The sequence below is a fragment of the Vigna unguiculata genome, chromosome 2, assembly GCF_037176805.1.
Source record: "Vigna unguiculata cultivar grain cowpea cultivar isolate G323 ecotype 2 chromosome 2, ASM3717680v1, whole genome shotgun sequence".
Taxonomy (NCBI): Eukaryota; Viridiplantae; Streptophyta; class Magnoliopsida; order Fabales; family Fabaceae; genus Vigna; species Vigna unguiculata.
The window spans coordinates 32,031,020-32,175,198 of record NC_140793.1 but is presented as its reverse complement, the minus strand read 5'-3'; the positions used below and the strand labels follow the sequence as shown (position 1 = coordinate 32,175,198).

The 144,179-nt window shown below is 30.6% G+C and overlaps 14 protein-coding genes, 1 long non-coding RNA gene and 3 pseudogenes across 19 annotated transcripts; 10 read left to right on the top strand and 8 right to left on the bottom strand.

Annotated features, from left to right (window-relative positions):
• Positions 1-314: 314 nt before the first annotated feature.
• On the top strand, positions 315-6,753 carry LOC114174260 (protein DA1-related 1-like). Its single transcript, XM_028059069.2, has 12 exons — positions 315-928; positions 1,962-2,088; positions 2,270-2,363; positions 2,962-3,352; positions 3,899-4,019; positions 4,201-4,284; positions 5,097-5,216; positions 5,339-5,551; positions 5,639-5,701; positions 5,814-5,932; positions 6,021-6,079; positions 6,166-6,753. The coding sequence occupies exons 2-12, from the start codon at positions 1,981-1,983 to the stop codon at positions 6,498-6,500; spliced, it is 1,707 nt and encodes a 568-aa protein (XP_027914870.1). The 5' UTR covers positions 315-928; positions 1,962-1,980; the 3' UTR covers positions 6,501-6,753.
• A 1,122-nt stretch (positions 6,754-7,875) lies between these two features.
• LOC114174679 (uncharacterized) lies at positions 7,876-10,220 on the top strand. Its single transcript, XR_003602697.2, has 3 exons — positions 7,876-8,431; positions 8,537-8,606; positions 9,990-10,220. It is a non-coding gene; the product is annotated as an uncharacterized LOC114174679 (long non-coding RNA).
• A 12,107-nt stretch (positions 10,221-22,327) lies between these two features.
• On the top strand, positions 22,328-24,890 carry LOC114172982 (cytochrome P450 71D8-like). The gene is made up of 2 exons (XM_028057160.2): positions 22,328-23,282; positions 24,100-24,890. Exons 1-2 carry the CDS (start codon positions 22,374-22,376, stop codon positions 24,709-24,711), a joined length of 1,521 nt encoding a protein of 506 aa, XP_027912961.1. The 5' UTR covers positions 22,328-22,373; the 3' UTR covers positions 24,712-24,890.
• A 7,137-nt stretch (positions 24,891-32,027) lies between these two features.
• Positions 32,028-33,826, top strand: LOC114174085 (cytochrome P450 71D8-like). Its single transcript, XM_028058834.2, has 2 exons — positions 32,028-32,936; positions 33,052-33,826. The coding sequence occupies exons 1-2, from the start codon at positions 32,031-32,033 to the stop codon at positions 33,661-33,663; spliced, it is 1,518 nt and encodes a 505-aa protein (XP_027914635.1). The 5' UTR covers positions 32,028-32,030; the 3' UTR covers positions 33,664-33,826.
• Positions 33,827-45,121: 11,295 nt separating this feature from the next.
• Positions 45,122-46,966, top strand: LOC114174063 (cytochrome P450 71D8-like). Its single transcript, XM_028058805.2, has 2 exons — positions 45,122-46,067; positions 46,183-46,966. The coding sequence occupies exons 1-2, from the start codon at positions 45,147-45,149 to the stop codon at positions 46,792-46,794; spliced, it is 1,533 nt and encodes a 510-aa protein (XP_027914606.1). The 5' UTR covers positions 45,122-45,146; the 3' UTR covers positions 46,795-46,966.
• A 1,223-nt stretch (positions 46,967-48,189) lies between these two features.
• On the bottom strand, positions 48,190-51,700 carry LOC114172996 (cytochrome P450 71D8-like). The gene is made up of 2 exons (XM_028057177.2): positions 50,674-51,700; positions 48,190-48,997 (listed from the first exon to the last, which is right to left on the bottom strand). Exons 1-2 carry the CDS (start codon positions 51,574-51,576, stop codon positions 48,386-48,388), a joined length of 1,515 nt encoding a protein of 504 aa, XP_027912978.1. The 5' UTR covers positions 51,577-51,700; the 3' UTR covers positions 48,190-48,385.
• A 4,684-nt stretch (positions 51,701-56,384) lies between these two features.
• Positions 56,385-59,224, top strand: LOC114166762 (Tetratricopeptide repeat (TPR)-like superfamily protein). 3 transcript variants are annotated; one of them, XR_014993091.1, is made up of 2 exons: positions 56,385-58,611; positions 59,085-59,219. XR_014993091.1 is itself a non-coding variant. In XM_028051573.2 (2 exons), the coding sequence occupies exon 1, from the start codon at positions 56,547-56,549 to the stop codon at positions 58,527-58,529; it is 1,983 nt and encodes a 660-aa protein (XP_027907374.1). In that variant the 5' UTR covers positions 56,385-56,546; the 3' UTR covers positions 58,530-58,566; positions 59,085-59,224. The 3 variants fall into 3 exon arrangements, 2 of the variants coding, with proteins under 2 accessions (XP_027907374.1, XP_085526311.1); XM_028051573.2 differs by having other exon boundaries at positions 56,385-58,566; positions 59,085-59,224; XM_085670185.1 differs by lacking the exon at positions 59,085-59,219 and adding an exon at positions 58,845-59,015 and having other exon boundaries at positions 56,385-58,566.
• Positions 59,225-59,254: 30 nt separating this feature from the next.
• LOC114166773 (serine/threonine receptor-like kinase NFP) lies at positions 59,255-62,647 on the top strand. The gene has a single exon (XM_028051594.2). The coding sequence runs from the start codon at positions 60,576-60,578 to the stop codon at positions 62,367-62,369; it is 1,794 nt and encodes a 597-aa protein (XP_027907395.1). The 5' UTR covers positions 59,255-60,575; the 3' UTR covers positions 62,370-62,647.
• A 2,671-nt stretch (positions 62,648-65,318) lies between these two features.
• Positions 65,319-67,527, bottom strand: LOC114167257 (lysM domain receptor-like kinase 4). Its single transcript, XM_028052286.2, has one exon. The coding sequence runs from the start codon at positions 67,441-67,443 to the stop codon at positions 65,551-65,553; it is 1,893 nt and encodes a 630-aa protein (XP_027908087.2). The 5' UTR covers positions 67,444-67,527; the 3' UTR covers positions 65,319-65,550.
• Positions 67,528-79,555: 12,028 nt separating this feature from the next.
• LOC114169197 (putative pectate lyase 16) lies at positions 79,556-80,956 on the bottom strand (annotated as a pseudogene).
• A 6,558-nt stretch (positions 80,957-87,514) lies between these two features.
• On the top strand, positions 87,515-91,087 carry LOC114172427 (vacuolar lysine transporter YPQ1-like). 2 transcript variants are annotated; one of them, XM_028056911.2, is made up of 12 exons: positions 87,515-87,814; positions 87,899-87,941; positions 88,126-88,152; positions 89,051-89,149; positions 89,235-89,344; positions 89,463-89,637; positions 89,814-89,918; positions 90,017-90,121; positions 90,240-90,260; positions 90,357-90,415; positions 90,522-90,612; positions 90,716-91,087. In XM_028056911.2, the coding sequence occupies exons 1-12, from the start codon at positions 87,591-87,593 to the stop codon at positions 90,821-90,823; spliced, it is 1,167 nt and encodes a 388-aa protein (XP_027912712.1). In that variant the 5' UTR covers positions 87,515-87,590; the 3' UTR covers positions 90,824-91,087. The 2 variants fall into 2 exon arrangements, with proteins under 2 accessions (XP_027912712.1, XP_027912716.1); XM_028056915.2 differs by having other exon boundaries at positions 87,518-87,814; positions 90,029-90,121.
• A 6,411-nt stretch (positions 91,088-97,498) lies between these two features.
• On the bottom strand, positions 97,499-98,931 carry LOC114173881 (putative galacturonosyltransferase-like 1 pseudogene; annotated as a pseudogene).
• An 8,220-nt stretch (positions 98,932-107,151) lies between these two features.
• LOC114173883 (uncharacterized) lies at positions 107,152-108,539 on the bottom strand. The gene is made up of 2 exons (XM_028058542.2): positions 108,400-108,539; positions 107,152-108,097 (listed from the first exon to the last, which is right to left on the bottom strand). The coding sequence occupies exon 2, from the start codon at positions 108,036-108,038 to the stop codon at positions 107,343-107,345; it is 696 nt and encodes a 231-aa protein (XP_027914343.1). The 5' UTR covers positions 108,039-108,097; positions 108,400-108,539; the 3' UTR covers positions 107,152-107,342.
• A 3,140-nt stretch (positions 108,540-111,679) lies between these two features.
• LOC114173882 (fatty acid elongase 3-like pseudogene) lies at positions 111,680-112,977 on the top strand (annotated as a pseudogene).
• A 1,024-nt stretch (positions 112,978-114,001) lies between these two features.
• LOC114173879 (UPF0496 protein At2g18630-like) lies at positions 114,002-115,963 on the bottom strand. The gene is made up of 2 exons (XM_028058538.2): positions 115,679-115,963; positions 114,002-115,566 (listed from the first exon to the last, which is right to left on the bottom strand). Exon 2 carries the CDS (start codon positions 115,317-115,319, stop codon positions 114,180-114,182), a length of 1,140 nt encoding a protein of 379 aa, XP_027914339.1. The 5' UTR covers positions 115,320-115,566; positions 115,679-115,963; the 3' UTR covers positions 114,002-114,179.
• Positions 115,964-123,264: 7,301 nt separating this feature from the next.
• On the bottom strand, positions 123,265-124,456 carry LOC114173016 (geranylgeranyl pyrophosphate synthase 7, chloroplastic-like). The gene has a single exon (XM_028057206.2). It carries the CDS (start codon positions 124,385-124,387, stop codon positions 123,290-123,292), a length of 1,098 nt encoding a protein of 365 aa, XP_027913007.1. The 5' UTR covers positions 124,388-124,456; the 3' UTR covers positions 123,265-123,289.
• Positions 124,457-129,817: 5,361 nt separating this feature from the next.
• LOC114173017 (NEDD8-conjugating enzyme Ubc12-like) lies at positions 129,818-133,686 on the top strand. Its single transcript, XM_028057207.2, has 6 exons — positions 129,818-129,975; positions 130,679-130,791; positions 132,513-132,621; positions 132,838-132,916; positions 133,102-133,218; positions 133,299-133,686. Exons 2-6 carry the CDS (start codon positions 130,683-130,685, stop codon positions 133,434-133,436), a joined length of 552 nt encoding a protein of 183 aa, XP_027913008.1. The 5' UTR covers positions 129,818-129,975; positions 130,679-130,682; the 3' UTR covers positions 133,437-133,686.
• Positions 133,687-134,016: 330 nt separating this feature from the next.
• On the bottom strand, positions 134,017-138,412 carry LOC114173015 (Major facilitator superfamily protein). 2 transcript variants are annotated; one of them, XM_028057204.2, is made up of 4 exons: positions 137,988-138,412; positions 135,592-136,215; positions 135,233-135,411; positions 134,017-135,012 (listed from the first exon to the last, which is right to left on the bottom strand). In XM_028057204.2, exons 1-4 carry the CDS (start codon positions 137,990-137,992, stop codon positions 134,414-134,416), a joined length of 1,407 nt encoding a protein of 468 aa, XP_027913005.1. In that variant the 5' UTR covers positions 137,993-138,412; the 3' UTR covers positions 134,017-134,413. The 2 variants fall into 2 exon arrangements, with proteins under 2 accessions (XP_027913005.1, XP_027913006.1); XM_028057205.2 differs by having other exon boundaries at positions 135,233-135,408.
• Between the last annotated feature and the right edge of the window lie 5,767 nt (positions 138,413-144,179).

The window sequence follows — 144,179 nt, the reverse complement described above, 5'->3', positions numbered from 1 at the left end:
CAGGAAATTGATAATTGTATCATTGTTGATATGAATCACAGCAAATTAAGTTTTTTTTTTTTTAATTCCTCATACATTATTAATGAGTAAGAAACAAGACAAATAAAAAGTAAAAAAGCATGAAATTAAAAAAAAATAAAGTATAACGTAAATTGATACGAGGAAACAGGAAATCGATAATTGTATCATTATTGTTGATATGAATCACAACAAATTAAGTTTTTTTTTTTAATTCCTCATACATTATTAATGAGTAAGGAACAAGAAAAAAAAAAGTTGATCACACGGTTCTATTTTCCTACCCATTTTCAGTTACGATATTCTACTTCATTCTTCTCCTTCTTCTTCTTTCCCTGAACAAGAAAAGGTGCAACTTTACTTACTGGGTTATTGACAGAGGAAGAGGACCCACATGCTTTATTAGACATTGAAATTCAGCTGCCTCTCTTCTCTCTTCGATTCTCTCCGTCTTCAACCCCAACTCGTCTTTTAAGAAACGTTATTAATTATAATATTACCTTAAAAAGATTCCACTGTTCCTATTTACCTTTTTTCTTATCCTTTTTTGCGTAGAATCTAAGTACCCCTCCTTTTTTTTCTTTGTTTTCTTTTGGTTCCAACAGTCACTGGGTTCCAGGGTATATACACTACTTTACTCTAGTCCCTTTGTGATTGTTTTTCCATTACTAATTAAATTCTGATTCATCAGAATCCGTTGTTCCACAGATTCTTAATCTCTTCCCGTTCAGTTCACTTCTCACTTCATTCTGCTAACTCACTATTTTTCCTTTTTATTTCTTGATTTCGCTATCTTTAATCGTGGGTGTGGTGCAGTATTTTATTTTTCTGAAGTAATTTGACTTGGGTTTGAATTATTCATCAAACGTTATATTGGGTATTGCGGAAGTGAAGAGATTTCGGCAAACAGGTACGTGTAACCGGAAATTCGAAGATGTTCATGTTTGCTTAGTTTGAGATTTGACGATGCTGGTGTGCGTGAATGAGGCTGTATTTATATCTTATCGTTGGGATTTTACACGAAAGATTAGATGTTGAAATTTGCTTTTCATCTTTTTTGCAGTTATATTTTCTTCATTAAGAGTTTTTCCTTTTGAACTTACACATATTGCAAGTTTTTCTGATAAACCATATATATCGGTCGTGTGATAGTCTCTCTGTCATTCTCGTTAACTTTTACTTTCCCTGCAACACACACAATATTGGCATATCTAACGGGAGTGAGAGGTGCTAAGGGACGAATAAATTGTCGTACAATCGCATATAGGTGATGGCGATTGTTTTAATTTTAATTTGAAGGTTTAATTATTCATTGTCCCCATATTTACGTAAACTTTTCCTTTCAGTTTTTATACATAAAAGCCTCTTCTTTAGTCTCTGCTCTTAACATTTTTAATCCCTTTTAGTCTCAATCTGTATCATTTTAATCTATTTTAGTCCCTATAAGACCACCACGAATTAAAAAGGGTATATGTATGGATTACAAGAGATGCTTACAGGAACTAGAAAGGAAATTTTTATAGAAACCAGACGAGTAATCAAAACTAAATTTTATTCATCCATTTCAGTTATATGGCCAAGATTCACTCCTGCAGCCACACACACAAAAAAAATCAACGTTGTTTCGGTTATTTCTAATCTTAACTATCCAAGATTGAGATTTTCTCTTCGCAAACTCTGGTCTCGAACTTGATACATTTCCTACATATGTATGTCTTCCCAATCTCTAGTTGTCTGACTGTTTCTGTCATTACTATTTACCTTAGTGTCATAACATACTTTTTTCGTCTGAATTTTGAAGTTTGGAATCAAGGCATAACATTTACTTTTTTCAAAAGGAGCTTATTAGTCGGTAGAGCTTCCTTCTATATATAAATCGTGGAATATATTTTTGTGCCTACTCGATGGACATATTTTCTGACAAAAAGTTTGCCAACCTGAAGGTGAATAATTTTGCATGAAATGGGTTGGTTTAGAAAGTTGCTTAAAGGTTCTGATCATATTTCACGTGGACAATACCAAGGCAAATATGGAGAGGACAGAATTTGGGATAACCATCGTAATTCAATGGTAATCAAAGTTTTCCTTATTTGAGAATTAAAATCGTTGTCATAAGTTACAACTTATCATGTCATTGAGGTAGCCTTTTTTTTTTTTTTTTTTTTTTACTTTAGCAAGAGCTAACAAGGTACTAGTTCCTCTGAGCTGTAAGCTGATAATTTTAATTTGTAATAATTGCAAACGAATGCAGGATGACTTAACGGATATAGAGAAAGAAGACATTGACCGTGCGATTGCACTCTCTCTGTCAGAGGAGGATCATCTTAAAGGGAAAAAAGTTGTTGGTAAGATTTATGCTCTTGCATATCGGTAGTTTTAGTTAATTTTCTGGTTAGTTTGGCTACTTGGGCTCAAATTTAATACCATGATGATTCTGCACACTGCATGAGGTACCCAAACTTATCTGAACCCAACCAAAATGCTCATTGGTTTATTACAAGTTCTTAAATACCGGTATTATTTCCTGCATGTTTATGCCTATTTCAGAGTCTTCATTATTGTTTAAGTAAATTATACTCTGTTGATCAAAGGCTATGATGCTATCTGTTGATTCTTTCATTTACATCCGAATCAAAGTAGATTATTAGAATCAGGTTCTTGATTTTTTTAAAAATATAAATATAATATGTATACAATAATTGTGATGATATTCTGATTCTGGTGTTTCACTTAAGTTGCTACTCAAAAGTTTTCAAATTATATTTCTTATAGTTAAGAGTCCATTCAATAGCTTATACAAAAAAGTACAAAAAAATGTCAACTGAAGAAATTCTGTTGTTCCGTATGGTTTATGTGTTCAGATAATAATGCATTAATCAATTATTATTTCCACACCAAAGCATAACCAAAATGTCTAATGGTTTTTGTCTCATAATATCCTAGAGGATGATTCTCAGTCTGAAGATGATAAACTCTGTAAAATTGATGATGAGGAAGATGAATATCTTGCTAAAATTGAGCAAGAAGATGAATATCTTGCTAAAATTCAACAAGAAGAGGATGAACGTCTTGCTAAAGTTCAGCAAGAAGAAGATGAACGCCTTGCTAAAATTCAACGAGAAGATGAGCGTCTTGCTAAACTTCAACAAGATGAAGATGAACGTCTGGCTAAAATTCAACAAGATGAAGTTGAACGTCTGGCTAAAGCTCAACTTGAGGAAGACGAGCAACTTGCTCGGGCAATTCAAGAAAGTTTGACCATTGGTTCTCCTCCTCGATCTGACAATGATTCTTCATTTCTATCTTATCCTCACCTCTTTCCCCCTGGATATAGGTAACTGTGTGTATAATTACATCTTTTGTCTATATAACAAATCCTTCCTTGTACGTTTATGCTGAATTTTCTGACATTTCAAGCAGAATATGTTTTGAAACTTCAGTTTTAAGTTTTGCTGGTTTGAGTGTTTGGTAATACAATTAACTGATCTGGACTTCATTCTAGGTATTATTTTAAAAGATTCTCATCTGGATCGTTGAACTGGGCTAAGCACTGGATTGGAATTTTATGAATGATACCTTGGTGTCTGTTAGTTTTCCTGAGTATTATTAAGTACCTTTAACTTAGATGAAAATTTTAGAAAATGGTAGTGATTAAAATGAACATATTCTGTAATGTTTTAGCTAGTTTTGTTTATGGTGATTCGTTGGCACTTCCTGAGGAATATCTTGGAGTTTACTCGTCACCTACTAAAATTGAAGTTCTCTCCTCTATCTCAATATTATGGATCTATATAGTAAAGATTATTTTTTCAAGGTTTCATGAAACTTTCTTAATGGTTAAAAATATAGATTTAATAGGTTTTGGTAAACCTGCTTTCAGAATCTGTGCTGGGTGCAAGGCTGAGATTGGCCATGGAAGATTTTTAAGTTGCATGGGAGGTGTCTGGCACCCAGAATGCTTCTGCTGCAACGCATGTCGTCGGCCAATCACTGATTATGAGGTTAGAGGCTAAGAGTGTCCTTTTGCTTTTGCTGCTTGCTTAGAAAAACAATTAGTTGAAACCTCATTTTTCTTTTTCAAGAAAAAAAGGTGAAAATTAATCTTAGCTTCATAAATGAAGGTCTTCAAATATCATTTTTGGTCAATCTTCATTTGATTATGCTGAATTTGTTCCTTTACAGTTTTCCATGTCTAGCAATCGCCCTTACCACAAATCATGCTATAGGGAGAAGCATCACCCCAGATGTGATGTTTGCAAGAACTTTGTAAGTATCTTGACAGTTGTTTTGCACTAACAGTTGTCTATTTGTCAACTCTGTGCTTGTTCTCTTTCAAGTTTAGAAATTTAGAAATTTCTATCCAATGTTTCAAATGTTATTTTACTTTATTATTTTCTTCACTCATGATTTAAGTGGAAAAGTTAATCTAACGGGAGCTTTAAACTTTACAGGAATTCTTGGATCAGCTACTTAAGCTAACAAATGTTAACTGATAATCATAGTAATTTACTGTCATACTTGAGCTACAAGATCGATCTCATCATCCTGCATAGTTAACTGAGATCTTCAAGGAAATTTAAAACCAAACCTTAATTTTCTAATCTACATCAAACATTTTTCCTTGTGTGATGATAGAAAAGGTGTAAGTTAAAGTCTGCAATCCCCAGGGGTAAATTTTTTGTGCTATTTTTCCTCTTAAAAGAAAAGAGCGAAGTCTTTGTTTTGTTTACTACTTTTTTAAAACAGTTTTCTGTTTTCTAAAATTTGTTTGCCCCCTTAGCGCATTTCTGTTTTCTGAAGTCTGTCTCTTGAGCAGATGAAGAAAACAGAAGAGGATGAAGAACATCTCCCTTTCTTTTTCTTAAAAAACTTGTTTTGGAATCAATGTTAGGAATTCCATAGATTTTGGATGAGCAATTTGATTGTTGGGTAGTATAGAATTGTTTAGAGACCAGTTTTTAAAACAGTAAGAGTGAGAAGAGAATCAAACAGACCCTAAGTCTTGGCTTTTAAGTTATTTTTTATAAGTGTTATATATATTGCTGAGTGAACTAAAATGATTGGTTCTTTCTTTGCAGATCCCAACTAATTCATCTGGCCTCATTGAATATAGAGCTCATCCTTTCTGGCTACAAAAATACTGTCCATCTCATGAGCTTGATGGCACTCCTCGTTGCTGTAGCTGTGAAAGAATGGAGGTCAGTAATATTAGCTCCGAAAACATTTCATCCTACTATTAACAATTAGGAGATAACTGATGGATCCGTTCCTTTCCTCTCTCCCCACCTTTCTGCCTTTTTTGTCTTTTCAATCAGTGCAGCCAAGGGATGCTAAATATCTTTTGCTTGATGATGGTCGAAAGCTATGTTTAGAGTGTCTAGACTCATCAATTATGGATACTCATGAATGCCAACCTCTCTACCTTGAAATACAAGAATTTTATGAAGGTTTAAATATGAAATTGGAGCAGCAAATTCCTATGCTCTTAGTTGAGAGACAAGCTCTGAATGAGGCCATGGAGGGAGAAAAGAATGCAAGTCTTCACGTGTTCAACTTTCAATTTCATTCATGGAATGTTATTACTATCCATTCTTCACGTGTTTCTCTCTATTGAATGTAGGGTCATCACCACTTACCTGAAACCAGAGGACTCTGCTTGTCAGAAGAGCAAACTGTCACTACTGTAGGATTTCTCCCTTGCAAACTGAATCTTCACACATCTAATTCTGCTATTGAAGAAGATCTGTTTATCAAATACTGATTTTATTACTTTAATATACTTCATATAATACTAGATTTCAAGGAGGCCGAGGATTGGAGCCGGCTACCGAGTCACCGACATGATAACTGAACCTTTTAAGCTGATCCGTCGCTGTGAAGTGACAGCCATTCTAGTTTTGTATGGTCTTCCTAGGTATCCTTCGTATGCAATCTACTTTCGCACTCTACAGCACTTGTGTATGACATTCCCCATATATAATTCAAGAATTTTATATTTATAGGTTGTTAACAGGATCAATCCTAGCTCACGAGATGATGCATGCATGGCTTAGGCTTAAAGGTATTGAGCCTTTAACATGGAGCAGAAAGTTTATATTTTCTTTTCTCATGATGCCAAGTTGGACAAAGTTTCTGGTTTTTTGACAGGCTACCCTAACCTCAGCCCAGAAGTTGAAGAAGGAATCTGCCAAGTTTTGGCTCATATGTGGTTAGATTCAGAGCTGTATTCAGGATCTGGGAATAGCGGTGCATCATCATCTTCATCTTCGTCTTCATCATCACCTTCCTCTTCTGCATCATCAAAGAAGGGTAAACGTTCCGAATTTGAGAAGAAACTTGGTGAGTTTTTTAAACACCAGATTGAGTCAGATACCTCCTCAGCTTATGGAGATGGATTCAGATCGGGTAACCAAGCAATGCTCAAGTATGGGCTCAAAAGCACCCTTGATCATATCCATATGACAGGTAGTTTTCCATATTGAAAATTTTAAAGAAGGTATAATTTTCTCACCTATATATTCATCATTACTGCGGCTTCGTCATATAAACCATATAGCTCAAAGATTTCAAACATCATATAGTTTAACAACACTAAGGAATAAAATTGCTCCTCTTACGTTGCAGTTCCTTAATTGTGTCAAATGTGGCACCTCATGTTCTATATGTAAAACTAAATACTACTGAGGAATTTAGAGTAGCTGAAGCTATATAGAATCTTATTATTCCAGTGTTGCATGCGAATTTGTCAAATATATCTTTTTTCAGAAATAATTTTTGTAACTTTATTGTGGATATTAACACGAATTTTAAAATCTTTGTTTCGAAATATAATTTTACATTTTAAAAAGTTAAACTCTGAAAATATTTTTGGGTTGCAAGAAAAGTTTAGAACATTACTATAATTACATTTCAGAAACTAAAATTTCGGAATGTGTCTTGTTGATGTATTTCGTAATGAATAAACATATGAAAAATACACAAAATCATAATGGTATTATATGAATAATAATACTGAAAGAACGAAATAGAACTCTGGTGTGAATACTAAATAAAAGTAGACAGCATAACATTGTTGAAAAAGGTAATCTACAAAACTAAATAATTGAAGAGTGATTGAAATTGTAGGTTAAGAATAGATAAAAAAAAACAAGAGTTAAAATATTATTATTCATGTTCTTATTCTTATCCTTTGTTTAATAAGCAGAAAGAAAGCGAGTAGACATTTTTTCTTTTATGACATCTTGCCTTTCTATAAAAAAAAGTGTATGAAATAGCTTGTTACTTTATTTTATATATATATATATATATATATATATATATATAAAATAAAACATTAAATACTTATAATTTATTAATCGTGATATTTAAAATTTAAATAATAATTAAATATATTTTGTCTTTATATAAAAATTAATTTTAAAAAATAATTTAAATAAAAATATTACCTAAATATTCTTAACAACTTTATAGTGTCATTCCAAAAGAATGACAATCAAAACAAGATCTAGGATGAATTCAAACTAAACTTAGACGCTACTTTTCTTACATTATTTTTTTAAATAAGTGCTAAGAATTAATTATTTGTTAGAATCGTTATATTGTAAATATACTGAAAATTGCCACGTTAATCATATTACAAGCGAAATTTGTTATTCCTTTGGTGTAGATTGATTTCACATTTTTTATCAGCTGGTTTCACATTCTGTTTATTTAGTCTCTGTTTATTTAGTCTCGCCATATACCGTCCAAATTAATGTATTGATTCCAATAATAAGCTAGTTTCTTCCTCCACTTCTATTAGTTTTTTTTCTTTTCTTTGTACTTTCTTATAAAATATTTTTCACATTGTCTTTTTTAGATTATATAATTCAAGAGATAAAAAATGATTTTAATATTATACAATAGTAAATTATGAATTATGAATTATAAATTATAAAAATAAAAAATAATTATCTTTTAAATTGCACGATCCAAAAATTATGTAGTTTCTGAATTATATAATTTAAAAATTATTTGACTTGCATAATCCATAAATTATTTTTCACTTCTAAATTATGTAATCTATAAATACATTTTTAGAAAAAAATGAATTTCCTAATTATATATTCCACAATCTAGCAAAAGAAAAATTGTATTTTTTCTTAGATGGAGTGAAGAAAAAATATATAGAGGTGCAGAAAGTGTAAGGCCCCATTTCTTTTCTGCCCTAGAGTTGGTGGGCTGCCTTTGTAAGTGGGTCTAAGGGTTGGCCCAATGTATATAAGCCCTGCTATGTTGCCCTAATCCCATCTCACACTCACTCTTTCAGAAACCAGCCGCCATCTCTTACTACCTCTCACGAAAAGCTCTGTTAGGGTTTACCCTAAGGTCCCCCCTCCTTCAAGCTCAAACTCAGTCCTACTTCCTGCACGACGTAAGTGACCCTAAAACCTATTGTCTCCACTTTCCTTCTTCATATTCCACCGTTTAATGTTGGTTGATGACTCTGTTCTTCCTTTTTGTGCCGCTGTTACACCAGTTCTTGACCCATCTCCCGAACTGCTATGCTCCGAAGTCCAGTGCCGAGGTCTGTACGAACCCATTTCCAGGTACGAAAAGTTAGGGTTCTATTTTCGAGTCTTTTTGGAACTGTTTATGCGCTGATAGTTGATTGCATGGTTGGATCTGTCGTTTTGATGTGTGAAGGTACTTTGCATGTGTTGTTTGGTCGGAAAACATGGCTGTTGCAGTGAAGAACAGTGGCGAGACCTGTTAATCTCGCCCAATCGAGTCAGTCTCGCCTAAGCGAGATGAAACAGGGAGCTCGCCTAGGGCTTCTGCGCGAAAGGTCGCCCAGGCGACCAGCTCAACGTTTGAGCGAGCGAGCATCTCGCCCAGGCGAGAGGGGTCTCGCCTAAGCGAGATCCCGCATGTGCCCCTGCTCCCCTTTTTAGCCCTCGCCTAGGCGAGGGGGAGGCTCGCCTGAGCGAGACCCCTCAGCCTGAGCGAGGGGCTGGGCGAGACAGAGTATGGTTCGCTTGTTATGTTACCTTGGATTGAGTGGTAATTACTTGGGTTTGCTTGTACGTTGAGATGTATGTATGTATGTATATATATATATATATATATATATATATATATATATATATATATATATATATATATATGAGGGACCGCCATGTGTGTGTGAAATGATTCTTGAATGGAATGATGGGTATTATGGAAGTTCGGCATGTGAAATTTATGAGTGAGTTGGAACTTATGGGGCACGTTATCGATATGAGGTGAGGCCCTATACTCATGGGGAAGTGGTGATAAATGGTACAGATTCAACATGCAATACGGAAGAGGTGCTATTTTGTTGAGATTGACGTGGGATTGTGAGCATGATTGCTATTCTCTTATTTGTGGATTTTATGCTTGTTGGGTCTGTGTCAGTGCATAAGTCCTTGGGGATCTCTAGGTGAGATTCCCAGGGCTGCGCTTCAGTGGTCGGGACGTAATTCCATGGTCCCTGTTAGTGGGTGTCCATGGTGGTGCCCCATCTGTATAACTAGGTAAGGATTCAAGGTAAGGCCTGCATCCTGACACTCTAAGGAGCCAGTTAGTCTCACTTAGAGCGGACTGACTCTTGTGGTGAGAGTAGCAGGAGGCCTGTAATTCATTAAGGGCTAACCTTGTGGTGAGGGAGATTTGATTCACTGAAACACTTGTAACACATAGCTTGGGGGTGAGCAGAGGTATCCACCACAAGTGCAAGCATCCGCTGAATTCGACTAAGTTATACGTATCCGGATGAGTCGAGTCGAGTCGTAGTGTATTGAATGAAGAGTCATAACATGTTTGGTTGCTGTGTGGATATGAGATGATGAAAATATAGTTGACTGCATGATGAATATGTTGTTGGCTCTAGCTTACCCGTTATGTTGCATGGTTGTGATGTATGTGGTTGATCTTCTTGCAATGATCATCAACTTGGTTGATGGGAGCAGATGGGCGAGATTCTCGTGGTCAACAAGGGAATGACGACTCCGCTACTTAGCCATCAGGACTGAATCTCACACTTCTTTCTTTCGTGTTTTCTTTAGGGCTATGGCCCCTGTATTCGTGGTTATTAGATTGTAAACTTTTAGTTAAACAGCTATCCTACTTTTGTTGGCATCGTGGTGTGCCTAGTTTTGTAGAGATGATGTTGAGAATCCCAGGACTGCGTTGTTGTGCTATCTTATGTGTGGCGTTTCCTTTAATTGCGTTTATAAATTAAATGGGACGTTACAGAAAGAAACTAGCTAATAATACCGAAAAATTTATCTAACACATACACCTCCTCTCTATACACACTATATTTTAGAGAATGAACCAATTATTTAAAATAAACTTTAATATTTTTTTAATTTAATGATTAAAGTGAAGTTTAACTTAATTTGGTTGAATGAAAATGAAGAATTTTGGGAATAATATCCAATAACAGAGGGATGCACTTAAGGGTCACAAACATCTTATTATTCTCCAATTCACATAATTATCTTCAATGCATTCACAAAATTAACGTAATATTCAACTACAAAAGTTAATGCAATATCCAGCTTACCAATGATGCATTTAATACGTAATCAATTTGATTTGGATTCCAGCATTTACGTAATCAAAATGTTGGGTAACATAAAGTCTTCTCTATTCATGGTATGAAAAATTCTAACTGTCTCTAAATAAATAAATCAATTTAATAATTTTACGAACTTGACAAACATCACAAGATAGTGGAAAATCAACATTAAATGTTATCACAAAATAACTAACTTTTTAATATGCAGTCAAAATTTGGTTCTAGAATGTGTAAGAAGAAGACTTTATTTTTTAGACAACATAACAATTTTGACGATTTTTACGTTTTGAAAGAAGCTAGTTTTCAATTTTGACTTTGAAAGGTCCTTCAAATTTGAAAAAAGAAAACTTTTTTAGTTTCTTAAAACTGAAAAAATAAAATATTATTTTAAAAATTTTGAAAGACGATTTTAAAAGATCAAATATTTTTTTTTTACATATTCAATTTAATATTGGTCATCTTTTTTTAGGGTTTAGACTATAAACCCTAACCCTCAGTTCCCCTCAATTTAAATTGGCCACCATTATTAACTTGTAGAAATGGTCTTTTTTTCGATAAAGTCGAAGAAATTGTCTTATGACTATGGATTGAAAATTAATCCTGGAAGAAAGAAAAAGAAAAATGGGTGAATAGTGGAGCGTGACAGATAGTTGAACATCTACTATACATTATTAATTTATATTGGTACAGTTAGTCAAGGATTCTCATAAAACGATTACAATGAACATTTTCAGTTGAGATATCGATTGAAAATTAAATTCATGTCATCTTCATTGAATTTCAAAGCAATTCAAACTGACTTAGTGATAATATATATTTATTATGAGGATGATTGAATTAGTGTTATAAATGGTACATGTCTATGATTTTAGAATTTCGAATTGTGAAGATGATTTATCGGTAAAGAGGAATCTCGATTCTTTTATAAGGTATAATTTTAATTATAATTATAGGATTAAGTATATTTGTAGTCCTTGAACTTTGATTTAAGATATCAACGCATCTTTCAACAGAAATTGAACCGAGATATGTCAAATTGTGTAAACAACTTCAATACTAATATGAAACACGTTCGACACGTAAAAAAAATAACATAATTATATAAAAAGAACTATATTCATCCATTTTCAAAATATATGGACCAAAATATATCAAAATTATAGACATAAACGAATTCTAATTTTGAATTAAGATTTAAGGAGTAAAAACATACTTAATCTATAATTTTATTTCATAAAAAAATTATTATTATTATTGAGATTGACCGTCAGATGTAAAAGCAAAAAGAAGCTGAATTGCAAACCTGCCCATTGAACATGTTCTACCATCCAACCCAAAATAATTTTGACAATTACATTTAAAAAATATGAGTTAACTATTTACGATAATTTTTAACTATTTATATTCAGTAAATTTGAAAACGTGAAACTATTAAAGTTATTTTAGTAATATATATTATTTATGATTTTTAATTATTATATGCATTATACAACATTTCAACTTTTCTTGATTAAAAATATATAAATACAGAAATATAATCTAATTCAAAAGACGATTGCATATACTTTAAAGAGTATGCTTTACAAAACCTCTTGCTTTACTAAATATTCTATTTTTTAGAATATTTTTGGATGTTTGTAATTTTCGTAATTTAATGTTATAGAAGTATATTATAACGTTTCCTAATTAATAAACAATCTTAATCAAACCAATAAAAAAAAATAACATTAATGGCGATGAAACCTAATGAATTTGTAATTATCACACGTGACGACTTTAACGGCTGCATAATTTGGTAGGTGAAAAATTGATTTTTGTTTTTGTTTTTTTACTTTTTTTTTAACTACAGATAAGCAAGTGAGAAATTTATTTATTGACTTTCAAAAAAAAAATTCTCTAATTATATTGTTTATTTAAATTTACCGTAAGATTGTGAATTTCGTTTTGAAATTTAATAATATATAATCTTTGTTTTATAATCATCAGTGTTTACATCATCACAAATGACAACATGGTTCCACACAAAATATAACGTGATTAAATAACATAAAACGAATTTAGTTATAAATAATTATCAGCATATGTAGAACGACGCCTATAAAATTTTTAACTTACTAGGAAAATGTTTTAATTCAAAATACTATAAAATTTGCGATTAGATTTCCTTGTGTCGTGGTGCTACCATATTATTCAAACTTCACTAGTTTTTTTATAAACCATGTTATAATTGCCTTTTTATGATATTAGATTCTTAACAATATTTTATATACAACTTAATTAACAGTATTTTTTTATTATATATATCAATTCAATTAATTAATTTTAAACCTAATGCACATATGATTTGATTACTCATAGAGTACAATTAGGTAGTGTTTGTGTTAATAGTTTTAAGTGAACTGACATTATATAATTGTGTCAAAGTTTTGGATTGAAAGGGATATCATAGTTTCTTATATAGGTTTTGTTTACGACTTATTGACGTTAAATCTCCCAATATTTTTTCTCATAAGAAAATCTAACAATGATATTAAAATTGATGGTTATCTTAAAAATTCAGACGAGTACAATATAAAATAGGTGAAAGATTCTAAAGTTTAAGGATTTCTTATATTAAAAGTTTCCATTTCAAGAAAGTATGTTTTGTTATAGAACAGTAGTACAAAAGAATAATCACCACTGAATACTCACTTGAGAGGGAGGTGTCCCAGAGAGATTTATGCTTGAAGGAGAAATTGTTAAAAGTTTAAAAAGAGTTAAACTTTTATAATGATTAAAAATAAACAACATGACTAATATATAAATAAAAATACCATAAATTTATTGTCTTAAGACTTTAAATTAAAAGTGGTATTTTAATCTTTTATAGAGGTTTCATGGTAAATCTTTGATATTACTATTTTATTGTATATTTGTTATATACAATATGCATTTATAGTTGACTAGAGCTCATCGATTATGTGGCACAAAATTCAACATGTTTTAACGCACAGGGTGTGTATATAATGTATCTAATTACTAAAAATTTAAGAAAAGACACTGGTATTTGATAAAGAAAGAATACATATCGAACCTACATTCAAAATCTGCCCCACTTCTATACATTCAAACCCTACTATTTTGACTTATATAACACTGGAATACCAAGACTCGTTCAAATCATTGCATCGGATATAGATTTTTTTGACTTAATATTTATTTAGTCCCTAAAATTATATTAGTCTACCATTTAGTTTATATAATTAATACAATAGCAACTTACTTTATAGACGTCTCGATATGTCAATTATTTTAACCACTAAATTATAATCCTTAGTTAAATTAATATGTGAAATTGACAAATAATAAAATAATTCCTAAGATTACAAATCATAAATCAATTTAGTTTTACAGATTCAATCTAACGTAAAGGTATAAGACAATAGTACTATTAATAACTTGAATATGTAAATTAATCAGTGTGTTACGTTTAAAAATAGTGAGTCATCGTTAAAATAATAATAAATTGTTTTCAAGATCAATGTATGTACACTGACCATTTTCCTAGTAGATTTAAAATTCCATCAGAACCGGTATATCAGGATTCGCAGCCAGCAGTGAACTCCTGAGACACTTCACATCAACCAGCATTAGTTGATTCACTTTCACGTCATGAATTTATTGAATACTCAACAAATATAATACTAATAAAATACTAATCAATTCATATATAAAAAATTAATATAATTTTTAATCCAAAATCTTAAAATAATAAATTTATAAATTTTTATAATATTTAACTTTTTTTACTTTTATTTAATATAAAATTTAAATTCACACTTAAATTTTAACAAAATCAAAATCAGTGATTTTGTGTAGAGGTCCCAACTTCATGAATGCTTACTGGGTGAAAGCTAAATTGGACAAAATTCAAAAGTATGCAGACAAAAACATTGGAAAAGATTAACGAACGAACAAGAGCAAAAGAAGGTGACAGTGAAGTAGAGCAAGAACATCTCTTTGAGAATCCAAGAAAGTGGCAGCAACGAGATCCAAATAACTACAAAAATTAAACATGAAAGTCGTGATATGAATCGCTTGGTACATTTGCCGCAAAATTCATTTTTTTAGTCCCTACCACAATGAAGGGTAGAACTGTTTGCAATATATTTCTTAAAAATTAATATGTATGTTCACAGCACAAAGCAAAACAGATGTTAATAAACGTTGACACGAAAACATTAATTTTAAATGCCTGGATAATATGCAATCATATCTGTTGCATTTTAAAATTTGTTAAAGATGAAGTCATTTCCTTCAAAAAGAAGTCATTAATATATAACACATCATGCGTGTGTGATGTTTGCATAATTTAAGTGCCACAAAATTAATTCCATTCTGACCCAATTAATGGATAACACTAAAAAAAATAAAATAAAATAATACTGTACGAAATTGAATTAAGAGTTAAAATATATATATATATATATATATATATATATATATATATATAAATATGAAAGATATACTATATAGAGAAAAATATAACAGAATATTAAGTATAAAATATTCAGAATATTGCATTCTTAACCTAAAATAATAACTAATTTCTAAAACTAAAATATTATATAAAAGTTAATTAAAAAAGACTTAAATACTTTTTTTCGTCCTCATTTTCGTAGTGTTTGTTGCGGATGGTCCTCATTTTGACAGAATGTTTAAAATGATCCTTATTTTTACCCTATGATTAAAATGGTCATCATTTTCGCAATTCGTATTTTATTTAGTCTTTTCTGTGATGTCGTTTAAATCAGTAATGGAACTATATGTATAGTACACGTAACACACCCTAATGCAACGTAATACAAACAGTGTCACCTATACAGTGCTCCGTTATTGACTTAAACGACGTCACAAAAAATGACCAAATAAAATACGAATTGCGAAAATGATAACCATTTTAAACATTCGATAAAAATGAGGACCATTTCAAACATTCTGTCAAAATGAGAACCATCCACAACAAATACTATAAAAATGAGGACGAAAAAGATATTTAAACTTTAAAAAATATTAAATAATATTTTCAACAGAATATAATGCACCACATAACAGGCTCCATAGTCCAAAATTTTTCAGTTAATTATGAAGTACCGATACAGTGTGAGTGGCAGAGTGAAGATGAATTCATCAGCATAAAATCGTTATGTTGGGGTATAACAACACAAAATGATCTACTGGCTATTATAACTGCAGCTTGATGTGGATAAAGTAGAAATAACAGCAGCTTATTACAGTCAATGTAACATCGCATGTTCTAAGTTACATGTGATATTTATTACATTAAAATCTCATTACAACAAAAATTGCTTCAACAACAAAAAATTATGATTCACATCATAAAAATTTGGACTAAAGTGTAGATAATAATTCTTTTAAGTGTGATATATGTGGACGTAGTCATAAATAACGATTTTCAATACAATAATAATTTTAATATTATTGTTTAAAATTCTCATAACAAACAATAATTTTGATTTTGATATACGTGTTTTTTAAAATTTTACATTTTTACATGTATGAGCTTTTAGCATTTTTAATCTAAAAATAAAAAAAAGAAAATTCAAACTTTCACATTTTTAGAATTGAATTTTGCATTTTTAATAAAAAAGAAAAAGAAATATTTCTAATTTAAAAACTTTAATTTTTAATATATTTTAGATCATATTTTTGTGAATTAGTTATATTTTTTATAAACAATATTTATATTAATATTACTTATGATAATTTTTAAATCATGTTTGAAAAAATGTTCTCTTTATGTTTAAATCATATTTTTATATTCATTATTTTTTTTTATTGTCTAAATTTATTTTCGTTGTAAAGTCTAGTTATTTTTTCGAATGAAGAAAAAAGTGGCTTTTCTGCTTCAAGAAAAGTGGCTGTAACTTTAATTTTGATATTTTCTGGTTAAATATATTATCTTCTCTTTAGTTTGGATTAGTGAGTGAATAAAGAAAGATAGTGCATTATGAGATCAACAATAATTGACTGGACTTGGTAAATAGCACCATTCACACAATGGAATAAAAACTCCATGACGTGATTGTTTTTTTTTTTTTATGACGTGGTCGTAACGTTAGGTGACGTTTTGACACCTGACTTTTTAGTATACAGTATAAATGGTTTATTTACATTAGATGGGTAATATTTATGGTAGAATAACCTCGTTTCCAGAATCCAACTCCTTTTGAAGAATCAACCGGGCTTAAAGTCATCTTGGATTAATAAATAAATAAATGTATCAGCTTTTTAATATCCAAATTCTATTCATGTTAAATCTATGAGATCATTTGTATATTTATATATTGGAGTATGTTTAGAGTAAAGATTTTCAAAAACTTTTATTAGAGTACTTATTTTTAATGTTATGATTTTTTTGGGTTTCTTTAGAATTTTAGAGGATAATGACATTAGTATTTGTATTTTTATAAGTATATATAGTTTATAGTTTTTCATTTTATTTTGAAGAAAATTATCGTGTGGATAAATTAGTTAATTTAATCCTTGTTCATAAATAACAATATAAAATATAAGTGTTTTAATATTTTATCTTAATGTATTTATTTATATATTTTTTATAATAGGTATAATTTGTTTATATTTGTAATTTTTATCTTGAGTATGACGTGGTTTCTCGTCCGTTATATTTGTTTATTTTATTTTAGTTTTTTAATAAATTTTTATGTGATAATATTAATAAATGATTAATGAGTTTTGAAATCCGTGAGATGATAAAGTTCATTGTAATACCTAATTTGACATTATTTAAAAGTTTTATTTTTTAATAAATTAATTAAAAACTTTTATGAAAATTTCAAAAACTGTTTATGATAAATTTAAAAAATGAAAAATCAAAAGTTAATTTCGTAGACCCACGTTCTGTATAGATTTGAATAGCATCGTTCACCTTACCAAGTAACAATAGCTTCAAACAAAATAACATTCTAATTCTAGCCAATTCCTTCCAAAATGTGGTTATTTTTTATTTTATTAAAAAATTAATTTTTTTATGAAAATTTTCATTTTCATTTAATAAATAATTATAAAAATATATTCATAAATATTACTTAGAAAAGTCTTAATTACAAAAATAATTAATATTAGTTTATTGAAATATATGAACAAAACTGAGAGTAAAGAGAATAGAAAATGAAAAACTATGGTCATACAGAGAGAGGATTAGAACTATACATGAATAGAAACAAAGGCAAGAAAGGGAGTTTTAATAACTTTTTATATAAAAACAAAATAGTTGTTGGTTACAACTAATTCGAACTTATATTTAATATACAACTAATTAACTTTATTTCTTTAAGGTAACTAGCTCTATTTTTAACATATATAATTCTACAAAAAATTTAACAGATAAAAACGGTATCGAACAAGTAAAGTTTACGTTGAATTCAATGATCTATAAAAATAACTTATACTATTTTGATAGACAAATTAGAAAATATATCCTTATAACAAAATAAAAGAAAATGAAGCTAGTTAGTTCAAAAATTTTAATTCATATACATGTAGATAATTTTTTCTAATGTAATTTTAGGAGAGAAAAATACAAATATTTTTATATATTAAAATTAGTTTACAAATAAGCTAATATGTTCCTTTGTATAGTTTTTAATTTTTAATTTTTAATTTCTGTATAAATCAATTTTATTTCATAAATTATTTTATTATCCTTTCCTCTTGACGTATTTCTTAAAAAATTCATCCAAAAGCATTTCAATTAGAATTTGAATAAGAAGTCCTTTTCTAAAATCTTAATATGCAATATATTTGATGTTATAGTCCACAACGAAAGCTACGGGCTCATTTGGAATGTCAAAAAAGAATAAAAATAAAAGCAGAATCGTTTGGACATATTCGAGTTTGGTCCAGAAAGAACAACCAAACATAATAAGTGGACTTCATCAGTACTTACTATGATTCTTAACAACCAATGGAGCTGTGAAAAGAATAATAATAAAAACAAATTAAAATATATAGATTAATTATATTATGGAACCTTAAAAATTTGAGTAAGAAGTTGGACCGAGGAGTCTCGTGTTTAACATGGCTTAGATAAATGAGATGAGAAAATACATTTTATTCGACTTACAGACTTTTATCGATGAATTTATAGAATAATAGTCAATACACTTACTCTAAAGTTGGGTTTACATATAAGAATAAAAAAAAAAACATTACATTCCAATATTTCTTCACAAATTGAAGCACATAGATCATATGTACCAAATTTACAACATATAAAAAGAATTTAAGTACTGTTAAAAATTCAGTTAGAATGTTTGAGAGTCGGTAATTAGAGCTAGCAAATCCATTAATAAGATATTTGAACAATAATTTCTTTCTTACATATCTATATGTTTTGTTTTTTTATAAAATACCGAATTGAAGGTAGTATAAAGAGTTGTTTGATTGCCAAAACAATTTGGTATATTTATTTTTACAAAATTTTAACTTTTAAAGAGTTATTTAATCCGCACAAGTTCACATATAATTAGAGTCATTGATCATGTTTAAATTTTTGCATTAGGTCAAACATGAATACTTTATCTTTTACTTTTCTAAAATACAAGGTTATCTCCAAGGTTCCACAATATTTCAATTTGTAATAACAATACCTTTAACATAAACCATAAAATAAACATACTTGTCAAGATAATTAGAATAATAAAAAATTGAAATATCTATTTCACTTTGTTTCAATATAAAAATCTACACTATATGACTTAAACTATGTTTGAAAAATCATAGATATAACGATATGATTTACAAACCAACCAGACTCCTCCAAACAACAAATCTAGTAGGTTGCTCCAGGTAAATCTCTTTCTGTAGATCGGCAAAAAAAAAAGGCATTTTTAATGTTCAGATGATAAAGAGACCATTGTCGAATGACAATCGTAGCAAGAAAAAAATAAACAATATTGATCTTAGCTACAAGAGGAAAAATATCACAGAAGTTGAAATCATAAACTTGAGTGTATCACTTATCTTCTAAATGAACTTTAAGAATCTACTTCATCAATAAGACCACGGAAGAGAAGAGGAAAAAAAAACTAGCCTTGAAGGAATAACCCTACATGAGAGCTATTACCACTGAGGACAAGGACAAAAACAAGTCCAGGAGCTGCCAACAAAACGAACAATCGTGGTCTGGTGTAATTTTGACATCGAGAAAGTGACACATGGAAGACACACGCCTAATGTGAGAGCCAACAATAGACGATGAGTGACAACATTTTAAATATATTTATGAGTCAACGACTACTAGAGATAGATTAAACTCCTTGAGACGCACCTAATCCTAACTAGGCGAAAAGATATATGATGACAACGATAAAAATGACATATAAAAATCATGGATAGAGATGACTAGAACTCTTCGTCCCAACTTAGATAAATGAGATGGAAAAAATATAATATTTTAAACTTATACCGTTAATATTTTATTGATTTATTTATAACAGACAAGATACATGTCTAAAATCCTAAAGTTGAATTTATATAAAAATAAATAAATAAAAACATCATATTTCAACGATATGAATCTATGGAAAATATTACAATTAATTAAAAATATCAATATTTTTGAACAAATAAATTTAAATTAATTAAAATATAATTTAAATATCATGATATTAGAAAGTTCTTGTTTTCCAAAAATATGCTAGTGTTTACTCGGTCTGAAATCAACATAAACTTTTTTTGATAGAAAGAAGCAACATACTTTGCAAATTACATTATGCTTCTAGAATGGTATTGTCATAGCCGACATTGATGATTTGATAGAACAATAAAGTAAGAAACTCGTTCGTGATTAATATAGACTCTAAAAACGACATGCAAAGTATGCTGATTTTTATTATACAACAAAAGCCGTATTGCATACATCTGGGAAAATAAGAACTTTCATGTAGAAACGCCTACACATTATCGTAGTAGTAGACATAATCATTTAAAATAATTTAGTAATGATAAAATTTTATGACACTAATATTCTATTAAAATAAAAAAATTTAATTTTAACTCAATTTTATAAAATTAGAATAAAATAACGTTTGCTTCTATTTATACATTATAAGATAATTTTATTCCTTATATGAATTTTCAAACATGAAAGCGAAAATAATAAAGTATGAACTCAATTGGCCTAAGAACTGCATCCTCTCTTTATGGTGTGAAAATTATCAATTTGAAGAGATTCAAACCTTATCCTTTTACGACATCGTATTAGTGTAAGGTAGGATTTCGTACAATCTAATAAATGAAAAGAAGAAAAAAAACTTAGAATAATCAATGTTTCTAGTCGCATATTTCTTTAGAAAAGACAAATATAAATTTAAATTTGAAATGTACCACATGCTTGATATTTATTAAAAATCATACACTCGAAATTTATAAAATATACTTTTTTAGTGAATGAACTTCTTTTCTTTTTCGTCGTATTTATTGTTTTTTAAATCAACGTACTTGTTTACTTTCAACGTTATGAGAATGACATCGTCATAACCTATATTAACGGAACGACAAAATACGAAACACGTTTTCTAATTTCGTAAATATTGTATAGGTTATTTTTTAACTTCATGTCTTCCATTTCTGACAAATACTAAATATGAAGTACACTTCTTTTTTTTACTTTAAGAACATGATAATATATGTTTACTTATATGTTTGACAATTTTTAGTAAATATAAATTATGAAATACATTTTTTAATTTATATGACGAGTTAAGTTTTAAACTTATTATTAAATTCCTTTTGTGAATGTTAGACATGAGAAACACTAAAATAACTTATAAACTATAATAGTGAATCCTTAAGTTAATTCTCTTCATTTAGTATTGATTTATTTTATATTTTCTTGTTCAAGAAAGATTTAATTTTGATATATTCATTTGATGTGTATGCTTACTTGGTTTTTTGTTGTGAGGTAGACTACTACAATACAATAAAGATAGGAACATCAAAACAAGATTATTATTATTATTATCACAACACTATATAAAATTTCTTTTAAAATTTTGTTTATGCGAGAGTTAGCATACCTCATAGCTAATCGTTATGTAGGACAAGAAAAAAAAACAGTAATTCGCAATTCTATTGCAGGAAAGGCAACCTGACCCAATTTTTACAAATCAATCGTCAAATTGATCAAAGTGAAACCAATTAACCCGCATTGCCATCTTTTAATACTTATAATAAAAAAGAAATAATTTTGCATATAATGTGTAACGAACTTAATCAAGACATATTATACTATACTACTTTAATTATCTCATAATTAATAATAGACAAGATCAAAAACACACACACACACAAACATATATATATATATATATATATATATATATATATATATATATATATATATATGTATATGAGTATATCAAACATGAATAGTTAAATATTAAATAAGTTATATTAAATTTAAACCAAATTGTCATTAAAAAAAATATAGTCTATACTAAAAATATAAATATGTAGAAGAATATTAAAAGTAAACATTCAACACATTTTATATTTTGAATGCATTAAATAGAAAAAACATGTAGAATAAAAGGATCCATTCAAAAAAGGATAAGTCATAAGAGTTATGGATTTGAGATTAAATAAAAGGATCCATTGTTGTCCTTGAGGATTGAAGATTCTATAAATAGGAGCAGGTAGCGCTAGGGAAACAATATAAACACTTGAGAGCTGACTGTACAAAACCATGGAAGCTCAAACCTGCATCTTGGTTATTGCCTTCTCCCTATTCTTTCTATTGCATTGGCTTGCAAAACATTACAAGCATAAATCTCATATCTCTCTCAAGCTTCCCCCAGGCCCAAAGAGGTTACCCATCATAGGGAACCTCCATCAACTAGCAGTAGCAGGTTCACTTCCACACCATGCTCTCCAAAAACTTTCTCATAAATATGGACCTCTCATGCACCTCCAACTTGGTGAGATTTCTGCAGTTGTTGCATCATCCCCGGAGATGGCCAAGGAAATAACCAAAACACATGATGTCGCTTTTGTGCAGAGGCCTCAGTTTATTTCCGGACAAATTTTGTCGTACGGGGGAATAGATGTTGTTTTTGCTCCATACGGTGATTACTGGAGACAAATGAGGAAAATATTTGTCTCTGAACTTCTAAGTACCAAGAGAGTTCAGTCTTTCTCTTTTATTAGAGAAGACGAGACGGCAAAGTTTATAGACTCGATTCGAACATCAGCAGGTTCACCGGTGAATGTTACTGGCAGAATTTTCTCGTTGGTAAGCACGACTGTTTCCAGGGCAGCATTTGGTAACAAATCAAAGGACCAGGATGAATTTATGTTTTTGATTAAGAAAGTAATAGGATCGGTCGGAGGATTTGACCTTGCTGATTTGTTCCCTTCGATGAAATCCATACATTTCATAACTGGGAAGAAGGCCAAACTAGAGAAGCTGCTGAATCAGGTTGACAGGGTCTTGGAAAATATTGTCAAAGAGCATCAAGAAAAGCAAAGAATAGCGAAAGAAGGGAGAACTCAAATAAAGGACGAAGATCTTGTTGATGTTCTTCTCGGATTCCAAGAAGCCGACGCTGCTCTCGACATCAAAATCACCACTAGGAACGTCAAAGCTTTGATATTGGTTAGTAAATCCCGACAAATACTTGTCTTTTAAATCTCCTTTGCATATATGCATATGCATGTGCTTTCTTTGTTTTTTCTTGGCTTCCAACGTTACAAAATTACGCACAAAACTACTTGCGTAACAAAAAAGATTTAACACCTTTTTCTAACATGTTGAAATATATATATATAACTGCCTTCAATGGCTTTTTTTTCTTACCAAGTTACGTACGAACATGAACCGGTTAAGTAATTGAAAAAAAAAATGCATAAGAGTATACTAGTACGAAAGTAATTGAAGATATGTATGCGTTTCTTCTTCGCCAATTCAATATTCAATTACAGAAAAAAAAGAAATTATTGTCTGCAGTAAACAAAGTTTGAACCTAGTCGATCAGGTGGGGTTTGTTTTACAAAGAGCATATATGTCTGATCATTGAAAAAAGAGTGGGAAATTAAATGTTCATATATTAAATTTTGATTATATTGAAGAATTGAATTGATTCCTTTTGGTCAACTCATTTAACCAACTAAAATGTTGAGGTGAGTCAGCTATAAATATATATAATATTCAAAAGGAAAAGACACAGCAAATGATTAATGTAACAAGTAAAACAAACGTAATGGAGAAAGAAGAGAAGGATACAATAAAATCTCAGCACTAAAAAGTTGACGGGTATATATAAAACAGTCAAAACTTCTCAAAATTACGTTGTCTCAGTCTTTTATAACATCATTTTTAAAGACTCCATCTTAGTCTTTGTTTCTTCTCCCGAAAGTAATACAATTTTATTACCAAAATTATATATATGTAAATGTTTATATTGTTTGACTAGGACGTATTTGCTGGCGGCGTTGATACTTCGGCATCAACAATAGAGTGGGCAATGACAGAAATGATGCGAAGCCCAAGAGTGATGAAGAAAGCACAAGCTGAGTTAAGAGAAGCCTTAAGAGGGAAGAAAATAATCCATGAAAGGGATCTAGAGCAACTTACTTATTTGAAGTTGGTGGTGAAAGAGACATTGAGGCTACACCCACCTACTCCATTGTTGATCCCCAGAGAATGCTCTGAACGAACCATCATCGATGGATATGAAATACCTGTGAAAACTAAGGTCATGATAAACGTATGGGCAATTTGCAGGGATCCCAAATACTGGAGTGATGCAGAGATGTTTGTGCCAGAAAGGTTTGAGGGAAGTTCTATCGATTTCAAAGGGAATAACTTTGAGTATCTGCCATTTGGAGCAGGAAGAAGAATATGCCCTGGAATCTCGTTTGGTTTAGCAGGTATCATGCTTCCACTGGCTCGATTACTTTATCATTTCAACTGGGAACTTCCAAATGGCATAACACCTGAGACTGTAGACACGGTTGAACGCTTTGGAATGGCCATTGGGAGGAAAAACGAATTGTGTTTGATCCCCATTGTTTATGATCCTTGAGTTCGTCCATGTTTACCAAAAGTGTCATATATGTTTTATGCTTTGGAAAAATAGACTATTTAACACCTATAGAGGTAAAGAGGGAAATATAACAATGATAGGTGATATAGTATAGAAAAATTATGATAAATGTTGATGTATGAAGTTGTTTATACATAATCACTCTTTTACTTTCTGAACATTAATTGTGAGATTATGAAATAATATCAACAAGTCTCTATACCGTGAGGAAAGAAACATGAAAAAAAAAACCTAATTCATATACAGTGATGTATAGAATTGTAATAATGAGTCAAAATATATTGATGACTTCTCCAAATATTATTATATATTTAATAAATCATACACATGAATTATTTGAAGCAGGTAGAAAATCAATTAGAAAAAAAAATATGACCCTAAATTATGATGGATGTAGAATATATATATATATATATATATATATATATATATATATATATATATATATATATATATATATATATAAACTTAAAAATTATTATTTTTGTGAAACTTTAAAAAAATATAGCCTTATTTTATATGATGAATGTTATGTTTATAAGTTTTGATGGTAGAAAGATGTGCGGTAAAACTTTATATTTTTCTTGTTATATTAATCTTCTTTATAAATATTACGATAGAATTCTTATTGAGTATAGAGGAAAGAGAACCGTAAAGTATAGGAGTGTGGGAGTATCTTGCAACCTATTAATAAGAAAAATAAAATAGAAAACAATTTTGTTTTCAATGGTTATTTATAAAATACTACTTACATATTATTGGTTATTAATTTTGAAGGGATTAGAAAAAGTCTGATTGAAATTTACACAATGTTGTCTTTAGATAAACGTCTTCATCACATACGACAAAAATAAAATAATATGCATTCTTTTTCAAGATACAACAATCAATTAAATTGGTCGGTTGAAATGAAAGGTCTTCAAATCTTATAAACAAAATGACAACTTTTAAAAAAAGTAAATAAAAGACGAAAACTTTTGTAGGAGTTGTTTATTTTACATGTTAAAACAAAGAATTGGAGCTAGGTTTTCACTCATTTACTTGTAAAGGTAACTTTAAAAAGCATTGACATGTAGAAGTAGGGTGAGAATACGATAAAAACTTGTTATTTTTAATTTTATACTAATATTTCCAAAAGATTAAATATAGGAATATTTGAGATGTGGCCCTAAGTTTTCAAGTTTGTTGCTTAATTAATTGTAATTTATAAAGAAAAATATGTTATGTCTGATTTATTTCAGGTCTTCTCAAAATATGTGATGTGCATAATTTCATCATTGTTGTTTGGCCATCCCTGGTTTTCAAACCAAGGAAGTCATCAATCTGAATGCGTGAAACACAGGAAAACGAAGCCATTTTATATTGAGACTACGACAGTTTAAGAAAATTTTCTGAATTTCTGTAAGCAATTTCTCTTTAGTGATTTCCAATGTGAATAGAGTTCTTGTTTTTGCTACCTATACAAGTTTAGCCTTTTCATCCCCTTCGGAACTTCACGAAACCACTTTAAAGTTATCTATCACTTTCTTTAATTGTACCAATCTTTGAAATTTGCATTAAAAATAGTCAGTGATAAACTTGGAATTAGATTGATTGCGATTTTGAAACAAATAAATGCATTCGTATTTGACTTTTATATATTATTATATCAATTAAGATGAAGGAGGATGAGATGATTTGTTTTGCTTGAAGAGTTAGAGAAAAGGGAAAAGCCAGTGGTAAAAAGGGAATATGTTCAAGATAGGAATTGTAAAAGAATTATTCTTCCTTTATTTTGTACGAATAATCTTTGGAGATATTATCTACAAACTTTTATAATTTTTTTTAGCATAGATTATGTACAGGCATTTTATGGATAGTACCAATTATTTGAAATTAGATATGAATCACTGTATTCATATCTCCGTTTTCATACTCCGTCTTGAAAAATTCTAAATTAGATATGAATTACTATGTTGATACTCATTTCAAATTAAAATAATTATATTAAATTTTTTTTATCATAACTTATTTCCAAGGCACAAATTTCATTATTTTATACTTTTATACAATAATTTGGTATATTTAATGTTTTTATTTAATATATGTTTTTCACATTGAATATTTAATAAATAGTATCATATTTTATTGGTTGTAGTTTTTTATTTTTTGAAAGATTCTTTTTATTAATATTTAAATATCAAAGAGACATGCGGGTAGAGTGTCTAAGAACGAGACAAAATTTTTATACTTATTAAATACGAAAATGAGAATAATGATAAATTTTTATTTAAAAAAAAAGAAGAAAATTACTAATGCAACAAAATTTTTTGACACCGATTATTTTAGATTGTATTTTAATTCGACAACAAAAATATATTCAAACAAGATAAAAAAAGACGACTTTTTAACTTTGATTATGAACTGAAAAATAAACTTTAATATTAAGTTTCGGTATGAAAACCAAAAATAAATAATGTAAAATAGAAAAAAAATATTAGACTTCAGTTTTATTGATAACGAAAGTTTAATCCATTTCTAATTTAAAAAAATATTTAATTTTTAAAGATATTAAGTTTCGATTCTCCACTAAATAAAATGATATGATCAAAATTGTTAGAGTATATTTTTGTAATTATTACAGTCACGTATTTTGTTTAACTACTCTATTACGTTTATAGTCTGAATATTTTTAATTTTATCAAAATAAAATATTTCAATATAATTATATTTACATCAAACATGTGTACATATGTTATGTACTGAGAATGAAGTATAAAAGTATATTTTCAAATATGTGTTATTGTTGAACGATACATAGATATTCTTATTGGGCTGAATTTTTTTTTGATCAGCCACCTGATTGGGCTGATGATCCAAAATTAAAAGAATCTACCAATATTTCACTTTCATAGAAGGAAGCTGAGTTAGGTTTCATGAATGTCAACAGCACATGTTTTGAAAAGTTTGTAAGGGAGCTATGGATTTGAAGTCATGTGCCTCTGTTTAGAAAATGGTTCATCTATCATTTCACGTTTTCTACATTGCTGATATCACCATGCCAAACACTCCTTTAGCTCTATTATGTCTATTTATTATGTCTATTTACTAATAACACCAATCTCTTTCTTAGTAACTGCACTATTTTCGTGTTAATAAATATATTTTGACTTCTTAAAAAAAATGTCTATTGCTATGTTTTCATGCTACAATTAGAAAGTATTCAAAATTTAAAACTATCAAATATTACATATAAGCTAAAAACTGTAAATTTCGTAATAAACTCATAATAAAAATTATTAAAAATTACGTATAAGCTCAAATAGTTTTGTAAAAATTTTCATCAAACACCCTTCCAAAATCAACATATGCGTTCAAACAAAATAAAACTAAAAATTTAGTCGATTCATCCTGATATATATCTTGTGTACATATAAACAAACACGCATATATATATATATATATATATATATATATATATATATATATATATATCATGATAGACTAAAAAAAAAATTATGTTTCAACTAAAGTTTCTGAAAGTATTTTTCAAAACATATATGATCTCTATAAACTTATAATAGAAGTTTGTACCTCTTAAAAAGTTGAAAAAATTATCGACATATTTATCTTGATTATCTCTAAAAAAATATTAGCATATGAAGTTAAATTACGACAACCTCTAATTACACCATCAATATATGACTTAAGTCAATTAGCAAATGGAATTTCTCATATTATGTCCATAAATGAAACCACCGTAACCTTCCTAGTTTGAATATAGAAAATTGACAATAACAAAGAATCAAATTCAATACTACTCATATATTTCTTACATTTATTCCCAATCATATACACGAACTCCTTAATTTAAAGAATAGCATAACAAAAAACAATTAAATTCTAAAATCTACTATATTTTCTCAACCTTGAATCATCCAAATAAATACATTAATGATGGTCACTTTAATTACTTTAAACAAAAGACTAAAAAAACACTTCATAAACTAAATAATCAAATCTAAAAAAAAAAACTACAAATCTTCAAAAACTATTTCAACCATTCTTATCACAAGTGTATAATAATAGAACAGTAGAAAAAATGAAAAAAATATTCAACATTATTAGGAAGATAAACAACACTTTACAAAATAATTATTTTTTTCTTGAGTAAACATTGGCTAAAGATTTTTCTTTTTCTATTCAACATAGTTTTTCCATGTCCACTCTAGTCGATAAGATGACTTTTCGAACCAGACGAGAATTCAACCCAAATTTCTCATTATAACATTGATTTAGCATTTAACCCGTGTATAAATAATTTGTTTATTTCTATTGAAAATTTAATCGATGTAAAATAACAATCTTACATAGATTTACGTAGATTAGGTGTAATAAATATGAAAATATTTACTAAATAATTATAAAAATGTCAGTTATTGTTTTCAATATCAGATACTTGAATTCATGTAAATAGAAATATATAAAATATTACTTTTGTAATAATGTGTCTATCTAAGTAATACATGAAGGCCTTTATTAATTTTTTTAAGTCAAATGAACTACGTGGTCACAAGCGTGCTCATTTACATGGACGAGCCAGAAACAAATATATGAGATCAATTTTATAAAATAATATTATATATATATATATATATATATATATATATATATATATATATATATATATATATCAAATGTTATAAAATTGATTTATTTTAATAAATCATTGTCAGTGTCATCAATTACTAAAATGGTATTTAAGATATTAAATTTCAGAGAAATTAAGATTTAGAAATCCGCTTGATGAGATATATAAGAATGAGTTGACATTTTGGGTGAAATGTACTAGATTTCTTTTGGGAATTGATGTATTTATCCGATTGTGAAATCCGGTTCGTTTGGAGTATTTACTGGATTTCAAATTTGGATGAGTGCATCAAATATGAAATTGGATTAAGGATAATCTTGTGCATGATACTAAATTTTAAAATTTGGTGTCATGATTTTATGCACTAGGTTTTAGAATCTGGTTAAATATATCTATAAATCGGATTTCAAAATCCAATTTTGTTTGATTTGTTCTGGTCACATGATTTTGTTTGATTTGTTTTGGTTACCGAATTTCAAAATTCAATTAAAGCATTACACGAGATTTCAAAATTCTGTTTTATTATTATTTTTTAGTTTAATTCTTTGCCATGTTAGTGGGGAAAGAAGGGGAATAAGTTACTTGGTATAGATATTGGGGAATAAATGATGTTAGAGTGAAAATGGTGATACTAAAAAATTAATGATATTTTAATTTATTCTTTTTTATTAATTTTTAATTTATTATTTTAATTATTTTATAGTGATGTGATGTAAGAATTGAAATAATAAATTAAAAATAAATAAAAGTATTGATCAAAATATCATTATTTCGATAAATAATGTTCAAGGAACTAGGTAGAGATAGTATATAATCTTTTATTTAATATATAATATATAATGTGTAGGGTTAAAAGGGATAACCGTAAAATTTGGGAGTCCAGGAAGAAAACTGTGGGATAGATGAAGAATGTCTCTAAATTATTAATTTCACGACACATACTTTTAAACTGAACTAGAACAATAAGTTGTGACTAAGGGTGCGTTTTTGTGGGAGTGATAAATTGAGAGAGAGGGAGAAAATTGATTTGGGTTGATTAGAAAGTGATATTTATGTTGTTTTTTTCTTTGTATGGATTTGGGAGTGATAGTAGAGGGGATTTAAGAATAATTTTTGTGAACGGTTGTGAAAGATTTGACTGATGTGAGTAAAAGATATTTAATTTAATAGATGAAAATATATAATGACCTATTTGTCCTTAGTGTTAAAAAAATATAATTAAATGATATTTAGATAAATTGTAATTAATTTTTCATATATTATATAATAAATAAAAATATTATAAATGTGGTGTGTAATTGGATACAAGTAACATGTATCCAGATATTGAACCAGTTGTAACTGGATACAAAATAACATGTATCTAGATACTCAACCATGTAACCGGATATAAAATGATAAATGCAAAAATGAAATTGGATGCAACCATTTTTTTTTTATTGAAAAATGATTTTTTTTCATAAAGACATTGTGGTAATTTGTCACATTTATCCTTCAAATCTCTTCAAAAAAGAGAGATTTATTTATCTACTAATCCCATTAACATCTTTTCTATGGTTGTCTTTCCATAAAAAGAACATCTCTTTTTTTCTTATTCATCACTTTTCATTCTGCTTCTATATTGCATTTGAACAGAGCCTAAGTAACAAGTGACACAATAAGAGACTTAACCACGTTGTAGTGGCTACTGGATCACAAACATGAAAAACTATAAAACAAAATAGTGCACTTGTACAAACAATATATATTATTATATTCACAACAATAATAATATTAATAGTAACAATGAAATAAATATTTTATAAAAAAAATTATATTTAATTTCAAAGCATAAATTATTTTCTATTATATATAATTAAATTGCAAAAATTAATGGGGCTAAAGCCCCTCGACCTATGTAGAAAATCAAACCCTTTTCTACTAGCGTAAAAGGGAGGATGTTGTACGTAAGTAATGTTTGAAAATAAGAAATAAAAGACTTTATAATGGTCTGACGTTATTTCACGAGATTAGAAAATGGTAACAACTTGTTTTTCTTTTTTCTTTTACTTTTTTTTTATTTCTTAAATTATATCATTTCGTTTCATTCGCTTATAAAACAAAAATTAAGACAAAATATTATTTAATAAAATTGTGACATTAACAGTATAATAATAATATAATCAGTATATATTTTAATGTAATTTTAGGATAAACTTTTGAATTATTTGTATAAACTAACAGTGATACTTCCGATCAATATATATATATATATATATATATATATATATATATATATATATATATATTATGTAATAGTGCTAATGAAAAATTTCATATGTATGCAATGCACATAAGGCACCTATAATAGCGATCGAAAGAAAATGTGAAAATATCGAACTTAAAATATAAATTGATTATTGAGTTTTCTATTTTTCTTTTCGTAGTAAGTATTTAATGTATTTTATATATTGTGTAGATATTATGTAAAGTGTAGAAATGAAAGGGTTTGCTTTGACTTTCAAGAGGAAGAGCAGAAAATTGATTTCCTTGTTGTTTTTCTTCAACGCCCAAACCGTTGTTCTTCGATTAAAAAAATAGAAAAGAAAATTGTTGTCGAAGCGGAGCGGATCGAAAATTCTATAAATATGAAGCAGCCATGGCAAAGAATACAAACACGTATAAAGCCATGGAAGCTGAAACCTACTTCTTGGTTATCATCATCTCCCTCTTTTTTCTGTGGCATTGGCTTGCAAAATATCAGAAGCTAAAACCTAACCAGTCTCACAAACTCCCCCCTGGTCCAAAGAAGCTACCTTTCATAGGGAACCTGCATCAACTATCAGGAGCAGGTTCACTTCCACATCGTGCTTTCTACAACCTTGCTCACAAATATGGACCTCTCATGCATCTCCAACTTGGTGAGATTTCTGCAGTGGTTGCATCCTCCCCCGACTTGGCGAAGGAAATATTGAAAACCAATGATACTGCTTTTGTGCAGAGGCCTCAATTTGTTTTCGGTGACATTTTGTCCTATGGAGGAATGAATATTGTTTTTGCTCCGTACGGTGATTACTGGAGACAAATAAAAAAAATATCTGTGTTGGAGCTTCTGAGCGCCAAAAGGGTCAAGTCTTTCTCTTTCATTAGAGAAGAGGAGACAGCAAAGTTCATAGATTCAATTCGAAAATCAGCAGGTTCACCCATCAATCTTACTGCTAAAATTTACTCCTTGATAAGTGATTTTGTTTTCAGGGCAGCTTTTGGTAGAAAACATAAAGACCAAGAATTTGTTGTGCCTTTGATGCGAAGAGTGATAGAAGAAGCAGCAGGATTTGGTTTAGTAGATTTTTTTCCTTCGTTGAAATTCATCCATTTCATAACTGGGAAGAGGGCGAAATTGGAGAAGCTGCAGAAGCAGGTTGACGAGGTATTGGATAACATTGTCAAAGAACATGAAGAAAAACGAAGAGAGGCAAAAGAAGACGGCGTTGAAGTGGAGGATGAGGATATTGTCGACGTTCTCCTCACAATTCAACAAAATGACAATCCCAACCTCAAAATGACGACGACACAAATCAAAGCTTTGATATTGGTTAGTAAATAAATACCGAAAAACGCTTGTCTCCTAAATCTACCTTAATATATGTCACACGTGTTCATCTCCTTACCAAAATGTTTCTGAGAAGATTTGAATATTTTCACTGTAGGATATATTTGTGGCCGGAACTGATACTTCAGCGTCTGTTTTAGAGTGGATCATGGCAGAAATTGTGAAGAACCCAAGGGTGATGGAGAAAGCACAGAGTGAGATAAGAGAAGCATTTAGAGAAAAGGAAAGAATTGATGAAAGTGATGTAGAGGAGCTTAATTATTTGAAGTTGGTGATGAAAGAAACGTTGAGGTTACACCCACCAGTTCCTTTGTTGCTCCCGAGAGAATGCAGTGAATTAAGCGAGGTTGGTGGATACGAAATACCAGAAAAGACGAGAGTTATGATAAACGCATGGAGTCTTGGAAGAGATCCTGAATATTGGAGTGATGGTGAAAAGTTTGTACCAGAGAGGTTCGAAGGTAATGGTGTGGATTTCAAAGGGAATAACTTTGAGTATGTGCCATTTGGGGCTGGAAGGAGAATGTGCCCAGGCATGACATTTGGTGTAGCCAGCATTATGCTTCCGCTGGCTTTATTACTCTTTCACTTCAACTGGGAACTACCAAATCAGATGAAAGCTGAGGATATGGATATGTCTGAACACTTCGGAGTGGTTATTAGCAGGGAAAACCAATTGCGTCTAATTCCCTCTCTTTATCATCCCTGACTTGATCTTTATCAAGCTCACTTTTTAGCTTTCAATTATTAGCTGCTAAGAAAATAAAACCTCCTGCTTTATACCGTATTGTACCCTGTATATGTATTCCTCGAGTCTTTTAATACTTAACATGTATTACCATGTATGTTTGGGTGTATTAGTATACTTTTGCATATACAGGAATAAAACCTATTTATTTTTAATTTTTCTTTTTATATAATTTTGTTTGTCTCTCCTTTTTTATATTCCGCTGATATATCAACTTAATACTGGGTTGAGATAATATATGTATGAGATTAAGTTTCACATTAAAAAAGTAAAAAAAGTTAGGATATCTTATAAAGATAAAAATTTATGAATTATTTTAAGATTTTGAGTTAAAAATGGTGTTAAAATTTTATTAATGGTCTGAACTCATTTCGTTGGTGTTATATTTTTTTCTTATCCTTTCTCAAAACATTAATCACAGTGTCTCCAAAATATATTTAATTTTTGGTTGTATTGTTAATTAATATGACATCGTGGATATATTGTTGTTGTACATTTAAACATCTTAAACATAAAGTTTTTTAAAAGATAATATTAATATATTCAATTTGCTCTCGTTAAAAGAAGGATTTTGAATTGATTTTTAGTTTTTTCCTCGGTATACTCCCTCACTTTTGCATATAGGTTTAAGTGGGAAAATGAAAAATCTATCAAGAGTGTGATCCTTCAGTTTATTTTCAATTATATTTACAGTGAAATATTAATTAATTTAAAATTATTTCTTTTAGAATATTCAAAAAAATACGCGTGTTAGGTTAGATTAGTATAGTTAATAGAATTCAATTAATGTTAGAAACTAATAGAGTTAGACTTTACTTTAAGTTGATATTAACTATTTTTAATGAGTAAAATATCAAATTAGTATCAAAATTAGTCAAATTTAACTAAAACTAATTATAAATAAATAAAATTAATATTAATATAATTGACGTTAAAGGTATTCATGAATTGTTGTGCTTTAAGTTTTATGAGATACTGCCCATAATTTTTTATATGTTTTTTTGTTTATAAACAAGACAATTTCGATATTAAATATACCGTTTTCCCTTATGTTTGACTTTTTAGATAAAAGTATGTTGGCTTTATCCCCCTTAAAGTACAATTTTATGTATATCATTAATTTTTTTTATTGATTTAAACCATCTATGATTGAGTTCAAGTTTGGATCGAGTAAAAAAATGAAAAAAATTTTATTTATTCAAATTAGTTTGTTTAAATTTTATTTTCTCTTAAAATTGCTTTCGCGACTTTTCTTATTGAAGTATTTATGTTGATATTTTTAAGTTTACTAACTAAAAGTTATATCAGTAAAAGTTGTTCCAACATTTTGGTTAAATATATTATCTTGTATGGAGCAAGATATTGCATTTTTTTCTTTAATCAGTAAAAAAAAAAAATTAAATAAAGACAATTAGGTTGTTTCAATTCATACATAAAGTAATATATACAAAAATGGAGACAAATGACAACAATATACCATTTTGTTTTAAATATGATGTTGCAAAAAACATTATCATGACAATAATCTCACTAAAAAATAATTTTATATTATAATTCGTTTTCTATAACAATATCAAAAACATTTATTCAAAGAGTCATCCAGACATATATATATATATATATATATATATATATATATATATATATATATATATATATATATATATATATTTTAATCAAACATAGTCTCAGTTTCTTTCATTTTGGTTAAATATATTATCTTGTATGGATAAGATATTGCATTATCAACATTAATTTTTACAAAATCGAATTCAAGATGGTGGAAATTAGGCTATTATTTTGAATAGTCACCGGAGAAGAGGTGTAAGCAAAAACAAAGTTTCTCCAGTGAAATTATAAAATATGTATTTAAATTATGTAGTTGAATAATAATCTCGTTTCCAGTACCTCCTCTTGCGAATAATCTTCTGAAAGTTAAATGAATAATAAGTAAAAGTGAACTGAGCATTAAGGCGTGTAAAATCAATTAATACATAAACCCTAAGTTCTTTTATATATGTTAAATTTGAACATTATAAGGTATGAAAACTATGGATTCCATCGTTTGAATCGATTCAAGTCATAGATTCTTTAAAGAAATAAGAAAAATGTAGAGATTCTATCGTGGAATAAAATGCTCCTGTCAATTAACAGTTAATAGATGACTTTTCCATGACAATACCCAATACGTTTTCCAATTTCATGGATTAGGTAATGTTTACGTTTCCTTTATATATATATATATTTTAATAAATATTGAATAAGAAGTACATCTTCCAAGTTCATGAATACGACAGGGTAAATTTAAATTCTCTGTTTATTACTTTTATTAAATATTAAATATGAAACAAATTTCAGTTTCACGAATAAAATACGTTAAGATTAAATTTCATGTTTCTTATTTAAAAAATAATACTATATATGAAACATATTTAATAATTGTATTATTATTATTATGATTATTATTATTATTATTAGCATACAGTGTCTGTGTGTACGTATTTTTTTAAATATACATGATATAGTAGGTGATGATAATGTAATGTTGTTAAGTTAATATATAAAATAAAATTATATTTATTAATAATAAAGTAAAATATATCATAAAAGATGAGAGAATAACTGTTGATAAATAAAGAAAAAGAGAATAGCAGAAATAGACGATTTTATAAAAAAATTATAAAAGTAACGGTCAAATTTCACAAATTTCACAAATTTAATAAATAATTATATTTTAAAGGATAAAATTAATATTTTGAAATGTAAACACAAAAGAGAGAATTTTTTTATATATTGTCATAAATATATGGGTGAATATAAGAATTTAAGTCACTGGAAACAATAAAAAATTATTTGAATTTTAATATACCATTTTATTAAAGTAAAACTATAAAAAGATAGAAAAGAAAATTCCGGGAATAAATATATAAGATGAGGAGAGGGTAACATGATTTTTTTTTCAAATATTTAATAATTATTTGAATTAAATATGTTTGTATTTCTTAACTTTTACTATAAATTAGAATTAGTCATTTTTCAAAATATAGAAATTTTTGTTAACTTTATTTAATGTTTCAAACACGTTTTTAAATTAACATTCAAACAAAAAGATATCAAACATTATAAACAATTTAAATGTTATTATGAAATAGGTTAAAAAGATAACAAAATTTGGTCAAAAATAATGAATCCACATTTTTTAAAGAGAATAAATTGAACAAAATTTTAAAAGAAAAATTAATTCTAATTTTTATCGACAAAGAAGGACAAAATCCTACTACTAATATTGATCGCTGAACCTTCCCATGTTCAGCATCTTATTAATAATAATTTATCTTCTAAGCATCTGTGTTACACTCTTTCTATTCGAAGCTGCTCTTTCTCTTGAATGGAATGGAATGCGACCATGGAAACTGAAATCTGAAATGGAAATATGTCGTTTATATAATGAACCGTTAATGATGGGAATGTGAATAAAATTTTACTTCAGAAATAAATAGGAAACAGTTAAATCAGCGTTCTTCTCACTTATTGTCATCTCTGTACATATGTACCTTAAACTGTTTGCTGATAAAATATACACCAGGTGTAAGAAAAAAAAAACAATAAAAAAGTAATATGTTTTGAAACATTTAAATAAATATTCTTTCTCTTGCAATAAAAATATGACTTAAATATAAAAATTTAATTTAAGTATTTTTAAACTTATATTTATTCGTAAAAATTTGCAAATATCTCATTATATTTAATATTGTTTTAAGAAATACGAGTTTTAAATGAAATATTTGAGAAAATTGGAAATATGTTTGGATTAAAAAAAATGATTAAATAAAGAATTCAGTGAATATTTTGAACAACATATTTGCAATATTTAAATCCTTAAATGTGTAAGGTCCTCTTATTTCAGCTTCAATATTCAAAGACTGCCTCAAAATTTGGTGGGTCTAAAGCTGACCCATAGAGATGGCAAATAAACTCGTCTTCATGGGTATTGTCCGAACCCGTTCCCGTTTTGACGGAGAATCTCCGCATTGACTGGGTATGGGTATGGGTATAGGGAATCCCCGACTTTTTCAATTGGGTATGGGGATGTACATATTCCCGCCATAATACCTGTGTCCGCCGTATCTCCATCTCCATTTAAATTATTAAAATATTCATAATTAATTAATTAACTATATATATATATATATATATATACTTTCTATTTTTTATTTCTTTTAATTATTTGGTTTGTCATGAAACTCATTCGCATCTTCAATATATTTTTTATCTTATCATAACTTTTATGTAATTATGTTAAAATGATTTATGTTAATTAAAATTTTTTTATGCCTCACATTTGAATATTTCTATTATTTTTTAATATTTTTATTTATTATATATTTTCCTTTCACATGAGAATGTTTATACTCTCAATTTAAGATAATATAAAAAAAATTATTTACTTATTATTATTAATTTTTGTTTAATTTGAAGAACTCTTTTGTTTCATTAAAATAATTTTTGTTATTTTTCAACTATTGAGTATATATGTTGATATTTGAAAAGTTTTCTTAGTTCTCTAAGGTATTCTTCATCTTATCATACCTTAATTATACATTTGATTTTCTTTGTGCGATTTCTTTCGATAGTCTCTCAAATTATTTCTAAAACACACATTTGTTAGTTTTTTAATATTTTTATTTATTGTTTATTTTCATCATGTAGAATAATATTTCAATATATTCTATCTAATTATTTTTTATTTTATAACTCATTATTAATGATACTATAATTTTTTCACTTTAAATTATGTTTGAAGTGGTTAAAATTATATATATATATATATATATATATATATATATATATATATATATATATATATATAATGATATTTGGAAATAATATATGATAATTCACTACAAGAAAAACATGAAATAGTGATCGATTTAGTCAATAACCCATATGAATCAATATTTTCCGTCATTGGTGGTAGTAGTTGATTTATTGACTGAATAAGTGATTAAATTAGTTATTGAATCGGTACTTGATTTAGTGACCAATTTAATTACTAATTTATTTGTAATTTAGTGACAAATTTTTTGGGCACTAATGATATTTCTATTTAATTTTAACCACTTCAAACATAATTTAATAATTTGTTCTCTAAGGTATTTTTCATCTTATCATACCTTAATTATACGTTTAATTTCCTTTGTGTGATTTCTTTCGATAGTCTCTCAAATTATTTCTAAAACACACATTTGTTAGTTTTTTTAATATTTTTATTTATTGTTTATTTTCATCATGTAGAATAATATTTCGATATATTCTATCTAATTATTTTTTATTTTATAACTCATTATTAATCATACTGTAATTTTTTTACTTTAAATTATGTTTGAAGTGGTTAAAATTATATATATATATATATATATATATATATATATATATATATATATATATAATGATATTTAGGAATAATATATGATAATTCACTACAAGAAAAACATGAAATATTGACTGATTTAGTCATTAACCCATATCAATCACTATTTTTCGTCATTGGTGGTAGTAGTTGATTTATTGTCTAAATCAGTGATTAAATTAGTGACCGATTCAATGATTAAATCGGTACTTGATTTAGTGACCAATTTAATTACTAATTTATTTGTAATTTAGTGACAAATTTTTTGGGCACTAATGATATTTCTATTTAATTTTAACCACTTCAAACATAATTTAATAATTTGTTCTCTAAGATATTTTTCATCTTATCATACCTTAATTATACATTTGATTTCCTTTGTGCGATTTCTTTCGATAGTCTCTCAAATTATTTCTAAAACACACATTTGTTAGTTTTTTAATATTTTTATTTATTGTTTATTTTCATCATATAGAATAATATTTTGATATATTCTATCTAATTTTTATTTATTTTATAACTCATTATTAATCATATTGTAATTTTTTCACTTTAATTGTATAAACAACTTTTATTTACTACGATATAAAAATTTAATGTAATTGCTATGAATATTTTTTTGTCACTATCCAACATATATTGAAGTTTAAAAGATACAAAATCTATGTCAAAATTTTATTATTGTGTTTATTATTTGTTCTTTGTGTCATTTTGATTAAATGATGTATTATAACTTTTATTAGTGTATAAAAAAGAGATTCATTAGAATTTAAAAAATTGAACTAAACAAACATTTAAAATATATTTTAATTTGAATATTTGTTTTCCTTTTATATTTTTTTGAAATATTTTTTAATTTTATAAACTAAGTTTCATTAATGTTGTAGTTTGCAAATTTAATAAATGTTTTGGTTCTCATGAAATTTTATTTGGTATTCAAGTATAACATGTAGACAATTATAATTTATTTCAAAGTATTTGATATGGAAAAAACAATCATCCTCCTAATATTGAATATTTGATAATATTATGTTTTCTTTACCGTAATTTTTTTCTCTTATAAAAATTAATATTGAAGTTGTTAGAACACGGGTACGGGTATGGGTACGAGATTATACCCGTTACCCGGTGGGGATGGGGATGAGACAAAAGTTTGATACCCGTTGAGTTTGGGTATGGGGATGAGGATGAATTTTTTTGTGGGGATGGGTATGGGATAGCGAAACCCGTCCCTGCCCCGCCCCGTTGTCATCCCTACATAGAGTGTCCTGATCCCTAAAGCAACCAAACCCTCTCATTCCTGTTCACTTTGCAAAAAGAATGCTTTACTTCTCTTCCCTTTTCCCCTCAACAGAAACTCTGTTAGGGTTTGGTCCTCTCTTGGTCGCGCCAACTCAAAACTCATCTCCTACTCACGTAAGTTGATTATCTAATCGTACCTTTTTTGTTTCTGGCTCTATTGTCATGATTCTAGCTAGGGTTCACCTTAGTAACCCGTTTTGAACCGTTCTGCCATTTTTTTAGTTCGTGAATCTGCTCTGAGGTCTGTCGTACTTACTAGCTTGGGTAGCATTTTCCAGGTAAGGGAAACTATGGTTTTCTATTTCTTGCGATTTTTTGCTCGCTTTACTTTTGTTTCGTGTTTGTATGTATTGGTTATCGTTGTGTTTGATTTGGAATATGTTAAAGCATGATTTGATTCGAATATTTGGCTGTTGCACGAGAGAATAATGGTGAGCACTAGTTTTCTCACCCAAGCGAGCACGTCTTGCCTAGGCGAGACTAACAGAAGCTCGCCCAGGCTTCCTACTCGAGCTGTCGCTTAAGCGACGAATCTCTGTTTTGAGCGAGGTGCAGTCTCGCTCAGGCGAGGAGGACTCGTCTAAGCGAGAAATCACAAGAAGCAATTGTTCCCACTCCTCGAGCTTTCGCCTAGGTGAAGGGAGCTCGCCTGAACGAGGGAAACCTCTCGCGAGACCTGTCAGCCTAAGCGAGAAGTTGGGCGAGAATGTGTTTAGTTCTGTTTTCCTCTATACTTGGATGTTTGCCATATGTTTGGATTGAGTAATCTTGTAAAGCATGAATTAGGTGAATATGTATGAGTAAAATGATGCTTGGTCTGTGATGGATAAATTTAACATGATCTTGGCATGTGACATGTATGGAATGGTTGGTTATGAAAGTGGCATGGAATTGGCATGAAAAATGATTCTATATTGATTGATGGAACATGATGTTAGTATGGTTAGGACGTAATTCCACGATAGTTTCGTGGTGGTGCCTCATTGGTCAGGGCGTAATTCTGTGAATCTCTAAGTGAGATCTCATGGTGGTGCCTCATTTGACTAGGACATAATTCCATGAGCCTTGTTAGTGGGAGTTTGTGCCTCATTTATATAATTTAGTAAGGATTGCATCCTGACACTCTAAAGAGTCAGTTAGTCTCACGTAGAGCGTACTGACTCAAGTGGTGAGAGTAGTAGGAGGCCTGGAACACTTTAAGGCTAACCTTTTGTGTGGGGGATGAAACACGATAACTATTAGCTCATTAGAGCAGTAAAGGCCACCACAAGTGCAAACATCTGCTGAATCCAACTAATTTTATATGTATCCGGATAAATCGTGTCTTGAGTCTTAGTGTATTGGTTGCGAGTCATCACATGTTTGGTTGAGGTATGAATCCTTGGATATCAAATTGCATGTAATGGTATGATAAATCATTTTCTACTCTAGCTTACCCATTTTGCATGTTGTATGATCTCTGTGTGTGGTTTTCTCTTTTTGCGATGATCATCAATTTATTGACGTGAGCAGATGCGAGAACTCCTTATGGTCAACAGGATAATGGAGATTCCACTGCCTAGTTGATATTGGATCAAATCTTGCTTGTCTGAGTTTCTTTAGAGTTGTAGCCCATGTACTGCCATGTTCTTTGGTCATTTATTTTAAGTACTGTTCAACTTCTATCTGATTTGGTCTATGACATCATAGTGTGTCTCAGTATTTTATTTTAGTACCTCAAATATTATAAAGAGTAGTGTCTATACTCCACAACTTTGCTCCTTATATAAATCTGTATGATATTTCATTTAATTAAGGTTATTATTTAAATGGGGTGCTACAAAATGCATAAGTTGAATAACAAAATAACTCACGTTACACACCTTACACAAATATAGTATAGTTTGATGCGTCATTCTTACCATTAACATTAACCCACTGGAAAACCTGTGCATCGGGAAATTTTTCCTAGATTACTGTCTTGGACAACTTGCTAAACATCCTGGGCAAGTTATTATAAAATTTCTCCCAGTCCCCAAATTTCATTGCAATTATTTTTTATTTTGCTAACCATGTTCTTCGGCACGTGGCCAAATAGCCGAAATAATTTTTTATGTCTGCAATCAAATTTTTAATGACAATATTGGAGCTAGTCCTTACTGAAACATGATAGAGTCTATTTGCGTTGAATCAAGATTGGAATGATCTTGGAAAAATCCTGAGATGAGAAATATACTTCTTCCAAAATTCAAAATTAATGAAGTTTTGTAGAAGGTGACAATTCTAGCGTAATTTTTATTATCTTTGACAAATAATTCATCTTCTCAAGCTGATTTTTTTTTTTTTTTACAAATAAATTAGGAAAATGACGGTTTTAACTTGTTTATATACCATCCTGCACAATTATTTTATAATAATATAATAATAACAACAATGTAAGTAATATTTTAATAAGACATGTGATTATTAAGTGATCATATAAACAATATTAGTTTCCACTGTATCACTATTTAATAAATTATGCATGTTGTTTAATATTTAGCAAACTTGTTCACAATTTTACGCAAACATAATTTATGGCTTTTTAAATGTGGAAAGACTAAAAACATTTACAAAAAATTAGACTCATTCCTTTTATCTCAAGTAAAAAGGTGACTTTGGAAATGTTTGACTTTTTAATAAGATTAGAATTTTTTTTTTAATCACCATTGTATTAAGTATGCTTTCATCTAAATACGTGGTTGGGTCTGGATACTGAATTTTAACATTTGAAATGAGTATTTTGAATTGCTTTTATTAAAAATTATTCATTTTTTAACTTGTTTTATAAATCATTTCAATTTTTCGTTTTTAAATGAAGTAACAGAGAAAGAGGAAAGAAGACAGAGATGAGAGAGAACATAAATAATAGACCGTGAATACAAAACAGATTCTTGCCGTGGTTCTCGCCGTAAGTTAGTGGTTACTTAGACGTTTGACTTTGCTATTTTGATTATTAAATATAGTTTGAACTTCCGAATATATTATAATGTTTGATTTCTGATTAAATCTATTTCGATTGGTTATGTTTTCAAAATTTAGGTTTAAAAATTTTAATGGACAAGTACAATGTAATCGTAAACAACTTTGGCCTTAGGTCATTCTTCACACAAATATAAAAAAAGTGCCTGGTACTTTCCAAAAATCACTTTACCCTTTTATTTAAATAAGCATTTTTTTATATAAAAAAACTGTATAAATTTAAAAATTTAATTACTCTTTTGATTTTTCTTGTTAAAAAAATTAAGTTGGTCCTCTCATCATTCAATTTGGCTTCGATTTTCAAAAAACATATGTAATTTTTGTCTTTTTCATTAAATTTTTTAAAATGGATCAATAATCCTTAATTAAGATTGAACTTGTTAATGAAGAATGATTTACTTTATTGGTGTATTAACATAATCCTATATTAGTGTATTAACATAATCTTAATGTTAATTTTAATGAAAATTCATTAATATGTTTTAATAAATTTATTGAAAATGACCAAATTTCATCAATTTTTCAAAAGTCAAAAACAAATTTAGACTAAAAAAAAACTGGAGGATGAATTTGACATTTTTTAACAAAAACAAACACAAAAAAGTAATTAAACCAAATTTAAAGAAATAGCAATTGGAATATGCACCCAAATAAAAAGAATTATACAAAAGATAATTATTTAACATTTATATACAAAACGGTATAAATATAAATAAACAATTAATTTAAAGGTATTTAGCAATGCTATTCATCAATAAAAAAAAATAGATTTAACGACAAACAAATTATACCAGTTTTCATTAAAATCCTTGATAAATTAAATTTTTTTACGATACAAAATCAACCAATAATATACCTGTTGATAAATTTAATTAATCAATACAAAAATTTGACAGTAATCATTTACGGGTAAATATTATGATTTGAATTTCTTGTTTTTTTCTCTTCATCTCATCCTCTCCTTCGTGTTGCGACGATCCCTTCTTCCACCTCTTACTCTTACTCTTTCTCCTCCTTGTCATTGTCGTTGTCACATTTGCCTCTGTCATTACCTCTATGACAGTAGTCACTTCATCTTCCTCCTATTTCTTCTTCTCTTATTCTTCTCTTCTTCTATTTTTTTTCTCAGATATTTCCAATTAACTTATAACAAACATTTCTCTAAGTTTGGCGGAAAAATTAGTATAAATTTACTGACAAAATTATTGAGAGATTTAAAATAAAATACAGTTATCAACGATTTAAAAAAAACAAAAAGGAACCACCAAATTTTGCAAAACCCAAAACATAAACTTTAGCATTCATTTTATTAACGAAATTTATTGGTAATAAACATTATAAGTTAGTAGGGGATTTCACAACAAAAATATTTGTTAGTATTAAATATGATAAATTTCTCATAAATGTTGTTGGTCGATTTTAAAAATATTGAGTTACTCATAAATTTTACTACCACAAGGTCAAATGTCAAAACAAAAACTTTAGTGTATATTTTATTGATAAAATTTACTTACGTAAATATTCGTTGAAAATAAACACTATAAACTACCGCTAGATTTTACTCTTGAAAATATTTGTCCAATAAAACACTATATGTTATCGATAGATGTTATGGATCCATTATGTCAAATATTTTCAGCTATAATAAGAAAATTGTTGTCGAAGCGGAGCGGATCGAAAATTCTATAAATAGAAAGCAGTCATGGCAAACAATAGAAACACGTAACAGACAATGAACTATAAAGCCATGGAAGCTGAAACCTACTTCTTGGTTATCATCATCTCCCTCTTTTTTCTGTGGCATTGGCTTGCAAAATATCAGAAGCTAAAACCTAACCAGTCTCACAAACTCCCCCCTGGTCCAAAGAAGCTACCTTTCATAGGGAACCTGCATCAACTATCAGGAGCAGGTTCACTTCCACATCGTGCTTTCTACAACCTTGCTCACAAATATGGACCTCTCATGCATCTCCAACTTGGTGAGATTTCTGCAGTGGTTGCATCCTCCCCCGACTTGGCGAAGGAAATATTGAAAACCAATGATACTGCTTTTGTGCAGAGGCCTCAATTTGTTTTCGGTGACATTTTGTCCTATGGAGGAATGAATATTGTTTTTGCTCCGTACGGTGATTACTGGAGACAAATAAAAAAAATATCTGTGTTGGAGCTTCTGAGCGCCAAAAGGGTCAAGTCTTTCTCTTTCATTAGAGAAGAGGAGACAGCAAAGTTCATAGATTCAATTCGAAAATCAGCAGGTTCACCCATCAATCTTACTGCTAAAATTTACTCCTTGATAAGTGATTTTGTTTTCAGGGCAGCTTTTGGTAGAAAATACAAGGACCAAGAATATGTTGTGCCTTTGATGCGAAGAGTGATAGAAGAAGCAACAGGATTTGGTTTAGTAGATTTTTTTCCTTCGTTGAAATTCATACATTTCATAACTGGGAAGAGGGCGAAATTGGAGAAGCTGCAGAAGCAGGTTGACGAGGTATTGGATAACATTGTCAAAGAACATGAAGAAAAACGAAGAGAGGCAAAAGAAGACGGCGTTGAAGTGGAGGATGAGGATATCGTCGACGTTCTCCTCACAATTCAACAAAATGACAATCCCAACCTCAAAATGACGACGACACAAATCAAAGCTTTGATATTGGTTAGTAAATAAATACCGAAAAACGCTTGTCTCCTAAATCTACCTTAATATATGTCACACGTGTTCATCTCCTTACCAAAATGTTTGTGAAAAGATTTGAATATTTTGACTGTAGGATATATTTGTGGCGGGAACTGATACTTCAGCGTCAGTTTTAGAGTGGATCATGGCAGAAATTGTGAAGAACCCAAGAGTGATGGAGAAAGCACAGAGTGAGATAAGAGAAGCATTTAGAGAAAAGGAAAGAATTGATGAAAGTGATGTAGAGGAGCTTAATTATTTGAAGTTGGTGATGAAAGAAACGTTGAGGTTACACCCACCAGTTCCTTTGTTGCTCCCGAGAGAATGCAGTGAATTAAGCGAGGTTGGTGGATACGAAATACCAGAAAAGACGAGAGTTATGATAAACGCATGGAGTCTTGGAAGAGATCCTGAATATTGGAGTGATGGTGAAAAGTTTGTACCAGAGAGGTTCGAAGGTAATGGTGTGGATTTCAAAGGGAATAACTTTGAGTATGTGCCATTTGGGGCTGGAAGGAGAATGTGCCCAGGCATGACATTTGGTGTAGCCAGCATTATGCTTCCGCTGGCTTTATTACTCTTTCACTTCAACTGGGAACTACCAAATCAGATGAAAGCTGAGGATATGGATATGTCTGAACACTTCGGAGTGGTCATTAGCAGGGAAAACGAGTTGCGTTTAATTCCCTCTCTTTATCATCCCTGACTTCATCTTTATCAACTTCACTTTTTAGCTTTAAATCATTAGGTGCTAGGAAAATAAAACCTACTGCTTTATACCGTATTCTACCATGTATAAGTAACGTTGGGTTGAAAACGTATGAATGAGTTTAAGTTTATAAATTTATTATTTTAAAATTTTGAGTCAAAAGTGGTGTTAGTTTTTTTATGTATGGTCTGAACTCATTTCATTGCTGTTATATATTTAATTAATCACAGTATCCCAAAAATATATTTAATTTGTGGTTGTATTATTAAATATGTATTTAAATTATGTAGTTGAATAATAATCTCGTTTCTGAAAGCAAAAACAAACTTTCTCCGGTGAAATTATAAAATATGTATTTAAATTATGTAGTTGAATAATAATCTCGTTTCTGAAAGTTAAATGAATAATAAGTAAAAGTGAACTGAGCATTAAGGCGTGTAAAATCAATTAATACATAAACCCTAAGTTCTTTTATATATGTTAAATTTGAACATTATATAAGGTATTAAAACTATGGAGTCCATCGTTTGAATCAATTCAAGTCATAGATTCTTTAAAGAAAATAAGAAAAATGTAGAGATTCTATTGTGGAATAAAATGCTCCTGTCAATTAACAGTTAATAGATGACTTTTCCATGACAATTCCCAACACGTTTTCCAATTTCATGGATTAGGTAATGTTTACGTTTCCTTTACATATATTTTTTAATAAATATTGAATAAGAACTACATCTTCCAAGTTCATGAATACGACAGGGTAAATTTAAATTCTCTGTTTATTACTTTTATCAAATATTAAATATGGAAAAAATTTCAGTTTCACGAATACAATACGTTAAGTTTAAATTTCATGTTTTTTATTTTATAAAAATACTATATATGAACCATATTTAATAATTGCATATATATATATATATATATATATATATATATATATATATATATATATTGGTGAATATAAAAATTTAAGTCATGAGACAATTAAAAATTATTTGAATTTTAATATACCTTTTCATTAAAGTAAAAGTATAAAAAATAGGAAACAAAAATACTGGAGATAAAGATATAAAATGAGGGGAGGACAAAATGATTTTTTTATCAAATATTTAATAATTATTTGGGTTAAATATGTTTTTAATTTTTTAATTTTTATTATAAATTAAAATTAGTATTTTTTCGATTGAAACTTTTTGTTAAATTTATTTAATATTTCAAACATGTTTTAAAATTAATATAAAAGTAAAAAAATGTGTCAAATAATATAAATAATTTAAACGTAATTTTAAATTAAATTTGAATCGTAACAAAATCTAATAAAATAATTCAATCCACACTTTTTTTTTAAACTAAAGTACACAAAAATTAAAAAAAAAATTCAACTTTTACCGAAAATTAAAAACAAAAATATATTTAACTCAAATTATGTAAATATTTGTTTGTACAATAACTGCAGTAGCTATTATACCATTGTATATATACCCGTTCGCTGAAAGAAAAAAGAAAGACGATACACACTTACCAGTTCACAAAACACCTAAAATTTGATCTTAAAATATGACTCATGAAAGTGAGTTTGATAAAGACGCACTCAAAGATCATAAACAGAGGGAATCAAATACAATTCCTTTTTCTTCCCAATAGCCAATCCAAAGCGTTCAGCCATATCCATATCCTCAGGTTTCATCTGATTTGGTAGTTCCCAGTTGAAGTGAAAGAGTAACAGAGCCAGTGGAAGCATAATGCTGGCCAAACCAAATGTTATGCCTGGGCACATTCTCCTTCCTGCCCCAAATGGGAGATACTCAAAGTTATTCCCTTTGTAATCCACACAACTACCTTCGAACCTCTCAGGAACAAACCTCTCAGCATCCATCCAATGTTCCGGGTCTCTACAGATTGCCCACACATTTACCATGATTTTTGTTTTCACAGGTATTTCATACCCATCAATGACTGTTAGTTCAGAACATTCTCTAGGGAGCAACAATGGAGTAGGTGGGTGTAACCTCAATGTCTCTTTCATCACCAGCTTCAAATAAGTTAGTTGCTCAACATCACTTTCATGAATTACTTTCCTTTCTCTAAATGCTTCTCTCAACTCAGTTTGTGCTTTTTTCCTCACTCTTGGATTTCTCATCATTTCTGTCATAGCCCACTCCAGTGTTGATGCTGAAGTATCAGTTCCGGCACTAAATACATCCTAATCAAAAAATAGTTTTCGTATAATTTTTGGTAATAAGATGAATAATTTGTATTAAATTAGACAGTGTTATTTACTTTTTAGGTTTAATTAGTCAGATGATACTCACTTTCATTTGAATGTGTCGGTTTGATACCCGTTTTAAAAAATGTGTGAATTGAGTCCCAACTTTTAAAAAGATGTCTCAATCACGTTTCTTTCTCAAAAAAAATTATTAACGACAGTAACAATATTGATATTTAAAATAACTTAAATGACTTGCAAAATTAAGTATTGATATTTATATCAAAATTCAGTGGTAAAAGTCATGAATAAAGTTAACGGCGTTAACAATTTTTATCTGCAGAGGACCTAATTGAGATACTTTTTCAAAAATTAAGACTCGATTGACACTTTTTTTAAAGCGAGTACTAAACTAACATATATGAACACAAGTGGGTAACATCCGACTAATTAAACCTATTTTTTATATAAAAAGTAAACATAAACAAAAAAAAAAAAGAGTCAAGTATATATTTAGGATTAGTGCTCTCACTTGTTGTCTTCCTATATGAAAATTGTAGGACAAGTTTATCTTCGGTCAATAAAATTCTCAATGGAATTTAACGTGTATAATTTACGCTATTCGATTAATGATAAATTATATAAGGGAGTTTAAATTTAAATTGTAAGCTTTTTTTTTTTTTGGTAATGATTTATTTACAATCTTGTCAGAGGATTAATACACTTGTAAAAGCTGTAAGTTCATATTAGGAAATGAGACCAACTACACAAACTTTGTATAAGGATTAGGGAATTTTAGTGTCTCTTGTAAGTAAATACACATATTTTATCTATGTCTATATAAAGGGAATATTCTCCATCCACTTTTTTTCTCCATTTTTAATCTTTAAGTTACAGATTTATTTAAATTTAACTGTTTTTTCAAATTTGACCCTTTTTTAAAAATTTAATTAATTTTGTAAATTAAATAAATAAAAATCATCTACAAAATAAATAAAAACTACCTAATTGTAAAACTTATTTATATTTATTTTTGTAATTATAATTTTATTATTTTTTGTTATGAAAGAAAAGTAAACACACGTACACTTGGGGCACGAGATTATTATTATTTTTTACTTTAAAATAATTCGTACAGCAATAGAGAGTAAGAAAAAATAGAATAAATGAAGAGTGAAAATAATAAATGATAACAAGTAATATATATGAAAAAGAAAAAGAAAGGGAAATTAGATATAAATAAAATTAGAAGAAATTGAACGTATATTTTTTTCTGAAGAACATATGAAGTGACAATGAAATTATGATAACACGCGTGATCATTAAAACTTAGGATTTGAACTCGTCAAATTTATTTTATTCTTAAACATTAAAATATTACTAAATTTTTATGATTAAATATGAAGTAGTCAAAGACAAAAACGTAATTAAAAAAAAGTAAAAATCGCAATCGTACGTAACTCATGCATGCTACTTGATGAGATAACTGAGAAAACAGCGTGTGAATAGTTTAAATTTTGTTATACAAAAAAGGTTTTATTTTTCGAACAGACAAATAATAGAAGGTGCAAAGTTTTCATGAAAACATAGTTATCCATCTTCATAAAAATAAAAAAATTCATGTGGTGTATAGATTTAATTAAAAAGTAGGAAGTTTTGCAGATTTTACTAACCAATATCAAAGCTTTGATGCTTATCATTGTGATTTTGACGTCGAGACTGTGACTTTGTTGAATTCTGAGAAGAACATCAACAAGATCTTCGTGTTCTACTTGAGCCCCACTTTCTTTTGCTCTTCTGTGCTTTTCTTGATGCTCTTTGATAATGTTCTCCAATCCCATGTCAACCTGCTTCTGCAACTTCTCCAATTTGGCCCTCTTCCCAGTTATGAAATGCGTGAATGTTATTGAAGGAAACAAATCAACAAGGTCAAATCCTCCCGAAGCTGCTATTAGTTTTCGCATCAACGCAACAAATTCATCTCGCTCCTCGTATTCCCCGAACGCTGCCCTGGAAACAGAACCACTTATCAACGACAAAATCCTACTACTAATATTGATTGCTGAACCTTCCCATGTTCGAATTGAGTCTATAAACTTTGCTGCCTCGTCTTCTCTAACGTGAGACAGAGACTGAACTCTTTTAGCGCTTAAAAGCTCTGACGCACATATTTTTCTCATTTGTCTCCAGTAATCACCATAGGGAGCAAAAGCGATATCCATTCCCCCATAGGTAAAAATGTCTGTAGCAATAGATTGTGGCCTGTGCAGAAAAGCAGCATCATGATTTTTCATTATTTCCTTGGCCATTTCGGGGGAGGATGCTACCACTGCAGAAATTTCACCAAGTTGAAGGTGCATGAGAGGTCCATGTTTGTGAGCGAGTTTTCTAAGAGCACGGTGTGGAAATGAATCTTCCATTGCTAGTTGATGGAGATTTCCTATGAGAGGTAGCTTCTTTGGGCCAGGGGGAAGTTTGTGAGCGAAATTAGGTTTAATTAGCTTGTAATATCTTTTAAGCCAACTCAGTAGCAAGAAGAAGAAGGCAATAACCAAGAAGCAGAACTGAACCTCCATGTCTTTGTAGAGTGTGACCTCTTCAGTGTTTATATCTTTTGCCCAGAGCTCCTCCTATTTATACAATCTTTCTCTAATTTTTTCTTCTTCTCTCTGTCTCAAGAGTGAAAATTCACGGTTACTGTTTTTGTGTAAGGTCGCAGAAATTAATGCCACCAGCAATAGTTTATGTAAATCATGATGCATTTTGGGATAAAAAAATCACAACTTGCAGTCCAAGGTCTGCTTGAAGACCAAGTAAAAGTAGAAACTGTCATTAGAGTATTCTTCTCTTTTGAACAAAATGAAATAGAATAATAGTATGACTTATATTTTTTAATTTTTATCATTTATTTCTTTACGTATGTCAAGAAATAAAGGATGAAAGGAAATAAATGAAAATAATGCATTATTTTTCCGATGAAATATCCAGTGGCAGTATGTAATTAATTTTCTTCTAACGATTCTATAACAAAATACATTTTTTCATATATTCATCTTATTAATAATAATTTGTCGTCTAAGCATCTGTGTTACACTCTTTCTATTCGAAGCTACTCTTTCTCTTGAATGGAATGGAAACTGAAATGGAAATATGTCGTTTATACAATGAACCGTTAATGATGCAGATAAGGGATGTGAATAAAATTTTACTTCAGAAATAATTAGGAAACAGTCAAATCAGCGTTCATCTCACTTATTGTCATCCTTGTACATATGTACCTTAAACTGTTTGCTGAAAAAATATAAACCAACGTAAGAAAAAAAAAACAAAAAACAAAATAAAAAAGTAATATGTTTTGCAACATGTAAATAAATATGAAATGATTTTTGGCGTCTCCAATTAAGGAGAATGTTAGGATTGGTCCTTACTGAATGGAACATGATAGAGTCTATTTGTGTTGAATAAGATATCAATGATCTTGGAAAGAAAGTACTATCGAGAAACATATCTCTTCCAAAATTCAAAATTCAAAAATCGGGAAGATATCAACCAAATTCTTCCAAAATTCAAAATTACTGTAGTTGTGTAGAGGTGACAACTCTAGTATAACTTTTATTATCTTTGATAAATAATTCATCTTCTCATGCTGATTTTTTTTTCTTACAAATAAATTACGAAAATGACGGTTTTAACTTCTTTATATACCACCCTGCACAATTATTTTATAATAATATAATAATAACAATATAAGTAATATTTTAATAAGATATGTGATTATTAAGTGATCATATAAACAATATTAGTTTCTACTGTATCACTATTTAATAAATTATGCATATTGTTTAATATTTAGCAAACTTGTTTACAATTTTACGCAAACATAATTTATGGCTTTTTAAATGTGGAAAGACTAACAACATTAAAAATAAAATAAAATTAGACTCATCATTTCTTTTATCTCAAGTAAAAGTGACTTTGGAAATGTTTGCCTTTTTAATAAGATTATAATTTTTTTTAATCATCCATTTTATTAAGTATGCTTTCGTCTAAATACGTGGTTGGGTCTGGATAGGTCTGGATACTGAATTTAACATTTGAAATGCGTATTTTGAATTGCTTTTATTTAAAATTTATTAACTTTTTAACTTGTTTTATAAATCATTTTAATTTTTCGTGTTTAAATGAAGTAACAGAGAAGGAGGAAAGAAGACAGAGAAGCGAGAGAATAAAGAATAAAAAGAGATGAGAGAGAAGATATAGAATAAAAAACATATTCTTGCCGTGGTTTTGGCCGTAAGTTAGTGGTTACTTGACGTTTGACTTTCCTATTTTGATTATTAAATATAGTTTGAACTTCCGAATATATTATAGTGTTTGATTTCTGATTAAATTTATTTCGATTGGTTATGTTTCCAAAATTTAGGTTTAAAAATTTGAATGGATAAGTACAATGTAATGGTAAACAACTTTGGCCTTAGGTCATTCTTCGTACAAATATAAAAAAAAAGTGTCTAGTACTTTTCAAAAATTACTTTACTCTTTTATTTAAATAAGCTTTTTTTTATAAAAAAACTGTATAAATTTAAAAATTTAATTACTTTTTTTATTTCTCGTCGAAGTTATTAATAAAAATATTTGCTTTATTAATATATTAACATGATCCTATATTACTATATTAGAATAATTTTAATGCCAATTTTAATAAAAAAATCATTATAAAAAAATAGCATATGGAATATGCAGTCAAATAAAAACAAAAGATAATTATTTTTAACATTTATATACAAAACGATATAAATATAAATAAACAATTAATTTAAAGGTATTTAACAATGTCATTCATCAATTAAAAAAATTAGATTTAACAACAAACAAAATATATGGGTTATCATTAAAATCCTTGATAAATTAAAATTTGGGTTAAGTATGTTTTTAGTCCCTGAACTTTGATCCGAAATTGAAATTCGTTCTTGTCCGAAACTTCAATATATTTGGGTCCCTAAACTTTAAAAATGAATGAATATAGTTCTTTTAACTCAATTACGTTAATTTTTTTTTAAGGGTCGAACATATTCCTCAGTCGATATTGAACCAAGAATGTGTCAAACAGTGTAAAAAAACTCCAATACTAATATGAAAAGCATTCGACACGTCAAAAAAAGTTAACATAATTGGGTTAAAATGATTATATTCATTTATTTCTAAAGTTTAGGGACCAATATGTATCAAAGTTTCAGATAGGGACAAATCTCAATTTTGAGTCAAAGTTTGGGAACTAAAAACATACTTAATCCTTAAAATTTTGTACGATAAAAAATCAATCAACCAGTAATATACTTTTTGATAAATTTAATTAATCAATATAAAAATTTGACAATAATCATTTATGAGTAAATATTGTGATTTGGTATTTTTCTTTTTTTCTCTTCTTCTCATCCTCCTCCTTCATCGTTGCAACCATCTCTTCTTCCACCTCCTCTTACTCTTACTCTTTCTCCTCCTCGTTATTATCATTGTCACATCTACCTATGTCATTACCTCTGTGACAATAGTCACTTCATCTTCCTCCAATTTTTTCTTCTCTTATTCTTTTTTTTTTCCTTCTCGGACATCTCCAATTAACTTATAACAAATATTTGTCTAAGTTTGACGAAAAAAATTAGTGTAAATTTATTGACAAAATTACTTAGAGATTTAAAAAAAAACAACAAATTTTGCAAAGCCCAAAGCAGAAACTTTAGCATCCATTTTACTAGCAAAATTTATTGACAAAAATATTTATCGGTAATAAACATTATAAGTTAGTAAGGGGTTTCACAACAAAAATATTCGTTAGTGTTAAATATGATAAATTTCTTATGAATATTGTTGGTCGATTTTAAAAACATTAAGTTACTGATGAATTTTACTACAACAAAGTCAAAGCTCAAAGCAAAAATTTTGGTGCCTATTTTACTAACAAAATTTACTGACGTAAATATTCATTGGAAATAAACATTATAAGTTATCGATAGATGTTATGGAACCATTACTGTCGAATATTTTCAACTATAATAAAAAAATATTTACTAACGAATATTACCAATGAATTTATTTTCAACAAATATTTTCATCGATAATTAAAATTTTAAAATTCTAAAATTCATTAGTAAATTTTGTTTGATCAATGATTTTTTTCCTGTTGATAACTTTTATCCATAATTTAATATTTTCTTTGTAATGACACATTATGGTAAAAAAACTTTTTTTAAAGCTACATAATACAATTTTGTTTGTTAAAACACGATGCAAGAGAAATTGTCTAGTTAAATATAGGAAAATTGTATTTCTAGAAATGTTACTCATCATTAACATAATGTCTCCTTATATGATTTCCTAAAACATCTTCATATACTTTTGAAAAACACACAATTTTACAAGAAATTTGATAAGAAGTTGATGAATAAAGATTTGTAGATATACATATATTTGGTATACATGTAAAGTAAAAGAATATTTATTAATATCATCAACCAAAAGGCTTCGTTGTCTACAATTTTTACCAACAACTAGCATCTACACCAACTCCGCATAAACTACGTTTTTCATGAGGATTTACAAATATATCTCTACATGGTTGTTTCAAAAAGGTGTTAGTTGTTCAAAACTCAATCAAGTTTGCAAATTATTCTAGTGCTTATATGATTTCAAAAAAGCAGACACTTAAGTTTCGATAAGACCAATGTTATCAACAATCCAATGTTTATCATTCTTTGTTCACATCCCATTCTACAAACTTTATAACTCTACTCATTTGTTGAAGCAGCACATTGCAAGTTATACGAATTTAAATACAGTAGCCTCAATAATTGTTTGGATTTGTTGAATGAATCTGGTTTACCCAGATCATAGACCAATCCTAACCCACCCTTTAAATTAAAATAATATAAACGTATTAAAAACAACAAAAAAGAATACTTAAAATAAACTACCCTTATTCTCATACTCAAAACCAATGTTTACGGAAATTTTCTTTCTATATCCCATCAAATTTCTCCCTGCACTCTATCATTCCAAATTTTATTATCTAAATAAACTAAATTAGTTCTGAAAATATTTTTTCAGAAGAAACTCACTCACTTTTTCGTCCAATTTCGGAAAAAATAATTTCGAAAAATATGATGGAACGTTGGAAGAAAATTGATAAGGTAAGTAACAGCCATGCTTTCTAATGCATTCAGCCTTTGTTCATTAATCATCCTACGGCCTACTCTACATATTTTTTAGCCCAATGGGCTATCAAGGATTTACAAGCCCAAAACAGAATGCACGTAATGTCCCACTATCGTTGGGCCTGGTAAAAGAGGTTTTGATTTTTCAAGCACACCAATTGAGAAAGAAAGATTTGAGCCCGCTGAACCTGGCTTGTGTAATTCGTTTGTCCGTGTATCATCAGCTCATCCACGGCTTCGCACACCAAGTGTTTGATTATTTGCGTCACCGAACGAAGAATCTTAACGGTTCCTGGATTATGAATGGTAAGCATAAACAACCTTGGCAGTGGTGAATGCGGATGCACTTGAGGCCGTTCTTTTGCGAGGTTAACCTGTTGAACAGGTTAAGCTCGCAAGTGCAAGCTCGTTCATATATCCGTCGTCGTGAACCGTTTCTCACCAAAGTTTCTCACTACCTCAACCGTGCCAAACTCATTGACTCCATTAGACTCACTCTACGCTCTAAACACCCCGACGCCTCTCTTCCCTCTCTCATAAACCACCGTCTTTTTGACTCTTTCGTGCTCACTCATGCCCTTCGTTCTTCCCCTTCTGCAGATTCCGCTCTTTCCATTGTCCATGCCCTTGAAAAGAATTCCAATTTTTCCCACACCGACCACACACTCCATGCACTTGCAACTGTTCTTGCCAAGGCTGGTAGATGCTCCGAGCTCAAATCTCTCATTGATGCTATCCGAGCCAACCGATTCGGCACTTTTCGGATCAGCTCCATGAATCTCATGCAGTGGCATGCTGCAGCTGGGGACCTCGACACTGTCCTTCAAGTGTGGGAACAGTATACACTCGAGAGCAACCATCTCTGCACTGAATCATATAACATTGTTATGGCTCTTTATGCTCAAATGGGAAAGGACTCGGAGGCTGTACAAGTTTTTCAGAGGATGATTGATGAAGGGTCTCTGCCGAATTGCAGGAGCTGCACTATAATAATCGAGCACCTTGTGAAGGCCCGGATGTTATCAGAAGCATTGGAGGTTTTTAACCTGTTGCCTTTGATGAGGATCAAACGCACTTTGAAGCAGTATTCCGTACTGCTAGAGGGTTTTGTAGGTAGCAAACGGTTTGATGAAGTGAAAATTTTAGTTGATGAAATGCAGGTTGATGGAATACTTCCTAGTAGACGCGTGAGTTTGTTGCTGCAGCAGATGAAGGAGGAGGGAATTCTTGAAGATAAGGAGCAATTACTGCGAGGAATTTTGCCAGATGAGAGAATCAGAAGCGTAAGTTATTCTGTTGATGGTGGTGACGGGGAGGATGATGAGAATGAGATTGAGGTTGAAGACGAGAATATAAATGATGCTAGTCAATGTGATCTTGTTGATGGAGTTCATTTAAAACCGTGGCTGGACCCACGGGCTTTGGCCAGTGCCTTGCGGAATTGGAGTCCTGATGAGGTAGCAGCACTAGAGGGTGCAAACTTTGTGTGGACAACAAGGTTGGTTTGCAAGATGCTTAGAAGTTTCAAAACACCAGAAGCTGCATGGAGTTTTTTCTGCTGGGTTGCTAATCAAAGTGGATTTACTCATGACATATACACTGTACAAAGAATCATGACCCTACTAGCACGCCATGGACGTACTGACTTGGTTAATACACTCATCTCCAAGATCAGAATGGAGGGAATGAGACTACCATTCAGCACCATCAGGCTGATCATTGACTTTTATGGGATTTCAAAAAATGCTGATGCTGCTATGAAGGTTTTCAATGACGATCGAATACTTTGCGGTCCCATATCAAATGTAAACCTGATGCTTCTGTATTCGTCTCTTCTAAGAACATTGACTAAGTGTGGAAGAAACTCCGATGCCTTGGATATGCTTGATGACATGATTTTAAATGGTATTTGCCCAGACATCCAGACATTTTCAGGCCTAATGCTGTACTTTTCACAGCTTGGGGACATAAAAACAGTGCAAAAGCTCTTTGCAATGGTTAGGCAGAGCGGTCTAGAGCCAGATGCTTATTTGTTTAAGGTATTAATCCAAGGTTATTGCACGTCAAATAGAGCTGCACTAGCATGGAGGCTCTTTGAAGACATGAAGAATTCTGGTTTAGTGCCTGACTCTGCCACCAAAGAGTTGTTAGTTAAGAGTCTCTGGAAAGAGGGGAGACGAAGAGAGGCTGCAGCAGTAGAAGAGAGTTTTGAGGAAATAAATACGGTTCTTCCACTTACATTGCAGGGTCATGAATGGACTGTCAGCTCTGCAGATCTCACAAGACTTTATAATATTTATTCTAATTCTTTTGCTTAAAATGGGGGCCAGAGTTGTCCATCGGCCTATACGATAGGTGTGAATTCCTTCGTACATGAAATCTCTGCACACATTCTTACAGGTTACAAACAATTTTTAAAAAAAGTTCGCAATTGTTTTATTGCCATGACAACAACTCCTGTCACGCATTAGTATGTGTTTTTCTGCAATGTGAAGGATTGTGGTGACAGCAATCGGAATTGGACCATAATTTAAAATCATGAAAACAATAGTAGTGGAGATTGTTTAGACGGTGAGGTTGACTACAAAAGTTTAGGTTGCTGTATTTATTAGATTTATAAATATTTGTTGTAGGCTAGGACGTGGGTTGATACTCAGAAGTGAGCCTTTATTCTTATGGCTACGAAATGCTTCGTTGTATCCACTCAATCGAGCTCTTGTTTAACGTGTGGAAAGCTGCATTGAGTCGCCTGCTGACTTATACAATTTGCAGGGCATCTAATAATTATCATTTTTTAATTGTTATTGGTTTTCTTGTGGCAATTTTCAATTCCATTTATTTTTCTTACGAAACTATTTGGTTACAAATTTCAGTTATGAATAAACAAGGGATGCACTAAGGTAGTGAAAGAAACGGTCGCGGAACAACGTTAAGAGAAACAGATACGGACGGTATATGGGTGAATCATCAATTTGATCCCTGAAATATTGTTCTCTCGTCAATGGTTCTTAGAGTAAGGAAAATTACTTAAAAAGCATTTGAAACTATGTAAGTAATGCCTTAGATGTTGAAAAAATAACATTCAAATGGGTTATTGGACTTTACTCTAATACATCAATTTAAAGAGTGAACTAAGTATTCAAAATTAGTTAAACTATTTGTTACTTTAAAGACTGTTTAGAAGGGAAGGTAACAATTTGAGGACGAAATGGGTGATTTATTTTCAAGAGTAAATGGATGATTTTTTTGATGAGCTTGTGTTGCCAAGATAAACTATATTACATCAGACTTGGCTATGCTCCATTGTGGAGAACATATAAAATGATATACAGGTTCATTACTGCAACTATAATCCCATTATTTTATATTGTTTATCTCCGATTTTATCTCTAGAATTAAATGTGTGATATGATTTTGAATCAGTGTTCGGTTAGAGGATGCTTACTCCAAAACAAAGAGTGTAAACTGCAGCTAATGACATTTTTTCCTTTTGTTTAGTCATGATTATATATTTTTTTTTATTTCATATGAATAAAAAGTGGTATTTCATTATAATAATGAAATTATTTTTTAAATTTTAAAAAGATGAAACATAAATAAAAATTATAAAAATATAGATCTTATAAGAGATTATTATTTGAGCAAAATTTGGTAGGTAGTAATGTGGTAAAATATTATAAAATGGTCTCCATTGGAGATCCTTTGAGCTCTTTTGGAGTCATCTTAAATTTTGCATTATTACACTACCCAAAATCAGTTTTGTTCCTTTGGTGTGAAATTGTTGCTTTCTATCCTTTTACCTTAAACGATAACATAATTTGATAAGCATTTTAGTTAGTCCAAAGTCTATTTTCAGTTAAGTTTTACAATGTCAAGACAATGAATTTATGGATTTTCGTATGGTGTTTAACTTTCTCATTTTTACTCAATATAAAATTTATATTTATATTTGGATTCTCTAATGGTCTTGTAAGTCAAAGTAAACCTATCCCCATCCCAAGATATCAGCAAGTTTAGTTGGTATATTGGTGTCGGGTTGCTGGCTAACATCGTGCATAGATAGAACTGGTAGGAACATTAACTGGCCGTCCAAAGCTTTGATTTGACATTACAGTACCCTATTGCCAATTTTTTATATATCATGCGCATGAACTGCATACAATTTGTCTAATTTAAATATTGACGTGTCCACTGTGTCTGGGATTCGGAGAGCCAAAAGGAAATATAGTTAAAGCTAATGAAACAAACAGGACCATATTTTTATATTAAGCCAAAGGAAATTTTATTGACAAAGAACTCTACATATCAATAACCACTGATAGTAGACTGCCTCATAACTTGCATTTGATCACAATTTCACATCAATGGCTGCCTCGTTTGTTTCTCTTTCTCTCCGTGCTCAGATTCTTTATGTTGTACTCATGTTTTTCAGTTTTATTGCAGCTCAATCACAACAAACCAATGGAACAAACTTTTCATGCCCTTCCGATTCACCTCCTTCTTGTGAAACCTATGTGACATACATAGCCCAGTCTCCAAATTTTTTGAGTGTGACAAGCGTATCTAATATATTTGACACGAGTCCTTTGTCAATTGCAAGAGCCAGCAACTTAAAGAATGAGGAAGACAAGTTGATTCCAGGCCAAGCCTTACTGGTACCAGTAACCTGTGGTTGCACGAGAAACCGCTCTTTCGCCAATATCTCCTATGAGATCAACCCAGGTGATAGCTTCTACTTTGTTTCAACCACTTCATACCAGAATCTCACAAATTGGCATGTAGTGATGGATTTAAACCCCGGTCTAAGTCCATTTACTTTGCCAATAGGCATTAAAGTTGTAATGCCTTTATTCTGCAAGTGTCCTTCAAAGAACCAGCTTGACAGAGGGATAAAGTACCTGATCACTCACGTGTGGCAGCCCAGTGACAATGTTTCCCTTGTAAGCAACAAGTTTGGTGCATCACCAGAGGACATATTAAGTGAAAACAACTATGGCCAAAACTTCACTGCCGCAAACAACCTTCCAGTTTTGATCCCAGTTACACGCTTGCCAGATCTTATTCAATCTCCTTCAGATGGAAGAAAACACAGAATTGGTCTTCCAGTTATAATTGGTATCAGCCTGGGATGCACACTACTGGTTGTGGTTTCAGCAATATTACTGGTGTATGTATGTTCTCTGAAAATGAAGAGTTTGAATAGGAGTGCCTCATCAGCTGAAACTGCAGATAAACTACTTTCTGGAGTTTCAGGCTACGTAAGTAAGCCTACCATGTATGAAACTGGTGCAATCTTGGAGGCTACCATGAACCTCAGTGAGCAGTGCAAGATTGGGGAATCAGTGTACAAGGCTAACATAGAGGGTAAGGTTTTAGCAATAAAAAGATTCAAGGAAGATGTCACGGAGGAGCTGAAAATTCTGCAGAAGGTGAATCATGGAAATCTGGTGAAACTAATGGGTGTCTCATCAGACAATGAGGGAAATTGTTTTGTGGTTTATGAATATGAAGAAAATGGATCTCTTGATGACTGGCTTTTCGCCAAGTCTTGTTCAGAGACTTCAAACTCAAGGACCTCGCTTACATGGTGCCAGAGGATAAGCATAGCAGTGGATGTTGCAATGGGTCTGCAGTACATGCATGAACATGCTTATCCAAGAATAGTCCACAGGGACATCACAAGCAGTAATATCCTTCTTGACTCTAACTTCAAGGCCAAGATAGCAAATTTTTCCATGGCCAGAACTTTTACCAACCCCATGATTTCAAAAATAGATGTATTTGCTTTTGGGGTGGTTCTGATAGAATTGCTTACTGGCAAGAAAGCCATGACAACCAAAGAAAATGGTGAGGTGATTATGCTGTGGAAGGACATTTGGAAGATCTTTGATGAAGAAGAGAATAAAGAGGAAAGGCTCAGAAAATGGATGGATCCTAAGTTAGATAATTATTATCCTATTGATTATGCTCTCAGCTTGGCCTCCTTGGCAGTGAATTGTACTGCAGACAAGTCTTTGTCCAGACCAACCATAGCAGAAATTGTACTCAGTCTCTCCCTTCTAACTCAACCATCTCCCTCGACACTGGAGAGATCCTTGACTTCTTCTGGATTAGATGTAGAAGCTACTCAAATTGTCACTTCCATCGCAGCTCGTTGATTGAGTAAAGCCAATCCAGTTTCTCAAATCCAAGATGGTATTTTTTTTACATAATGATTTCACCTTAGTCAATACTGATGAACTTGGTTTACGGGGAGTGTTCAACATTTAGTTTTTCCGTCCCTATTCTTCTTTAAAGTTTGAGGTAGAGTTGGCAAAACGAATAGCAAGTGCGGCTCACCTCAGACTAAATTTGCTAATTTCTCTGTACTTTGTACTTTTTATGACAATTGAAATTGAATCAAACAATGGAGTTGTTTATTGCATGTACAAACAAATTCAAGAGAGAAAGACAATTAAGTTTAAAGTATATGTTTCTGTCATTTCACTAAGCTCATATTTCATACCTCAATCACAATATTGCAGAGACAGAATTCAGGATTTTATTCATCCATTCTTTTTGTTGTTTGGTCACGAGGTTGGACACAAGACCCAACTGTGAATGTTGAAACTTGGGGAGGATTAGCATTAGCAAGAAGACCTTAAAAGGCTTTTACATGCAATAAAGTTACCGATAAATTAAAATGGTAGTTGCCTTTTTGGCCAATCTTAAAACAGTTAGCTAGACAATTGAGAATCTTTAGAAAGACTGTATTTATCTTAAGCATGTCATAGTTGATTTGTGTAGTGAAAATGTACTTCTTAGGGACAGATGCATTTTTAACTTAAGATGATGCATGAAGTGACTAAGCAAATTTGTGCAATACAATAATATGGCCCTAGGTTTACAATATTTTATAAAACAGCGCCAAAGAAAGCAGACTAGCTCTACCCTTAGAAGATGCTGCTGCAAGTCAACCAGTTATTCATGTAACAGGAAGGCCATATTAAATAAATAAATAAATATTTTTTATAAAATAAAAAATAAAAGTTTTCTTGTTGCTCCAATAATAGACGGAGCTACCAAACTCTAGTTGAAAAAAAAAAAAAAAGTACCAACGATAGGAATCAGTGAGAGTTGTGGGTCATGTCTCTATGGAGAATCTTGGGTAGACATTACTGCTCATACTTACTTGGCTGTGACAATATTTTATATAAACAAAGATAGATTGGGAGACTTAATTTGTAATGTACTCTCTATATTTAGATTTTTAATTCATTTTGGTTTGTATAATTGTTTTTAATTCAATTGAGTTCTAATATTTATTAAATAGAGTTGATATGATCTCTTCTATTAAATTGACATTAATATCATTTGAAAAATTATTATATGTGGATCTAATAAAAGTCTTAATTAATAATTTGATTATATATTTAAGTCTATGATTCATTTTTGTTCGGATTTTTTTTTTTTAGTGAACTAAGTTTCTATATTATTCACATAGAAACAACGTGGTTCCTTATGTAAAATAAGCATTAACATTATTAGGAGGTGACACATGTTAATCAAAATTTCTCCTTCTCCAACCCCTTCTTTTCCGACCACACAATCCCACCGATATCATCTCATTTAGATATAAGATTGCATCCTTCAAATCCAAGATAACATATTCAAGATCTTTATTGTTGTCTACTGCATCGTCTGAGATGGACATCCAATTATGACTTTTGAGTTCATTCCCAACATCCGTGGAAGACAAAACTACATGAATCCAGTTGTGACTTTTGAGTTCAACGTCTGTGGAAGACAACACCAACAAAAAATAACCAAATTGTTTAAAAAATATAAGAACTTGAGTAAAAAAAAAAAAATATAAAAACCAAATTACTAATTAAATATTTTATTGGACTAATACATAGTCACTCACCAAGTAACATGAATATTAATTTAACAGAAATGAACACATTAACCTTATTTAATAAATATTATGACTTAATTTTATCAAAAGTATAGAAACCAAAATGAATCAAAAATTTAAATATAAAAATTAAATTAATATATATATATATATATATATATATATATATATATATATATATATATATATATATATATATATGAGAAATCATGAATCTGGTGAAACCCATCCATAGACGACGAACCCTCCATGGTATGATGTTCATTTTTGTAGTCATTTCTGAATTGGAAATAGAGTTTTTCTATTTCATAATTTTGGGGAAATTCAAATTAACCAATCTAAGATGAGTCTTGACTTTTTTGTATTCAACATCTAAAAAGTCGACTTCAATGTTGTCTCTATCACATATCTTATACCACAAGAGTTGTTCTGGTGGACTTCACTTGCACAGGACTCTTGCTGTCTGGTTGATAGCACCACCACTTAAAATATTTGTGGTCTAATATTAATAAATATAAGTAAATAAGATTTTTTTTAATGTTTAATTTATTTTAAAATTAAATATATATTTATTTCATTTTTATGTTTTATGAAAGTTATATAAATTATTCTTCCAAACAAACTTTACATAAAATTTATATTATAGTCTACGATGAAATTTCGTTTGTGACATTATATATTCCGTACGATAAAATATTTATTTCACCTGCTTCAATCACCATCTCCAATATGATCCTTTCTCATTAGAGATAGAATTATTATTTAAAAATTTAATCATGTTTAAAATCATACTCCATTCATCATTTGTCAAATTAAAATCCATAGCACTTCTATCTTGAGATTGTAAAAAATGGTGAACGAGAAGAGAAAGACACTTTAAGTAAACAACCTTAATAACAAGTTTTGCCACTATAGCGCCGTATGATAGAACCATTGCCTTTTCCGGCTTTTTCCACTCCCATATATATAGTATTCCACTATTTAAGATAGCTAATAATTTTGAAGCAAAAAGGCATCTCAAATCATTCTCTACCACAGTTTGTGTGGACCACTTCCCTGGTTTTAGTTTCACTCGTGTCCATGGAAGCAATTCCATGCTATGATGAGGGAGAAGGTTGTTTCTTTAATTTTTTGGTTGTTTTCGACCATGACAAAAACCAAAATATCAGAGAATTTATTGTCTTGTTATGATATCATAAAAGAATAAGTATGCACCACACTGTCATTCACGTTCATATTTCAAAAATTACTGAAACTAGTCCAAATTATACAACTGAGTTATTGAAGATAAAACTAGAGTTCCAAACACACGAAGACTACTATTCTCCAGCATAGTTGACGAAGAAAACAACAGAAGTAAACGGAAATACAGAAAATCGTTGACTGATAGAAGCATCTTGTTTCAACTGCTGTAACATCAAGAGGCGGCTGCCACCGAAACTTTAGCTTCGTGGGACATTCATTGACCTTTCCCAACTCAGTGAAGAATTCAGGGTTCTTGACAGAGATTGCACAATTTCATGCACACTAGGACGACTTGCTGGATCATTCGATATGCAATTATCAATCATCTCAACCACAAACATACCAAGTTCAAACGGAAAATTTTCTCCCAAAGAAGGATCCACAAACTCCTTCAACCTCTCCTGGCCACTTTCCTCACCAAGCATGACGCGCAAAACATTTGACAAGTTTGTCTCGTCTTCTGTTACAATAGCAGCAACCTCTTTTCCTGTCATCATTTCCAGCATCACTACCCCAAAAGCATACACATCAAGCTTTGTAGACACAAGACCATGTTCCAAATACTCGGGAGCCATGTAGCCTCTTGTCCCAACAATGTGCCTAGTGGCAGGAAACTGGTCATCCCCTCCTTCCACACGCCTCACAAGGCTTAAATTTGCGATCTTTCCCCTGAAGTCAGCACCCAGAAGAATGTTACTACTCTTAATATCCTTGTGGATATAAGGAGAACTGAAACTGTGAAGATAATCGAGTCCTGTGGCCACATCCAATGCAATCTGTATTCTCTGCGTCCAACTCAGAAACTTCCCATCCACGTTGTTGAAGTAGATCCATTCACTCAAAGCCCCATTAGCAGCATACTCATAAACAAAGTACCAACGCCCCTCGTGGAAGCTAACCCCGGAAAGGCGTATAACATTCGAATGGTTGATTCTGCTCAGTATCTCCATCTCCTTTGTCACATCACCTTCTATCTTTTTAATTGCAGCCAAATCACCGTTAATCACACCGCGATAAACAGACCCTTTGATCCAGTAGCTAGGACTGAAGTTATCTGTTGCTCGCTTTAGTTCCTCAAAATCATACACCTTGAACGACTGAGCTATGCCAGACATGACCTCTGACAATTTTTCATTTACACTCCTTGGTGCTTTTTCCTTACCTTCCTCAAAACTCTTGGACACTACCATCGACCCATCTTCGTTTCTATTTTTCCGACAGCGTGTGAAGAAAACGACAGCACAGAGAGCTGATGTTAAGGCAAGAGCTCCTACAACAACTCCAACAACAACAAACACCCATTTTTTCTTATGATGAGAAGAGGGGGGTGATGAGGGTGATGGCGTAAGTTGAGTTGGAGAAACGGTTTGAGAACTTGAGGGCTTATCGTGAAGGGGAATTAGAAGTGTAGTAAAGGGATAGATCGTGGATTGTGTCAAAGTGAGGTTATTAGCTTCAAGAGTGGTCGAAGAGCGAACACCAAATTTGTCAGCGATGAGTGAAACAGAATCACCCCAATTCACCAAGTAGCTTAAGAGGTACCTGATGCCTTTCTCGGTTTGGTTTTTTGTGGGACAAGCACATCTGAGAGGCACTAGAAGTTTTCTACCTGGGTATATGTTTGCTGGGTTGTGGTTTTGATTCTGCAAAGCTTGACATGTTGTGAGGCCCTCGAAAGTGTTGTTAGCAATCAAGAAGTAAGTTTCTGAATTCTGGAACACATAGGATGTGTTTGTTTGATAATACTCACCTCCTGCACAGGAACAGTTGACAGGAACAAGCACCAATTTGTTTGTTTGGAAGGTGTCATTGAGGGAAACGGAATTTATTTTGGCAAGTTGGGAGGGGTCAGAACCCAATAAAGTTGATATTGTGGAGACAGAGTTGTAAATGGGTTGAGATCTGAAAGTAAGGAATGCTTCGCAGCTGTTTGCACCATTACAAGTGTAACCACGAATAGAGTTTTTGTTACCACTTCGAGGGCATGCTACTGTGCCTAAACCAATGTAAGGTTGCTGCCCCAGAATCAGAGAGAAATTGTGAATCAAAAGGGTGAAAAGGATTATGGGAGTGAAGGGAAAGAGATGCATTTTTGTTGCAGACGGATTTCTCGGTGAATGCAATAATGAACAGCTTATTTTCCTTTTGTACACACGCAGGCCTAATAATCCTAGAAATTATGTAGGACTTTTATTAAATGGTTTTGGGAGTGCATTTTCAATTTTGTTTTTTGGAATTATTTGATTGATTGATGATGATTTCTGAGAGAAGCTAAATTCTGAGAAATTACCAGTATATTGTTTTTTCTTGTTGAAGTTGACTAGGAAGTTAAAATATTTTCTGACATTGGATTGTTGTTGACTACACAGTGGATAACAGTATTAACAAAACTTGGATTGGATGATACGATTACCTTATTGCCTGTCTTATCACTTCACGGGAATAAAACTAAAAAATCAATTAAAAAGGGAAGAAAAAAGACAACTTCAATTGACTGAGATGCTGAATCAGTTGTCTGAGTTTTTCTTATGTATTCTCTTTGCGACATTGTTGGTTAACCTCTCACTGATAATATTTTATCTTATAATAACATCTTAAGCAATCCATTTTTGTGTACACTACCGCAATTTCCACCGGCTAACGCGGATATGAGCTTTGATTACTCTAAATTAAGTTTTGGAACAATTTAACTAATTATAAATTGTGTTCAAGCAACAATTACGAAGTTCAAACTGAAAAATTGAAGAACGCGTGCGTCGTTCCAAACCTCAAAACTTGGAAGCTGCTTTTATTTGATAGTATGAATATGAATGAGGCAATGGTACATAAGTTTAGTTCAGACTTCAAATCGAATATAGATTGAAAGTTGGTATGAAACTGGTTTGCGTATGTGAAATCTAATTTAAAGTTAAGTCCCAGCAAAATAATTACTCCCACCCTACCATACATCGGAAACAAAGAAACAAAGACAACGTGACCAAGATCATCATTCCTCAGACTCATAATTAAATTAAATAAGATAAATTTCTCTATAATTAAAAAAACGGTAAAATATGTTGAATTTTTCTTAACAAAAATCAACATTTTTTTTAAAAAAAACTACATAATTTATATCTATACTAAATATAAAGAGATTCTTCATTTTTTATACACAATTCTTTTTCAATTTTACTTTTAAATATTTTTTTTTAAATCTAACTGTTTTTTCTGATTTGATTTTTTTTTAAATTTAACCATTTCTGAAATTAAAATAAATTTTTATGATTAAAAACTTACCTACGAAATAAATAAAAATTATTTACAATAAAATCATAAAAATTATTTATACTTGTTATTATTATTATAATAATAATAATTTTAGTATCTTGTTATCATAATAAAAAAATATATAGACACAATGTGTGTGGTGCATGTGTTTTCATTAATTATAAATAATAAATATGTAAATATATTTTAGTTAATAAAATACATCACTATTTTCCAAAAATTATGTCACTATAGTATTGAATTATCTCAAAAGTAGGTCGCTTAATTACTTAAAATTGTAATGTATTAACTCGAATAATTTTTAATCAGGCTTATAATCTGTTGGAGAACAAGCTATTGGAATTAGAATTTTGTTATAAAATAAAGGTAATAAGAGAGACAAAGGAGAGGAAGAATAGAGAATGAGAGAGTAGGGAGCAACTTCTGGTTTTATGTGTGTCTAATTACTGATAGGACGAGTCCTATTTATAGGTACAATATGGTAACCCAGAAAGGATATAAAATCAAATAGTAAATACAAAATATTACATCATAAAGAGTAATGAATAATATGATTATCAATCATATGAGTAATTGTATAAATCAATGGACGACCATTAATTCATAACACTCCCCCTTGGGTGTCCATTGATAAAAGAATGTGCCTCGTTAAAACCTTACTAGGAAAAACCCTTTGGGATAAAAACCTAGTGAAGGAAAAAGAGTACATCATTCTATATAATATTGTTCTTTGCATCTTCTAATTTCTCCCCCTCATGTAAACTTACATCATTAAGATGGCGGAGTCCAATCCTATGAACCAATTGCTCAAAAGTTCTCCTTGGCAAAGACTTTGTAAATAAATCTGCTAGATTTTCACATGAGCGAATCTTTTGGATCTCTACATCACCATTTCTTTGAAGATCATGAGTGAAAAAGAATTTTGGAAGAATATGTTTTGTTCTGTCTCCTTTAATATATCCTTCTTTCAATTGAGCAATGCATGCACTATTGTCTTCATATATCGTTGTTGGTTTCATTTTTCCCAAGGATAAACCACAAGTTTGTCGCACATGTTGAATTATAGACCTTAACCAAACGCATTCACGACTTGCCTCATGTAATGCTAAAATTTCTGCATGATTTGACGATGTTGCTGTTATTGTTTGTTTCACAGATCGCCATGAAATCGCTGTGCCACCACATGTGAACAAATATCCTGTTTGTGATCGACCATTATGAGGATCTGATAAATAACCTGCATCTGCATAACCCATTAGATCTAATTTTGAATCATTTGGGTAAAACAAGCCCATATTCATAGTGCCTTTAAGGTAACGGAGTATTTGTTTTACTCCATTCCAATGTCTTCTTGTAGGTGAAGAACTATATCTTGCTAACAAATTTACAGCAAATGCTATATCGGGTCGAGTATAATTAGCAAGATACATTAGTGCTCCTATAGCACTAAGATATGGTACTTCAGGACCAAGTAGTTCTTCATCTTTTTCTTGAGGTCTAAAAGGGTCTTTATCAACATCTAATGACCTCACCACCATTGGAGTGCATAGTGAATGTGATTTGTCCATATAGAACTTTTTAAGCACTTTCGTTATATAAGCTTCTTGATGTACAAGAACACCTTTGTTTAAATACTCAATTTGTAATCCCAAACAAAACTTTGTCCTTCCAAGATCCTTCATCTCAAATTCTTTCTTTAAACAATCAATTGCCTTTGTGAGCTCATTAGGAGTTCCAACTATGTTTATGTCATCTACATAAACAGCAATTATGGCAAATTCATTCTCGGATCTTTTCATATAAATACAAGGACAAATAGGGTCATTTTTATACCCTTCCTTTAATAAGTACTCACTTAGACGGTTATACCACATACGTCCTGATTGTTTCAATCCATAAAGGGACTTATTCAATTTTATTGAATAATCCTTTTTAGAATTTGCTTTGTTGGGCACATTAAATCCTTCAGGGAGTTTCATATAAATATCATTTTCCAAAGAGCCATACAAATAGGCTGTAACAACATCCATGAGGTGCAGATTCAAACCTTCTTGTGCAACAAGGCTAATTAAATATCTAAATGTTGTTGCATCCAATACTGGAGAATATGTCTCCTCAAAATCAATACCAGGTCTTTGTGAAAAACCTTGAGCAACTAACCGTGCTTTGTATCTAACAATTTCACCATTCTCATTTCGTTTTTGTACAAAAACCCATCTGTACCCAATAGGTTTTACACCCTCAGGTGTGCGAACTACAGGTCCAAAAACCTTTCGTTTAGCAAGCGAATCTAATTCTGCTTGGATTGCATCTTTCCATTTTGGCCAATCATTTCTTTGCCGACAATCTTCAATTGTCATTGGTTCTTGATCATCATTGTCACTTATGACATCCTTTGCTACATTATATGCAAAAACCTCGTCAATATTGACTTTATTTCGATTCCATATTTTATGATTCATGACATAATTTATTGAGATCTCATCATTTTCAACAATTTCAGGTACCTGAGGTTCTTCTGGAACCGAATCATTGATTATGTCAAAAGAATCTTTTGGGACTTTTACCCCCTCGATTAGGCCATCTTGCCTTTTTTCCCTTTTTCTCACACGAGGATTTTTATCTTTGGAACCCAAAGGCCTACCACGCTTTAGGCGTGTTTGAGATTCATTTGCTATATTAGATTGTCCAACAGGAATATCAATTCTGATTGGAGTATTAGCAGCGGGTATATGCGACTTAGTTACCCTTTTTGTGTCAGTAAAAGCATCTGGTAATTGGTTGGCCAATTTTTGTAAATGAATTATCCGTTGAACTTCTAGTTCACACTCTTTTGTACGAGGATCAAGATGAGATAATGATAATTCATTCCAACCAATATCTTTTTCCAGTTTCTTTCTTTCTCCCCCTAACGTTGGAAAAATTGATTCATCAAAATGACTATCAGCAAATCGAGCTGTAAATAAGTCACCTGTTGATGGTTCAAGATATTTTATTATCGATGGAGAATCATATCCAACATATATTCCCAAACGTCTTTGAGGACCCATCATAGTCCTTTTTGGTGGGGAAATTGGGACATATACAGCACACCCAAAAATTCTTAAATGAGAAATATTTGGTTGTTGACCAAAAACCAACTGTAAAGGAGAGTATTTGTGATAACTTGTTGGTCTGATGCGAATCAATACTGCAGCATGCAGAATTGCATATCCCCAAGTAGTCATTGGAAGATTAGCTTTCATAAGTAAAGGTCGTGCAATCAATTTTAGACGTTTTATCAATGATTCTGCAAGTCCATTTTGAGTATGAACATGTGCTACTGGATGTTCAACTTCAATTCCAATTGACATACAATACTCATTAAAAGCATGAGATGTAAATTCACCAGCATTATCAAGACGAATTTTCTTAATTGGATAATCTGGGAAGTGGGCTCTTAACTTGATCAATTGTGCTAATAACTTAGCAAATGCTTGATTTCGAGTTGATAGTAAACAAATATGTGACCATCTAGTGGACGCATCAATTAATACCATGAAATATCTAAATGATCCACATGGTGGGTGTATTGGACCACAAATATCACCTTGTATTCGTTCTAAAAATGAGATTGACTCATTTCTAATTTTTTCTGGTGATGGTCTTATTATCAATTTTCCCTGCGAACATGCAGTACATGAGAAATCATTGGACTGAAGAAGCTTTTGACTTTTAAGTGGATGTCCACATGAGTTTTCAGCTATTTTTCGCATCATGATATATCCAGGATGACCCAACCGATCATGCCAAACAAGAAATTCATTCTTATTTGTAAGCTTCTGGCTTACAATAACATGCGTCTCAATCGCATTAATATATGTGTAGTACAAGCCATAAGAGAAGGCTGATAATTTCTCCAATACACATTTTTTATTTGACTCAATTTGAGTGATATAAAGATATTCAACATCTCCTTCATTATTTGTCTCAATATGATATCCATTTAGACGAATATCCTTGAAACTTAATAAGTTTCTATTGGACTTAGGAGAATAAAATGCATTTTTAATATGCAATCTTGTACCTCTTGGCAGAAGTACTGTAGCTCTTCCAGAGCCTTCAATTATATTTGTAGTACCAGAAATAGTACTAACATTGACTTCTCGCATTACCAAAGTAGAGAAAAATTTATTACTCTTGAGAATTGTATGAGTTGTTGCACTATCAGCAAGGCACAGATCCTCATCATTGGTGTTAATGCCAATATTCATTCTTCATATAAACATAAATATCAATATTAGAGATTACTTTGTAAGAGGAGAGAAAGAAAAAAAAAATAAAATAAAATAGAGGATTTTATTCATAAAAACATAAAAACTTGTACATATAAAAGCAACATGAATTAAATATAAAACATTGTCTTAAAAATTAATCATAAAATAAAATTATTTTCTAACACTCCCATCACCAATAAGGTGATCAATGCTTCCATCGGGTTTAGAAAAGAAATCACCAATATCAAGATGAGTAGTATCCATATGATCATAATCAGAATCACCATCTTCATAAGCAAAGTGTGTTTCTACATTCTTCTTTTTAAGTGATTCTTGGTAGAGTTCAACAAGATGCTTTGGTGTATAACAGGCACGGGTCCAATGACCTTTACTACCACAACGGTAACATATATTTTCAGCCTTTTTGCCATTATTTTCACCCCTTTCTTTTTCCTTTTTCGCATTCTTGTTCCACTTCTGTTGATGAAGTTTCTCTTTGAAATTTCCTTTATAACCATGTCCACGACCATGATTAATAGCACGACCACGACCACGACCATGGCTACGACCACGGCCAAAATTACGACCACGATTATTATTATGGTCTTGACCTCGTCCATGATTATATGGATCAGATGTTGCTGCATTCACTTCTGGGAATGGAGCAGAACCAGTTGGTCGGGCCTCATGATTTTTCATCAAGAGCTCATTATTTTGTTCAGCCACAAGAAGGCATGAAATCAATTCAGAATATTTGTGAAAACCTTTTTCACGATACTGTTGTTGCAAAAGCAAATTAGTTGCATGAAAAGTTGAGAATGTTTTTTCCAACATATCTTCATCAGTAATTCTTTCTCCACATAGAGTCAATTGAGAAGTAATTCTAAACATTGCAGAATTATATTCACTTACAGTTTTAAAATCTTGCAACCGTAAATGCATCCAATCATAACGAGCTTTTGGCAAAATCACGGTCTTTTGATGGTCATATCTTTCTTTTAAATTTTTCCATAGTACAGAAGGGTCTTTTATAGTAAGGTATTCAATTTTCAACCCTTCATGAAGATGGCGACGAAGGAAAATCATAGCTTTAGCTTTATCTTGTTCAGATGCTTTATTTCCTTCTTTAATAGCATCACCCAGACCCATTGCATCTAGATGAATCTCAGCATCTAAAATCCATGATAAATAATTGTCCCCCGAAATATCAAGGGCCGCAAATTCAAGCTTTGCAAGATTTGACATGTTTTAGAACTAGCACATAAAATATTAATATAATCAAATTTCATGTATGAAATTATTAAAATCAAATAATAATAATAATAATAATAATATGACAGAGAAAAATAAATCAAACAATTATCATTACACAACAAAAAAAATGAGATAAAGTTTGTGAATGAGAAAAAGATTAGAAAGAACCTCGATTAAGGAATATAGAGCGTTGTTCTTAGGGAGAAAGAAGAAAAAAAAATATGCCTTCACGCTCAGTTGGATAACCCTCGTGCTGATAACGTGTTATAAAATAAAGGTAATAAGAGAGACAAAGGAGAGGAAGAATAGAGAATGAGAGAGTAGGGAGCAACTTCTGGTTTTATGTGTGTCTAATTACTGATAGGACGAGTCCTATTTATAGGTACAATATGGTAACCCAGAAAGGATATAAAATCAAATAGTAAATACAAAATATTACATCATAAAGAGTAATGAATAATATGATTATCAATCATATGAGTAATTGTATAAATCAATGGACGACCATTAATTCATAACAAATTTATAATTCTTTTACATTTTAATATATTTTGATCTTTAAATTTTAAAATAATAAACATAATTATTTTAATTTAATAACGTTAATTTCTTTTACTTGTTAAATCAGATTTCAGAGTAATATCAATCAGAAACATATTAAATATCACGTAACTTAACCTTATCGTGATAAAATGAGATAACTTTTTATTAATTTAAGAATAATAAAAGTAATTCTAAACTTAAATGAGATATAAAATTAAGTCAATATATAATGTTTTTATATATAAATTTTAATAAAACAATATATTTTTTACTTTTTAATCATTATTAAAACCAAAAAATGCAAGTTTATCAGTTTCATCATGTTACGGATCTACGTGTATCCAAAGATAAATAAACACACTCCTAATTTGTTAAAATTATTATTAAATATTTTAAAAAGTTTATTTTGTCTCCTAAATTCGCCAATGGCTCTGTGAAGCTCCACCTAAACTTATTTGGAGTATAATAAATTATACTCCACAATATAAAAAATATATCTTCAATTTGAATTATTCTTTCAATTTTGATATCGTTCGTTCGTTTTACCAGACCAATCTATGACGTTAGAACTATTTTCTCAGCTATATCAATATATTCATAAGATCAGAAATTATAGTCATGTGTAGCTTTTAGGTTTCTTCCAGGTCTTCTTTTATCGTATAGTTTAGTTTTTCTATATTTTTATCATTTTAAAATTAAGGTTAGGAGGAATGACTGATTCAAAATTCAAAAGTTTATTTTTCTTTTGCAACTTCCTCGTAACGAAAACTATGACTGAACTGAATTAAATAATTGAGTAGATTATAACATCATTTTCAGTCTATTAATTTTAATTAGAGTGGTGGCACTACTAATTTTGATTACTATAGTTCCAGTATTACATTAATTTATCAAAGCTCAAAATATAAGGAATTCATTCATATAAACAAATTTTATTTATTGATTTTACTTAATTCGAAAGTTTGTTACCTGTCCCTTTAAATTTATGAGAATGCATTACAAAATTGACCTCCTATTTACGTGTAGAAAGACTTAAGTAAAAAGCTCATGCACGTATATTTGATGAGTTGAAGGAATTGTTTCCTTCAGAAATTAACGATGAAAAGTATGTTGAAAAGTTAGCAGATTAAGTCAGTACTTGTAGTCATAATTTTCTATTAAAAATTGCTATCACTGTAGGTATTGGCTTGCACCAATCTAAACAAACAGCGTATATTAAAAGTTTAGCAAATTGTAAATCAATGTTATTAGAGTTTGGTTTAAATCAATAGTTATTATATATATATATATATATATATATATATATATATATATATATATAAAGGCATTATGTAAAAGGGACGTATTAGGTTAAAAATTTTAATTTGTCAATCCGTTCTGATCTATTTCATTCAGTCCGTCAACTTGATGGGCCAAAGTACAGGCCAGCCGGTTATGACCCGTTGACCCGTTTTAAAAAAATAAAATAAAATAAAAATAATTAAAAAATATTATTATTTTTATATTATATTTTTAAATATGTAAATATATAATAGTATTGTAATTTAAATCATTAACACATAAAATTTAAGTTTTAATTATTAATTATAATTGAATAATTTAATATATAAATTTAATAATTATTTTAATTTATCTAATTAAAAACATTAACTAATCAATTAAAAGTTTAAAAAATATTTTATTTGATTAAACAAATTTATATGTATATATAAACAAATTTTAAAAATAAAAAACTTTAAAAATTTAAAAAGAAATTAAAAAAGTAAAAGAAAATAGGTGAACCGACCAACCCGACCCGACCTGTTATCCCGTCTTATACGGAACAGGTTGTGATTATTGACCCGTTTTTGTTTGACAGGTCAACTTGATCCGACCCGTTTTTGACGTACCATAAACAGATCGACCTATTTTGTCATCTCTATTTTATATATGTTCACTTAATAAACTCAATTTTATTAAATAATTTAGTTCTAATGACGATAATTATTAATATATTTTATATATATATATATATATATATATATAATAAATTTAATTATTGTTTGGCATGAACTTTATAATAAATTTTTTTGCTTTCAACTTAAATTTATTTTTTATTATTATGATATAAAAGTATTTGCATTAGTCTCCTACTTAAAAGAATCTCGTTAATCAGAAACTTCATTTTGGGTCTGATTTCTGACTTTTGAATAGTTAGTAAAATAAAAATTAAAGCCTTATTTTAGTACTCTTCAATAAGACATTATTCTAAATTTCTTCCGTAGGATGTTCGTGCTCCTCACGAAATATCTTTAGAATTGGAGACATTATTTGTGGATGTTCATGGTCAACTTAATAGCAATATTATAATGGTGAACTAAATGAGAAAGTAATTATTATGGTTTTATTCAAACACAGAAAATGAGTGCAGGAATTGCACAACTTAAGGAGATATTCAAAATCAACCAATCCAGTGGTTGACTATACAGACAAATGAACATAAAAAAGCTGAGAATAGACACAGCAGCAATATTTGACTACAATCAATATCCTCAAGAAATTAGAAAGTTGTTTCCGCGTTTTCTCAGTTTTAGTCGCAACCGTAATTCATCGTGTTCGTAGAGCATTGTGTTAAGAGCTTCTTTTTGTAGTATTTTTACCGAATATGTTTTTTTCAAATTACTAAAATGAATAAAGTTTATAAAATTATAAAAAAATAATTAATTGTGCATAAAAAGCGATTTCATTTTCAGTTCTATAAAGGCCGTTATATTTTTTCAAAACAATAATAAATTAAAGCTTTCAATAAAAACAGTTTTAATTTACTATCATCATTATAATAAAACCAAATCATATGAAAAATTAATATTTTTTAATAAATATAAATTTATTTTACATATTAATTTAATAATATTATAATATCATTATTACCTCCTGATATAATATTATGGGTATGTAAAAAATTGGTTCACACATTTATTATAATTACCATAAAATAATAAAATCATCAACTATTTGTTATTATTATTATAATTATAATTATTTTAGTTATCATAATAAAACTAAAATATTTTGAAGAAGAACGAGTTGAGGTAGTATTTCTTCAATAATTTTTTTTTCTTAAATAGAAATTATGTTTTCAAAAATGATCTAAGTCGTTTTTCAAGGATAATTTATTTTATTCCATAAGTTTCTTAACTTTTACTCGTTTTAGAATATAGAAAGGTACACTAATTTGGTTAAAACACCATTTTTTTTATTTTGTGATGGAATTTCTGTGTGTGGCTTTCAAAAATATTTCATATATAAATAAAAACATTTGTTAATTTTAATGTATTTTATATATTTAACATTCTCAATTTTTTATATACACATTATTTTGACACTTTCAAAATATTTCTTCGAAAATGACCACTAATCATATGTCAAAATTTTAGTACAGTTTACATTTTAATTTTATTATATAAGAAGAAAAGGAGGGATAATAATTGGCTCTAACACCTCATTGAAGCTTAAGGAGATTTACCTTCCCATCCTCATATTTTTTATGTATCTCCATAAATATGAACATTTTTCACTTTGTCCTTAAAAAATAGTTTTAAAATTGCAAGTCATTTTTTTTTTACTTTAGGATTTCATAATATACATGAAAGTTATTTTGATTTCTAAAGTGTACAATGTCTAATTTTTTTTTTTACTTTCAAAATATGTAATTTAATTTTTCTTATTTCTAAAATTTATAATTTGGAAGTTATTTTTTATAGAATAAACTTTTAAATTATATGACTTCTAAATTGTGTAATTTCAATATTTCTTTTTATTTTCGGTGTATACAATTTGAAAGTCATCTTGTTCATAAAAAAAAATAAAAATATTCCGAATTGTGTATGATGTAAAGTTACTTTTAGATTACATAATCCAAAAGCAAGGAAACAAAGATAAAAAGGAGGTGGCAGAGGCAAGGGAATCAATTTGGTCTTTCCACCACTCTCGTTATGGGATGTACATGAAAACTTTGGGGGTACAGAAAGAAATTACTAAAGTTTAATTACATCTCCAAATTTGAAAGCCCAAATCAAACTAGTCCAAATTGGACAAGATAGATTATTTTTTCATATGAAAAGTTTAAATATTTTTTCGCTTATACAATAAATTCTACGAGGGCGTTTAAACTTCATTGTGTGAATAATAAATCGTAAGTATAATAATTAATTAATATATGTAGTATTTATTAAGAAAAGAAAAATGTTAGACTCCCCGTATGAATTGCACAAAGAGCCAAATACATTTGGTTGGTTACATTTTTGTTTCTATCACTTCATTGTTTTAGATCGAATACAAATCATGAATTGTATCTATTAAAGTTTTAGTTGTATGATTCGTGTTACAAATAAAGATGAACAAAAACTTATATAATTAATAAATAACGAGTCATTTAAATACATTTATCAACCGTTAATTATTATTTGTATATAAAAACAAACTTTTATTTAATCAAAAAATTTATTCTATAAGAAAATATTTATAGTGTTATTAGTGAAATCTGGTCAAATAACTTTTAAAAAGTGTTTCTTAAGGAAATTTAAGCATAATAATGGATTTCTTGCAATAAAAAGGGTATTTACACGTCTTACATATTTGAATATTCACATTTTGTTCAAATTTTTAAAGATAAAATACAAACAATTTATTTATATATGTATAAGCTTTCTTTCTTGTATTATTATAACTATTATGTCTCTTCCTAAAATTATTTACTATATTAAAATAGATAAGAAAAAAATATGTCATATATTCATAGATGAAAAATTAAATTAATAATATAATAGATTTTAATACATTTGGGAGAAATTAATTTCTGTAATGTACTAAAATTTTATTTAATGTTAAATTATTTTACTTATTAACATAGAAATGTTTTAGTACATTGTAATACACCCGATGAACGAGTTAGTAATCTCACATACTTAACATTAACAACATTAAAACATTGTTCTTCACTATATTTTGGTTTTGGTACTTCTCCTCCTCTTGTCATTGTGAAAGAAGCTCCATTTTCAAATGCATCTTTCACGGAATAAAACTCTCATGCATCTTCATTTGCGTGATTATTTTTTCTCCATGTCACCTTTGCACATTAAATCAATAAAAAAATATTACTAAAGTGACTTCTTCATACATATATAACTTTTGTGATATGTTATTAATTGAATATCAAGTAGTTGAAATGTAAAAGCTAAAATTGTTTACCTCCTTACTCCCTTTTGTTGGTGCTATAAAGAGATTAGCTTCACTTTTGAGACTAGGTCTCATACTTCCCCCGATGGCATATTGCACCCATCCTAGGTAAAGATTGTTGACAACATGTGCATACCCATGACGAATCCTAACATTTTTTCATTTACAAGAAAATACAAAATTGTGAAATTTATTTAAATTTGTTTATATTATGTATTAAATGAACAATTAATTACCTGGGCATGCGTTGATTACAATTAGGTCCAAAGTGGTTGTATATAACAGTAACCTTCATGTTTTGGTCTCTTATATAACCATCATCATGTCCAAGAAGCATTACTTTGTCTTGATTTCTAAACCAATTATTAGATATAGTCACATCAGTTGAACCCCGTGTTACATCAAGTAAGCCATCTTGGCAATTATAAAGTGTATTATGATCAATCCAAATCTTTGAAGCAGTGATCAATCTTATTGCATCTCCATCTACATGGCCCAAAGGAATCACCTTTCCTTCTGGTCCCATCACAATCCCTGGAGCTTGAGGTTTGCAATGATGAAGTCGAATGTTATGGATGATTACATTTGTGGCCTAAAATTAAAATAAATAAATGTAGTTGTTCAAAAAGTGTTAATTTGTATAAAAATAAAACTTTAAATTATGTGAGTGCATATAAATTCTATCACAGTAAATAATTACCTTAAAGATCATTAAACATGCATTTTCAGCAATGTCAACATTAACGCCTCGACCGTCAATGGTTGTAAAACTACTAATAAGAAGGGGTCTTTCAAGTTTAATATGCATGTCTTTTTCGAATGTGATCCACACTTTACGTTGAATTACAGAGGCTCCATACCTCAGGGTACCAGGTTTAGGGCTAACAGGATCATCATTAGGGTCAATAACTTTATAATGAACGAGGTCTTTACCAGTGTTGTTTGTCATCTTACCAGTGTAGCCAATAGAACATGTTGCTAGTTGAGGTCGATTTATCCTCCATTCAGGATTCAATCTCCAACATCGATCAATCACATTCATTGTCATTCCATCTATTTTAGATTGTTTTGCAACACCAAAGTTTGGAATGAAAACAACAAGAACAACTAAAGCAAAATAACAATAATTAAAATTGATATTGTAAGATATCATTGTAAAAGATACTTATTCTTAATAGATGTGAATTATAACAAAAGTATAGAAAAAAAAAGAGAGAATGTTTGATAGTATAATTTGAAAAAAAATGTAATATGAAAAGTTATTATATAGAAAAAATTTGTCTTCAAAAGTTAGTTTAATTTGTTTTCCAAAATTACGTCAATTGTTGTTCATTTCTACATAAAACTATTAATAGAAATAACTAACTATGTTAGCTTAATTAATTTTAAATGTTAACCTTAAGTTGTAACAAAATTACTTAAATCTTCCCAACCATAATAGTAAATTTAGAAATTCTGGTATCCTTTATCATTAATTGTTAAAAATCCTATATCAAGAAATCATACATCAACTAAAGATAAAACAAACTTACATCATACATTATATAAGTATGTGGAAACCTCGTCTTACAAACTGGATTTGTAGGGTTGAGTTATGTTAGAAGTCTCACATCGACTAGAGATAAAAACAATTTACAATATATGTGTATACAAACCTTATCTTACAAACCAGTTTTGTAAGGTTGAATTATGTTTTAAAGTTCACTCCTTAACATGGTATTATATTCATGAGTTAGAGCTTATCTCAATGAATGTTGTTGTTAAATCTAGTTAACTCTGGTAATTGATTAGTTAAGTAGTTTTACATTGAGTTTTTAATTAATTTACTAAAATGCAATATACTTTTGACATATGGTAAGACAACGTGAATATAACTTAAACACGTTTTTTAGCTAATATTTCAAATAAATGCAAATTTCCATTTCACATCAAAATTTACATACTAAAAATATATACACTTATTACATCATTTTATCTCACATTCCTGCAATAAACCGAGTGGTGTTTCTTCTAGCGTTTCGATAAAACTTTTTGCACCCCATATTTATCAATCTTCGATTATTTTTCTAGAGTAGAAAAGTATATTTTGGAAAATCCATTCCAAAGAAAATGAATGGTTTCCAAAATTTTACGGGTAGAAAGAAAATAAAAATTATAAACATGATACAGTCTCTTACTCATTTCCACTTTCATACACCGAAGCCCAACTTACGAGGGCCCAATCATTCACGATATGCACATCTTATCTTCGCTCAACCAAGAACTTTGAGTCATAAAATGGCACCTTTCTCCTACAACTATCTTAACCTTTATTCATTTATTTTTGTCATTCTCAGAAATCAATGTAAGATCATCCACCTAATTTCATAATTGATAAGTTAAGATTTTTTTCTTCTCTAGATGTTATCTTTCTACTGTATTAAAAAAATATATTAATTTTCATATATGAGTTTTCTTAATATATTTTAAAACTAAAATTAATATATTTTAAAATCATAACAAAGACAAAAAAAAATATAGCGAAGAATCTAAATTTATAATTACCTCATTATTCTGAAAAAATAATCATGATATGTTCAAAACTCGTTCCGTTGATAAGAAAAAGAATTATATATTTAATTATATATATATATATATATATATATATATATATATTAAATTTATACATATGTATTTTTTGATTATAGATAACTAATTTAATTTAAAAATAACTAAATTTAAATAAATAATTATTTAAAAGGATAAACTAATTATACCAAAATATAGACATGAAAAAGTAATTTCTAATTAACTCTCGATAAAAATAGCTCTAACAATGCATTTATAACCAAGTACTTACAGAAAGCTAGTGATATAAAATTAAAATATATAGTTGGTAAAATTTTAAAATAATTGAATAAAAATAAATATTTTTTATTCAATTGTATCATATATTGTCCTTAATTTAAAAGTAAGATGTTTTCAACAATTAATTAGGTTGTATTATTAGATAGAAGGGAAGGAAGATGCGGCGACCAGCAGCTGTGGTTGCCAGGTTGTCCATTAAAGAGTCAGTGTTGCAATGATACTAATCTGTTCACATACGACCAAATTTAAAATGATAAGACTGAATTGTGGATTAGGAACAAAAGACACATGTACCATCCATGTTTAGTTGTCTGTTCTGCCATTTGAAAGATGTATTCTTTTCCACAACCAGGTCTAGGGCGTTATTGGGGTAGTTGCACTGGATTTGGATTTTGTTTAACCAAATTTAATATTTTAATATATATAGATTTCACGATTTAATTTATTGAATTAATAAAATTGAAGTTGCGGGTCAATTAAATTAAATTTTATGAATTTTTATTAATAAAATTTTGTTAATAAAAAGGTTATTTTTGTTTTAAATAAATAATTTAAATATAGTGAAGTTTTAAATAAAAATAATATATATAATTTTAATAATAATTATTATAATAGTATATATTTTATATAACTTTTTATTAAATTTTAATAAAAATATTATATTAAAATTAAAATTTTAAATTACTAATATATTTTAAAATTTATAAATATTAAAATATAAATTTGAGTTAAGTTTTGTATCTATAAAATTTATTTCACTATTCGAATTCAACTATATTTATTTATTTTATTTACTTTTGATTATTTGACATTATTTTGATCAAAATCCGACGGTGTTCTGAAAATTATCTTAGATTTTTTCATATTCATTCGGATACAAATTTTTCTTATCCCTACCCACAGCCAAGTGCTGTTTCATTTCAAGAAATGAAATGACGACCGTAGGAAAAAAAATTATAACAAATAAACTTCAAAAGAAATTGTTTCCTCTAAATTAATTCAATCCACTCAACAATCATTTTCCTTACTGTGATGAAGTTCTAAGAAAAATAGTGTCAGCATGTACAGAGATGAAGAGAACGATTATTATGCCTGGTGGCACAGAAAGAAAGAAAAAATAATTAAAAAAAAAAAAGAAGAAGATATGTTGTGTTTTTTATAATTTAATTTTTATCAAAAATTTCATTAATTTCTAAGTGATGTTTACTCTAACAACTTGATTTTATTCATCTATTCTCCTCCTTGAATAATGTATTATCAACACGTATGAGTATAAAAACTGAGAAGAAAAACTCTTAACAGTTGGTACTCATGTAGTGGAGTTCAACCAAAGCTCAACCATTTCCATTCAGAATACTGCATGATTTTTCTGATGAATCAATTTACAGGTCAAATGAAAGTTATTTTATTCTCGTTTTGTTGTTATTGAATTAATGAAAGTTAATGTGAATAGAATACTGTTAAATCGTTTCACCGATTGACATGGATATGAGTTTTTCGGATTTCTGTTACAGTTTTATCTTTAAAAAGCAAACTTAGCTAGTTGATAACTTCTTTTGAATGGAAGCACGGCACGAACAAGTGATTTTAGTGGGGAACAAATAGAAGTATAATTGGCTTGGTACACGTCAAGTGGTTAGAAGAAGAGAAGTGTGGTTGTAGTTTGTGGTGATTAGGAGAAAGGATAAAGATGATGAAGCCGATGTGACAAGAACAAACTGCACAACGCAGATTAATCACCGATTTGCGACGCACAGACGCCGCTTTCTCTGTCCCTTTCGTCACTGCTTTCAGAATCAGATTTTGGTACCTTCTCTTTCTCACTCACTCGTTCCAAACACTACAACACAAACCTACCTTCATCTCCACCGCGTATACATCAACACACTGCACCCACTTCTACTTCTCAATAATCATTTCTTCCCAAAAAGAAAATGCCTTTTCAGAACAATGGACCACATCTTTTTTCTTTAAATCTTCATTCCTATTCTTATTTAATATGCTACGACACCACATTCATAAAAATGTCTGTTAAATCAGATAAGATAAAAATTTATATATAAAATATTATAATTTTAATATCTTAATGATTTTAAAATCTCACCTAGTAAATAAAAAATATTTTATTTATTTATTTTAATAAGATATATTTATTCGTTTTACGGCCAACCTTCTTAATTTGTTTATTAATCAAATTTCAAAAACTTGTTTATTCACTACATACTTTTAACGATAAAATTGTTAGTTAATATAATAATAAAGTTAAATACTAATTTATAAAATAAAAAATATTGATTATTAAAATAATTATCATTATAAATAGAAAATTATAATTGATAACCGAATTATACTAAAGTTTAAAAATTAATTATAATTTTTTATTCTTAGTTGTAAGTATTTTAGTAATAATTTCTCATCATGGTGATTAGTAATTTTTTTGTCATCAAACAAAAAATTTAATTATTGATGAAGAACTTTTTTTAGTGACTTATTTACCTATAATAAAACAAAATTTTTCAAAATAAGTAACATGTTAGACAAAACTTAAAAAAAAAAAATCAAACCCAAAAAGGAAAAGAAAACTTATAATATTAATCTGTTAATAAGAATTTCTACTGACCATTAACGAAACTTTCTCACAATATCTTTATTGGAATTTGTCTCATCTTAGGTCAGTTTTAAAATCTTATATGTTAAAATTAAAAGATATCATCAAGACTCATACTTTTATTTAAGACGTAGCACTTTAAATCTAAAAGAACTTAGACGAGGGTAATCTTCAACACAAATGCCTCGTAGCACCTACTTGTAAGGTCTTATTTTATTTTGAAACGTATCTTATTTTGTCATATCAATTTTAAAACTTCCTTAAAAACTTTACTCAAATATAAAGATTTTATGCTATCTACACTTTTATAATTTTTATTTCTTTTTCATTGTTTTATGTTACAACATAAAAATTAATTTTATTCTTATGTTATATGTTAAAATTGAAAAAAAAAACTTAAAAACTTCACTTTTTATTTAAAACCTGAATTTTAAATCTAAGACCCTCTTGATACTTTCATTCAGAGTTAGTTATGTTACAAGACTTAATAATATCTAAAATTCAATTGTGTGGAGATGTTTTAAGAATGTTGGATGTAGATGCCTGAGCAAATAACGGCCACGTGGATATGTTGGGTGTCAAAAGAGACAAGGAATCTGAAGAGATCGATATACTGTGTCGTAAGAATTTTATTTTAACTTCGAGAAACATTAACAATTTATGTTATAAATATTTATTGATATTTTAGTTAAAATAGAAAGAAGGGTTGGTGGGAGGAGTGGTTTTGGAAGATGAACCTTGAAGAGTTTAGAGGGCAGGTTCAACACCGCTGCTTCCAAACACCAGTGTTATCTTGAACTTGGAAGGAATAATGGAATCATTCATTGCCAAACTCTTCATATCCTACATTTTTGTTTACTTCTGTCACTTCACACTGCAAAAAAAAGCCAAACAATGAATCACTTGATTGAAAATATTGATGAATTCATTGTAAGTTTGCGTTTTTATTTCAAATATAAAGTATCATGTTAATAAAAATGGACAAATGTAGAAATATACCAACGACAAAGATTCATTAATGTAATGATAAAGATTTTGAACTGAATGTGGCATTAAATTCAAAACATTCCACTCTTCGTTCCTATGCAAATAGTATAGTAGCATATTCCAGCAAGCATGGGAATTTTTCTTTTTTGGCCATTTTTGGGTGATTGTCCAATAATGCAACTAAACAAATTGTGCGTATAGCTGAAATTGATCACTTAACCCCGAATGCAATTTTCTAAGAGGACTTGCCCAAAAAAGTGAAGTAGAAAGGTTGGAATCAGCATCTTGAAAATTCGACAGAGAATAGTTTGGTGCACTCAAACAAAACGAAACAAAACCTGTGATGTAGTGTGCAAATTATTTATTTTGTTTGGATATGCCTTTTGAGGAAAAAAAAGGTAAAAAAAAATCGGAAAACCAGTAAGCAAAATTGTTAAGTGGGTAAATTATAAAAATAAAGTGGTGGCAACAAATTTTTTATTGACTAAACTTATTTTAAAACTATAAAATCACAAAATTTTATAATTTTCAATAATTTTAACTAACAAAAACTATAATAGTTGTGAGAATTAATTAGAATATGCTGTGAATGTTCCAAATGTAAATTACTGTTCAGGGCCTAGGGGTCAGAACTACTTAATTTTTCGATACATAGTTTCTTGTTCAGGATGATGAAACAAAGAAGTCAGTACGGAGAACACAGTAGAAATAATGTCAACATTTTTTTGACATATCTGTCCCCTTTAACTTCTCCAATCCCATACAAAAAATAATAATATCGCTGTAAAGGAAGAAAGTACAAGAAGATTTTGAGCAACTATTGCTTAGTGTTGTCATCGGTAACATGATGACCAAGACATGTATTGCATAGTCTGAATGCGGCAATTTTGATAAGGGTACCAACAAATAATCACTGAATATTATTAATTTACTCAAATATTGAAATTATGCGTATAAACTCACATGGAGTTCACTACCCAAAAGAAAAGAAAAGAAAAGACTGAGATCACATGTAGCTCAGTCGATAGCATCTGTTGAGAGAATATCCCACACACGTAGCAATACTAAATTTTTGTTTTACGCAAATTGTGCAATGAAAACCCGATAAGGACAACACGGTCCAATCTCAGAAACGCGCTTTTTCACGAATTCACCACTTTTTTATGCAGTGTGGTAAATTGAGTAGCCTCTTCCTTTAAAACCACCAACGCTAAACCCCCTCTCCCAGTGTAAGCAAAAGGAGCGAAATAAAATAGAAATGCCTCTCTCGTACTGCGTGAAGGAGAGTAAACCCTGCGTGGGTTGGGCTCAGCGTTACTTCGATGATTGTCTCTGCGATCTTAAAGATGAAATCTCCTTTGCCCTCGGCTTCGTTAGTCTCATATGCTGGGGAGTAGCAGAAATCCCTCAGATTATCACCAACTTTCGAGCTAAGTCTAGCCATGGTGTCTCCCTCGCCTTTCTCCTCACTTGGGTCGCTGGGTTCGTCAACTTTTCCCTCTCTCTTTTCTCTACTAATTTTAACCCAACGTTCTCTAATTGCTTTGCTCAACCATTTTTATGCAGCGACATATTCAATCTCGTTGGTTGTGTTCTTGAGCCTGCCACGGTACCACACTTCTAACCATCAACATTAAAATCATTAAAACATTTGTTTCGTTCCATAATAACCTTTCACGCTTTAATGTTTCTTATATATATAAAATATGTTGTATTTATTACTTATCGTTTTCTTCTTGTGTTGTGTTTTGTTTTGTTTTTCTTCTTGCTTTTTTGGATGGCTGCCAAACCAGTTGCCTACTCAGTTCTACACAGCTCTGGTAACTAACTACTGCACCGCAATTTCCTCTCTGCATATTATTTCTATTTCTATCGTTTTCTTTTTGGGGTGTTTGGGTGTTTTAGATCTTAAAGCAATGTAGCTATCAAACCTTTAAATTATGTTTAGTCTTGGGAATTGGTTGTTTTAAAATTTTCCAGATTCTCAAGGGTGCATTTCCAATAGAGAGTTGCGCTTCTAGTAGCAAGAGTCAAGGAGTATTTCTTGTACAAAAAACCCCTTTAAGAAATTATTTAATATATTTTTTTTAAATCTGCCGTAGGAAATATTTAATTAAATGTATTGAAACTCTTGTCCACAATTAATTTATTTAAGGCATTTATTGACAAGATTAAATTTTTGTATTTCAAAACAAGATTACAATAGCTTCATATAAAAAAAATTAATCTAACGCAAGAAAATCATTTCTCAATTTTACTTAAACGTATTTCATAAACTAAACTTAATTTGGATTTTTTACAATCAAGCATATATGTAACTGTTAACACCGGGAAACAGACTATCATGAGCTTTGAAAACTTTTGAAAGTAATTCATATCCATTAACATAAACAAATATTTGCAAAAGTAGGGTAGACCCACTTGTTACAGAATACAACAAAGCTAATGACATGTCACCAGGCTGAAGGCCACCCATTGGACACGTGTTATTGTGTTCTTTCCAGAAACAAAAATCCACGGGAACGTTCTTCTGAAATCATCTCTTAACCTTTTTCATCTTTTCTGTGTTCTCAAAAAATTGTATATTAATATTTTCTTTATATTTTTTTAAACTTTTAGTTTTTATTTATATAAAAAATAAACAGTCTTAGAAATCGTAGAGTGAGTACATAGAAATTAAACCTAAGTTCTTAACATGCTTGTTTACGTGATGTGCAGCTTTACACAATCACTACGATCGTGCTAGTACTTCAAAGTCTCTATTATGATTATATCTATAAATGGAACAAGCGTCGTCGAAATATCGACATCGACGAGGTGCAGTAATAATTTCAAATCTCTTATGCCTGGCTCTGCTCATAAAATTGAAATTTAATTTATTCTTTTATTATACTATTAATAGGCCCAGGAAGAAGAGAAAAAACCTTTGAGGCCCAAACCAGCGCCACAGTCTGGGATTGCAATACCAAATGACGAACCCAAAGCAACGCCTAAACGGGAATACTACTACAGGTAAATATTATCTTTCAATACCTAGTTCATATGCGTTAATTTGCAGTCTTAAGTCTTAAATAATGGTTTGATTAAGAGATTATTCAACTAATTATTTATTTTTGAGTTAATTAAACAGGTCAGCGAGATCTCTGGCTGGTAATGATACTCCACCATTTGGTACCTACTTGAGAGCTGCTAAAAGTGTCCCTTCAGCCATGGAAATGAACAATGATTCATCTTCTGATGATGAGGCACCTCCACTTTCCACCAAGCCAGTAACACAGCCTAGACCCATCCCTCGATCTGTCCCTGTGAGTTTTTAAGAAATTAGGGTTAATAGATTTGTATTAAGGTATCAAAGTACTATCTTAATTTATTTTCCCAAGTGATGTATTTTTTTGTGTGTACAACATGATCATCAAATTTTTGCTAGAAGCACAGTAGTATGGCTTGATCTCCTTATACATATTTACTTCCGATGTTTCAGGCAAGCTATGGAACATTTCTAGCAGCATCTATGAACTTGCCCCGCCAGGGTAATGCTTTGAAGGAGGGATACAAAAGATTCAATGGAAGAAAGCTACTCTTGCAGGTATATTCATTGGCGATGGCATTGGTTAATTAATTTATTCACACACACGCATGATCATTTCCACAGAGTAGGGTTGCATTGCTGCACTTAATTTCTAGAACTCATCACAGGAGCAAAACATGCACAGTGCGTTGGGTCAATGGTTAGGATGGTTTATGGCTGTGATCTATATGGGTGGCAGGCTCCCTCAAATATGGTTGAATGTATGTCTCACAACTTTTTCATTTATTTCTGAGTATTCTTCATTTCTTCTGCAGTTGTGTTTTTTTTTTCCTAATTAATTACTGATAAAGTTGTTGTTGACTATGTAATCATGGCCAGATTAAACGAGGGAGTGTGGAGGTACTGTTTGATCTTAATCTCCTTTTTCTTTTTCAAATCATAACTCACATTGTATTTCCACTGATTTATTCATGATTTCTCTCTTTATCACTGTAGGGCTTAAATCCTCTGATGTTTCTCTTTGCATTGATCGCCAATGCCACTTACGTTGGAAGGTTACTATTTCCCTCCCTTGCATGTGTTTTTCAGGTTATTACGAAGAAAATGAAATTAAGCATTATTCTAACTCCTCTGCTGTTCTGTGTTCTGTCATGTGTGCAGTATTCTTGTAAGAACTACAGAATGGGAAAGCATCAGAGCCAATATGCCATGGCTTTTGGATGCCATAGGTTGCGTGGCATTGGACCTATTCGTATCCTTTATACGAATTTGTGAATAAGAAATTGCTTCTTTTTTTTCCAGAACATGCTCATCAAACATATTCTTGCAGAGTTGTTAAACCTTAACAATGGCAGATAATTTTGCAGTACGCCAACTATAGATACATTCGGAAGAAAGCAAGAAGTGGTGATGATGCTGATTACGGGAACTACAAGGAAGCCACCAAAAGTTTCGTGTCTTGATATACCCAACTGTAACGAAACATGTTAATCTTCCCAAAACTGAAACCATCGTATAACACTTCAATTGGACCATAACATTTAGCTATTAGTAAAGGCGTGGTTAGAATATTGAAGTGGCCTCATTAGGAAACGTGTCTATTTTCACGTTAAAATGTGCTATAGGAAGCTGTCAAAGTTATCAATATGTCTATGAATTATGAATCGTTCACGATTCTTACACCAGCTACCAAATTTATGAACTATTAACCTTCCACGATACGATAATTCAACTTTTTGTCACCCAAATCACTGTCAACAGCAAACAAATTAAGATGGAATTGATTACTCATATCCTATCTTAAGTTTGTCAATTATGAACCCTTCAGTCACATCATAATTCATTCTTCAAACTGTGTGATTGCTAATCTCGGATTGAAAACCTTTCTTTCATGTCGCTGTAACAGAGAATTGATAATTTTGTATTCAATCATGTATGAACAGGGATAGCTAGACTGGCCAAGTGTAAAGACAAAAAAATATATAGTAAATTATACAGATAAAAAAGAATTTGATTTGAAAATTTAACTACTAAAAGAAATTGCTACTATAAATCTTAGATTAAGATCAAAATAAGATGTTTAGGTAGAGCTGTTAAAGTGGGTCAGAACCTGTGGATTAACCTATCTCACTACAAATTTGGATCGGTTTGAGTTGAAATTTTTTTACAAATGTCAGTACAGGTAAATTTTTGATCCGATCCACCAATAACTCGGCTCATCCAGGTTGAACCCGTGTTGAGCCGAGTTGGTGTATGATCATACACATTAATGGGTTGGCAAATGGAAACTTAATTTCAATTCCAAATAGATGGAGATAAAGAAGATGCTTTAATGCTTCAAGAGATGAAAATGTTTTGAATTTATCCATTCAAGACTCTAATATTATAGTTGGATAAGTGACAAGAATGTTTTGATCTTAGATAGTAATTTGTTTTTTTTTTTAAAAATTTTGTTTTGTACTGGAGTTTAACATCATTTTGGATTGTACTTAGATTGTATTGAAGTTTATTTAAATTTTTATCTGAATTATAATTTATGACTTAAAAAATATATATTTTATTTTAATTAAGTGGGCTAGCAAGCCAACTCGTTTAACTCATCAACTCAACTTCTTTAACTCATCAATCTGTGGTGGGGTTGGGTCAGATTCGAAGCTTTTTGGCTCGTTTACAAGTGAGCCGGGTTGGGTTGAGTCGGGTCGGGTCGGGCGATCCATTTTGACAGCTCTATGTTTAGGTATTGAAGCCCACTTCTGAATTTGGGTTGAAGCCCGGTTCTTATTTTGTTTTACAAACACATATGCCTAACAAAATGACACCATGTGCTTATGGGCCTAAAGATGGAGCCCTGAAGCCCTGAAGCAAGGTTGAAGGATGGCCAATAATTTTCAACCAACTCCAAAATGAGGTTCAAATTTATTATCACTGAAAATAGAAAACAAATGTTAGAAGGAGTGTATTATAGAATGTGCCACTAAAGTTCTTTAATTATAATTATCTTGTATTCGTATTAACGATTTATTAATACTATAAAACTGTTCTTGCAATCTTTTTATTATAGATGAAAAATAAGTTCAAACAACCATGATAGTCAGAAAGAAGAAACCGCTGGCATGTACCTAAAATGGGTTTGGTAACGTTTGTGTGTCTTTCATGTGATAATCTTGCTCTTGATTCAATTTTCAGCTTCCAGAGGTTGAAGTCGCTTAGAACACAATTGTTGGTTCTAGCGGTGAAAGAAACAAACAACCAAAATCGATTGTAACACCTGTCGCTGTTGCTTTTGGTGTAAAAAACGAGATATGAACCACCACCCAACACATCTTCACAAAGAAATTAAAAAAAAAAAAACGATAAAGTAATCAAAAAATTAATGTTGTTTTTGAAGTAATCCACATTTGCTTCCGAGAAATTCAATTAACATGTGTCTTAACTTCGTTTGCCTCATTAGTTCGAACCGAAATTTTAGGGAGTTTGTTCATCTCAATGGTACATCTCATTTTCTTTCATTTTCCGTCTCTTACTAGTCATGTGCTACTTTCTCGATCCCTTTATTTCTCCATCTGTATTTAATGTTCATGCAAAACAGATAATTAATTTGACCATATAATATAAAACCATTGTGATACCATGCTTTTCATATTTAATTTACAACACCATAGTAATCCGCGTAACCCATGTTCTGTATTGCGTAGAAATTTAGATACATGAACGAGTTGACTTAAAAATTAAAATAAGGCATGCCTAAATATTTCTGTGGACTCATTGCACTTTTTAATGTCTCGGCATCTTCCTTTTGTTTGAACTTCTAGTCTCTTACATCGTCCGGTCGCTGAAACTAGCATGCTACTTCATCTAGGATCTAGAACAAAAAAAAATACGCCAAAAATTTGTACTCTAATAATTTCCATGGTTAAAGTAAGAGAGCAGATTTGAATCAAGTAGTATGGTTGACTTAATGAAAACTTTGAGTATACCATGTGGACTTCTTCCAAGTTTGCAACACTAATTAAATAAAAATAAAAGTAAAAACGTCATTTAAAATAATCCAGCGAAGGAATCAGATGGTTTTGACTGCATTATGTCATCTACAATAGAAAAACATGTATTATACTCTTATAGTTTAAAAAAAAATTGTTAAAAAGTAAAGTTTAAACATAATTAATCTTTCTAAACTAGCTTGTAAGATGATATTTGTATCCACTTGTATATTGTAGATTTATCTTATGTCTAATTATATTGATATAAGATATCTAATAGACATCTCACGTCGATGCATATACATCTTAAATGTGAAACTAGACATTAATGATATTTGATATAACGGTTACATGATAGGTCCAATAAACAATAAGTTTTTTGATAATGAGTAACACAATATGCTAAACAAAAAGAAAATCTCATTAGAATTGATTTTGGGTGGTTCACCTACCATATTAAGAAGTGGACTTTAAGTCTAATTCAATATTGCAAATTTAATTTTTAAGATGAGATTTGCTCATACTTATATATTATAGAGACAAAGTTAAACACTATATAAGAGTGAAGGCCCATAACCTTATTTCGTAAGCTTTTAGATTAAAAGTTGTATCAAATATGTAAAATTAATGTTACAGAATCATAACCACATATTTATGTAAACTCAACATAAACTTTTCTTATATAAAATTTCCAACATAGATATTGAGTAATGAAAAAATTATTATAGTTATTCTCACTCAAACTATCGTAATTGTTATAGTCATATGGCAATTTAAATTACATAATTACTTATATTTTAGAATTGTTGCAACCGTTAAAGTGAATGTGACGGTGAGATATGCACATAGGCATGGGTAGCATCACTGGTTCCACGAGACACGACGACTAACGTGGCACATTAGATATTAGCTTTCTATTAATGTTTCTATCTGCCATTTGCATGTTCTCGCAAAGCTTACCAAATTAATTTTACTTTTATTTTTTATTATTCAATCTAGGTACAGTGACTTTTCACAAAAACATGTCTTTAGATATGGAACATTTATAACGGTTAAAGAAAACAAATATTATCTATCTTAGAAAAATGTTATTTTACTCGACCACTATTTGATAATTTGCATAAATATAAAATAATATTAAAACAATTATTTTTTATATTTTTAGAAGAAAAAAAGGTTAAATAGTAACCAGAGATAATATCACGTCGTAATAAAAAAAAGGCTTAAATACATTTTTGGTCCTTATTTTCGTAGTATTTGTTGCGAATGGTAATCATTTTCACATAATGTTTAAAATGGTCCTCATTTTTACCGAATGTTTAGAATGGTCCTCATTTTCGCAATTCGTGTTTTATTTGGTCATTTTCTGTAACGCCGTTTAAATCATTAACGGAGCATTGTACATGTGACACGATCTGTATTAGGGTGTATTACGTGTAATGTACAGGTGGCTTAATTAGATATTTGGGGATAAATAAGTGAGCTAGGGTTTTGGTAGGGAATGTTTGGGCAGTTGGTGAGTTTTGGCAATCTTGTTCCTCCATTCCCAATTGGTATTGCTGCAATCTTCTTCTTCCTGCAATCCCATCCCATTATATAGGTATGTTACGGTCCCAATCTTCTTCCTTTACCTCTGGTTGTAATCGTTGGAGGCAACCGTGTTGTATCACTTCTTCGTGCACTATTAGTGGTTCAACGAGAAATGAATTAACCCCGATTTGTAGTTGCAGAGAGATGGTTGCTTTGAGGATGGCAAGAACTCCAAAGAATATTGGTAGAAAATTTTGGGTACAATCTATTTTTATTTTTGTGTTAATAATAAATTGGTTTTAATTTTTGGTTGATTGATTTACAGAGTGTGTGCTTGTAATAATGTGGGTTTTGTAATAATGTGGGCTGCAACTTTTTCAAATGGTGGTGTTGATGAAAAGGATGTCATCATCATGACACAAATGAGGCAGATTAATGATTTGGAAAAGGATGTCCACTTCAATTTCACCTTCCACTTCAACATCACTATTCAGACCAATACAAACCCTAATACAAACCGTGCCACCTGTACAATGTTCCGTTAATGATTTAAACGGCGTTACAGAAAATAACCAAATAAAACACGAATTGCGAAAATGAGGACCATTCTAAACATTCGGTAAAAATGATGACCATTTTAAACATTTTGTTAAAATGAGGACCATCCGCAACAAACACTACGAAAATAAGGACCAAAAAATATTTAAGCCTAAAAAAAAAAAATTGGCAAGTGTCCTGTTATCTTACCTTTTTCAGTACCGTACAAGTGAGCAATTTCTTTACCTTATTTTTCAGGTTGTCCCCTTAAAGCACCAGTAGTAATAACTTTAACGATGAAAATACGATGCATTTTTTGTTTGGTTAAAGAAATGAGCAAGGAAAAATAAATTTTATATTCATTTTCCTTTTAATTTCAATTTCATTTTCATTTTTTTTTCATTTTAAACGGACAAAAACCAAAACATGAGATGAATGGAATTTAGACGCGTAGAGGCTTTTTAATGACGAATTAATGTTTACGTACATTCTGACATTGATTCCTCCGTGTGAAGATTTATAGTAGTACTTTTTTGTTTTTTCATTTAGTGAGAAAACTTGACTTTTGTTTCTATTTTTCACATTTATTCACCTATGTACGATTTGCTCATATGCTATTGACTATTCAACAATTTTTGATTTGAAAAGAGAATGCATAACCACCACGGTGCACACACTCTGCTCAGTATAATCAATGAACATTGGGTAGAAACAAGTTTATAGGACTAATTAATTGATTATCTTTATACCATGTTCTATGTTTGCAATTAGTTTTGTTCTAATGCAGTATTTACGTAACTTTTTTTCTCAGCACACGTCAAGTAATTAAGAGAAGTGTAAATGAAGAGGCTATGCATCTATAGTTTTAAAGTCAATTGTTATCTGAATTTTCAATTCAGAGAAATATAATTTCATATCATAGTAGTGAAAAGAATGACTTAAAGTACATTAATTCATGCATACGGTTGAGTTTAGCTTATGTAATCAGAATGACATCTTTTATATCATATATTAATTACTATTCTCAAAGATTCTACAATAATTTAGTTGGTTTTTGTGGAAATTCTTCACATAAGTGTTTTATTGTTTTTAAGTTGTAATAGTTAAGCTTAAAATGCTTGTATTTTAATCCAAGTGAAATGTAAGATTTCATTCAAATAAAACAATGTTCTACGCTGAACTGCTAAACATCATAACAGCATTAACATTACGAGGTTTTCATGTGGGTCACATGGAGGAAAAGTAATAGCAGACGCATGCATATGAGCAGAAAAAACTGTGGAAAATAAAAAATCAAATATTAGAAGATATTGGGGTAAGTCAAATAAATGTTGGTATGCTCTTTTGTTAATTTTTCCAAGTTATATAGTTTCTCTTTCTTTTTTGGTTAAAGGGAGGGGGTGGTTTTTATTTATTAATTGCTAAATGGAAGTGCGTGAAACTTTATAATTGACTAAATAGAGTGTCTCTCTGAGTGATTACTTATTTGTAGCAGCAAATGACTCCAATTTAGACGCATAGATGATTCCATGTTAAAGATTTTGCACCACCAAAAAGAAGATACAGACAATCATAATCAACCTAGTCAAAACCTCGAAAAGCAATGTTGGTCTTTGGGCAGACAATAGAAGAGGAAAGAGTGATGATTCAGTTGGAGAAGAAAAATATCCAAAATACAAGGCACGATCCTTTTCAGATCCGTAGCTACAATAAACCCAACCTCACCGACACAACACATCCTTTTCAATTTTCCTCTCGCACTGGCAACCACTGTTGAAGTTGGTTAACGAGTCTCATGATTGTTTCTCACTCCCATTTCACACACGTAATACATAACACCAATTTCGTAAACAGCCACTAACAACAAAAAATTGCAATCTCACATGTAGGGGTAAAAAAGGGCACAGAAGTAGTGAAGAAAAAGAAGAAGAAACTGCATTAAAATAAAAACTCTGGCATTGGGGTGATTTCGGTGTTAGTAGTTACAAGACGTAACGGTAAAAGTAGTATTTGAGTGGCTGAAAAGAAAAAAAGTGGAGGGTATATGTACCTGGCTGTACATGTACAGTGTAAGATCAACACGGCCGTGGCATGGGGCCGCACACGGCGAGGAAGGAGCGACTCCGGCGCCAGCTCCCGGGGACAACCAATATACGACACCACCGCTAAATCAAAACTACTTCCGCAAAGCAAAAAAAAATAAAAATGTACTATTGTACTACTGCGCTGCTAATAATGATAATAAAAATGGTTGTGGCGGGCTAGGCTTCGAGAGCGAAAGGAGTTTGGAGAAGATCGTAGGGAGCCCATAGGGCATCCAAGGGGCAAGGGCGGTTGGCGTCGAGGCGGGCCCAGGGTTTTCCCTTCCCACTCCAATGCAGGAGGCTCACCGGGCCTGGATGCAAGTCTCTGCAGAGGCCGCGGAAGTTATCCCCGCCAAGCCCATGCTGGTTCCACCTGTGATCCACCGGGCCTATGTTGCCCGCGAAAACGAGTAGAAACGGCGGAAGGGAGCCCAGCTCGTAGATCCGCATTCTCTTCTGGAGCTCCATCCACTCCTCGATCTTCCTAGTGTAGTCGCCGGCCCGCCAGCGTTGCAAATCAATCACCATGACGCCGGTGTTGAAGTAGCAGGGCCTTCGGCCCGCGAAGGTGAGGGAGAGAGAGGGGTTGGACCAGAAGGAGGGGGTGAAGTAGGCGCTGAAGTTGGCTTTGCAGTATTCGGGCGCGGCGAGGACGGTGCTGTTGCTGTTGTCGTTTCCGAGTGGGGTGGCGGCGAGTTTGGCGATGTCGTCGACGAGGACGAGGTCGGAGTCGAGGTAGACGATTTTGCGGACGGAGGAGGGGAGGAGGTTGGCGAGGTAGTTACGGGCGTAGTTGAGGGGGCAATCGAGAGCGGAGCGGATGGAGGTGGAGATGAGGCCGGCAACTTGGCGATCGTTGAAGGGGTAGATTTGGAAATTGAGATATGGGAAGGAATTGGAGAGGGTGCGGTTGAGGAGGGCGGAGGAGGAAACTCTGGAGGCGGCGGTGACGAAGTGGAAGATGACGTTTTCTGGACAGGAGGAGTGCTGGAGGACGGAGAGGATCGCCGCCATGGACCCCCGGAGGTAGGTGATGTCCAGTGTCATGGCCACGTGAACTGCCGCGTCCCAACACGTGTGGGTGTGTTCCGGCTCGGCGGTGGCACAGGTGGGGGAGTTGTAGAATTTGGGTGCTTGTTTGAAGTGTTGCTGTCGATGTTGGGTGATGGCAGCGGCATGAGTGGAAATGATAAGGATGAAGCAGAAACCTATTAATGCAGATGAATTGAGTGCATTAGTAGAAGCCATGATCTCTCTTAATGAAACTCTGATGATTGATCCAAGGTTTTATCCACAACTACCATCACAGAGAAAAAGTACTCTGTGTGTGTGTGTGAGACAGAGAGAGAATATGAATATGATATAACAAATCCTCTTCTACTCTACTACAATACTACAACTACCATTTTCTCTCTCTATGCCTTTCTTGCCTTGCCTCCTTCTCCACCCAAATTTGAAGTTCCTTCAGAAATACCTGTCTTTTATGCATACTCATTCATCTTCTCTGTTACTCTCCTTCGCCATACCATAGTTTTACACCCACTTAATTTTACTCTCCATCTTTCAAGTGTACCCAAAAATGTTACTTTCTGTTCGACATAACTTTTCTATTTAAATTAACCATGGAATTAATAAACTTACTCCTTCTTTGGTCAAACTTGTGATTATTTATGAAATATTGATTCGAAATCAGTATTTTTCTTACTTTTTTATTTATTTCCCATTAAAAAGCAGCTGAAATTATACATACTTTAAAATGAAATATTCACTGTGCGCACTTTGTGAATACAGAAGATGGAAAAGGTTTATTTTCTTTTTTCTAGCAAGTGTAAAACAAGAACAAAACATAAACCTGTATCATATACTTATATATGACGATGATTATATAATAATAGCAATATGAAGTATAGTGGAGAAGTCTCAATGCACTTGAGATATTCTCTTGGTCTCGAAGTTTTGAACCTTGGGATAAATTATTTTCCATCGATGTATGTAGGCTTAAATACTTTTGTTGTCCTCATTTTCGTAGTATTTGTTGCAGATTATACTCATTTTGACAGAATATTTAAAATGGTCCTCATTTTTACCGAATGTTTAAAATGGTTCTCATTTTTGTAATTTGTATTTTATTTGGTCCTTTTCTATGACGCCGTTTAAATCATTAACCGAACATTGTATAGGTAACACAGTTTGTATTAGTAATGATTTAAACGGCACCATAGAAAAAGACCAAATAAAACACGAATTGCGAAAATGAAGACATTTTAAACATTCGGTAAAAATGAGGACCATTTTAAACATTCTGTCAAAATGAGGACCATCCGCAATAAATATTATGAAAATGAGGACCGAAAATATTTAAGCCATACATATAAAAACCATGATATATTTGAATACTTAAAGTGTCTTGTTCAATTTTAAAGTAATATTTCCGTACTTTATATATTATGAAATCGTCCTATAATATAAAATTTTTAACAATACACCTAGACGAAGAAAATTTACATATTTTATTCATCATTCTAAACAAATAAAACTTACATATTTTATTCATCATTCAATAGGAAGGGTATTTCTAAAACGGAGATTATCCGTTTAACCCTTCTGTAATAAACCTTAGTTATGTGTTTTTATTTATTTATTTTTATTTTTAACTATTTTAATGTATGCTCTTTCATTTCAAATACTTGCATAATTATTAGGAAACTTATTAAACATTCTTGTGTTAATAAAATATAAAGCTATTTGGTTATACTGCATTTTATATCAGTATGTTACTTTATTTGTAAGAAATATTAAAACATAAACATAAAACTAAAACTAATCAATACTTTGAAACAATAAACAACTTATAGCATGTAGAAGTGAAAAAGAAAAGAAAAAGAAACCCTGTGATTGAGGAATTGGGATGCACAAAAAAGTAGTCACTTCCTCTGAGGGGGCATTTGGTAACATTACTAAAAAGTTTAGCCACCACCTTTTTGTTCAATGGGCCTATTGCAAATGGCTTCACAGACTAGCCACGTTACGTGAAAAAAACCCCAACATTGTGCCACATGAACATCAAATGTCAAGTAAAATACAAGGAATTTTTTCTAAGAAAAAAAGAGCCAAAGAAAAGTTGTTTTGGTGTTGTTTAATTTCAAAGGGAAAGGGACATGGAAGCTAGAGATATCGTAGGGCAAGGACTACACAGTAACCACTTATCTTTTTTCTCTATATTCTGACCTATTTCTGCACCTTTCCTTCATTACTTCCATCACCAAGTACAGGTTTTTTCGCATATCTTTTACAAATTTGCCTACATTTTTAATGGATAAGTCGAAAAAATATTATTGTTTATGTAATAAGTCGTCTATAGTTACGACGACTTCAACTTTAAATGTACATATAAATTATCAGTATAGAATATTTTTTCAAAACATTTAAGTCGTCATGATTCCATACAATTTAACATTTTTATATTTTTACATAAATTGAAATTATTATTACTCCTAACGAATCTCGTACAAACCGATACATTTAAGTCAAAATTGTTATGATTCTTGACAACTTATTTCATAATCAATAATATATTTTTGACGTGTTCATTCTCGTAATATTTTGATTCTAGATAGGTTAAAAAAAAAACAAATCTATGAAAGCCTACTATTTATATTTTCTTCGAGACTTTATAAAAGTGGCACCTAGAAAATCTTTCACAAAATTAAAACTGTCTGGTGTTCATGTCTGATCCAAATAAACATATAGTGGATTTTTAATTAACATTATAATTTTTACTTTCAAAAAGACAAAACACATATTATTAAAATCTGCAAAAGGGGAAAATATAAGTTATAGTAATCACTGATGTCAAGATACAAAGATAGAAATTAAAAATCCTTTTTTTTTTTCAAATTTTGATATTTGTATGAACTTCACCTGTAGTTATTGCAGTGGAGTGATGATGTTAGTATGTTGTCTTTATCTGAACACTTGTTGCACTAAACCTGGCCAAGTTACCAATTCAATTTGTTCTACAATATTCTTCTATACATGTGTCAACTTTTAGTAACTAAAGAAAAGTCACAAATTAACCCTTTAGATGAAGTGAGTGAAAAAAAATTGACATGTCTGTCTTAAAAAACTTCTTTGTCGGCGTGTTTAAAAAATACGATAAGAACAATTAATGTGGTCCAAAACTTGGGATGAACTCGTAAACCGTGACATGTTTTCTATATACAACTGTATAAACCGAATTCCCGTTTACGTGCACAAATTCAAACTCAGGTTTAAAAGCAATGCGTAAATTGTTGAGGTGCCAAATTGTGTGTACGTGATACACCACACGTGTGCATAGAGTTTCCCAATTCAGGTAAAATGGTGTTTGGGAGCAGAGATTCAATCTATAGATTTAGATGAAGTCTTTGTTTAAAGATTAAGAATTTTGCATTTTGCCATATCCTAATGGTCAACCCTATAAGATAGGTTCCTGTATATGGAACTGGATTTGAATTAAGAAGGTCCTAAATAAAGCATAATTTTATTTATCTATGGTTACGAAACAGTTAATGAATAAATTGACAAGTTAGGTATTATCTATTAGTTATTTTTTTCATTTTTTTCTTTAATCAATTCATTGGTTTACTTGATGGTAGTACGTAATTAAAAGTTGGGTTAAATACGTGATGTTTTAACTTTCGCTAAAAATTAAAATTAATTCATTTTTGAAATTTTGATCAAATTTAGTCTTTCAACTTTACAATTACGTGAATTTAATTTTTTTAACCAAATTGGTTAAATTCAGTTTAAGTTTAGTTGACGTTTTAAACGTGTTTTATTATAGTATTTAAGTTGTTTCATAGTATTTGATATTTTGATACAATTTAGTCTTTCAACTCTAGAACTGTGTAAATCTAATCTTTTTAACCAAACTGGTTAAGTTTGGTTTAATTAATGTTTTAAATTTGCTTCATTGTAGTATTTAAATTGTTTACACAGTTTAACACATTTTTATTTCAATATTAATTAAGAAATTATCATGAAATATATTTGAAATATTAAATAAATTTAATAATATTTGGTTAAAAAGAAATTAAATTCACACGGTGTGAAAATCTAAGAGATTAAATTTGACTAAAATTTCAAAAAAAAAATTATTCTAATTTTCATTAAAAGATAAAGAACAAAAACATATTTAACCCTTAAAAATTTAATTTCGTAGTCGTTAGTCTAATTTAATGATTTATAAATTTATTATGCGGTGATTAATGATTTGGTTACTATATAAACTCACGTTACATGGTCATCGTGCAGTTTTTTTTTTCTTATAGTTTGATACCTTTCTTTGATTTTAAGTTTGTTAACATAAATTTATATTCTTTTGGTAAAATTCAAATTTCCACCAAAAGCTATTCTTAAATTTTAACATACCTTAAAAAGTAAAATACATATGGAGATCTTACACCATTTTTATCCATCCAATGTAGTTGTCGGTGATAATGAAGTTTCAGAAATGTAATATATTACGATTCAAATAACTTATTTACTTGACTACTATTTAAATTTAGAATTCTTATTCTTATCTGATCATTTTTCTTTTCTTCAATAAATAAAAATATTTATTAATGTTGATGGAGAACATTTTATTGGACTTTTCTTTTATGACCGGTAATCGTACATTTGACAAAAAGACCACATATCATACTTTTTCTTTAGAATTTTATTTTTATTTGAAATTAAAAAGGCCGTAAATATAAAAGTGCTGATTATTTGAATTTGAAACTGCTACTGGTTACTAAAAACAATAAAATTTAAACTTGGGAACTAAATTTTATAATACCATTTATTTAAAAAATAAAGAGTTTGTGTGGTACGCACGCACACTTAAATTGACCATGTGGAAGATTGGGGAAGAGGCATGGTAATACCATTATGTTTGGTAGCCCAAAGAATAAATTGGCCCCACTTCTTAATAAATGAGGATTGACTTTTAGTTCAAAAAAATAAAAACCTTGATTTTCATTTTCTGTGTCTTGTTTGTTTCTGCCAACCTTGGCCCAAATCCATCTTCAGCCTCAATTATTTTAAATGTGAATCACGCCAAGGACTTCCTTTTACAATTCAACATCTATAAATTTGCTTCACATACTGTGGAGATATTTTTTTCTTCAATAACAACCATTTTATGTCAAAGCAACGTTGAGTATATTATGAAATATTGATTTATGAAACTTTCCAACTATAAAGCTAAATCAAGTTTTTGATACAATAATTTGTCTGAGTCACTCTTTAAAATTAACATTTGGTTCCTAATTTAAGTTATTCAACTTTCTCATTTTTTTTCTTAACATGAAATTTAGATTTCAACATGTAATTACTGAATAAGATCATGCAATTAATAAAATAAGTTATCATCTACAAAAGATATTTTATTAATAAGATATAATAGAGTTTTTTTATTTTTTTGTTCGGATTAATTAAAATATTAATAAAATATATTTTCATGAATATATAAAAAAGAAAAGAGCATATGATACAAAAGCTTCAAATATCCTAGTTTGAGGTCTCAATACTCATTAATTATAACAGATAGACTTTTTAGTCAGAATTTAATTTTATTCCAAGTCATAATATATAAATTTAGTATTACAAATTACATAAATAAAAATCGAATTGATGAAATTTAGCATATGTTATCAATTAGAAGTATCGCACGCGTATCTTTTGTGCTTCAAAAGTATGTTGGAAAATTTTCCATAGTTAACTCAGACGTACCATCAGAAAATTTGTTCACGAAATAATAAATGTAAAAAATCACAAACAAACTTCAGATACATCAAACAAAATACAAAACAAAAAACATACGTGATTATTTACCCTTGTTTGTGTTAAAATTACTGCTTAATCCAAGCAATATTTTTTTATATGGGCCAACCTAGATTTAATTTCCTTAAACTTCTTTAACAGCGAATCTTGCGTATAAAAAAAATCACTAAAAGAGCTCGTTAGATTTTTATTGAAATTAATTAACAAAATTAATAAATAAGTCATAACAATAGCATGATTATAAAAATGAACTCTTTAATCAGATTAAATAATCTGAAAATGAAAGTTTGATGCTGAAAATTAATTTGATTGATACTGATAATAAGAACAAGAAACAAGAAAAGTCATCAGATTAAATACTGTAATTATCAATCATAACATGTGAAGAAAAAAACTTAGTTATCTACTTCTGAACTAATGAAAATTGAAATGTAAGGATTTGCTTTAACAGTCTGTCTTCATTATAGTTCCATCTTTAACCCAAGTAATTAATTGGGATTAGGAACTTTGAACTACACAAAAATAAACCCGTCTTTTAGCCTCTCTAGCATCTTATTAACAGTTTTTCATTTTTTTCATATTAAATAAACCTTCAACCATTATCTGTAAACCAATATTCACCCTTACTACCACACCATTGTATCAGTAACCTTATGTCTGTCGAAGCTTCTTAGAACAAAAGCTTTGCCCTATGATTCCATGAATAAAAAGGTGAAATTTTAAAATTTGAAATAAAAAATAAAAATGCAGAAGAGAAAAGAAAACATTGCCCTCCTGTTTTGAAAAGTATGCTTTTCTTTCCACTTTCTCTTTAATCTATTTTCCCACCCAGTTACGTTCTCTTCTCCAAACATTCCAATAAAAACCATAGAACCTCCAAAGTTCGTTGGCCAAAATCCAAAACAAAATAATTATACGTAAAAACAATGATATCTGATGGAATTATTTACAAGCAAGTTAACTAAATGCTCAGATCACATAAAAGAGTATACCCCTAACAATTTTTGTAAGTCAATTATACAACATTTTTGTAATATTAGAAGTCGTGTACAACTTTCACAAAATGTCGTGTGGGTTATACGACTTCCAATTGGAAGTCGTTAGGGACGTACGACTTCGGTTTGTAATGGTTTACATGGTATAGTTTTCCTTGCGTAGCCATTACAGATGAAAGTTTCCTTACAGAAAAGCATGAATGTAGACCTAGTGATTTGTATAAACAATGTCCTTTAACCAAATAATCCTCTGCAAAAGTCATAGCGTACTTTTTATTATTAATTAAAAAGAGAGATAAATGGCTTGACATGAGCCATTCCTGCATGATAATAACTTTTTGTGTGGTCGATGCCTTTTATGGCCTAATTGCAGTAGTATGGTAGTGACCATTTTGATTATAAAATTATAATATATGCATAGCTTCTTTATATCTTCGCTTGAATTTCCATGACAATTCCTGGTAAAGTTTATATGATAGCCACTAAAATATCTTACCATGTTTTTCCTCCTTTTTTTCCACACAGTATAGACACACGGAGTACTATCGAGAAAAGTCTATGCTTTGCATACTAATAGCGAGCTGATGGGGACGGGTTTTAGATGACAGCCACTAAAAATTTTGCTATCCTTTTCAGTGACTATCGAGTAAATATTATGTATATTCATGTATTCCGTGGACTTGTTCCAGCAAGGTAATCGACTTCCAACATGCATTCAAACTGAAGTCGCAAAGTCAACCCAAGGTTAATACATCAAGTCCTTGCTTGAACTAGTGGTACATTCTAGTTCAAAGAAGTAAGTCGCTTAAATGACTAATCAATATTCAAACCACACCTTGTTAGAGAAGCAAGAATCTCTACCAAGTGGCCACTATCTATCTGCTCATGCAAGGAGCAGTTGTCAGAAACACAACAATTAGAATATCACTTTTTTCTGTTGGCAGTAAAATGTCTAGTAAAATTATTGTTAAGCATTTCTACTGAAAGGATATTAAAGAAAGAAATAGACAACTAGAGAAATAACTTTTTTGTTACTTTAGTGATTTTTATCTGTATATAACTTATCATGTCTTAATTTTGGGATTGAATTATCATCTTTTCTTGATTATTAATGACTAAAATTTAATATCTTTTATTTTTGATGTTGGTAATTTTACTTACTATGGAAGTTGTATACCCACACGACTTCTAATATGACAAGAATGTTGATGAATTGACTTACAAAAATCATTAGGAGTATACATCTTCTATGTTTAAAATCGTGATCCCCGCTGCATGAATAGATTCGTAATATAATTTGAAAACCTGCTTGTGGTGAAAAATTACCCAGATTTGTAAAAAAATTCAGAATCTTTAAAACATCCAACAGTTTCCATTTTTTTGAAACCAGACACCCTCAATTTGACGGTAGGAAGGAGGCAAATAGCATGGAAAATTGCAGCTATCAATCACAGATTCACAATAACTCTCAAATAATGAGATGTGGTACAAAAAGCAAAAGTCTTGCTGCTAAAGACCATGCTACAGTAGTGAAGCTACCAACTATTCTTGTTCCTTCCTAGTAAGGGGCATGTTATGATAAACTTTTTTACTAACATTTCTAGAAGACGAAAAGAACAGGAAAATGGAATTAGGTTTTCCATATACTAAAAATTAGTTTCTGGGAAAGTTAAAAATTAACTATTGGAGAAGCAAATATGTGAAAACGGCTATAATATTAACTTATACACAGTAATTTTAACACTAGAAAAATTAATTTCATTTTTTCTTCTAAAAATACTCAAGGAGGAGATTATTTAAACTTCACGGCTATGTGAACCTACTACCAAAGAACATGGTATGACTTGAGAGAAGCTACTAAAAGACAGTAAAACTGCAGGCAGGTCATAAAGATCAAACAGGTACAATTCAAGTTCACCGGATGCTTATGATACAGTTAATACGAGTCAAACAGGTAGCAGCATTCCCAAACATAGAATTCCCTCTTCAATCGGCTAAAATATTTACACATAACTCCTCAAGAGGTATTGTAACGTCGACACAAATGCATTACCACACAAAAATAACAGTAAGGAGGACAAGAAACCCAATCAACATAAGCAGATTCTTCAAAACATTGTCTTCCTGCCGCTGCACTTGGCCACCAGTTGCCTGATGATACCCCCGTGCGCCCCCTCCGTGAAAGCTATTAAAACCAAAGGGATAACCAGAAGTTGTCCCATAGACAGTGGCATCCTGAAAGCCATGGAAATGAATGTTGAGCAGTGATGGGATAAACCCAGCAAAAGCGGTGGAAAGTGTGAAGTTCCCAAATCTGGCAGTTGCCATGGGAATGAACCCTCCCATGAGTCCAAACCCATAACTCCCGAAAGGGTTAGCCTCGGGAGGAGGTGGGGGCGGCGCAGTTTGCGGCCTCTGCCCCGAAGGACGGTGGGGGATCTCCATTCCAGGATATGATTTGGTCCTGGGATCAGTCTGTGTTTTGCCCCTTCCATAAAGAGGCACCAATTTCTCCTCCTGCACAAGGGCCTTGCAAACAGGGCACTCCTGAGAATGGGAATGATGATGGAGCCACCTATAAAGGCATGGCCAACAGAATAGGTGACCACAGAGAGTGATCACGGGCTCTTGCGCCAAATCGAAGCATATGTTGCATTCGAAATCACCAGCATCGTTTGAACTGTTACCCGAGCATGACGGGCTCGGAGCAGACGCTCTCGTTGATTCCCCAAAACCACTCGTCATTTGCCTAATCCCTCACTCAGATCTTCACAAATAAAATCAATTACAATGCCAACCAAACCCTACAATGTCACCCAGAAAATCATCATAACGCTATATCACATCATCGTCACCGACAAGACCGTACTAAAATACAAATCAGCGAATTGTACTAAGATCTAAAATTAATCAATAGAAGAATCGACGGATAAATCTAGAGATTGAACGTGGAAATTAGCGGAACGAGAAAACGAAAAAAAAAAAAAAAAAAAACATGAAACAGGATTCAAAAAGAGAAGAGATGCAGATCTGGTCTCAGAATATGAAAATAGAAAATTATAAACATGAATTGACACTGAAATAAGATCTCAAAAGATGAACTTACAATTTGGTCGAGGGAATGACAAATGGCTGGGAAAGGCACAAGAATTGTGATAGAAAAGTAAATCCTGCGTCTCAAAGCCCCAAATTTGGTTCTTACCGAAAACCTCGTGGAAGGTTCCAGGTTCTCTACGTGCTTTCTTCTATTTGCTCGTTTATTAATTAATTAATTAATTTATTAATTTATTTATTTATTTATTCTAGTCTATTCTATCCATTATTCTATCGTATAAATGAGGGGCCTTCTCCCTGCACCTCCAACAGTTCTTCTGTACCCCAAAAAATACCTTTATACCCTTATTTATCATTTGTGCGAGTGGATAAAATTCGTTGGGACGCAGTAAATTTCATTTACTGCGTCACCAACCTCCTGCACCCCCAAAACTTCACTCTTAGTATTTTTCTCGTGTTTCGTTGTTCTCCATCCCAGTGCTTTTGCTCTCATTCTCTTCTCCGTGGTCCCTTAGAGTTTTTTCTGTTTGCTCCGTTTCATAAACAAGAAAACCCGTTTGACGAAAAAAGCAAAATTTACTGGAAACGGATTACAGAATTCGTTTCATACACTATGAAACGGATTCTGTAATCCGTTTCTTAAAAAAATTTGCAAATTTTTTTAGGAAACGGATTACAGAATCCGTTTCACAGTGTATGAGACGGATTCTGTAATCCGTTTCCTAAAAAAATTTGCAAATTTTTTTTTGAAACGGATTGTGGAATCCGTTTCGTGTTTATGAAACGGATTCTGTAATCCGTTTCATAAAAAAATTTGCAAATTTTTTTATGCAACGGATTACAAAATCCGTTTCATAACACTGTGAAACGGATTCCGTAATCCGTTTCCTAAAAAAATTTGCAAATTTTTTTAAGAAACGGATTACAGAATCCGTTTCACAGTGTATGAAACGGATTCCGTAATCCGTTTCATAAAAAAATTAATTTTTTTAAGAAACGGATTACAGAATCCGTTTCATAGTGTATGAAACGGATTCTGTAATCCGTTTCCAGTAAATTTTGCTTTTTTCGTCAAACGGGTTTTCTTGTTTATGAAACGGAGCAAACAGAAAAAACTCTAAGGGACCACGGAGAAGAGAATGAGAGCAAAAGCACTGGGATGGAGAACAACGAAACACGAGAAAAATACTAAGAGTGAAGTTTTGGGGGTGCAGGAGGTTGGTGACGCAGTAAATGAAATTTACTGCGTCCCAACGAATTTCATCCACTCGCGCAAATAATAAATAAGGGTATAAAAGTATTTTTTGGGGGTACAGAAGAACTGTTGGAGGTGCAGGGAGAAGGCCCCATAAATGATCACAGTGACTATGCAACTTGGCCCATTTCATTTTCTGCCAGTTTGGGCCATTGTGCATTACGATTAAAGAGGCCTTTTCCTCCTGCACCCCCACTCTTTTCCCTGTACGACCATAAAAGTTGTAATCCCCAAACTACCCTTAGTAAATTTATAATAAAAATCACTAAACCTCACTGTTTTTTATACTTTCCGAATTTTGGGTGTTTTTGAAGTCACTTCAAGATCCAAAAAATGTCTTTTGGAATACTCAGTACAATTGAATGTTTCAGAACGTATTTTTAAATTCAAAAATGATTTTTGAAACACTGGTTCACAAATTTTGTTAATATTTCAAAATGATTGTTCTAGAATACATTTCTTTATTCAAAAATAACTTCTGAAATAATTATTTTTGAAATTTTGTTGTTGAATCATGTACTGAGAACTTAAATATAAATTTAAGTTTTACATTGAGTACAAAAAATTTAGTATTATATAAAGATAAAAATTTATAAATTTATTTTCTTAATTTTGAAATTAAAAGTAATATGAATTCCTCATGTGCAGATTAAGTTTGTGTCTAGCAAAGAAACGAGGAAGGGGCATAAGGTAGATGGAGGAAGGTGCCACGGAAATGAAGATTGCAAATTAAGATTTGACTAAAGATTAACCTTAGAATAAAAGAGGATATTTGAATTTAAGGGGTGCAAGGAGAAAAAATGAAGGTGAAAAAAAAGTGTGCTATGAATAACGTCTCGGTCTTCATCATGATTTTAATTATTTTAAATTTTCATTTAAGGTCTAAAATTTTAATGAGACGATCAAATATTTCTACAAACACTTTTATCGATATCTCTTTATCGATAGCTCTTTGTTATGATTTTACTAACTTTTTTTTATTTTTGTTTCTTTTTTCACTTCTAAAGGAGAGAAAAGGAAGGTGAAAAAAGAAGAACTGAAACTATATGAGTAACATCTCGATCTTCATTTCATGATTTTAATTATTTTAAATTTTTATTTAAGGTCTAAAATTTTACAAAAGGATCAAGTATTTCTACAAACAATTTTATCGATAGTTCTTTGTTAAGATTTTACTAACTATTTCTCTATTTTTTTTTTCACTTCTAAAGGAGAAAAAATGAAGGTGCAAAAAAAAAAAAAAAGAAGTTAGCTACGAGTAACATATCGATCACTACAAAATCACTTTATTCGATGACTAATTCGATGATTAAATGAAACAATTTATTATAATTTTCACAGTCATTGATTTAGCAACCAAATTTTTGTCACTAATATTTTTTGTCATTATTTCAGTTACTATACGAACTAATTTCATTAACAAGTTATTCAATCGTTATTACATTCGTTAAAATCAACGGTTATTTCAGTCAAAATATGTGATTGCACTATTCTAGTGTCTAAATAACTTTTTTTTCTTGTAGTGATAAGTAGTGGTGACAATCCATTTTGATGAGAATAATCTAATTAAGTTTAAGTCACCTATTAAATAAAAATGATAATATTAAATATCATATAAAAAAAGAAAAATATTAACTCAATACCTCAAGATAATAAATAAAAGCAATAACATAATCATAATAACAACATTGACATAAACAGGTGTCTCGAGGATGAAAACACATATAGGTAATTTTCTTACTTTTAATAAAACTATATTTTTTAACTATTATTTATTTTATTTGATTTTTTATTTTAATTGTAAGTAGTAGTGATGTTACCTCAACATGAAAGAGTATAGGAAAACAATAAATTGAAATTAATAAAAATAGTTAGTATTGAATTTGAGGATTAAGAATGTGATCATGTTTTTGAGAATTGAAAGAGGGTTGGAAGAGGGTAGTAGTTTTCCGTTACTAGAGTTGTTATTCGATTAGCGCGTAGTGGTTGAAGCGGGTGGTTCAAATCAATAACTATTCGCCACGTATCAACTTGGACAACCCTATTTACTGCCTACACCACAAATTTAATGTCTCTCTCTCTCCTCCCCTTGAGTCTCTACGCTCCACCAATCCAAAACTAAACCAATTTACAACATTCGACAACGACAAAACCAGGGAGCACGAGGGTAATGTGAAGAGGACCAGAGGACCAGAATCTACGGCATGTACACGTCACCGTCCGGCGGTACCCTCGGTAAGGCCACGGCGGTGATGCGGGCCCTTAACTTCTACCTCTCCGAGCACCCCGTCATCGTGAGTTTCCGATGGAACCACGCTCTATGGGGCTCTACCTGGTGCTTCCTCTTCTACTCTATCTCTCTCTACTTCGTTCTTTCCATTTTTCTCCACCTAATATTAGCGGTTCTTCTTCGCCGCGGCCAACGCGTTCCGCTTGGGCCGTTACCCGCGCTTCATAGCCTCTCAATGTCTCTCATCTCAGCCACCATCTTCGCCGGCCTTCTGCTCTCGGCTACGTCGGAGATCAGAGAGACGCGGTGGCTCTGGCGGCGCTCCAAGACCCCTCTCGAGTGGCTACTCTGTTTCCCCCTCGGGACGCGCCCCTCCGGCCGCGTTTTCTTCTGGTCCTACGCTTTCTACCTGTCGCGTTACCTGCACATGTTGAGCACCGTGGCGGTCGTTCTACGACGTCGCAAGCTGGTTTTCTTCAAGCTGTTTTATCACGCGATTTCCACGCTCATGTCATTCCTGTGGTTGGAGTTCTCGCAGTCGTTTCAAGTTCTCGCGATCCTTTTCACCACGCTGGCGTTTTTCCTCATTTACGGGTACCGGTTCTGGACCTCCGTCGCGACGACCGGCGCCCGTTTGCCACTGGTGTTGAACTGCCAGATTATGCTGCTTGGGTGCAACTTGGTGTGCCACGTTGGGGTGCTTTTGCTGCATTTTTTCACCGGGGGGTGTAACGGGATTGGCGCGTGGGTGATGAATTCCGTGCTGAACGGTGCTATTCTGATGCTGTTCATGAGAGTGTATTTAGGAAGGAAGAGGAAACCTAGTAAGAATTTGGGTGGTTACGGATGTGGTGAGAATAAAATCGCTCGTTCCTGCTCTGTTTTTGGCGCTTGAAAGGAAGCAGATAGCAATAAATTGAAGTCCAGATAAAATCACGGATTGAAGGTTGTTTGTGGAATTGGGCACTCTCACTTTGCAATTAACAACATATATGCAGATTCTCCAAAAAGGACAGATATGTTTTTAGGAAAGTCTCTAGAGTTTTTTTTTTTTTTTTGTGGAGTACTCTTTTTGATCGATAGCACTGTAATGTAACTAATACAATCACCCTTCATCTCTTTAATAGATTCATTCATTGCTTTAAGCCTTCTCAATTCTCATCACCTCATCTCTTGCTGCATGTTGCATTTAGAAAAGAGGTTCAGCAGTTAAAGCCATTGAATTTTCAATTCCTAAGTGTAGATCAAACCCTGTAATTAAATGTCTTTTTACTTTTACTAAGTTATGGTTTTTGCCTTCTACCAGAAGTGATGTCTTAATCCAAGATCATCATTTCACATCTTATATACATACTCCGACATTAAATCTACATAAAAAAAATCTACAGTGGGAATGATAAATTCTTTTAGAAGAATTATACACATTTCTAAAACATAAGTTCTTATATTATACCTTTCCAAAGTTAATTTTGTTTTTTATATTTTCACAACCTAAAAATCAAATTGTGTTACGTGATCTTATATTTATATAGTACAATGGAATTCACTAAGACGTTGTAATGTTGGATTTAATTTAAGATTTGTAATGTAGTTTTAATGATATATTTTGACAGAGAAGGTCAAGCTATAACAGCTAGTATCTGTTAGTTGCAATGGAGTTTAAGTAGTTTGTTTCCCAATTAATACAACACTTAAATATTGAAAACTAATTCAATCCTATATCAGATAACATTACTCCTTCTGTTATCTATTTTATCTGACTAGTTGTTTTTATACATACAATCAAATATAATAAATTTTCCTTACTCTAACAAATATATTTAAATTATCTAAATATTAGAGACATTTAAAAATGTATAACTCATAAAAAAGTAATTAATATAATTTTAAAATTTGTAATTAATAGATAAATAAAACACTATTCCAAAAAGTTAACACTCTTAAAAGAAATAGAGTAGTTGGATTGTCGTATATTAAATAACTATTCATTCTTTTTCCAACTTTTTATACATACAAGCTAATATTGGTTGTTAACGAGTTCGACGTTGGTAGAATTAATAGATAAATAACTATTCATTCTTTTTCCAACTTTTCCTTACTATACACACATTCCAACACATATTCACTTGATGTTCAGTTTCATCTAGCAAACGAGTAACAAGAAAAAAATTAAGCAGGAAAACTGTTTGTATAGGCAATTAGGCAGCACAGAAATAGAATACAACTGTTATACACAAGTTAACATTTCTATGTTTCTTTCATAATCATAAGCACAATAGTGGCGTTGTTGTTGGTGTTTAATGAGTACAATTTAGCAGCAGGAGCAAAAGAAGATGACAAGGGGCTCTCAACCAGAGTAATTAATAATCTTTTTCACAACCACTGTCCTTGCTCTTCTTATCTGGCGACTACATTCGTCAGCTTGCTTACTCAGAGCCTCAATGGTCTCTGCAAAAGCGTCTATATTCTTCTTAATCTCATCAATCGCAAACCTTACACCTTCCTCATTTCTCAGAGCAAAATCAGCACTCTGCAACATGGATTCAATCTTTATTTCCAATTGGTCAATGCGCACCCGAATGTTGTTCAAGTCCACCAATGTAATGTAGCTACCAGCATGCATAGAACTGATTAACTCTGTTTGGCTCTTCAGAGCTGTCTCATATCGCTTAAAAAGGGAGTCACACCATTTCCCCACTGAGCCAACTGGAACAGCCAAAGCACCAGCCAAAGCAGTCACAACAGGTGGTGCAGCAATTGCAGCTGCCACCACTGAGAAAATCAAAACAGACACGAAGGCAGCAACGAAAATGGCATTTGAGACCCTCTTCAGTGTCTTGAGGGACTTCAATTTCTTATCAAGCTTTTGTTTTCTGATTTGCAGTTTCTTCAGCATTGATGCTTGCTTTTCATAAACTGATTGAAACAAGGAATAAAACTCTTCAGTGAAAGGGTCCCCAGCTTCCTTGAAACCCTTCAGCTCTTGCAATGTCTTCAAATAAGTAGACCCTTCAACCCCATTTTGCACCTCTTCTTCAAAATAGGTAATTGCAGACTTAACCATAACATGCCTTTGGCGTGCTCGATTCAAGCATTTATCAAGATTATTGCAGAATTTCAATGTCTGGAGGCTATTTTCAAAGAACTCCTCTACCAAGGAGAACAACTCCTTGTCTTTCTTATTCCATATATCTTGCTTGCATTCTAGAATGACTTTGGCAACGTCCCGATTCATTTCAAGCAAACTACCAGTAACTTCCCCTAGTGACTCAATGGATATGGAACGAACCTCAATCCCACTAGCAAGAGAGGAGATCACCTTGTTGGTGCGCTCCTGAATGGTAGCATCAAGGGATTGCAAGTTTGGATCTTCAACACATGCCGCTTCATAAGAACTTAAATCATCCGCATAGAGAGAATGGGTACCCATTTTTATGGGCGTTGGAACATCACTACTACTAGGTTTACTTGATTGACCTCCCATCATAGATAATTTTAGTCCTAACAGAGATTAAACCTAACCCAACTTCAGAAAAATTAGAAGGGCAAATGGACTACAATTAACTTACTCTATCCTCTCTCTTTCTCTCTCTCGCCTTACAATCAATTACCAATATTCCCAATCCTCAAAAAGGGCATAGTTTGGGCTGACCAATTAGATTCCGGCTTTGAGATTCAGAGCAAGAAAGATGCTCAGAATGTGGCAAGATCCAGCACCCAAAAGGCAATCCTCACTAGAGAACACAGAATAGGTACGTATAAACAGAAATTCTAAAAAGAGGATAAATTAAAGCTGCAATTTTGAAGTATAAAAACGCAAAGGGCCGGATTAGAAGTTCTTAGTACCTGGGATTCAGTCGAAATTTAAGAATTACTTTGGAGTGTCTCACTTGAGTTTCGCCCAAGGTGAGTGAAAAGAATCGGACATTCCAATTAAGTGCAAACCATGATACACGAAAGTGAGCTGAAGCTTAATTGATGCATTGACTGTATGGGTGTTAAGATTGTGCAAAGGAGGCTATGAACGTAATTGAGAAGTGTGAGGGTTCGCGATTTCCCGAACCATGGAAGAAGTGAACGAAGAAATGGGTCGGCAACACCAAAGAGTTTGGTCTCAGTTCTGGTTCGGTTTTTGAAGCTTCAGAGAAGCTTCATCGTCTTTGGTCTTCTACCCTTCCAGAACGAGACTTGAACAACCAAAGATGTGCGCGTTCTTTGAATTTCAAGGCCAAGTTTTACTTTTCCTGTCTTATTTACCATGACATGATCGTGCAATATTGATTTTCTGTTTTTAATTGTGTAAATTAAGTGTCAGCATAAAATTTAGTAAACCATTTCTCTAATTTCATGTTTGTGTAAAATGTATTATAAGCAATATTAAAGTACCGAGGAATAAAATTGTATATTGATATTATATAAACAATAATGCAGTGCTACAAAATTAATGAAATAATAGATTATACTTTATTAATAATTATATTTTATATTTTAAATATTTTACTTGTATATATTATGATGTTTTTGATTTTTTAAGTTTCTAATTTGGAGAGTTTTAATACCATAATGTTGGGCTTGGGGCGAAGGCGTGATGATCTCATGGGCCTAACTTCACCTTCAAATTAACATTCTGAATTCTTGGTAGTTTCTTCCTGTAGTTTAATTTTTTCTTTCCTGCATCCTTACGTAACAAAATATTTTTTTTATTATTATTATACAATTTGGCAGTCAAAATTGATTTTCCGATAATAGAATCAAAAGCTACACACAAAAAATCATTTTTTTCTAAAAATTATATTTTTGAATTATAAAATCCAAAATTAAAAATATTTCTGAATTACACAATCTAAAAATTAAAAATAACATAATTTAAAAATTAAAAATAGTTTCTGAATTATATAATCTGAAAGTTACTTTCAGTTTGTATTATACAATTTGAAAGACATTTTTAACTTTATAATCCATAAGTCTTTTCAAAAATGAAATAATTGTCAAATTACATAATAAAAATAATAAAGAAGTGCGGGAAAAAAAATATATGAAGGTGAAGGAAGGACTGAATTCCAACATATCAACTGGAAATTGACAGTCAATATGATAATCAAGGAGTTAAAATTATAGTTAAGATTAAAACAAACTATAGTATTTTTTCAATAAGTTATATATAATTGAAGGGTTATAATAAATAATATTTTTTATATATGATTTTAATTATATTTTACTAACAAAAACACAAGTTTGTCACACGCGTTGTATTTTTTAATTTTTATAGAAATTTGAGTTAAGATCAATAAAAAATATATAATTAATTTTTAAAGTAGTTGTTAAATGTAAAATTAGAAAAAAAAATATCTACATAAAATAAATTTTTAAAATAATAGTTAAAGATAAAAAATGTTTTTTTAAATAATGGTTCAAGATAAACTATTTACAAAATAATTAATTTTTAAAATAATAATTAAGAATAAAACTGAAATAACAAAATATAGACATAAAAGAGCGTATCACTTTATATATTATTATAAATAATTCAAAATTATTTTTATTTAGTTTTAAACTAACACTTTGCATCTTACACTGTGATTAGTCTTCATTTAAAAAAAAAGGGGGTGTTTAATGTCAATAAAAATTTAATTAAGATTCAACTAAAAAAGAACAATAAATGTGAAATCTCTTGCAAATGGTTGGCGACTTGCAATGTAAAATCATTCATTATAAGGGACTAAAAGAGAAGGAACAAAACCTGCCATCTATCGTAAACTTTATTGAGAAGATTAAGAAAGAGGTAGTTGCATTGAAAAGTTTTGTGCTTAAAAACCGAGAAACTGAAGTACAACAAGAAAAAAATGCCCCAATTTGGAAAGTGTGGAGAGAAAGACTTTGAAAATACGTCAATTTATACGCAAACTTCTTATACTTGTCTGTCCCCAAAAGTTTAAGGCACGGTACCTTATTGGCACCAAGTGTCTCACTACCTTCTTTCCCAATTCCTATGAGAATTTGATAACATCAAAAATATCATTAACTATACGATGAACCTAACGAATTTCCTTTATAAATGAAACCAATGCATCTTCTTTTTACTCCTTTGATTGTTCACTTAACGTTTGTGTCTCGATTAGGTGAGACAAGTCAATCAAATTAGTGTTCGGCCCTTAGGTTGGGAGGAGTGAGTACATGTAAAAAATATTCTTGACACTCAATTCAACACGTGTGCGACTATACTTGAACTATCTGAATTGAGATGTACTCAACCAACATATATCGAAGCTTGAATGATATCATATCGATCAAGAAGATACTTTGATGGCAAAATCATTAACAATGGTGAAAAATAATTAATTAAAGATGATATCAAAAATATAATTAGCAAGACTACTAAACTGTCTTTTACGACACCCTTATCCGCTTGGAAATAACAAGTACCTAAATATCTTAGTCTAAGGAAAAAGAGTGATTGCTTGAGATATGTGTTAAGAGTTCAATGTTATATGTACAAGGTATATTCGATATTGCAAGAACACACCTCTATTTATAAGATTACGTTATGAGCTTTGTATTGTTCACAGATTAATTAAAATTCAATGGTCTTGATTGTCTTTTGTTCGCTTTTGGACTATTCTTTATCCTATGATAATGAAAGTTTCAACTAATTGATCATCTAATTGATTTATTTTAACTACTCAAATCGCAAAATCAATACTTAAAAAAATGTTGACAAGTTAATAAAACAAATAAGAAATATGATATTTTAGGTTAAGTTACAATTCAAAGGTAAAACTGACACAAATAAGGACCATATAAAGTTTGAAAAGAAGTCCCTCTCTCAACTTAATTAAAAGTAACTTTTTAAGCTCATCATTTAAACAGTTTAAGTAAATGTTTGTCTCAGGCTTCTCTTTGAAAAAAATACGTGAGTTAAAAAACAAAAAAATTGAATCAAAGACAGTTTTTATTAGAATAGAAATGATATTCAGAGTAAAAACAACTTCTTCAAAATTTAGTGCTAACGGTAATATAAATTGATGAAAAAAAAAATAGAATATTTTCTTTTGATTTATCTTCAAATCTTTTCGAGAATGAGTTGGTATTTTTTTAATCGTATTATTATATATAGTTACCGTCTCTGTTTATAATTAATTATTTTTAGTAGAAATTTTGATCACATAATGACATGAAAATGAGTGACTTAAGAATTTGTAACAATCATTCAAAGAAATTATGTTACTACCATCTTAAAAATATAGCATTTGGTCTAATCCAATATCACCAAAGTAATTTATAAATTGAGTTTTGTTTTCTATGCATATACTTTAATTCAACTATATAACAACTAATAATGCGAGTTTTTCTCATATATCTTATAATAAATTATTTTAACAAATATGAAATCACAATATATTTTTTTTCTAAAATACTTTTGAACGGAAACGTAAATAGTGTTTTTGTTTCTATGAGAAGTTTAACGAACCATGGTCAACACCAAAATTGGAAGGGAATACCCCACTATATTGATGAAATGACCATATATATATATATATATATATATATATATATATATATATATATATATATATATATATATATATATATATTTGCGTATTTATTTGGGACTATTAAGTTTTCTTGAGAAAAAAAAAATACTTTCTGTCTAAGATAAAGTGAAAGAAATTTCATTTACCATTCGATTTTGTATAAAATCATTCCAAATCTTTTATAATTAGATTTATTATTTGGATAACTAGTAATATTTAGGCTCAAGTTAGGCTCATAATTGAGATGTAAACAAATAACAAATCAATTTATACTATGATGGAGGAATGTTTAAATTTCCTTCTTAATTACGGTTTCTACATATTATTTCATAAATTGTGTTAAATTATTAAATATAATGTTTTAAAAAAAGTATTGGAAATACCTAAATTATCTTTACATGTAAACGTCAACAACGACTTAGAACAGAAAAAAATAAATGTCAACAACTATCATGTTTTTATCTCTGCATGTAACATGTGGATCACGGGGTGTCATGAAATCCATATTAGGTGCTTAAATTACAAGGAATTTTTAGTTTCCTACTAAAGAAATTTAAGATTTGCTAGTGCATTAATGGTGAAGCAAAAATTCAAAATTAGGAAAATTCGCGCTTCTAACCTTTTCAGATAGTCGTCTATAAGAACAAATCTAATTCGTGTGTCTTCAACCACTATACTTTATTATTTTCAATTAATAGAAAAAATGGAAACCCTGAAAAAATATAATTACCCACTCATGATTTTAGTATAATGAAAACGGTCTGATATAAAGCATAAAATATAACTAAATAAAATTTAGCTTGGTTGGCTCCAATAAAAAATATGTCAAATTCTATGATGACAATTTTATGGATACAAATTTTAAAAAATTTAATTTAAATTTAATTTATGAAAAATAGATTTTAGATTTTGAAATTGATCCAAATATTCAAGTATTTAATCTAGATTTAAAAAAATTTAATCTATTTTTTTTTTAAATAGATTTGGATTGAAAATCTAATCTAATTATTTGGATCCAGATCCAGAATAGACATAGATTAGATCATTAAAAATTCAATTCATAATCACCCTGATACAAATATATACTGTTTTTTATATGCATTATTATTAACTTTATCCAGAATGTTCTTGTATTACTCAAATTATTTATATCAATAAATCTAAAATTTTAACAACAAGAATAAGAAACCAAGTAAATTTTATCATATACTTAAAATATACATTATATTGAACTTATTACATTATATTTTTCTAAAGGAGATATTAGAAAAATTAGTACACAGTAATAAATAAGTTTATATAAGAAAAGACATCATTTTGTATTCAAAATTTTAAGATAATAAATTTATAAATTTTTTTATTTACATATTAATTATGTTATTTATTTTTATTAACTTTCAAATAATCTTAAATTCCTAAACCGTTACTAGTCGTGAACGATATGAATAGAAAAGATACATAGACGACAAAATATCCAAAAAAATCGACAAGAGTGGCTTACACATGCATGATGATAACTCAATCAACACCCTCAAAATCTTCTAAGTGATCCCAAATTGTTTCAGATTTTGGTTTCTCTTTCCTTCCGTACACGTTTTTTTTATGCGTGCATGCACACTGACAATTCTCATCACCAACACGTAAAAATATCGGGCTTTGAATCAATATTATGTATGGATTTAAAGGTAAATAAAAGTATAAAATTTCATATTAATTAAAATTATTAGTCAAACATTTTAATTTCCTAAAACATAGTATATTTTCAAAATTGTCTTCAGCTATATATTATTTTGAGATTGTACTCAAATTTGATGGAAATGATATTATTTAATAGCACTTTATATATTTGAAATTAATTAAATATAAATATTTTTTTAGTTAATGAAAATAGCCTTTAAGATGGAATTGTTCATATAATGGGTAGCTAATGAAGTTGATAACAATGACTATGCTTAAAAAATCCATGGTAGTTAACGAATTAACGGACATTGTCACCGACTCACTGTGAATATGTTATTTTTGTACTTTTTGCAGGTTCTGTTGACTATATTAGTACATGTGTTGACTAAATTAGTACATGAACTTTCGGGTTTGGTTTTTTTAAGACTTGTCTCCTAAGAAAAATAAACTGTCTGTAATAATCTAATATATGATTTACTTTTTTCAATTAATTTAAATTTTTAATTAAGTTAGGTGGATTGTTTTTTTTGGTCTTCATAATGTTTTAAAATATATTATTATATTTTAAAGTTTTCATTTTATATTATTTTATATACATTTTTGTTGAACAAATTTCACATTGGAGAAGAGTTACCGAAAAAAAAATTTACAATAAATAAATGATTTGATTTTCTTAATTCAATATTTCGTTTGGTATTATTATATACTTTTGTTTGATAACACTTTATATACTTTAAGTGAAGTTTATTTGGGGAAAGTCATTTTAAAATTTATGAATTCAGAACTTTTATATTGTTTAGACAATATATAATACAAGTAATATTTGTATATGAAAACCAAGATAACCTTACGAAAAACTCGGTCTGTGTTATTAATTTTATTCACTTTTTCTTGGTTTTTCATTAGAAAGTAATAAATATAAAGAAAAAATATTTACAAGTTTGTCTAACTAATTTAAGTCCCTTGTTTTTTATTATAAACAATATTTTCAAATAATTTTTTTTCATGAAAAAAACTACTAACTGAGGGAGTCAGAAAGCAAAGATGAAATGAAAAAAAGAAGTATTACTTAAAATACTACTTACTCTTTTATTTAACAAAATATAAAGATTGAGATTTAAAACCAATTTTTGATGATTGATTGTCAATAAAAGCTGCTAAAAATGGTTAGGAATATGAAGGTTGTTTGAAGTCACTTAGATAATAAAATGAGTATAAAAAAATATAAAACTATACGCATAAATATATTGTTGAGGGCTAGGAGTGATTTTCTGATTTTACTCAAGACTTCATGGTATTAAATCTTTCGACAATTTCTCTTAAAAAAATCTCACAGTGACATCATAATTAATGGTTCATCTTAATGGTGTAAAAAAATAATTGATTAAATATATTTTTAATTTATAAAATTAGAGCAAAATTATATATTTTTTCATTTCAAATTAAAAAATAAATTAATATAATTTTTTTAATTTAACAAAATTAATTTTCTTTATATATTAAACGGTGTTTTAAATTAATAATTAAACTTTTAAATGTTATAAATAGTGTAACTCAAACGTTATAAAATAAAAGAAAGAAGAGATAATACAGATTTGAACGGAGAGAGAGTAACTTTAGGGACTATCAATTTAATCTTTATCAGAAAAACTGTATAGCATTTAATCAAAATTAATTGATGTCGTAAATATGAGAGATAAAACCATTTAATGATCACATGTTCCCGTAGAAGAAGAACCAATGTAGTTCGAGGAGTCTCAGGACAAGTTGCCCCTGCCAGTAAAGAATATATCCTATCAAAAATTCCGAAAGCTGGTCACACACAGAGCCAAAGCGTACATAACTAGAAAACAGACCTTTATTTTATTGCAAAAAATTCACTCAACAATGCACACAACTTACCAAAAAAGTAACGCATTGAAGCAGAGAGGTGAACACAAATCTATTTGACACGTCCCCAGAGACAAAACTCGGTATCCAATGTTTTCAGATACTTTGCACACTCAGTCAGACTACACTAGCTAAGCTACTCTCTTTTCACTCAGATTATTAAATTAATTAATCTTTGTTGTTGATTTTGTTCATTTTTTAAGTATTATTATTATTATTATATTAATGTATCTTTGATATTAATAATTTTGCAAATGATGTCGTTCTTATCAATATTCATGTTATTTTCTAATTAATAGGAAAAATTAGCACAGCATAAAAGACTAAGACTAACAACGGAAATATGAATTATTAATTAATTTTGCCTATAAGCAATGTAATTGGTTAATGCAATTAAAGGAGCTGCCTTTCTGGGATCAAATCCAAACAATTGCTCCTGCGCATCCTGCAACAGTTTCTCAGCAAACTCTTTGGACTTATGTATCCCTAAAAGTTTAGGGTACGTGACCTTATCAGCCACCAGGTCCTTCCCCGCCGTCTTCCCTAATTCCTCGGACGACTTAGTTACATCCAGAATGTCATCCACCACCTGAAACAACAACCCAATGCACCTAGCGAATTTCCTTAATTTCTCAACCTCCTCGTCCGACCCACCGCCCACAATTGCGCCCAGCACAACCGCAGCTTCCAGCAACGCCGCCGTTTTGTGCACATGAATGAATTCCAACCTCTCCAATCCCACATTAGAGGCCCCCTCCGAATCCAAATCCACCACCTGTCCCGCCACAAGGCCATCCCCGCCAATCGATTTCGCCAACTCTCCAATCGCACGAACCACGCGTGCTGGGGAAACACCCTCGGTTGCTGCCGCCAAGTGCTCAAACGCGAACGCAAGCAGCGCGTCGCCGGCGAGAACAGCCACGTCCTCACCAAACACCTTGTGGTTGGTGGGCTTGCCGCGGCGGAGGTCGTCGTTGTCCATGCAGGGCAGATCGTCGTGGATGAGCGACATGGTATGGATCATCTCGACTGCACAGGCAGCGGGGATGGCGGTGGCCTCGTCGCCACCGACGAGCTCGCAGGCAGCGACGCAGAGGATGGGGCGGACCCTCTTGCCGCCGGCGAGGAGAGAGTAACGCATAGCTTTGTGAATCTTCTCCGGGTCGCGCAGCGCAATGGCTGCGTCCAAAGCTTGGTTCACAGTGTGGGCCTTGTGGAGCATGTAGACTTTGAAATCAAAGTTTGGGGGATCTTCGATTTCTGCTATTTTCACTGTAGTGTCTACCTTAGCAGGCACAGCAGAGACAGAGAGAGAGTGGAAAGATGAGAGTTTTGACGTTTGTGGTTTGGTGGGATTGAGAAGCAGCGTGAGAGTGCGGGAAGGGGGAGTGAAAAAGAGAGGTGAAGGTGTGCTGAGCATGGTGGAATTGAGACAAACATAAGAAGAAACCATGTTTGGTGTTTGGTTCTAAGCGAGAACTGCGAAATGGTGGTGTTGTGGTTTGAGGTGGTGTCGTTGGCCTGGATAGTTATATAGACTTTGGGATTCCACTCTCTACACCATTCAATTTTTCTCCACCTAACAAAAAAGTTAATACTTTAATTTTTTTTATTTAACTTTTTAAAATTATTTTATATTTTAAAATAAAATATATTTTATTTGTATAGTGTAGATGTTAGATAAAAATAAGAACATAGATGTGTCCAAATGCAGTGGGATCATTTCTGATTCTTAAAATGAACAACAACAAAAATGGCTTAATCAACCAAATGTTCTTTAATGACACATTTATAATTGGTAATTAACTTAAACTTTAAATCTTATCAGTTTGTATATTTCATTAATTAATAATTAATAGTGATTATTATAAAATGGTATAAAATTTGATGTGTATGACTTATTTATCCCTCACGTCACGTCTATGTTTGTGAAAAATTAAATATGGTTCATTTAGTATTTAATTCAAATTTAATATTTTGTTTTCCTTAAACTAGAAGATCACGATGTAATTTATATTTTATTTCTCCAATTTTTCTCAATTTGTGATTTTATTTTCTTTATTTTAGAATAGATATATAAGTTCTTGATTTTGGAAAGTGCATTACTTTAGTATATTTTCAATTAAAAATATTAATAGTATTTGGAATGAATGTGTTGTAATTTGGATAAATCAAAGTAGATAGTTTGAAATAATATTTTTGTGAGTCGAAATTATTCATATTTATATTTATGTACGTAAGAACATATTAGTGTTTGTTGTGAACTTTGAAAGATGTGTTATCCAGCATGATAATAAAATATAAAATGTCAAAATTTTATTTATAATAAAAACCTTCAAGAAAACGAATGGATGGGAGAAACTCAGTGGGAACAGACGAGCCCAACAAAGACCGAGAAGTGTGTCATAAATATAGAAAACTTAAATCACTTTCTTAAAGAGTATTGGTTATTTAAGGTTCTATAGAGTCTCGAAACACGCTTTGAGTTCTTGTCCACAGTAACACGTCATGGTACTCATTTTTAATGTAATGTTGTACTTACATTGAATCAAAAGAGTATAAACTAAGTGTGTATGATTATCAGTGTATACTATTAATTAATAACACCTATTTTCAATGTGATTTTGAAGAGACTACTGGTTTGTGATTAACATGTATGATGGTTTCTGATTGGATAATTTTTTTTTTTCTAATAATACATGTATGTTTGAACTAATAAGTACTGTTTGTTCTATAGATATTTCTAATTTCATTAAAAAATAAGCAATAAAATTATTATAGAAACGTAAATAGGTCTGAATTAAGAGTTAACAATTTTTTTTTTCTAAAAATACAAAATTAATTAAGCGAATAATTTACTATGCTTGATAAAAATTTTAATATAATCACAAAAATGTTAAAAGTAAAGTCACTGTTTTTAATGAATTTAAGTACATGTTTTAATTATTTATATGTCTCATAAATTAATAATTAACAGTGATTAATAATAAAGTGGTATAAAAAGTTAACCTGCATGAGTTATTTCTTTCGTTGTGAAGTGTTTATTATGATTTTAATATTTAATTTAAAAATAATATCTTCTTCTTTAAATTAATTCATATAATTGAGTTTTATTTTAGTTTCTTAATATAAATAATTATCTAAAAAATATTCTCAATATTGTTTGGAACAGAGTTATTTAGTCTCCTATTTTTCAAAACCCCGTATAATTCTCAACTATGTTGTTTTATTTCTTATACTTCAACGAACTCCATATTTCACTCTCGGTCATATCAGTTTCATTTCTTTTATTTTAATCGATTCAAAAGGTTGTTTGTGGCATGTTAAGTCAAAAATTGAATTGAATTAAGATAAAAGAATGTAATTTATGTAAAATTATGAATTTGGCCAAAATTACATTTTTTTAAATACGTGAACCAAATATATTTACAATCAAAGTTACATATTAAACTAGATGAAAAAACTAAAGTTACATTTATGACAAAAGGATATCTAAAGTCTTGTTTTGTTGTGATAGTGGGTGAAAACTGAAAAAAAGGATACAATTAATGTAATATTATGAGGAAGGAAAAAATGTAATTCGAAAAGTAGTAAAATTCCTAGTTTTCTTTACATGTTTCTATTAATCAATTACTATTTCTTCATTTCTTAATTAATTATATTTAACTTATATTCTTATTTATTATTTTCATTGTAATAACTTATTTTTCATTTTATTTTTCTGTTAACAAATAAAACATAAGAGCATGGATGGACGGTAGTAAGAGTGCTGAAATCAAATAAAAAATAAAGAAAACACCAATTAAATTAACTTTTTGAATAATTTAAATATATTTTTTCTTAAATAGTTATTCAATTTAAACTTTCAACAATCAAACTAAATAATTTACCATATTTAAATATAATGTTATATATTTATAATTAATTAACACTAAATATACATGAATAGGTTTTTTAAATATATTTGATTATATTTTAGTTATAATAAATATATATATATATATATATATATATATATATATATATATATATATATATATATATATATGAGAAAAGTTGCAATTATAAAAAAATAATTATACAAAAAAATTCATAACATCTCTTTGCATTTGACAGCTTTTTATTGTGAAAGGTTTAATAAGCTTTTGTAAAAAAATATGAAACATTACTTTAATTTGATAAAAAAAATACTTATTATAGTAAAACTAAATAAAACTGAATTATGTTTCTCTTAAATAATGATTTAATAAAAAATGAAACTAAATCTAACTACAAACACTGTTTAATAGATGGTGACAAGTTGAGAATCAAGAAGAGAGAAACCCAACAAACACCAAGAAGTATACGACAAAGATAGAATGTGGCATTGGATGAGTTTTGAGTGAGAAGGAATCTGTTGTCATTTATGGGTTCTCTTCTGTGACTTTTGTCCCTATGCTTCTGTGTTTCGTGTTATTTATTGAGAAGACCAAAATAAAGTTGGTTCTTTTTCTTTCAGCCTATGCATGTATTTGGGTTGGTTGGGAGTGGATCAGAGAGGATCAGAGACACGTATTAACTCCAATCCTTTTTCACTCGCAATAAATAAAATACTTTCTTTTTATTTATTTTTAATGTACTTTAATAAATTATATATTATATTTTTTCATTTTTATCTACTAACATTTTTTAATTCATAATAAAAATGTAAAAAATATTTCGAAAAAGTTATATTGATATTTAAAAAGTGACCAGAAAAAAAAGAATATTAAAAAAAATATTATTATGTAGTGAGATAGGGTATTTAAGAAACTTTTTAAATTTTGTACAAATGACAACTATCTAAGAAATATAAAAATAATATTTTTTTATGGTTTAATTATAAATTTTTATGTAATTGCAAGCATGTGTTTATTTATTTTCTCTTACTTTTTATTTAACTAAATGGGAAAAAAGTCACAGCTTATATTTTTATTTAAATATCTCAAAAAGCTCTGTAACTTTTCATTCCAATATTATGTATGTAGATATAAGATAGAAAAATATTAGACAATTTGGAGTATCAAAAGAAAATTGATGTTGCATTGCATATGAAACTATAAGTTTTTTAGGTAGTATGGACAAGCTAAATAAATAAATCATAAGATCATCTAACAAGACATGTAAACCATAATGATTTAGAGTATTTATTGGATAAATTTCTCATGTTTTTTCAAAAAATAAAAATTGAAGTTAATATTTTAATAAATAGAAAAATTATGAATAAATTAATTCGTGAAAACCTTTTTAAATAAATTTGTAATTTGTATATTAACTTATCTCAATTCTTTAGACAATTCATTTATCATACATGTTCTTACTATATATCGCAATGAGTGTGTTTTAAGATTTATGCTGTTAAGACATTTGAAAAACTAGTAAACGTGTTATATTATTAACTCAAATAGATTTATTAGTAATTACAATTTCCTCCTATTATTTATATATATGTTGAATTATTTTGTATGTACTGTAATGTAATAGAATATTTTTTTACAAATATGCCTGATATGCTAACATTAAGTATATTATAAATATAGGATTGAGTATTAATTTATACTTTATTTGATAAAATGAATCAATATGCTGAAGCAAATATGAGATGTCATTTAAAGAATAATTAAGAAACATGTTTTAAGTAGCAAAGGTAGAAATACAAGAATTATATATGTTAACTGTCAAATTTACTTACAAAAAAAAAAATCTTGTCAATTATAGTTAAGTAAAAAATTACTTTATTTTATTAGAAAATTAAGTTAGTGAAATATATTTAATACATTTAATGCACGGTGATAACTTAATTTATCTTCACCAAATCTCTCAAATTATACATACACTCTTGAAGATGTTTATGTACAATTAAATACATTAATAAACACACATCAACCTTAAATTATCATCTCTTAAGTGCATTTTGTAATGTTTTTTTATTTTGTAATGTTTTATTTAGTCACTTAACTTCTTTTGTAATTTAGGAATATGTAAGTTAGTTTTCGTGATCACGAAGAATCTATTAGATAAACAACAATACTTCGAATTCTTATCTGTATTGTATTGAAATTTTAAGCTGTTGCTAAAAAATACTTTATATTTGTGATTTTTAGTGAACTTTATGATGATACAAAAGATCAAATATAATTTCAATTGTTGAAACAAAAAGTTAAAAATAAAAAATAGTCTATATGCTTTGTGTTCTTGTTTGATCTCGTCTTTAAAATAGTTTTATCAAATACTTGTTTTCTTTCTGAAAAAATAAAATTTATTTTTAATGTCATATTGTGAGATTCATCTTGTAGGTTAATCTGTTTAACAAAAACCTATACTTATATTATGAAAATGTTGAATCTGACATAAATCTAGTAAACATAGGTCTTTTTCTGTGGTAGACCTTTCTCATATTTTCAATAGTCGAAATCAACCACTTTTCTTAAGGTCCCATAATTTTCTTCCCTCAACACTATGCTCTTATCTTATGATATCATCATTTGTCTTATTTTAATGATTTTGATGTAATATTTGAAGAGTGATTGGTCTCATTAACAAGCCTTAAACTAAACTAAAAAAAAGGTTAGAATACCTAATTATGTTTAGTAGATCTTTTACAACAACTTCTACCATCCTTCTTCTTGTTATTCATGGTCGATTATAATATTTGTACATTATTAATCAATAAAAATATAGTAAATGCAATTTTCTACCCAAATGTTTAATATAAATGTGTAAACTGAAACAGCATTTCACATGAAAAAATTAAACCCATGATAATAATGAATAAAACAAAAGACAAATTTCAGCGTTAAAAAGAAGCAACATATTGTTCTAAAAAAAAAAGAAAGAAAAAGGAAAATGCCTTATGCATCAGCAAAAATAAGACCATATAATGATTAAGGAGACTTTTTTTTTTTTGGGGCGAAAGGTAAAATAGTTAAAAAGATACTAAGGTTCTGCAGAACGTGCAGCTGAGCTGCGAAAACACCGAAACTGTTTATCATCTCTTCGACTTTGAGTTTTCTCTTCAGTCAGGTTCTTTCTTGCTTACATATCTGATTCTTTCTTCTTCTTCTTTTTTTCCATCTTTTTCTTCTTATTCTCTTGACTATTATTGTATTTTCTCCATTTTCTTGTTCCCTTTATATCTGATTTCTCGATCTCTTTGTCTTAGGGTTTTCTGTTCGCTTCTTTTTCAATTGCTTCAAGTAATTATGGATTTAGCCCACCTTTGATTACTACTGTGTTGGATTCTGTATTTTTAAAAATATTTTGTATATTGTTTTATTTTCTTAGTTAGTTTACTAGATCGCAGTGTTCTGTGATGGACCAGTATATTTTTGTTTTCAGGGTTACCTTTTGATCACATGTCATTAGAGTTTGTAAGAAAATAAAGAATTCTAAATGAGTAGCTCTATATGCTTCTTTGCCTTGGATTTGTTATCTTAAAAGTATGATCGTGTTTCCTACTTGAAAGTCCTCGCGGTTTCGATGTTATTGTCCGTAGAGAAGGGTGAGGTCAAGTGCACAAGTAGTTGGTTCAACTATTAGGCTTGTGAATGTCTTATTTCTTTTTCAAGGAGAAGGTTGTTAGGAAGCTTGTAAATATACTTGTTTTGTCATTTTAATGTAAATATGATTGTGCTTAAGGCGAAATGTTTAGAATTGATCTTCTTGGATAATTTCATAGACTGTGATAAAATGTGATCTAATGCTGGAGCTGACATCATTCTTGTAGGACTATGATTAAACTTTTTAAAGTAAAGGAAAAACAGAGAGAACTTGCGGAAAATGCAGGTGGTGGACCACCCGTTAAGAAGCAAAGTGCTGGCGAGTTGCGTCTTCACAAAGGTTTTCTTCTTTTTACTAACTGGAGTGGCTCTTGTATGCTTTACTTTGTCCAATTTGTGTGGCATTTCAAAACAATGGAAATGTAGAGTGCAAGAAGAGGAAAACGAAAGGTCTAATGTTAATATGTTATACTTTGATCGGACGTCAGATACTGTGAGCCATAAAATTCAATGCAAAAACTGTTTGTGTAACCTGATGTTGAATGAGGTAGAAGTTTTGCTGGGGCCTGGTCTTGAGGCACAGGCGGGGGAGAAGACTGAAGTAATATGAACGGATTCATTATAACAAATATAAGATTTCCAACTTTATTTTTCAGTTACTAGGGATTCTGAGTTTACATAGGTTGAAAATTAAAATCATAATCTACAGAAATATTGTCTAGAGGATATTTTATTTCTGATCTAACAAACTAAAGTAAAATTTTGAAGGGGCTTGCTTCATATTAAATATATACAACTTGTTGCATGTTATAAAGTCAGGATGTTTTGCAAGATGATTTTTGTGCTATTCTCTTCTTGATTAGGTAATCTAGACTCTTGCCTATTACTTTTAGCCAACTCTAATTTACATTATTTTTTTAGACTGAAATTTTAATATGAAAAAAAGGACATATTGTAATACATGTAGATTAAACTTGTTTTAGTCCTTTTTGGGATGGCCCTTAAAAAGAAATGTGGTATACAACAGAGGAGTATAAAATAAAATAAAAAATACTGTAGTATCTCTGCCTAGTTATAGGGGGAACATGAAGGTTTTGCCATTGACGGATTATAATTTTTGAAATAATACATTTCAGTATATTAACAAATAAAACGGAAAAACCTGATATCAAAAGAAACTTTTGCAAGTTCATGTTACAGTATAGCTTTTAAGTAAATTAATAACCAATGTTTTGAAAAATAGTCATTGAGTCGATCACAACACCAGTTCAAGGTTAATAGTCTAACCGTGATGAAAAACACTTCTCATAAAAACAGATGGCTATTTCCAAACTCTGCATATGGCGAGGATGTACAACTGCATGAGATCCTATAAATCAGTTTAAAAAATGCAAAACGAATCAGCGGTTTATGACTGATTCTGCCAGTTCCTGTTCACTTTTAGTGCAGTTTTAGTAGTTGTTTTAGGGACCAGTGACTGTTTTACAGTTGAAATGGTTGGTTGGTTTGTTATAATAACTTTGAAATTAACCTCTTTTTCTTCATGGGACTGAGCAGGCGGTGTTTTATCAATTAGTTATTTGTGTGGGACCGTTGACTGGTTTAGGGTTGAACAAGTTGAACCCGTTGGTCTGGTGTCTTTAAGAACTATGAAATTAACCTATTTTCTTTGTGAGACAGACTGAGAAGGTGGTGTCCAATTAGTTTTTCTCCCCTGTTCTAGAGTGGTAAAGTCTTCAACTGTATATATTGAGGAATACTTTTATCTCTAAGTTTGTAATTCAGTTTACATGACCATGAAATTACTTTATTTTCACTATCGGATAAACAGAAAGCTTATCTGATCACTAGAAGCGTGATATTTTATATTTACATACTCTTCAGACTTATGGGCCGCCAACCTGCAAAGGTTTACCAATTGTTAAATGTTTCTCTAGTACCTTCGGTTTTTTAGTTGCTTCTCTGGGAGGTTTCTTGTATCAACCTTTCCTTAGCCTGTAGTTTTTGCCATTTATTTTGTTATGAAAGTTGTCATAACAGTTTTGTATTTACATCTTTCAGATATAAGTGAGCTGAATCTACCACAATCTTGTACCATACATTTCCCCAACGGAAAAGATGACCTGATGAACTTCGAGGTTTCAATTCGACCCGATGATGGATATTACGTGTAAGGAAATTCCATACAGTTTTCAACTCTGCTTTCAAACATTAATTGATTCTTGTTGAAGGAATTCAAGCCCCTCTGATTTGTTCATCATATGTGTTTCCTTTTTAAATGATAAGTAAAATTTTCAATCCGGTAAGATCTTTACCGTGCTTGCAAGATGAAAAAACCTTTTGAGAAAGAGCTATTAATCTCCAACATCCTTGTTTGTTGTTACAGATGTGGCACATTTTTCTTTTCCTTTCAAGTGTCTCCCATCTATCCACATGAAGCGCCAAAGGTTAAGTGCAAGACAAAGGTAGGATGGACTTGATTAACTTTTTTACTCTAATTCGTGCATTGTATAAATACACAGCGGTACAGATTTAATTTTAGTTTTGGTAGACGGATTGGTATAGGTTTATTTTTAGTTTTGTAAACGGATTGTTCTCATGTTTCGTTTCAACACATAAATTTATTTGTAGCATTGTCTCGAATATGCAGGTCTATCATCCAAATATTGACTTGGAAGGAAATGTTTGTCTCAACATCTTACGAGAAGATTGGAAACCTGTCCTTAATATAAACACTGTCATCTATGGCTTGTATCATCTCTTTACGGTATGACTGTGGGTTTTTCAGCTTTTGGGTTTTTTCCTCTTTTGAATTGACAATAATCTATTCTTTCATCTGGTGTGCAGGAACCAAATTACGAGGATCCACTGAATCACGATGCCGCAGCTGTGTTGAGAGAGAACCCAAGGTTGTTTGAATGTAATGTGAGGAGGGCAATGTCAGGAGGGTATGTGGGGCAAACCTTTTTCCCTCGTTGTACTTAGACCTTTGCTCAATGCCTTCAAGTTCCTGTTCAAATGTTATCAATGCTTGAAGGTCCTTGGTTTGTAAAATCAAAGAATTGGATTTTTCTTTGTCAGTGCTGTTATTTTTCTTGGTGGAGCAACAGGCCAAACAGAAACGCGTTTAAAGCCAAACAAGTGGAATATTATTGTAACCTGTGCTTTATTGAATGTTGACGTATTATTCTAAAGGGGACCAAGCAGAAAATGAGTTCAGCTGTTTATGTTAGAATTTTGTTTTCCTTGCATTACTTTTACCGTGCTCAATGTCTTCTAAGGCATTTTATGATTATTTCCGGCTCCTTTTTCTCATCGTCAACTCTCAAACTTGCCCCACTCAAAATATTCTGTCTATTACCGTCAAAAGTCCAATAAAAAGAACGCGCTAGGTGCTTTGTTTCTAGTAACACTCAGACATGTAAAGACTTGTTGATTTGACTACCTAGTAGCTTCTTTTTATGGTTTTCGATAGACGTCTATGCACCCAGTGGAGTTGAAAGTGCTCGCTGCTTTTTTAACTCTGGGTATTCAGTTTTTAACCAAATACAGTGAAACACTTGAATCCATTCAAAAAGTGCTTCATTGTCATTAGGATTCTTCCGTGTACCAACCATACAAATTTACTTGTGTGTATTTTATAGTGTACAATCCTAGGAAAACAATCTGAACACAGAAATGTGTGGGCCTGTTTCATTATCCTAATTTCCTGAAATTTCTGATCATTCAGCTAGATATACCATGTCAAGAATAAGCAATGGCTAAGAAGTCAGAAAGTAGTTCAATCCTCAGTAAGAAGCCTCGCCACGACATGAGAGCTTGATTAATTAATCTGGATTCTTAAAATCAAAATCAAAATGAGGTCATTGTTCGAAGTAGGTCTCACTGGTTTCGTGTGTACTGCGGAAGATGATTCCACTGGCTCCTTTTGACATGATCTATCAGTCTTAAACAAGTGAGTCTCACATCATCTCCTCCTCTTTCACAGCAAGCATTCTAGCATTTTCACGGTCCTGCTTAAATATGTAATATAGAGGGGTGTAGCATAAACAACACAACCCAAATGGAACAGCCATCATGGAAAGAATGCCCTTTGACAAGGCAAGAGCCTCTGGTGAAGATCCTTTGATGGGATCAACGGACTTTGAGTTATAGCCAAACGTTTTCTCAGAAAGAATCCCAACCAGCGGAGCCGCTATAGAAGAAAACGAGACTTCAAAAGCTCGATCAAATGCATAAATCATGGTACGGTGCTTGACAGGGACTACCTCAGCAAACATAGGAGCATTTGCAGCCGTACCGTTCCAGCTGATTGTTAGACCCATCACAAAGAGGGTCACAGAAAAGGTAAGAAAACTACTTACTGACTGAGGGATCATCCTGAGAAGAATCCATGAGAATGGAATGCCCATAAAGGCACTAAACTGTGCGCACATGGTTCGAGCAGAATGAGGGTAGACTTGTGTTAATCGATCAGCTATTGATCCACCTATCAAAGATCCCATGGCACATCCAATGGCAAAAAGACCAAGGAGGCTTGCTGAAGTATTGTTATCAAAACCTGCACAATATCAATTTATCATGTCAACCAAGTTGATAAAAACTTTTCCTCCATAACTAGTACATAATCCTCAGAACTCATAAAAGATAAAATTTAGACTTTTTGAGAAGGCGATAAATGACTTAATTTGTAGTACAACTTTTAGAAAAATACGACTTTTACAAATTGCTACATTGCATTAGTAGCATCATTGTGTGAACAAAAGTTCCTTCATGCTCACCAATTAGTTCGAACCACATTGTGAAAAACACCATGGCAGTCCACGGCAGTGACCCAATAATGCCCTGTAAGACAATTATTTGAAATGTTTTCACTTTTATCACAGCTTTTGTGGCTGCCCAAGAGTCCATCCAGATTGATGCTGCACTAGCATTGCCTTTATAGATAGAATCATCTCTGCTAAAAACACGCAGATTATTTACCAATAATTACAATAGGAAGAGATACAAAACATTCAGTTATTTGATTATTATTATTCATGAGGATGAAAACAATATAACAGATAGCTTGGAGACACACTTCAAGAGTTCGAGATGTAAGTTGTGCTAAATGCCACATGAAGTAGTAAAATGTCATTACCTGTCTGAACTCTCACTAGCATCTCGAGTGGTAGGAAATCTTTTTCTTGGGTCAACAACATATAGTAAAACAAGGAATCCAATTAATGCACTCAAAGTTGCCATCAAAACGAATGCACATCGCCATCCTTCTAGGCCCCAAAACTGTTTTCCAGCCATGACAGTAGCCACAACACCACCTCCTATGCCTCCTAAGTTACCAATGAGACTCAGCAATCCAAACCCAGTTCCTCTCACTCCGTCCCTGTAGCTATCAGCAATGAAAGACTGGAGTGCTGGAATCACAATTGCCAAACCAAAGCCATTTATTGCTCTCCAGAATGCAACCTGCAGAAAATTGTGGCAAACACCCACTGCAGCTGTAGATAACGCCCAGCAGAAAGTGCCCATAGCAAGAACCGTTGGGCGATCGTAGTTGATAACGAGTATACCAGCCAGAGGAGAAGACAGTCCCTGAACAAAGTTTCTTATGAATGTGAGGTAACCCAAGTCAGATGGCCCCGCATTAAATGCTTCACTAACTTCTTTGTAGACAGATGGAAGAAGGTTTTCATCCGCCTTCTCCATTACAGCAGCAAGGTTGATAAGAATGAGGGAGAGAGACACACCAAAGATCTGTCTCGTTCTACGAAAAAAAAAACATAAATGAAGAATAATCCACACGGAAGCCATAGCCGCAAATCAGCTGCAGATAGGAAAGTAAAGCAGAAAACTGTGGCAATTTTAAAACCTTGAATGAAGGAAAACTGTGGCAGTTTTAAAACCAGAATACCCTTACAATGCTGCTTCTACATTGCAGTCTAATTTTATTCAAGTACCGCGTTTCAAGTCAAAGAAGCCTGTCAAGGAATATTGATAAAAGTTGAATGTCGAATATTTATGACATTCCACTTCAAACAAAGCCTAATTTGCTACAAATTCTGTCTAGAGCTATGTTAAGTGTAGCAGGATAAAAACAAACTTTCAAAGTCCAACTACAATATAAATTATTCAGTGTAAGTGCCTCAAAAATAGGCTCCCCCGTAATGGATCCCCCAAACACGAAAGTGTTAGAAATCCAAGTATGAGATTGTTAGGAATCTAAGTGTGAGTCTAAGTCTCACATTGACTAGAATTGAGAAAGTAGAGCACTATATAAGAATAAAGACAAACCCACATAAACCCATTGCCTTAAGGTTTTGGGTTGAGAGTGGTGTCAGTGTCTTATGTGGTTAGGCTCAGATCTCATTGGTGTTGTATCTCCTCAATGATACCCCTCCTTATAAACCTAACAAGGGTTCCAGGTATTGTTAGCTTCCAGGTAAGCGTGTCCCGTTAAGAAAAACAACGGCGGTACAGAAAAGGACAGAATTGGTATTGTGTCTCCCCATTAATACCCCTCCTTATAAAAACCTAACAGAAAGATATAAAAGTCGGTTTTTCCTAACTAAGTTTGTGTGTCTTTACTTCAATTTCCTGCCTTGGAGTTTCTGTCATGTTTATTTCATGATTAAACAGGGTGAAAATATAATTAGATTGAAAATTTCCTTAGCAAAGTTGCTGGTCTACTAAAAATAGGATATGCGATGTAATCCATGAACTTTAAGTTCTAGTCATATAATCAGCAGCATCAATCTGAGTTCAAAAACATAAATTGTTTCTGTAGAACTAAATTTCAGAAAATCAAAAGTGAAACCATGAAATTTATAGAGGATGCACGCAGTTAATCCAAATCATGGAAGATTGGTAATAAGAGAAAAAAAAAAAAAAAAGAGTTCCGAAGCGCATGGATAGATTCAAAACCATCAACAATTCATTGTCCTGAAGAAGAACCTAGCTTAGAAAATCCCAATACATTAGATAGAAACTATAGCAATACAATATTTTGGTCTTAGTTGTGATTAATTAATCAACTATCTCCATAAACCTAAACAATGTCATGCTATTATGTGCAGAAGGAACCATAGGCCGCAAATGATCCCTAAATTTCACAGTCACTGATAAAGTTTAACTCTTGTTAGATATATGAATTTGAATTAAGGAAACATATTTATTACCCTCAAACTAAATTCGCTTATGTTATTTTGACAAGTGGAACGAGTCTTGTGGACATAAACATACTTCAATTCAATACTTGTTGTCTGAATCAAATAAAAGTCGAAAGCTAAAGATTATGCAGATTTCAACAGAAAGCCGAAAAAGATGGAAGAATAAACGTGCCAAATAAATTAGAGACAGCTTCAATAAGAATATCCTCAAACACCACATATTCATTGCATTTACAATATTTCCCCTTTTCTTAGTTTCCTTCGTTACATGAATAGCTCGTGCATTTTTTTTTTCAAACATCAGAGCATGAACATAGTTAACTAATACAGTATTATCGATTCGAGAGAGAAGAAAAGCTAAAATACTCACTTCATGGTTTGAGAACGAGAGACTGAGAAATGGAGATTTTGTTGGAAAAACAGGGTTATGCCTCGGAGTAGGACTCAGTCGCATTACGAGTGAAAACCAAAGAAAGCGGAAATCAGACAAAGGTCTCCGAAGCTGCGTCCATGGCGGATCTGACGTATCAAACTATCGACAGATTTAACTGAACAAAGCCTAAATGAAAATTCCGATGCACGTGCTCTTGTTTTTCGATTTCAGTATTTTTATATCCTAAATAAACAAACCAAAGGCCAACAACACAAAATCAATCTGTCCATGTACGATGTTGCATCTGTCTCTACACTAACCTATAAATATATTTGGAAACTAGGTAAAATGATAAAGTCTCAACTCAATCATAGACATTATCATCTCCATTGTTTCTTCCTCATGCAACGATACTTCAAGGTCAACGTACGCACCTATTTATTTCATCACTGTTATATTAATTTTTTTAATTCATTACTTTTTTCAAACAGTTCTTATTTTAAAAAATAATCCGTGTGAGATTTTTTTTTTAAAAATAAATAAATTAGTAAGACGTGTCTATATATAAGAACGTGTAAATACAAATATATATTGCCAACATTATTTCTGCTGAATTTTCTAGTTTTAAATAATAAATTAAATATATGTATATTCAGTTCGAAGTGGATTCAATCTCATTTTCTCGTACTGGTCCTGCGAAGCAACGTGTTACCTACGTTAGGTCTGTGCCTTGAAATTCAAGCTTTATTGGACATTTTGTAAGGATATTAACTTTTTTATCAGTATTTTAAGGATATTAATAAATGATTTTTTTATTATTACATACTGGTCCTGCGAAGCAACGTGTTACCTACATTAGGCCTGTGCCTAATTTATTTATTTATAGTTTGAAATTCTATTCAGTTTCATTATTCAAGCTTTATTGGAGATTTTTTAAGGATATTAAGTTTTTCATCAGTATTTTAAGGATATTAATAAATAATATTTTTATTATTACATCAGATAGCAAACTTTTTTATAACTTTGTTTTTTATAATTTTACCAATAATTTTCAAATATTATTTATATTTTCTTCTTAATTGTTCTTAGTGTAGCCGGCACACGAGAATTTACGAAGGGATTGGACACCATACAGACCAAAAAAAATTAAACAAAACTTATGGTAATGAAGCCAATAACTGTAGCAAGATAATTGGGCCAACAAATACTGTACATATTTTTAATCACTTAATTGTAGTTATTATTTTATAAACAGATGAAAATGACTTACAAACTTGGTTGACTTTTCTATTTAATCACGTTTAATTTTTATTTCATATCATCAATTATAATTTAACAAATAAGTATCACTGTGAAAAAAATATCTATAATTTGTTTGGTTAAAAACAAGTATTTTCTATACTGTCACCTACTAATTATATTATACTATTTGTAAATTAGCAAATATTTTCTCCCAAACAGCTATATTTTGATAAATAGATATGCATTAATAGAATAAATAAATAAAACATTATCGTTTATTTATATTTCTTAAATTATAAAAATTATTTTATAGGTCGTTAAAAAAATTGACTGATTAATGATATAGTCTTTTTACATAAATAATATTTAGTAAATTTTAATCAGTTTCTATAGTTTGTCTGTGGTCTGGGGAAGAAGGCCAGCCCGTGATAAGAGAAGCTCTCGACAAATTGGGCTTCACGGTTTTTAAGTTTTTCCTCTCGCTGTTTACAAAAAGGACATTAACGGATTGGGCCTGAAAATTTTCAAAGTTACTCATATTTTTCAAGTGTAATGTTTTTGGAAAATAATATTCGAATGCGTTAAAAGTTTAAGATTTTTAAAAATTATTTTATGAGATGATGCAATTTTTATTCATTATATAAGTTATTTTTAAAGTGTTAAAATTGTAACTTATTTGAGAAACTGCTTTCCTAAAAAGAAATAGATCACCAATTACCTTTAAAATACAACCTTTGCATTGTTTGGAATAATCTATGATACTTACATCATAATCATGAAAAAATTCTAAATGGAAGGAATGACTTCACTGAAAAATTGAACAAAAATTCAAATATTATTTCATCTGAAACTTTTTTGTCAGCATCGAAATTCAAATATCGATAATGTAAAATATTACTGTACAGAATACGGCCTGAATGTATTAAAATTAACTTTTGAAAAAGTATATTTTCAAATTTTGATCCATTTTAAAAATTATTTTTGATTAAAATTTTAATAATTCCAAAATATAATTTTTCAGTTTCAAAAAACAAAAAATGAGATATATTAATAAAATTCAGAGTTTTTTTTTTTTTCTTTACAGGCTTAACATAGGCCCCAAAGAAATTTGGGTAAGAGGTTATTTGCTGTCTAAATCTTCTCATAATATGCGTAATAAAAGCATCAATGAGAGATTGCCAAATATACTGTAATATTCTTCAGATGAAAAAAATAATAAAATGAATACTGAAATATTTTCTTAATTATATATTCACATAATCTGCAGGATGCAATTAAATAAGTAATAATTGCTAATATATCAACATTATCTTAATTTGGGACTTTGTAATAACATTTGCAAAGAATAAAAGAGAGTGAAGTTTTTTTTTTTTTCGTGAAAGATGGTTAAAGTTGAATACAGCTTCTTAATGGATTTTCAGGTTTGTTTTTAATCAAGTTATAATCTCATTTCAATAGTGAATTACTACAATATAATTTTTTTTGTTTCCACCTTTTATTTGGATTGTGTTAACCTACTTTTAGATTATATTTCACTATTTCTGAAAATACTTTCAATCAGATATCATCGATGGTTATTTTTTAATCAGCACTTCTAATTAAGTTATATATTAATTTTTAAAAGATGCTTTAAATGTATGCACAAGTTAATTCTTACTTATAAAAATATATTTAATTATTTTTTATTTTCGTATCTTATAATTGTTCATATTAAAAAAATCCTAACAAATTCCTAATATATTTGGTTGGTTTTATCTTTTGGAAGTTGACCTGAGGGTTGAAGAACAAAAAGGCCTTCACATTTTTTAAGCCCAGAAGCTTGAGATCGTTTTTTTTTTTAAATTATGGAGGAAAATTAATGTGAAATGCGACATAACCAAATAGTTGATATTTTTAAGGGGTTATAAATATCTTTGAGAGTTTCTAGTCAAATATTGTGACTAAGTATTTAGTCAAACAAAAATTCATTCACTACATTTGAATGGACGAGGTTGGTTATTTTTATCAATACAAAACTTCGTAGTAGTATTTCATCTATTTTAGGTTTTATAGTTTTAACTTAAAAAATAACAGGAATCTATCATGTTTACAGATTTTTTTTCTTTTTAATTTATGGATTAATTAATAATATTAATTATTACGTTTAAACCATTTTGATTGTTTTTATATACGTCATAAATCAATTAATGAGTTACGCTATTCCATATGTATATAAGAAAAAAACATTGTTTCAATGAGTTCAACTAAATTTATTTATTCACCACCTATACAATATATAAGTAATATAGATAAATTCATTCCGTACAACAGTCATCATTTAATTTTGAACTTTATAATGGACTACCATAACGCATGATCAACTATGGATTACGAAAATTATAGTTATCGTTTTCTTTGATTGTTATTTGAAATGTAATTAAGTTGTCACAGAAGGTTATCGATTATATTAAATCAATCAAATAATGGATAACTTCACTTCAAAAACATTATAAAATGGAATTTTAGTATCTTAAATCGAAGACCATTTAAGTAAAAAAAATCAACGTCATATTTTGAGAGTGTTTTATTCTTAAAATATTCTTAAACTACGGAAGGAGAAGAGATGTTTCTACCAATGATAACTTGAGAAAATTCAAGATCACAATTGGAGAGAGAGGATAAATTAAAAAGAAATATATAATCGTTAATTAAAAAATATAAAATATAAACACTGCCTGAATGGGATACAAAATAAGCATTGTTTTGAATGATATTTTTATTTTTTGTTTAAAGTGTGTTCTCTCCAATTTATGGAGCTCACGACTCAATCAATCCATCTGTGTGGGACCCCCAGCCCCACGTGCTCTCCTCCGCTATTGTAGACCTGGTCGTCTTGGAAACAGCACATAGAAAAAGTGTATGTGATGTGACTTAATTTATATTTCATCATATAAAACATTTTCAAATTTCAGCTATTTATCGCAAATATCTTTAATTCGCAGCAAAAGAAAATTCCACTTTTATTTTATTTATCTCTACCAAGCGTGCAACTAAAATATTCTGCTTATGTTTTCCAGAATAAAATTAATTCTTTCAAGAAAGGCGCGCATTTTCATTTTATATGTTAGTTTTCTTAATAATATTCCAAGACACCGGTAAATATATAATTATAACTGTATATAGTTTGTAATCAGTAGGAATATGTGAGCTAGATCAAAATATTTTAATGAGAAAATTAATATAGCTACTAGTTGTCTTCTTAAAATGTACTATGCATTAATTTAAATAAGATAAATAAATTGAGACAAGGATCTAGCATATAATTCAACAGACTAGAGGGCACGTGCCCGTGGTTCCCACACGGTTCCCGTTGGTTCCTTCCTAACGCACGTGTGCAAAGTCTTACTCCCTACCTTATTTTATTGCTCTTACTTTTATTATTATTGGACCCCCGTAGTCTTCACATTTATTTAGTTTGGCTATGTCTTTATTGGATAAAAAATATAAAATAAACGTTTCTATTGAAAATCATGGAAAACTTAAATTGATATTACTAAATGCCATATTTTGAATAAAACCATTTTTAATCCTCCACCCAATATCTTTAGCGTACTAATGAACAGTTCGCAATATTCATTTATCACTAATCAAACGCTTTTCTCGGACATTACGTGTTTCTTGAATGTCAAGTTTTGCATTTAGTCAAGATTTGAAAAATAAACAAATAGGATGGGAGAAGTTGAAGAATAGTAGGAAGGAGTTACAATTTATAATAATTAGGTTTCATTGTATGTTCCTAAATTTATGTTTGACTAACAGTGTGTTTTAAAAAAGTGAATTTTATGAAATGGGATATACACAATGATCTCTGATTGGTTGGCTGAAGGATAGGAGGAGGGGGGGAGAGAGATCCATTTAACATAATTAAAAAGGAAATGAAGAGAAATCGAAAATAACGTAATAGTGAGATTGATTTATTGAGAAGGAAGCATGAAAGTTAGTCAAAGTAAATTTGTTGTTGTGATCTAAAATTGAAAGGTGTGTTATGTATTATTAATAATAATTGAGGAATTGAAGTTTGAACAACTCTGGAAAATTGACTTGAGGAAGAGGGCAGAAGAAGAGTGAAAGTGAGTCAGAAATGATAAGGGCATCTAATATGGTGGGTACTGTACCATGAAAAGAATGGAATGGCGCGCCGAGCCGTGGGAATCCTCTGTGAGAGCCACACCAGTCGACACGTCAAAGGTGGTCCCCCCCACGCTGTGACTTTCTTTATTATGGGTTTCTGTGTCGCACGTGTGGAGCCGACTCAACCCCCCTTGCATGGGTCCCATCCCACACTCTCCCATTTCCTGCTTTGTCCGTATCTGTGCTCCTTCCAACTAAACATCACGTCACGTCAGACCAATCCCCAATTACCGGAGAACGGGGCATGTTCCCAATCATCATCGCCTTCTTCTTAATTCATCTTTTTTTTTCTTAATTATTCACATCCATATAATTAATTATACACTAATCAAACTTAATTATGTATGTAATTAAGCTTTTTAGAACAACAACGCTGCGTTGGTTGGAAAGAAGTATATTATATAAATATAAATATCCCTCCAACAGGATGCATGAACCTTTGGCACGGGTAGTGGGGTCATCCACACATTATATGAAGAGGTGTTTACGTGTTTCATTTCACGTTCCATTTCACGTGTGAACGTTCTATATTTATTCTGAATTGAAATTTATGGTTATTCCGTTTGGTCATAAATATTTATATATAAAAATGGGAAGCGATCGTGCACTTCTTCTGGGTTTTCCGGTATTAATTGAAACCAATATAGACAATGATAGGGATGCGTATATCTCTACATGGGTCCCATTTCTGGGGCGCTTCTGATGTGCATGTACATCTCCGTTTCTTTCTTCACACATGAAATTTATTTATTTGCATGTGGGATGCAACGTTACTTT

Coding starts and splice junctions, on each gene's coding strand:
- LOC114173879 (XM_028058538.2), bottom strand. CDS start 115,319: ATGATGGGAGGTCAATCAAGTAAACCTAGTAGTAGTGATGTTCCAACG.
- LOC114173017 (XM_028057207.2), top strand. CDS start 130,683: ATGATTAAACTTTTTAAAGTAAAGGAAAAACAGAGAGAACTTGCGGAA. Junction 132,622..132,837: donor CCCGATGATGGATATTACGT/GTAAGGAAATTC, acceptor TTGTTGTTACAG/ATGTGGCACATTTTTCTTTT. Junction 133,219..133,298: donor GCTTGTATCATCTCTTTACG/GTATGACTGTGG, acceptor TCTGGTGTGCAG/GAACCAAATTACGAGGATCC.
- LOC114166762 (XM_028051573.2), top strand. CDS start 56,547: ATGCGGATGCACTTGAGGCCGTTCTTTTGCGAGGTTAACCTGTTGAAC.
- LOC114172996 (XM_028057177.2), bottom strand. CDS start 51,576: ATGGAGGTTCAGTTCTGCTTCTTGGTTATTGCCTTCTTCTTCTTGCTA. Junction 48,998..50,673: donor GCATCAAAGCTTTGATATTG/GTTAGTAAAATC, acceptor TTTTTTGATTAG/GATGTATTTAGTGCCGGAAC.
- LOC114167257 (XM_028052286.2), bottom strand. CDS start 67,443: ATGCATCTCTTTCCCTTCACTCCCATAATCCTTTTCACCCTTTTGATT.
- LOC114173015 (XM_028057204.2), bottom strand. Junction 135,412..135,591: donor GCTAGTGAGAGTTCAGACAG/GTAATGACATTT, acceptor GCGTGTTTTTAG/CAGAGATGATTCTATCTATA. Junction 135,013..135,232: donor AATGTGGTTCGAACTAATTG/GTGAGCATGAAG, acceptor GATATTGTGCAG/GTTTTGATAACAATACTTCA.
- LOC114174260 (XM_028059069.2), top strand. CDS start 1,981: ATGGGTTGGTTTAGAAAGTTGCTTAAAGGTTCTGATCATATTTCACGT. Junction 3,353..3,898: donor CTCTTTCCCCCTGGATATAG/GTAACTGTGTGT, acceptor ACCTGCTTTCAG/AATCTGTGCTGGGTGCAAGG. Junction 6,080..6,165: donor TGCATGGCTTAGGCTTAAAG/GTATTGAGCCTT, acceptor GTTTTTTGACAG/GCTACCCTAACCTCAGCCCA.
- LOC114173016 (XM_028057206.2), bottom strand. CDS start 124,387: ATGGTTTCTTCTTATGTTTGTCTCAATTCCACCATGCTCAGCACACCT.
- LOC114172427 (XM_028056911.2), top strand. CDS start 87,591: ATGCCTCTCTCGTACTGCGTGAAGGAGAGTAAACCCTGCGTGGGTTGG. Junction 88,153..89,050: donor CTCAGTTCTACACAGCTCTG/GTAACTAACTAC, acceptor CGTGATGTGCAG/CTTTACACAATCACTACGAT. Junction 89,638..89,813: donor CCATCCCTCGATCTGTCCCT/GTGAGTTTTTAA, acceptor CCGATGTTTCAG/GCAAGCTATGGAACATTTCT.
- LOC114174085 (XM_028058834.2), top strand. CDS start 32,031: ATGGAAGCTGAAACCTACTTCTTGGTTATCATCATCTCCCTCTTTTTT. Junction 32,937..33,051: donor AAATCAAAGCTTTGATATTG/GTTAGTAAATAA, acceptor TTTTCACTGTAG/GATATATTTGTGGCCGGAAC.
- LOC114166773 (XM_028051594.2), top strand. CDS start 60,576: ATGGCTGCCTCGTTTGTTTCTCTTTCTCTCCGTGCTCAGATTCTTTAT.
- LOC114172982 (XM_028057160.2), top strand. CDS start 22,374: ATGGAAGCTCAAACCTGCATCTTGGTTATTGCCTTCTCCCTATTCTTT. Junction 23,283..24,099: donor ACGTCAAAGCTTTGATATTG/GTTAGTAAATCC, acceptor TTGTTTGACTAG/GACGTATTTGCTGGCGGCGT.
- LOC114174063 (XM_028058805.2), top strand. CDS start 45,147: ATGAACTATAAAGCCATGGAAGCTGAAACCTACTTCTTGGTTATCATC. Junction 46,068..46,182: donor AAATCAAAGCTTTGATATTG/GTTAGTAAATAA, acceptor TTTTGACTGTAG/GATATATTTGTGGCGGGAAC.
- LOC114173883 (XM_028058542.2), bottom strand. CDS start 108,038: ATGACGAGTGGTTTTGGGGAATCAACGAGAGCGTCTGCTCCGAGCCCG.